This window comes from Anser cygnoides, chromosome 1 (assembly GCF_040182565.1).
Source record: "Anser cygnoides isolate HZ-2024a breed goose chromosome 1, Taihu_goose_T2T_genome, whole genome shotgun sequence".
NCBI classification, from domain to species: domain Eukaryota; kingdom Metazoa; phylum Chordata; class Aves; order Anseriformes; family Anatidae; genus Anser; species Anser cygnoides.
In genome coordinates this window covers 21,911,021-22,053,559 of record NC_089873.1, presented here as the reverse complement: position 1 = coordinate 22,053,559, position 142,539 = coordinate 21,911,021, and the positions used below count along the sequence as shown (strand labels likewise).

General features: G+C 41.9%; 6 protein-coding genes across 14 annotated transcripts in view; 5 read left to right on the top strand and 1 right to left on the bottom strand.

Moving 5' to 3' along the window:
- Positions 1–3,510: 3,510 nt before the first annotated feature.
- Positions 3,511–37,795, top strand: MAPK12 (mitogen-activated protein kinase 12). 2 transcript variants are annotated; one of them, XM_066990542.1, is made up of 12 exons: positions 3,511–3,771; positions 4,273–4,402; positions 14,574–14,632; positions 18,298–18,409; positions 25,042–25,071; positions 26,429–26,476; positions 31,601–31,715; positions 32,386–32,457; positions 34,568–34,674; positions 35,413–35,491; positions 36,644–36,817; positions 37,619–37,795. In XM_066990542.1, the coding sequence occupies exons 1-12, from the start codon at positions 3,656–3,658 to the stop codon at positions 37,687–37,689; spliced, it is 1,113 nt and encodes a 370-aa protein (XP_066846643.1). In that variant the 5' UTR covers positions 3,511–3,655; the 3' UTR covers positions 37,690–37,795. The 2 variants fall into 2 exon arrangements, with proteins under 2 accessions (XP_066846643.1, XP_047936768.2); XM_048080811.2 differs by having other exon boundaries at positions 3,517–3,771; positions 34,595–34,674.
- Positions 37,796–54,433: 16,638 nt separating this feature from the next.
- Positions 54,434–58,804, top strand: LOC106040468 (secreted frizzled-related protein 2-like). The gene is made up of 4 exons (XM_013188348.3): positions 54,434–55,610; positions 56,149–56,318; positions 57,116–57,208; positions 58,308–58,804. The coding sequence occupies exons 1-4, from the start codon at positions 55,324–55,326 to the stop codon at positions 58,616–58,618; spliced, it is 861 nt and encodes a 286-aa protein (XP_013043802.2). The 5' UTR covers positions 54,434–55,323; the 3' UTR covers positions 58,619–58,804.
- A 2,645-nt stretch (positions 58,805–61,449) lies between these two features.
- HDAC10 (histone deacetylase 10) lies at positions 61,450–82,472 on the top strand. Of its 3 annotated transcripts, none has more exons than XM_048080818.2 (21): positions 61,450–61,514; positions 62,463–62,529; positions 63,431–63,565; positions 65,477–65,573; positions 66,274–66,371; positions 66,449–66,553; positions 66,761–66,829; positions 67,478–67,604; positions 68,094–68,159; positions 68,523–68,582; positions 68,959–69,048; positions 70,254–70,360; positions 71,929–71,996; positions 72,511–72,781; positions 73,404–73,494; positions 75,037–75,122; positions 75,624–75,677; positions 77,828–77,912; positions 78,369–78,554; positions 79,968–80,127; positions 80,813–82,472. In XM_048080818.2, the coding sequence occupies exons 2-21, from the start codon at positions 62,465–62,467 to the stop codon at positions 80,836–80,838; spliced, it is 2,046 nt and encodes a 681-aa protein (XP_047936775.2). In that variant the 5' UTR covers positions 61,450–61,514; positions 62,463–62,464; the 3' UTR covers positions 80,839–82,472. The 3 variants fall into 3 exon arrangements, with proteins under 3 accessions (XP_047936775.2, XP_013043816.3, XP_013043817.3); XM_013188362.3 differs by having other exon boundaries at positions 61,451–61,637; XM_013188363.3 differs by lacking the exon at positions 61,450–61,514 and adding an exon at positions 61,636–61,804.
- On the top strand, positions 80,817–105,896 carry TUBGCP6 (tubulin gamma complex component 6). Of its 6 annotated transcripts, none has more exons than XM_048080814.2 (26): positions 80,817–80,937; positions 83,381–84,194; positions 85,559–85,722; positions 87,055–87,265; positions 87,787–87,960; positions 89,047–89,168; positions 89,488–89,563; positions 90,068–90,177; positions 91,941–92,032; positions 92,132–92,271; positions 93,665–93,814; positions 94,480–94,561; positions 94,645–94,733; positions 94,906–95,021; positions 95,689–95,827; positions 95,919–96,035; positions 96,285–97,599; positions 98,018–98,073; positions 98,335–98,521; positions 98,796–98,964; positions 99,897–100,038; positions 101,053–101,247; positions 101,681–101,813; positions 102,046–102,259; positions 103,436–103,635; positions 105,425–105,896. In XM_048080814.2, the coding sequence occupies exons 2-26, from the start codon at positions 83,442–83,444 to the stop codon at positions 105,514–105,516; spliced, it is 5,238 nt and encodes a 1,745-aa protein (XP_047936771.2). In that variant the 5' UTR covers positions 80,817–80,937; positions 83,381–83,441; the 3' UTR covers positions 105,517–105,896. The 6 variants fall into 6 exon arrangements, with proteins under 6 accessions (XP_047936771.2, XP_047936770.2, XP_047936769.2 ...); XM_048080813.2 differs by lacking the exon at positions 80,817–80,937 and adding an exon at positions 82,490–82,582; XM_048080812.2 differs by lacking the exon at positions 80,817–80,937 and adding an exon at positions 82,943–83,123.
- An 18,110-nt stretch (positions 105,897–124,006) lies between these two features.
- On the bottom strand, positions 124,007–135,856 carry SELENOO (selenoprotein O). Its single transcript, XM_013188391.3, has 9 exons — positions 135,135–135,856; positions 134,038–134,241; positions 132,897–133,077; positions 129,366–129,496; positions 128,735–129,015; positions 128,236–128,386; positions 126,471–126,656; positions 125,213–125,369; positions 124,007–124,554 (listed from the first exon to the last, which is right to left on the bottom strand). The coding sequence occupies exons 1-9, from the start codon at positions 135,740–135,742 to the stop codon at positions 124,360–124,362; spliced, it is 2,094 nt and encodes a 697-aa protein (XP_013043845.3). The 5' UTR covers positions 135,743–135,856; the 3' UTR covers positions 124,007–124,359.
- Positions 135,857–135,880: 24 nt separating this feature from the next.
- The window catches only part of LOC136789719 (uncharacterized), a 7,282-nt gene continuing 623 nt past the window's right edge, over positions 135,881–142,539 (top strand). The window contains exons 1-2 of the mRNA XM_066990532.1: positions 135,881–139,736; positions 141,842–142,539. The exon at positions 141,842–142,539 is cut by the window's right edge and continues 623 nt beyond it. Of these exons, the coding sequence (XP_066846633.1) occupies positions 136,907–138,364 (1,458 nt within the window). The 5' untranslated portion in view covers positions 135,881–136,906 and the 3' untranslated portion in view covers positions 138,365–139,736; positions 141,842–142,539. The remainder of the gene's footprint in view (positions 139,737–141,841) is intronic.

Sequence of the window (142,539 nt, the reverse complement as noted above, 5' to 3'; positions counted from 1 at the left end):
TACTTCCCTCAGGACCGGCAGTCAGCCCCCAGTTTATGTCCTGACAAACTATGCCGTGTCATTTTATCACTGTTAATAAACTCTTTGTTCTGAGCAGTTACCATGCAACTCTCTCACCGGACTCTGTAACTACTCTTCGTCTGCAGAACTGCTCAGGCAGAGGTGGTTAGCTTCTCCGCTGCTCTATTAGAGAGCTCCTTCTGCAGCACAGAAGCCTCATGTCCAAACTGGAGTGGAAATTGAGTTATCAGTCCCTGGAGGGAGCAGAAAGACTGCTGTACACATCCTATCTATCTCATATGTTTTATGGCTGATGGCAAACTTCCAACACATCGAAAGTCGGCTCTTTAAAAAATAAAATAAAATAAAATAAAATAAAATAAAATAAAATAAAATAAAATAAAATAAAATAAAATAAAATAAAATAAAATAAAATAAAATAAAATAAAATAAAATAAAATAAAATAAAATAAAAAGATACCAACATGAATGTTTCTTCCCAGAAACAACCTTCCCAACTTCCCCCTTCCCTTTACAGGCCGGGCACTTTTATTCATGATGTTGAAGGAAGGTCTTTTTGTTCTATAAGCTTTACAATAAACATATGCCAAAAGCAGAAACATCTGAGAGCACTCCTTTTTTAATTAGCCCTGTCAAGCACACACTGCCTGGGATAAGATATGGCTGTAGTATCATGTTGGTGTAATCGCAACAGATTGTCTTTGAGAAAATACAATATAATACATCCAACCAAGCCTAGCAGGATACCAAGACTGATGCATTTTGTGACTCTGCTGTAAGATCTACCAGCTGTGGGTGGATCCAAGTTTCTCTTTTCACTCCTGCCGTGGATGCTTTTAATGGCTTTATTAGACAGCCTCCCTTCTCACAACAGTGCTAATTTCCTGTTCTTTTCAGTAATTTTATCAGTGCATTTGCTATATGTGTGACTCAACGAGGAAAGGTGGTCTTGAATTTGACCTATGCTGCTCCCTCATCCGTCTTAAGCAAAGTAAATCTAATTACGTATGTGAAGGAAAAGCATGGGGAAAAACAGCATTGGCCAATTTGGTCACTGAATTTAAAATATCCTAAGAAAGCTGCTCTGTAATCTTCTGAACTTCTGCACAAATGTGATGTCTTGGTGCTGGGTTAGTATTTTCACCTACATTGTCAAAATCATCCACTTTCTGCCTTGATAAAAAGCAGTAAGAAAGCCTCACTTTGCCATGACTGGATTAAGAAAAAATGGGCTATAGACAAAAAGTAGAACAAATTCTTGTTGTATAAGAAACATATATATTTGTCATTAAATGTAATTTAAATAACGGAGTCGCTCAAAATTGAGTAAGAGGTACCGCTCTCTAGCCTTCACCTCGCCCATACCATATTTCACTCCAGCCACCATCTGAATGCCAAAGAGTGCATAAAGGTGATGTCAGAAATTAAAAAGCAAACAAACAAACAAAATCTGCTGGGACTGCGGGTTTGAAAAACAAATGTGTACCATTAATCTAACATTTGACATGAGCCTTGCATTACCTGCCGAGTGTCAGAAGGTTGGTTTCCGTTCTCACTAAAACAGGGAGTCAAACAGGTCAAATATCAGCAGAGAGCAGCACTGGAAAACACCTGTATGGTGGAAGGATGTTGTGAATTTGTATCTGATATGCAAATAATGGGAGGAGGCAGGGCAGGACTGCTCTCCCAGATTTAGTAGTTACACACAGAAAGGTCTGGACCCCTGGCAACTACCAAAAAGGCCTCGGGAACAATGCAACTTGGCCAGATTGCCCCTCTCTAGCTAAGCCACAAAACGAACTCTAGTGACAGGAAGTCTGAATTACCTAACCTCAGCAACATTGCTCAGGGGTGAAGTCAGACAAAACAAAGGGCAAGGATTCTAATTATATACACACAGAGAAAACATAATGCGTTTTTAAAAGTAGGCCTTTGCCTTACACATGCTGGACCAGGCCTATTTACTATCGAAACACCGTGAAGGTTGCTATCTTCCATCTTCCAGCACTGCAGTGGTTTTAAGCAGCTGTTTGAACTGTTTCATATCACACCAAATGTGCAGACCACTTGCTTTAGCAACTAAATTAAGTGTATACTTGTTTCTATTTAACAATATTAAATATTGTTGAAACTTTGGGTCTGATCCTGAGATGAAGTGGGAAGTCCACAGCTGTGCAGCTTTGTGCAAGGGTGATTTGAAAGCTCACTTTTGTACTCCCAGCTCTCATCAGACTAAGTTACAGCCCCTCAGCATACGTGTGGGAGCCACCAAGGACTGCCATAGCACAAAGACATTCACTCCCTTACTTCTCCTGTGAGCAAACACTTCTGCACACACACGGAGCTGCAGGAAGAAGGGGGTCAGGCACAGCCCCTCTGTCTGGCTGTGAAGGATTGTCCCCGTCCTGCCGCTGTCCCTGCTTACTTTTCAGAGCTGCTGCCGCTGCTTGTGCCCTTTGTGTATGCAGCACCTACTGCCTGGGATGACCGTCATGTATTTCTGTGCTCCAGTTTATCAGTAATATATCATACGGGTCAGAAAAAAAAAAAAAAAAAAAAAAAATCAGTGGCCTCTGCAAATATAACTAAATGCAGTTTTTCTCCTTTGTCTGTAACTGTCATCTTTCTTCTTTCCACTTTAATTTTTTGTTTTATATCCCTTAACGCTTTCATTAAAAGTCAGCTATCAAATCCAAAGCTCTAACACAGAATGAGCCCAGAGGTGCCACACCGCAGTGTGTGTATGCACGAGAAGAAGGCTGGGATGTATTTGCTTTCAGCTTCATAGCAAGGACTCAGCGCACCCCTAATTCACGCCAGGATTTCAACACGGCACGTGCTCGCTGAGCCTCTGCCACCACACCAGCCATCCATTTGCTCCTGTCAGCTCCAGGAACTGTCCCGGTTCCAGCTGCCACCGCCAAGACCGATTTCATGGGGGAAACGACTGGAATCGGGAAGATCTCTTGAGCTTTGCAAAAATACAGGTCACCCCTCCAAACCCACAGATGCGAGGCAGCACACAACGGTGCCAAGAGGAGCAGATGGATTTTAAGCGTGTCCTGCTAGAGCAAAAGCCTCACCCAGCACGTTTCTCTGGGTACACACCGCCAGGCACACAGAGTGAACCATGCTGGGCAGCTCGCTGTCCTCCACCTCCACAACACCTGCGGGTCACCGGGCCCGTCCTGTGGGTCTGCCACGCGGTGTCTCCGAGGGAGAGCCGCCTGGGGTGTCCGTGGGGTGTCCCGCACCCCCTTGGCCGCGTTACTGAGGGGAGGAGAAGCGCCAGAGCTGCCGGCAGAGCTCCTCACACGGGGCCACGCGAACGCCGCCACCACGGAGGCGGGCTGAGGCGCTGCCACACGCCGCTCCTGCCCTGCCTAACCGGCACCTGCCGCGGCCGACACCCGGCTCCCGGCTGCCCCGGGCCGGCCGGCGGATCCCTCCCGGTCCCCGGGGCAGCCCGGCCGGGCTGTGCGGGACAGGGGCGGGCGGAGGGAGGGAGCGGCGCCGAGGGAGCGCGGCCAAGCCCGGCCCCTCGCCTCGCCTCGCCTCGCCTCAGCCCGGCGCTCGCCTCCCGCGCTCCCCCCGGGCTCTTTGTTGGAGGGTGCCGGCAGGGGGCCGCGGCACCATGTCCTCCCCCAAGAACGGCTTCTACCGCCAGGAGATCACCAAAACCCTCTGGGAAGTGCGGGACCGCTACCGGGACCTGCAGCCCGTGGGCTCCGGCGCCTACGGAGCCGTCTGGTGAGCGGGAAGGGGCAGGGGCAGGGCTGCGCCCCCCGGCCGAGGGAAGGGGCCGGGGGCCGGGGGGGAGCCGCGGCGGGGCGCAGCCCGCGGCGCTTTCGCTTTGTTCCCTGCTGCCAACTTGTTCCGGTTGCGGGGACCCGGGCGGCCCCGCCACGCTGCCGGCTCGGCTCGGGGCCCCGCGGGGGTCTCCGCCGTCCCCGGGGCTCGTCCCCGGGCGGGGAAGCCGGGGGGGTGCAGGTCCCCCCCCTGCGCGGGGCAGCGCGCTGAGGGCTGGGCAAGGTGAGTGTGCCAGGGCAAAACAAGTGTGCCTGAGGGAAACGAGTGTGCCTGAGGGAAACGAGTGTGCCTGAGGGAAACGAGTGTGCCTGAGGGAAACGAGTGTGCCTGGGCAGAGCGAGTGTGACAGAGCGGAGCGAGTGTGCCAGCCCTGTGGGGCGTTGGGGTCGGCGATGTCGCCTCGGTCCTCGCTCACCAACCTCTGTTCCTGTTCCCCCGAAGCTCGGCTATCGATGGAAGAAACGGTACCAAAGTGGCCATTAAGAAACTGTACCGCCCGTTTCAGTCCGAACTCTTTGCCAAGCGAGCCTACCGAGAGCTGCGCCTCCTGAAACACATGAAGCACGAAAACGTGAGTTCGGTCACCGGCAGTCCCCCCAGGGCAGCGGCTTGCACGCACTAAAACAGAAAGAAAATTGGCAGAGCTGGACAAGGCAGATGTGTAGCTGCATAGTGTTCAGGGCTCTCTCAGCGAGACCGGCGTGTCTGTCTTTGTCTGTCTGTCCTTTACCTCCAAGTGTTTGCTCATGCCAAGTGGAATCCCCTGTGGGAGTCACCTTTTCATTTCTATGTAGGAAGGATTGGGAGGTAAAGGTTAGGACCACGGTGCTCAATCTGTGCTCAGAGCTCGCAAGAGAGACCAAGAGACCTGAAATTACATCTTCATCACTGCGTTCACGTGAGTTACAGGAGAACGCAGAGCATGGGTCTGTGCCTGCGTATCTCACGTGACAGCATCTCTTTTTCTGAACTTTCTTGAAGGTGGGTATGGTACACGTGTGTATCTTTGGGGGGGAGTAGGGTTTTGTTGTTTATCTTTCATAAAGTATTAGAAAGTTTTGGTTTTGTGCTAATGTGAAGCAGGAAATGTTGGGGAATGACTAAATAATTTGCTTGCTGGGAAGCAGAGACTAGGATACAGAACTCGGCACAGATTCCCACACAATATGAAAGAACAGCTGTAGAAAGAAGTGTTAAAAGTGTGAATGAGATAAAGATACTTAGTCCCAACAGATTTGTGTGAGAACAGCTTTTGTGGAATTGAAGCATGAGAAGGGTCCCAGAATGGACTGGGAGGATCACAGTTGTGGCTTCAAATGCTGGTTTTGGAGAGCGTATGTGGTAAAAAAAAAAAAAAAAAAAAAAAGATGAGGGGCGGAGGAGGTCTTTTTAAAACGATGCCTAAGAGCCTGGTTTAAAATGTTAATGATGTGGGAGATTAGAACATCACTCCTTTCAGATAGCCTTCGAGGCAAGCTACAAGATTGAAAATGAGTTGGAGAGAAATTGTTACTAACAGTAGCCAGTCATAGTCATTTAACATTATGGTATTAATGTTCTGAGTACCAGCAAAGTGTAGGTTCATTTTGAAGAATAATTGGTGGGAGATGCTGACTGTCCAGAAAAAAGCAGGCCTCTTTGTAGCCTGAGGATTTTGTGTTTAACATTTTAGTCTGAATCTTTTAATGTATTTCATCATTTTCTTTGATGACTCTTTTGAATTAACTGCTTCTAAACCACTATAGTATATATTAAAGAGTTAACGCTTGCAGGGAACTTCTGTGTCATATCTGGGCTTTCTACTCTCCGCATTTTCTTTACTGAACATTTGGGAGCAGATCAGCTCATGCAGTTGCCAAACTCTTAACCATGTCCAGAATTTGGAGATTATTTTTATTCCATTTCCCAGAATAATCTGTTGGGCAGTATTTTCCACTCCTGGCTGCTTTTATGTAGCGTGTGCCCTTCAGGATAATGCTCTGGAACCCCACCACAGCCTTGTTAGATAACTGAAGAGTCTAGAAGAAAATGCTCACTGGGGAATGTGAGCACGATTTGTAAAAGTTACAAATCAGTATAGGTGGAGGAAAAGATTAATTTGTAGTCTTAGAAAACAGTTTGGGCCACAGAAAGAAAAATCTCACCTTGGTAGTAAGGAAGAGTTTTACCGTGAGTTACGGCATTTACTCATTAAAGAGCAATGACTGTATAAATGATCACTCAAGGGATTTGTGGACACTGTAGAGAGAGAAGCTGTCTCCACCACCCATCCAGTATGAGGCTGAAGTGGCAGTACTGCCCTTTCCGAGAATTTCCATCCACCATTCCAGTCTCATACCATTCATTTCACCCACTGTGAATTAGGACTAGCAACAAAGCCTTTCTGGGTTTCTAGCCCCCATGCTGACCTCAGGGTACTCCTTTAACCATTCCACCCATCCAAAATTAGACCAGAGTGGCAGCATCATTCCTCATAAGGATTTTCAGGCCTCCCCCAAGTCTTTGATCCACCACCAAAGACATACTTTTTTGCATATTACTACCAAAGGATGGATTTACAGAAATGTGTAGCATTTTGATCTTCTTGTCCTTCCTTATTCACATCAGCAGTCCCCAGCAAGTTGTTCACACTTTTAATATTACACACAATAGTGGCAGGACAACCGCCCATTCTCTGTCCTTGCCATTGTGGTTTCCATGGGCTGTTGAGTTTTGAATGGGCGCTACTCACGTGAGTGAATATCTCCTTATAACAGGAAAAAGTAGAACAGTGATTTAAATATTGCTCCTGATTTTTAAGTAAACTGTTATGTTATAGCATACTTCTGCGTAATAGCAGGCATCCGTCTTTCTGGCTGTAATATAAGCAACTGCTATTAAGAAAGAAAAAAATTGAAATAATTGTTTCAAAGACCACAATAAAATAGTGATGACACTAAGATCTCTTTCTTGGGTGTTGGTAATCCAAGTGTAAGTGGTGGTGTGCAATAGCCAGTCCAACAGTACTGCCGCCATGGATCGGATTTGGGGTGTTGTTACAACATTGCACTAATCTGCCAGTACACAAGTCTTCCTCTCGTTTCTTCCTACTTCAGGTTATAAACTAATTCAAAATTTTGTTTATATGATAGTTAAGGTGACATCCAGTTCACTCTTCTAGTCTGTTTTTCTTTTAAAATAACTTGGGTAATCGTGATGCACTTGATGGCAGATTACATGAAGAGTGTGATGTTTTGTCCATTTCATGACACGCTGTGGTAAAAAATAGCATCTTTGATCCATGAAGGTGGCAGGAGATACCATTAAACCCATGCCACAGCAGTACAATTCATCAATTTGCCTTGTTTCAGTGAAGAAAACCGAAGAAAACTTCTGCTTGATACCCTGGATTACCTCCCTTCTTGATCCTTTGAAGAGTATGCTCATTTATTTAATGTGGAACGTTTGTAGGATGACCTGTCATCCTGTATAAGTAAATATGGGAGTCATCCTTCTGAATTTTAGTGGAATTGTATTTTACCTTGTAGGGAAACTAGCTCACAGGTCAGTTTGCTCACCTGTTTAGGCATTTTCAGGTAATGGTGGTTGCAAGGATGACCATCTCTCAATTACATATGCTAGATCTTTGTGCTTCCTAGTAGCTCTCTAGCAGCACGTTACTGAAATGTCGTGAGGAATATTTCTGTATAAGCCGTGGAAACCTGGTAGTGTGGGACTTATCTTCACCCCTTTGCAAGCAAATCCAGGGGAGGAATGGTACTGAGGACCATGGGGTAGAGGCCGTGTGTGAAGAGGGTGAGGCCTGGCTGTTAAGAGATAAGGCACTGTCCTTAATGGCACTAGTACCTATTTTTTGGGAGGTGTTTTAGTCTGAGAGGAGCTGGGATCTTTTGCAAACGTCCTAAGCTACTTGTGCTGCCTAAGAAGTAATTTAATCCAGATCAATTCCTCTGATACTGCCAAAAAGAAGTTACTTTCCAGTGGGATAAGCTGCCGGATCACCATAGCTGCATAAACAGATATCCTGGCAGAAGAGGGAATGGTGTGAAAATGACGAATAAAAACAGCGAAGGCAGAATGAAGAATGCACTGTGGGGTTTTGTTTTCGGTTTTATTTTTCATGCATTCGTGCTAGCTTGAAGTATTCATCCCACTACAGCCTTAACAGATCTCTCTCGTTGCTTTGGCATCTACTGCATCCTGCAGAGAAGAACAGACTGTTTACCTTCAGGAGGCTTTTTGCAGTAGTGCTGCTTTTGTTCTCTCCTTCTTTACATTTTGAGTTCATTTAACGTGAGGCCAGTTAAAACTATCTGTTATGGCTCTGACTTAAAACCAGCAAGAGAATGGAAACCCTGCCAGTGTGCTAGCTTGGGTCCTGGCTCTGGCTTTCAGACACGTGCGTAGGTCTGCATGCGCGTATTCCTCTGAAGTCAGTGGAGATGTCTGTGTTTGTAAAATTAAACCCAGGCAAGTAAGCAGAGGTGCAGACCCTTTAGTTTCCTTTGGCAAACGACTTGGATTTTATTGTGCATTTAGACTGGAAGCGATGCTATAATCCCCGCTTTTGATGAAGTAACTGCGTCGTGACTCATGCTGGCTCAGCCCTAGTGCCCTGCTCACCTCTCAGCTCGCTAACACCAGCTTTGAAGTTGCCATCAGGAGCGCAGAACAGCTGGCAAGAAGAAATGGCATTGGAGAGAGAGAAAAGCAGCAGCTACTGTTAATGTATTGTTTCAGAACGGAGTGTGGGTTTTAGGAAAGCGGTGTGATCGTCTGCCTACATACACATATATCTGTGTATGCGTATAAGCATACACGGTAATTGTGACCCAGTTCTACCAACTTCAATTCTGAATGTGTTTTTGGCATAAAACTTTTGACAAATGCCCGTTAAACATTTCTGAAGTTGAGTCGGTTAATATTCTACAGATGTTTCTCTTCCTGGAAACCCTGTAAGAGTCAGCTGCAGTATTTGTTTAAAGGTACTCTGTGTTATGCTCTCAGTCATTGCTCTGTGTGGAAATTGCTCTCTGGTGAATTCCAGCATCTGAAGAACAATGTATGTTTTACATTAGGAGAGCCATTTAGCTTTTTTCTCCCTCTTGGAAGGGACTCAGGTATCCAGCAGGCACCGAATCAGCTCTCACTCTACAGTTATGCTTCTGAGGATGATTCACGCCTTCCATTTTGGGTTAGCCGATAATTATGGTGAATTCTTTATTTTGACAAAAGTGAGGCTTTTTATTTACACTTACAGAACATCAACCAAGGGAGGAGTTTATTTCAGAGAAAATAGTGGGAAATTTTGCCTCCAACCTGAGGAAACCTTCAGACTGTCACCTTCCGCAGTTCAGCCAGCCAGGCACGAGCATTAGAAGAGCAGCAGTCCCTGCACCATACGAAATCCAACCAAGAAGGGAGTTATAGATGAGACGTGCCTTTACAGACGAAGGGTGCCAAATGTGAATGCTCACTGTATTAGATTTCCTGCAGGAAGCCCTGCAGGACTGCACCACCTAAATAATAACATCCTTCGAGTAGCTAAGTGCCTGTTAAGTGCAAACTGGGAATCCTGGCTGGAGGTGGCGAATCGCCTTATGGGCTGCGAGCGGAAATACAAGTATAGCTGTACACTTTGTTGCTGTCAAAGTGTTGTAAGGGAGAAACGCTGATGGACGATTTTCTGCATGTTGAAAGCTAAAAAGAGCTCGGGAGCTGACAGGACACCGGAGTCACTTGTTTTAGTACTCAAAAGCCAATAAATCAATGTAGTGATACCAGTTGCTACACGTTCTGCTTATTTTTACAAACCTGCCTAATAGGTGTTTTGTCTAGGCTGAGCTTCAGCCACTACCTGTTTGTTCACAGCCCAGCCTTAGATAGCAGTAAAGCAGGCTGAAGTGCTTAGTCTGGTAAAACAAAGTAAGGAGGACAGCAGCGAAACCCAAACCTTCTTTGTTTTAGGATTGTCATCAAGTCCAAAGTGCAAGTCCACAGGGTCTGAATCTGTCAGATGCTGCCTGGGGGTCTGTAGAAAGAGGGAGGCCATCCTGAGGCACGGCTTGTGCCTGTGGGCGTACTCTGACTTGCTTTTACTTCACAAAGAGCAGAGAGTCCTGCAGGCCTCAGGACTGCAGCGAATCTGATCAGAAAAGTACTTCTCCCCACTTGTTATTCTCTGCCTTTCTCCTTTCATTCTTTGTTCCTTCACAACTAAGGTTTTAGGGCACTGTGAAGGATGCCATGCTCGTGTTGTCAGCATTACGCAGAAAAAAAGGGGAAGGAGCTCTTTGTCCCCCGGCAGACAGCCCTCAGCACGGTGTAGCAGGGCAATCCCAGGTGGAAAAAAGGTGACTGTAGCACAAGCCTTGTGCTTGATGGTTACGATTATAAAGATCGAGGCTTCTTAGTGTAATAAAAGGATGCAGGCGCCCTGCGATGTGGAGCAGCGCAAGAGCATGAAGTTGAAGCTAATGCTGCAGAAAATGTAATGCAGTATGATGTATATAGTTCAGTGTACCCCAGCAGGGATCTCTGAAAAACGTTCTTGTGTCTGTAGCCTGAGTGCCAAAGCCATTCAACTTCGCTGTGTGTTCATGCGTAGCATCCGCAGCATAAAGAAGCACTTAGTGCATGGGGGACGTAACCTACATTACTTATTAATTTATACAGGATCGGAGTCTTTCATTGATGTACTGCTGCTTACACCAGAAATTTTCCTTTACAGAAACCCGGTGGAACAGCCCTTGAGCAAAAGTAATAAAATGCATGCAAGTGCATGGGAGTGTAGAGATGAGGAGCTCCTCGCTGTTGTGTGCCAGTGGTGAAATCATGTTTGGAAAAGGAGGCAGCTGTCTGCTGAGAAGGGAAGGATGGAAATCACCTTACAAACGCAAAGCTGCTATTTATTTGTTGACAGTAATTAAAATTGGCCGGGGTGGTCAATGTAAATGTCTTGTGCAGGGGAATGGTGGTGATTAAAAGGGCTGGAGACACTGCCACCCTCCCCTCACCAGCTTCACAGAAAAGGGACGCTATCAACAAAGTCACTGTGTGGAGTGCGAACATACCCACGTAAAACAAGTCAGACCAGCAGAAGTGTAGCTCTGCTGTTACTGTGGTTTTGCTCTGCAGGAAGAAGGGAGAGGCTCGGGGTCATGCTTTCTCCTTTAGACATGCTCTGAGACCAACAAGGAGGGTGCTGCAGGGGAGCTCGCAGAAGTCCAAGTTGTTTTTCAGTCAGATGGGCAGCAGGAAACAAAGTGCATCCTTTGTGGGTGGATTCATTCCAGAAATTGCCTTTTGGCAGAATTAGTGGGGAAAAAATGCGGCCATGAAAGGGCAGCGCTGCTGCTGGTTTCCGCAGATGCTTTTCATTGCCGTCCCGTGGTGCAGTGAGTTCGTTCCTTGTCTGTGCTTCCACCTCTGATAAAATCAGTAGGCAAGCCGAATTAACACCAGCATTTAACTACAGAACGTTTCACACAGACCTTGGTTATATTTCATATGGACCACACTATGAAAAAGAGATGATTCTTGCCATTTATGTCTCATAGTGGCTTACTTCTGTGCTGGGACAGTATCTTTCAGTACCATAAAGTTTTTACAAATACTGCATTCAATTGAGAGAGAGCATTTCAGACAGACTTAGGATTTTCCATGATACGGAGGAGGGAGTTTCCTACACTTTGCCCAGTTCTTTTCCTTTTCCTGAAGAAGTATCTGGACTTGTATCTTCCTCAGAAGATTTATTTTATCCTGTGCCTCCTTGTTCTTAACATATCTGCAGAAAGCAAAGACCAAAATGGAAATGCTAATGACTCTGTTCCAGTAAAGGAAAATCATCCCAAAGCACAGCTATTAAATAAAGATCACTGAGGAAAAGGAAATGGGTCCCTTGCTTTTATTTCTGAACTATTAGTACAACTTAATGTTTTAAACACTAAAATGGATTTCAGGATTTTTAGAAAGCTCACTTTGGAGAGCAACAAAAGTATTGTGAAATCCTTGGTATGTTAAAAGAGTTTTCTGGTTTGTTATTTAAAATTCCCTTTGACAGGAGCAGAGCACTGGTCTCTGTGGAATTTCTCAGTTTATAGGGTTTGCAGCAGTGCAGGCAAACGATCTGCTCATCTCCATAGGTTTGCGACCTCACCTCAGAATTAGTAAGTGTTTTGTATGCCAGGAGGCGTAAAGTAACTACTGGACACTATTTATTTTAATAGAGAAGAAGAACAGAGAATTTTAGTGAATTTTAAGGTGATTTTTTTGTTGTTGTTGGGTTTTTGGTTTGGTTTCGGTCTGGCATTCTGTGTATTGAAACGTGTTCTTTATGTTCCTGTGTTTCACAGCAGGCATCTGATAACATTTTTGTGTAGCGATGGATGCAGTACAGCATCCTTATCATTTCATCTTCTGCTCCGTCGGTTCTTTTCGTGGGGTTTTCCCTGCACCATTCACTGCTATATTCCTACATCGTAGAGTTTATTTTCAATATGTTTCATGTTGCTTAGGCAAATAGCTCAGGTAAATGAATGCGTGGAAATATCTCCCTGAAGAGAGCAAGCAGGACTTCTGAAGAAGTTGAAATAGGGAAAGAAGTGCGTGTTGGATAAGATTATTGTTAAAATACTTCTGTTAATACTGAAATCTTTGGCATATGGAGAGCACACAGCTTTTCTGACTGTGTATGCTCTGTGTGTGTGTACACACACACTGCCTTAGGAAACACCCTTAGAGATGCATTATCCTCCAGTGTTGTCCCATACATCTTCCTAATTCCTCTGTCCTCCGTGTAGTAATGGAGAACTTTATGTAAAACTGTCATATAAAAATATACAGATTCTCACTCTGTTATTAGAACTGAAGCTTTGCTTCAAATAACCACCACATCCTCTGTGGGTATAATTATTGTTTTATGGTAGTTATATTATTTAACTAGTTTCATGTAACAGTCCTCAGGAAAATATTATTAGTGATTTTTTCAAAGATATATATGGTCACAAAGATAAAGAGCTGTAAGCTTTCTGTCTTCATCTTTATTAAATTTTCTATCTTGTTCATCCTTATGACATTTTGATAATATCCAGGCTAACTGTAGTAGATCCCTTGGACGTGGAAAGGATAAAAATACATGCACTGGGGATTTCACGAGAGTTGGGTATTTTTATTTAAAGCTTTAAGTAAAGGAAGTCTTCTTTCTTTTTCTTTCTTTCTTTCTTTCTTTCTTTCTTTCTTTCTTTCTTTCTTTCTTTCTTTCTATCATTCTTTCTATCATCTTTCTGTCTTTCTATCTTTTACAGCATTTCAGCTCTCTCTGCATTTCTCTTTACTTCCACATAATTTTTTAAAGATCTCCATTTTGAGGAACAATTAAGACATACTAATAATGTCCCAAATATGTCCTGCTTTGTTATCAAAGTGAATTTTGTGGCACTTTTAGTACTTTGATGGTAACATCAGTAGACATAATATGTTGTTTGCCATGTTTTCTTTCTTAAAGTTTGTAATTTTCTACAGTTCTAGTTTGATGTGTAATCCCTAAACCATACAGCCGAGGAGATGGGTCTGAATAAGGTTATAAATGTTACAAGTCGTTGAGGAATAATACCTGTATTCTCTTTCATTTTCCATTACTGTTGCTTTCTCTCCCATACGGAGCCGGCCGCAGTGGTTAATGCTCCAGAGGCATGCTGACGGCAGGAAGACAGGCGCTCCCTGGTGAAGTGGTTAGCTTCTGAAAAACATTTCAGAAACCCGTCGTGGAACCCGTCTGCATTAACAAGGAAATCAGGGCCAGACGGCCCTGGCATGAGTTTGGTGATGGCATTGTAGTCTGCCTTACAGGCCCAATGTCATCATTTCTGTCACGGCTGTTTCGATGCCTTTTCTCAGCGTGGCTTTCAAGCTCTCGGTACCACAGTAACCCTGAACTCGTGGCCTGCCTCTAAAAGCTGCGTTAGAGGAGGCAGCTGCCAGAGGCACGTTAAAGGACCAACCCAAAAAGCTGCTGCTGTAGACAGCGTGCGTTCCCACCAGCCCCAAATACCGTGCTCCAGTACCGACGTGGCAGCCTGCACCCGGGAAAGGCTGCGAGTAGCCCAGTGCCACTGGCTGGCTGCTGGCAGAGCCTCGGCCTCCCCTCCCTGCTCCCGCTGTTTGACACAAAATGCTCTTAAGGAGAACCCAAGATATAAGCCAGAGTAAATCATGTTAAGCTCTTGATAATGCACGCTCTAATGAAAAGAGTTTAGATCTAGTTTCTTGTTCGCGCTCTCAGTTAAGGATTGCAATCTGCCTACCTAAGTCGCCTCACAAGTGAAATGAGAAGGCGCTTAATGTGGTCTGCATTGCTGTCAATGCGTGCCCAGCTGGTGAGTAGCACTTTTGACTGCTTCAGATTATAAACTAGTATATCTGGTTTATTTTAAACACTTAAGCCATTCAGGTTAAAGGATACTCTCTCCTCTTATATAAAATTGTAAGCCTCTGAACTTTTATTTAGGTAAATACATTATTTTTTTAATCAAAATTGGCCCTTAGAGTTAAAAAATAACACATAACGAATCCTGATGTGGCTAGGCACTAAATCAGGTATCCTTTCTGCCATCTTTATGCCTGTAGTTAGTCTCATTATGAAAATGTTTTTATCATATTTCTCCACTCACTACGCAGTTCAGGAATCTGTGTTAAGGCAGTATTAATCCATGTTTTTTTCTCTCCCTTCCCCTTATTTTCAGGTCATTGGAATACTGGATGTGTTCACACCGGATGTAACACTGGAGAAATTTAATGACTTGTAAGTTTTGAGTTGTTTTTGTTTGGGAGCAGGGGAGTGTTGCTTGTTTGGAGGACTGGTTGTTTGCATTTTTTAATAATGGGGAATTCCAAACCCGTTGCTTCATGGCTTTTCTGAATCCCATCTTAATATAACTGTTACATGCATCTTCAAAAGCAGTAGGTTTTCAGACTATCATTAGAACCAGTCATCTGTTTTACTGGGTGCATAATACTTCTTTGAGGCCTTGGTAAATCACACTTTGATGGATTGCCTAGCCCACTTTTTAAGATCTGATTTTGTACCCTAAGGCCCAGACTGATCAAATGATGGAGCCGTTCTTAACCAAGCAAGCAGTCTGAAAGTCATGCCTGCTATATAGCATATCTCCAGTGTGGTCCATCCTAATTCTAAAATTAATTCAAAACTGCTGTTGCTGCTGGGTTTTTTTGTTGTTTTTTTTTTTTTTTTGTGAATATCTGAGCTCTGCTCTGTTGTGCTCCCTGTGTGGTTTCCCACTGCTGATTTTACAGTCTCTTACATCCAGCTGAGGGTGGTCTGCACTCCCTCTTGACTAACCCCGTAGGCCAAAATGATCCAAGCAGTACATGAGATAGATCATTTCTAGCACCAGGCATGTACGTCTCTCTGATGTCTCCCTTTTGGCAGCATCTCAGACACCAGATACGTAGTGTCTGTATGGATCCTGCTGCAGTTCTTGTGAATCCAAGTCACTACAGAAACAGTGGTCAGAAATCTCCATTAAGGCCTCTTGGGCTTAATGGAGATTTCATGTTACATTTGTAGAACTGTGCTGGGTTTCTTCAAATGTACCTGTGTTTAAAAAACAACCCAGCATATTTGTATGCTAGTAGAAAAAGCTATCTGACAGGAAGATGAGGAAAATGAAGCACAGAAAACATGGACTAGGTGTTCATACATTTAAGCCACCATTGAGCCAAAAAAAGATGTTGTCCATATTGCCTGTAGTGCTAGCTTATTACATAACATGTGTAATAAAATGCACGTGTGTATGATTAGCATTCAAGGATTGTGTTTTAAATGTGAGCCTAAAATCATCCTCCAAGTTTTGGAGGTGCAAGTCAAGTAGGTGAGACACATTTATGGCTAAAACTACAACCTCGGACAAAATTTACTTTCAGGACTTCTGGCAAGCTGTCAGAGATGCACAGGGCTAGATGTGTGTACATTTGAAACAAAAGTGGAGAAACAGCTTTTGTGAACGAAAGGTCAGATGAGTTATTTGAGGGAGACTTTCCTTTTGCTGAGTAGCCATGAGATGTTATCTGTGGCCTATTGTATAAAGATCAAATTCGAGCTGATTTGTGGGTAGACGTAGCAGAAGTAAGGCAGGTGGTTTCACCAGAGCCAGCCCCCAGGTCTGATCTTATCTGAGACCTTGGGTTTCTCAGCTAACTTCTAGCCCTTCTGTCCAGAGGGGAGCATGCTCCTGCTCTACCTGCTGCTCTATCACCTGCTCCTCTGCTCTACGACTTAGTATAATGATGATTAAAGACAAATCCCATCTCCTTTGTGAAGGAACAGTCAACATCCTTTCCCTGCTCATGCTTGTGTTGATTTTCCTTCAGAGTCAGAAGCTCAGCTGACTGATGTAGTGTACAAAATTAGAGATGCATAAATCTTCACCAATGGAAGTCCTACTGGACAGCTGCTCTTCATCCTCTTTAACTGTATTCCTTGCATTGTCTGCTCTTGTGTCATACAAAATGTGCCAGAGCAGGTTGCTACTCCTCATGGTGTAAGAATTTGGGGGTTTTAACTGGAACTGCAAGGAACTTAAATGCGTTCAATAAGCATCAAGTCCACATTGAAGCGAATTGTTAACCAAGCGCCTAACCTTTTCAGATTATTTGAGGACTTCAGGATTGTAAATACGTATTTAATAATAAACATAAGTTTGCCAAATTTTAAGTAGAAGACAAAGTGTTCAAGTGAGCTCCTAATGTTTTATCCTATTGTTCTATTCCAATGTGTTGTTCGTAAACTATTACTAAAGTTTGAGTTTACAGACTCAAGTGGGAATGGATTTTCCCTCCCTTACATTTTGTTTCCCTGCCATTTATCAGTTTGACTGTTAGAGATTTGAAATCATCAAATTGTAAACTTAGCACATTGCGTGTGTGTAAAAATAGTCTTCCTGCCCTGTTCTTTACAGTGCTTGGTGGTTATATATTTTGTTGAACTTTGTCTGTTTACATAACTCATTATCCATCCAGAGCCCTGGGATCTGTGCAGGTGATAACAGGCTAGCAAAATCCTAATGAATGTTGAAGGTCACTGCCGGTAGTAAAAGACATGTAGATATTTATTTATTTCTCTCGTCTCACCTCCTTCTACCTCTGTTTTTTTTTTTCTGTAACACTCACTAATGTCTTTTTCTGGCTCATTTCAAATATTCATGACCTCTGGGAAAATGCATTTAATAAATATGAGTGGGGGGGATATCTTAATATGCTTTCAACATCCAAGAACATCAACAAAGCAGAGGTCAAACTCAGTTTTCTAGGTTACTGGGTCTGTTGATAAGCATCTTGTGGGTCATGCTTGAAGAGAGAGAAAAAATTTCATTCTTTTCTCCATATTTGCTATGTCCTATATAATTACTGAATCAAATTGCACGTATTTTCTGTCCAAACAGTAGCAAATTTGTCTGTGAATGCTTGGATTGGGAACCTGATGCCTGGTCCCCAAAGACTTGGGAAAAAAGGTTTGGTACCTAGGGAATGCTGAAAATACTATCTATAAGTCCAAGTGTCCCATTTGCCTTTGACTTTATATTCAGTATCTATTTGGTTTATAATTATAACTCTAATACAGTAAAAGAAGTTTTTGAGCGGGTTTAAAAGTAGAAATCAAAAGAAATACTGTTTGTATATTTTAACCAGAGGAAACCTATTTAAGTCTACATAGTAAAACTTGTCTCCATGAAACAACGATCACCTCTAATCCTTCTCTTGATGAAAATGCATCTGCTTTTCTTCATACTGTGAAGAAAACTGGTGACTTTATCCTCTGGTGCCAGACGTGACTGGCTTTGCCTCTGTCCAGGCCTGACTTTAAGGACAGACTCTGAGTTTCCTACAAGCAATGCAAAGAACAGGTTTGTACCTTAGGCGAAGACTAGCGGTGAAGTGCCGCCTTGACGTTCTCAGGCTTTCTGTTGCTGATGTCCTCACCAGTATGAAGTACCAAAGATAAAGGAGGTTATGATCCTAGATGAAAATTAATCTCTGTTACATCTGACCTCATCTATTAGAATGAACCATCTAGGCAGTTTGGTTACCCTGTGATAGTGAGATAGATAATATCATGTGTGAATGTCCTAGTTTTCTGCGCAGATATCTTTGAAGTATCATGTGGCTCTTGATTAGGTGCCTTTTATCTAGTTCAGTGTCTGTACTCTCCTGGCAACTAGCAACTTTCCATAACCACTGACAAGGTTGTGCGATAACTCTTCATGACAGTCTTAAAAGATGAAAACTCAGAAACTTGGAGGGCCTGGGGGGAAGGTGGTAGAATTGTTTGGTAAACAGAATGATCTATAATTTAATATTGTCACTGAACTATAACATACAATTATACTTCAGTTTATTTGACAAACAGACTTATTCTGTCCTTTTTTTCTTTCCTTCTTTCTTTTTTAGCTACCTTGTCATGCCATTTATGGGAACAGACTTAAGTAAAATAATGAAGCATGAGAAACTAACTGAAGACCGAATCCAGTTCCTTGTATATCAGATGTTAAAAGGCTTAAAGGTTTGCCACTTTTATTTTCATTTCACAATCTATTTTCCTAGTAAACCATTATAGAGAGCTATAAATACTTATCATTTGATAGCAGGATAACATTTATCTCGCCTGGTTTGGTACAAGTATTTACATTCTACGTAGCAATTGTTTTGTGATAATAAATGTTACCTGGTGGGGCTGGTTTTGGTTTTGGTTTGGTTTGGTTTTTTTGTGTAACATTTTTTAGTTTTTGTTGTTTTTTATGTTTGTTTGGTTTGGTTTTGTTTTGTTTCATTTTCAAGCAAAAAGAAAAGATCTGGGGTAGTTGTTCAAGGTCTGTAATACATTGATCCAGGATGACCATGACTGCCTTATTTCCATAAACCAGAAAATCCTGCTGTGACTTTTAGTTGCCTTCTTCCCCAGTAGGTGATTGTGGTGCTGCTTTGCCACACCTCTTTCTGTGGCTGGTTGGAGAGTACAGAGTCTGCAAATGAAACAGCTGTAGAGTTCAGAGACAGGTCTTCCTTGACTTGAGACAAGCCAAACTTAATATCCTGTTGGCTAGACATGGTAGATCAGAGTAGATCACTGCTGTAAGTGTAGTATCTTTCTGTGCTCTGCTGAAGAGCATATATATATATATATATATATATAAGGGATTGGGATGTGGGGAGTGTGTATGTGTATGTATATGTTAATACCATACATACGTGTGTGGTATGTGTGCGCCATACATATCTATTAACCTGTAGGTGTGGTATTTTGGAGTGAAACTGTCACAGAGACAGAGTGTGACCCTCACTGACTCCAGGTGCTCACACTGGTTGTGATGACTGTTCAAGGACCACAGCAAATGTCACTTTGGTCCCTGTGTGTTAAGAGTCCAGTTCTGCTAAGCACTAAAGCTCACTGCTGAATGTGAATAGGTAAGTCATTCTCTGGAACACATCTGTGTTATTTATATATTCAAATGCCTTTCTGAGCAAGAAACAAGAATTCAGAACAACAAGAATTCAGAATTCAGGTGAGATGTTACTGTTGTAAATCCCTTGACGTAGCTTTGCTGGCTGCAGCCAGGCTCTCCTGCAGTGATGGCCATTTAATTCCTTTTGCAGTTCTGGAGACATGCTTTGTAACAAGGCCATAGAATGGCTCTGTCTAGGATTGAATGTGGTTCCTTTGATTGTTCCTTGCACGATACAGTTTTTGTTTTATGGTCCTGCAACACACAACATATAGGCAGACTTTCCTCTGCACATGTACAAAGCTAAGTGGAGTTGGCGTGCTAGAAGGGGGGTTGTGTTGGATAGGGATGTGCTTGCACAGTGGAAATCCAGCAATGGTTTTGATGCAGGAAAGTGTGTCACATCAGTCAGGGTGCTGATTTGTTCAGATCTGTATTGGTATTGCCAAACGCTATTTAAATAAATAATACTGCAGGACATAGTGCTGTCCCTGGACAAGAACATCAGTAACAGTGTACACAAAATTCCTTTGTATCTCTGTACTTAACAGATAAAGAAGGACAAGTAAATTGTTTTATTCTCATCACAATACTTAGTAAATACATTTTGTTCTTGACTCCTGTGTTAGTCATTTCTCCTTCACCCTACCTACAGTTTTACGTTCTTCATTTGGTAGATTTTAAGTGATACAGCCTTTAACATATACTAAGCAATTACCTTTTTTATCTGACCATTTGGCATTTAAATGTTGTAATTCCATTCTACAAATACAAACACAAACTAAAGCCGGGTTTAGAGAAATTGGCAAATTCGCCTCTGATCCAGGCTTGGAACCTGCAGCCTGGTCTCAGCAGCTGCATTAGATCTTCTGTTAGCAGTGGTTCACCTGAATGTCTTGTGTCTTTTCCAATCCCTATCTCACATTTTTGAAGAGCACAACTGTGCTAAACTCTTATTTTTTGTCATTCCATATCGCAAAGCAAACATTTGAGAACTGTCTACATCTGTTGCATTTGGTTTCTTCTTGCACCAATTCATCCAGCCCCAGTAACACACCTAGCTGGAAGTATCTTTAAGAAATTATCCGGTAAGAATGCTCCAGGGCTTTTTACTTCAGAGAGATTCTTGCAGCATGGCCTGTGCTAGGAAGTGGGTTAAGCAGAAAACAGTACTGCTAGCATACATTAGAAAAAGAAAATGGGTCAGTAACTTGACTTCTAATGCTTCTTTTAACAATATCAGTTAATTGGCTGTTTAAGAAAGGATTTGACAATATTTTGCATGTAAATCTTTTTCAGGTCTAATGTTTCTGAATTAAAGACAGCCCATCTGTGTTTACTTTGGTCGCTTGCTTTGGAGGCGGGTGGAAACAAAGCGTATACTCAGTGCTCGGCTGAGGCATTGTAGAGGAAAATATTTGCAACACCTGGGAAGGAGGAATATGCAATTCTGTAGATCTTTGTTGTAAAACTATTTCAACATCCCACCCAAGCTAAGCCTCTCATTTCATAATGTGTATTGTTTTTCTGCACATTTTTTCTTTGATGGACTCTTTTTTGGCAGGGGGTGGTGGTGGTGGTGGTGATACAGCTGTTAACTTCAGTACGCATTTGTCCTTTCTGTAAAGTACTTGGATATGCTTGCAACTTGGAAGGGCTTTTGTCATTTTTTTTTGTTTGACAGAAAAGCTTCATATTGTTAAAGAATACAGAAGGCAAGCTGAAAATAAATGTCCTTGTGTAGGTGGAATGGGACTGGAGTTTTCAGCTCTTTCAATCCTGGGTCCCTTTTCTGCTGGAATGCCAGTTGGGTTCGTGTTCCTAGAGGTCTGAGGATGTGGGTGGCAGTCATGTTTCTTTATTTGTACACTGAGAATAAAAGGATAGCTCTTGGGCTGTACAAACACCTACCTTTTCAAGCTTAATAATAGTTACCTCCTCCAGTCCTCTCCTTTTCTCATCCCTATTTACTGTCTTTAGTTTTGTGTTCTTCTTCCAGCTTCACCATTTTCCCTTCTCTCCCCTCACCCATTTCCTCTTCAGTTTTTCTTTCCCTGCCAAGTCACTCCTCAGTTTCATTTTGCATGCTGCCTAGAATACTTCTTCCTGAGTCTTTTCTAATTCCCTTTTGATTAGATTTTTATTTTGTGTAGATATTACATATGCAGACAAGAATGCTTAGAATTTTGACAACTGTTGGATAGCTTCCTAGCTATCGAGGATTTATGAATGCTACCAAAAATTGTCTTTAGGATTATGCACAAAGCTCCTGTGTTCCAAGGCACTTTGCACATGTGTAGCTGGATTCTTGAATCAAATACTGTTCAGGTAGAATGGTAATAACACTGTGAAGGGTGTGTCTGCTATGGTCCGAGTGCTTTTACGGCACGAGCAATGAATAATCTGGCAACAAATGGATAACAATAAGGAAAATCAGCAAGAATAGGATCCTGTTTCAGAAGGCTGTTGAACTGAAATGGAAAATTTTATGAGCTAAGACTAACATAGTTCCAACGCTGTTACCTACCAGCAGATAAGAAAATGCTGTTAAAAATACTGCTAAAGAAACATTGCAGCTCAATGCCAGTTTTCCAGTTTACAAAAAAGCTAACATTTGCAAAAAGTCCTATTTCACGTAATCTCAGTAGTCTTGTATAAAGAGAAGTGTTTAGAAAATATATAGGTTCTCCCCAAAGTGTTAACATGACTTTTGGTGCTGTGACCACTCATAAAACCTTCAGTGGGGTGAGAACACCAACAAAACCATGCTCTTCCCCCAGAACCTTAACAAAAACTCAAAAGGGTGCAGTCCTTCTAATTCCTGTTTCTACATGCTACGTTCTTATGTGCAGAAATTTCTGTGTCTGCTAGTTATTTCCTTACTGTGTACAGTCATACCAGCAAAAATAGCCTGTAGAACATTATTAGCATCTGCTCTGGAAAATCAGGAGGCTTCCGTACAAAGACATTGAGATGATTTAGAATGTAAGTAGTCATTGTGATATCTTTGATAAAGATGGCTATTGGCAGAAGACACCAGCTTTTCATCCATTTGTTGGGAGCCTAGCTACTTATAGATAAGTTTCTTTAAATATATATATACTTGTACCCTCTCTGTACAGCTGAAAAACTTCCTCTTTTTGCATCTGCTTCCTCCCATCCTGATGCACTTCGTGCACATCCATGACAGAAACAGAGTTTCACAGTTCTTCATTTGCTGTAGTGGTTTTACAGCCTGTGCTCTGGGGAACATTTCTGTTCTCTCAGCCCCTTGTGGTCGCCCCAGGAAATCCTGTGAAGCACTTTGGCAATTCCGAGGGGTGATGTTAAGGCTTGCCTGTTCTGAAGTAATAGGCAGAAGAAACTGATCTACCCTATACTGCAAATGTAAAATGCTGAATCTGGGACTTCGGGCAGCCAGTGGACAGAAAGCTTTTCAGAAAAGGACTCAGGCAGGGCAGTTAGCTTTGTGCCCTTGTAGCAACAGAGCCCTGTCACAGTCTTAGCTGTATGGGTACCGTTATAGCTTGTAGGTGAAGGGAAGGGAATTTTTTTCCCTCTGTTCAGGAAAAAGTTTGGGCTGCCTGGAGAAGACAAGGCTTGGAGCACCTCTTACCAATGTTTATACGTATCTGATGGGGGGAGGTAAAGGAGACAGAGCTAGACTCTTCTCACTGGTACCTAGTGAAGGTACCACAAGGTGAAACAGAGAATGAATGCCTTTTTTGCTTCAGTCTTCACTGCTAAGATCAGCCCTCAGGAATCTCAGACCCTGGAAACAAGAGAGGAAGTCCGGAGAAAGGACAACTTTCCCTTGGTCAAAGAGGATCAGGTCAGAGATCATTTAAGCAAACTTGACATCCACAAATCCAAGGGCTCTGATGAAATGCACCCACGGGTGCTGAGGTAGCTGTCTGATGTTATTGTCAGGCCGCTCTCCGTCATCTTTGAAAGGTTGTGGAGAACAGGAGAGGTGCCTGAGGACTGGAAGAAAGCCAGTGTCAGGTCAGTCTTCAAAAAGGGCAAGAAGGAGGACCCCAGCAGCTACAGGCCAGTCAACCTCACCTCCATCCTGGAAGGGTGATGTAACAGCTCATCCTGGAGTCATCTCCAAGCACGTGGAGGATAAGAAGGTGATCAGGAGTAGTCAGCATGGATTCACCAAGGGGAAGTCATGCTTAACCAATGTGATAGCCTTCTGTGATGGGATGACTAGCTGGGTCTAGTCCCGCTGGGACTAGCGGGGAGAGTGGTGGATGTGATCTACCTGGACTTCAGCAAGGCTTTTGACACCGTCTCCCATAACATCCTCATAGACAAGCTCAGGAAGTGCGGCCTAGATGAGTGGACAGTGAGGTGTATTGATAATTGGCAGGATGGCAGAGCTCAGAGGGTTGTGCTCAGTGGTGGTCTAGTTGGAGGCCTGTAGCTAGCGGTGTCCCCCAGGGGTCAGTACTGGGTCCAGTGCTACTCAACTTATTCATCAACAACCTGAACTATGGAACAGAGCGCACCCTCAGCAAGTTTGCTGATGACATGAGGAGTGGCTGATACGCCAGAGGGCTGTGCTGCCATTCAGAGGGACCTGAACAGGCTGCAGGGTTAGGCCAAGAGGAACCTCATGAAGTTCAACAAAGGCAAGTGCGGGGTCCTGCACCTGGGGAGGAATAACCCCAAGCACCAGTACAGGCTGGGGGGTGACCTGCTGGAGAGCAGCTCTGCAGAGAGGGACCTGGGAGTCCTGGTGGACAGCAGGCTGACCATGAGCCAGCAATGAGCCCTTGTGGCCAAGAAGGCCAACGGTACCCTGGGGTGCATTCGGAAGTGTTGCCAGCAGGTCAGGGGAGGTGATCCTCCCCATCTACTCAGCCCTGGTGAGGCCTCACCTGGAGTACTGTGTCCAGTTCTGGGCTCCCCAGTGCAAGAGGGCCACGGGGCTCCTGGAGTGAGTTCAGCAGAGGGCTGCTAAGATGAACAAAATACTGGAGCACCTGTCGTACGAGGACAGGCTGAGAGAACTGGGTCTGGTTAGCCTGGAAAAGAGAAGACTGAGGGGAGACCTCATCAATGTGTATAAATATCTGAGGGGAGGGTGTCGAGAGGACGGAGCCGGTCTCTTTTTAGTTGTGCCCAGCGACAGGATGAGAGGCAACAGGCACAAACTGAAGCACAGGAAGTTCTGGCTGAATATGAGCAGGCACTTCTTCACTGTGAGGGTGGGAGAGCAGTGAAACAGGTTGCCCAGAGAGGTTGTAGTGTCTCCTTCTCAGGAAATATTCAAAACCCGCCTGGATGCCATCCTGTGCAACGTGCTCTAGGTGACCCTGCTCGGCAGGGGGCTTGGACTAGATGATCTTCAGAGGTCCCTTCCAACCTTGGCCATTCTGTGATTCTGCAGTGCCAAAAATTACTAGAAACGGGATCTTATGTATAGGAATAATGAGAAAAACTGCATGATCTTACACAGTACGCGAACCTGGTGTACTGACATGTAGTTATTTGGGGATGAGTAGGGCAAAATGCAATTTTAATTACATGAACACTAAAAAATCTTCTGTGTAAGGAAGTAAACTTTTTCTAATTTCAGATTACTTTAGCATCATGAAAAAGTACTCTCTCCCCACTCCCCAGGCAACTTCTTAAAGTCAGAACCTAATTAACTAAAAAATGCTTTCTTTTTTTTTTTTTTCAGTATATTCACTCATCAGGCATAATTCACAGGGTAAGTGGAAACAATATGAAATATGTTTATATTCTGACAATGTGACTGCAGTTTGTGTATAAGCATGGTCTTAAGTCTGCCTGAACTTAAATTTATAGTGTTTAAGTTTGATTGTGCCTTAGGTTTCTTGTTCAATAGAAACAAGAGGTGTTGTGGCTTCATCAGTGCAAGTTGGGCACTTTAAGTTGGACATGGAAGCTATGCAAATTGCCAGACTAATGCAATAAATTGATATTTTCATTTCTGTAGCAGCTGTGATCATGAACTAATTGTACAGTTGCTTAAACTTTTTCCAAGCTCTCTCTGGATGATACTTGAACTTCTCAGTTTCATTGCAGCTCTTTGTGCCTTTGTTTCTCTCCAAAGCCCCTCTGACCTTAAAGCATTTGTATGAAACAGCTGGATGACTTCAAAAGTTCAGAGAGAAGACTCCTCTAAAAGTCTTGTTTAGATTAGATCTTGTTCAGGGGGGTTGGAACTAGGTGATCTTTAAGGTCCCTTCCAACCCAAGCCACTCTATGATTCTCTGGTCATGTCCTAATGTGTGACAAACTAAAGGTTTGCAAAAGCTGAGGGAGAAATTATTTCTCATTTTTTCTTTCTGTTTATAACTGTGAATATATAAGTCACTGACATTGGAAGAACTTCTTAGTCATTGAGTCATTGCCCTTTGTTGCTAAACTTAGAAGTACAATTTTTGAACATCATTAGAAGTCTCTCCAGTAGTTAAAGAGGCATAAGGGATTTTTTTTTCAATGTTGTAGTCGCCATTCAGTGGACTTCTTTTGCTAGGAAATTAATTTTCTCACAGAAGACAGTACAGGCTCTTACGTAGAATCTTGTTTGATTCCATCAGTACTTGTTCTAGGTATAGCAGGGTATGTATGGAGTCTTTTAAAGTATACTTTCATATTCAGTGTGTATAATCCAGAGATAGTGAAGGAAATTTATTTTACTTCATCTATGTATACATGAATCCTTAACTTTGTGGTGTCATTATTAAAGGCAGCGAATTTATGTGCAAACCTGATGCACATTAAGATGAATGAGTCTTTTCATTGACAAGTATTTTCCTAGTTTCTGGCTACTAAACAAACAAACAAACAAAAAAAGTTGATTTGTCTGGGGGGAGAACACAAGGGAAAAAACCTTACTCATATTCAAGTTTGTGTGTTTGCTTCTGTTATTTGTTACATTTAATTTTCTAATTTAGATTTATGAGATTGTTTTGTTTGTTGCTGTTCTAAACAATTGTAGGAAAACCACTTAGCCTAAATGAAATAAATACTTTTAAAGTGTGCTTTATTCTATTTGCTGTAAAAGAAATAAATAACATCCATTTCAAATGTGATTACAGGATCTAAAGCCCGGAAACCTGGCAGTAAATGAAGACTGTGAATTGAAGGTAGGATATGTTTATTTGAAAAAAGTAGCCAACTGTATCAAAAAACACCACAGAAAACACTGAGGGCAACAGCTGTAGAAGTGCTAGCCAGTTTCACTGTTAGGTAAGGATTTCAGTCCACAAGCTCAGAGGAGTCGTGGAGAAGGGAAGAGGATCAGATGGACAGTGGTAAACAAAAGTGACTGGAGACTGATCCTTATAAATATTTTCCCGTTTGTCTGACTTCAGTCTCCACAAAAATATTATTATTTTATTTGAAAATACTGAAACACTGAAAAACTATTAGCCTCCTATTTGTACATCCTTGACTGAAGTCAGTGTATGTTTCATACAAATGGCAGAGCTGATGATCAGTTTCTGAGATCCTTACAGGGCCAAGCACAAGGAGTGGCTATACCACAAATCAGAAATGTTGTGCAGGATGTCAGAGCTGGAAACCTGAAGTCCAGGTAGGACACCCTGAGAAATTAGTACACAGAGTTAACAGGGAAGAGCTGCAGATTGATGCTAGGATGTACAGAGTTGCTGGTAAGGAAGTCAGTGCCACAGGCTTTATTTGTGGTGGTGTTGGAGTGATTGGTGGCTTCAGTCCTTCCAGATGGGTGACAAGCAGTGTGAGAACTGAAACTGAACTTCTTTTGGTTTGGTGTTTATGTGGCAGTCCACGCAGTAGCTGTGGGCCCATGCATGTGTGTAGCTGTAGTTGTCAGCCTTGTTGAGAAAGATTCATGTCATGGTTACAGCCATATAAGAGCTGTAATGGAGAACTATTTTTATGATACATTGCAGCTAATCACTTCAGAGAGGCACGAGAGGAATCAAATACTGCTCACTATGAACAAGAACATCATATTTCTTTGAAAGTGATTCCTTCTGCACTGTTAAAACTGACAGTATCAATTGCATGCAGACTAGCGTATTTCATAGGAGGAATACATCAGTTTTGATTTTTGCTCTTAATTGAAGTAGTAAGAAAAAAAAGTCATTGAAGGGAGTCAGTTACTCATTCATCTTCCTGTAGTTCAGCTATTAACTGTTTTGTTGGTATACTGCAAGACAGGTGCACTTTATGGCATTTCTCACATTACCTGGTTGCTGCTTATCTGGAGTGGGGGAAGTGTTGGCGTAGACCATGCCTCCCTTTGGCTTCCACCTGCCTGGGCTTCCATCCAGAGGTGGTGGAAGGATGGTGCACACCCCCACCCATTCACAGTATGGAAAGCTGGCATGCTCTCCTGGAGACTGGGACTGTAGCACCCATTGTGGAAGGTACCTGTCCTGAAGAGTACACTGCCACTCCTGCTGAATTTTCCTTGGAAATGTCCTCAGTAAAGTCCGTCTGAATAGTAATTCTTCTGCATGTTTGTCACCTCAAGCCTCCTTCTAAATCAATGAACTAAAATACTGAATCTGAACTGTTCTGACTTTATTACTCAGTTTCTTATCTGTACTGGAAATCTGCCAAAGTCTGTTAGAAAGGATATTTGTACTTCAGAATTAATTATGCAGTGTGCCCTGACCTAGCAAAAATGCATCTATTTAGCTGTGTAGAATGAGTTTGTTGAAAAAAAAAAAGCAAACTGTTCATTATCAAGTATGATAATAAACTAAGTAGTGCTCAACATTGCTCATTTTAGGAATATAGTTTATTCTCTCAAGTGTAAAGATAGGGGCCTCAGACTGCTTCCAGTCCTGTTAATTCTGTTCTTGTATTTTAATAGATCATTATTAGTTTTCTAGATTTTTTTGCCTCCTACCTTCTTTTAACTCTAGCTAAGGTCTAATCTGAAAGTCTAAACAGGACTTTTCAGTTAATTATGAAATCAAGCTATGTCTCCTATCCTGTGCTTGAATAGTGACTGGCATATACATCCTCATAAAACAACAGTAAATTCAAATGGGGACTTTTGTGTACTGATATGTAAGTACAGTTAGGTCTTATGGCCAAGGCTTTCTCCCTAAAAAGATCAAGACTTTCTGGGAGTAGTTCTGTTACGTGAGAATTCCAGCTTTGAATACATACAGAAAGTCTAACTCTACAAATAGGAGATACAGAGGAAGATAAGAAGTTTTGAAGCACTCCCTAATTAAATAAAATAAAAGTTGATGCAAGAGTGCAAAAATGTTTTTTTTAGCATCCAACATAAAAATTATATACTTGCAAGTAGCTGTTGTAATACAATTGCTTGCTCTTTAGAGACTGAGGAGAACAGACCTGAATGTTCAGGGTCCTGTCTTTTCAGAATTTCCTTATTTCAGACAAAAAGACGTTGTCTTTCTGGCTTGTACATGGGCGAACTATGAGTGAGTCCCAGTGTGGTAAAAAAGAATCTAGAAAACCAGTTGTTCCCTCACTGCCCACCCTCTGTCCCCCATCTGTACAATCAGATCATGAGATGCAATGCAGGTCTAAGACATTCCTTCATGATCACTGTATTTCCTTACTTAACACAACTTATTTTTCTGTTGCTTTGGACATTTGCAAGCTTTTAGATAAACTGAGGCAAATAATTCTATACCAGAACGTGATTTAGTGAAATGGCAAGGAGAAAATGTAGCATTAAGCTTTAGTTTTTGTTTCTTGACTCTCAGGGCAAAATTATGCTGTCCCTGGTTTTATGGTAAGTTCTGGTGTCATATACAGAAGAAATGTGCTGATCTGTAGCTAGGAAATACTGGCCATCAAAAGGCAACTCCAACCTATAAACAGAAAGCAAACTATAAAATGTTGAGAAGTGCGCATAAAAATACCAGGGCAAGGATTTAACTGTGATCTCTCTTACGCTGAAACAGTTGATCTGACTTTGACTGGGTGTGAGCATTCCAGGTGTAATACATAGGATGTGACCTCGTCCTGTGAGCACACTTGAAAGCCAGTTTACGCTAGCACAAAACCATCCTGCCAGGGTTATCCGACCCTTTTTCCCCTGTGTCTGTGAGCCCTGCAGCTTCCCGTGCATCAGCTCCAGCAGCTGTGTGGCTGTAGGCAAGCTGGGACAGTTCCTTGAATTCGTAATTAGTTAATAAATAATCAGCTTTATTTTTCAGGGTTTCCCAGCTCCCTTGTCAGATTCTCTCACCTGCCACATAGGACTCAGAAAAGTGACAGTGGAGGGTGCCTTAGGGGAAATCACTGCCTTTTCCATAGTCTTGAAGTTACAAATTATTTTTGGTATGGTTACTGAAGCAAGTTAGGAAAATGAAGTTCGCTGAGTAGAAAGGGAACTTATTCTTGAGAAGCCATGGGGTATTTGCTCTGTCTTTCATCATCCCTGCATTATAAAAGGGGATTTCAACTTGCTTTGGAAATCTCTTTAGAAGTTCTAGCTGAAAACCTGGAGATCACGCAGAGCATGAAAGTAACACTTTTTTTGTGAAAATTGTTGTTAAATGGTACCACGTTGATATTAAGTTCTAGCAGGATACATTCGTTAATGAGCCTAATGAATATTTTAATGAAAAGAAATCCAAAAGTTAATGCTTAATGCACAAAAATTCTTGCTTCCATTTTCCACCTTTATAAAAATACAGACCCAAATTCTGTCTTAGCTGTCTTGAACTCCAAATGTTACAAGCCTTAGTTTGAAAAAGGCCTAAAAAGTTGTGCCAGACTAGCCTTTTGACAGGCTTTTCACCTGCTACACAAGACTCTGTTTTCTTCCACCCCTCTCCCTCTCTCCCAGTGTTACTGGGATGATACAGTGGGTGTTGTATGTGTAGGCTAATTTGAAAGCTGTTTATGAAGGTGTGTATGTTGCAATTGCAAATATTTTGAGAACAAAGTCTTAGGTACCCGAAGTTCTGAGGGGGAATTTTGGCTGCAGTCATCTGTATTTTATTGGCAAGAATAAAAATCTCTCCCTTTGCATCCTGTTCCTTTTTTTAAATTGCTAGGTAGGTTGTCAGTGGTTATGGGGAAGTTATGGAAATGATACTTCAAGTGTGGCAATAAAGATAAGCCATGACCTTTTATACTCTTGATCTGTGAATGAAAATACAATTTTCCTTTCTGTTAGCACCAGGGGATGATGAAACTGTCATGTTGAAAAGTGAAATATTTTAAGATGTTTAATTACAGTGAGAGCATTACAAACACATCATTCTGCTATAGTAACACACAGGTGCTCCTAGTAAAAACTTCTGATATGTCAACATATATATGAAGCCTGCTACACATGGAAACGAACGGCCCTTCGTGCAGAACTGCATACTTAAGTATCTGCAAAGGATGATTTATTTTGAGTAGACTTTTCTCACCCAAGACACCCTGCTTCTTGTTAGTAGCGTGAACTTGCTGGTAAGCTGTGAGCAGACTCATTCCAGGAGTGCTGCTCAGTGCTGGCCATGTCTTTTGGCACCATCTTTTGATGGTCCACACAGGTGGGCCTTTATGGTAGCCACTTTTGTAGAGGTTGACAAAAAGCTGTGACATTTATTTGTAATCTTGCTGCTGTGTACATTGCTATATCTAGAGGTAAGTATTAGGGAGTCTTAGAAACAAGCTAAATTGTACATAATCTTTTAAAAAATTGTACTAGCCTTGCATTTCTTACAGAGGGTTGTTCTGTAGTTGTAGCAGTAGACTGGAACTCAGTGGGACTAAATAATGGTCACTCCCTACACTTTATCCAGACTTTCAATTTAACCTAGAGAAAGCTTTCCCTTGTATGAGTTACTCGTAAAATAAAAATAATGATACGTCCTTACTTCAGAATATTATTGGAACATGCTCTTCAATAATTGTGCCATTTGGGATATCACAATAGTTGATACCATTTAGGATGGGTACTTTTCTTTTAGCTCTAAGAAGGTACAATAGCCATTCCACAGCTAGGATTGAATGTGACCAGTATCTTTTGAATCATTAATTGAAGAAATTTTTTCTTTACTGTTTTTACAGCTTTAAGTATTTCTATGGAAGTATCTAACAGGGAAAAAAAATTGTAAAGCTCCTTCCTACCTGTCTTGATTCTTAAAATGAGAACAAGACACTTCAATGAGAAAAAGATGCAAAAATAACCCAATCTCTGCAGGAAGCTCCAAGTCTTTTATTTTCTGCATTTTTAAAATTTGTATGAAATAGATAACTGGCTTGTCTTGGATGTTCTTTGTGCTTCACTACAGATTCTGGATTTTGGATTGGCCAGGCATACAGACAGTGAGATGACAGGTTACGTGGTCACAAGGTGGTACAGAGCACCAGAGGTCATACTTAACTGGATGCATTACACGCAAACAGGTCAGCATCTCTTTGGAAAAGTCCTAATAGAGCTGAAGCGTTCACTGAATCAGGCAAGTCTGTGTTTCTGAAGTGAGTGAGAAATTGGAGGTGGACATTACAATTTAATTATGAAAAACTTACTTGTAGATAAATTGCAGACAGTCATTTGAGGTTGTGGTTTTGGTTTGGTTTGTAGTTTTTTGCTTTGTTTTTTGTTTGTTTGTTTTGTTTATTTGTCTGGTTTGTATATTTTCTAAGACTCACAGAAAGTTCCAACGTGATTGGAAACAAGCCTGCTATACAAACATGTGTTCTGCACTGACTAATCTTTCTGCAAAGATGTGCTGATTACAACTTGAACAGACGGGGAAATGGCAAAAGGGGGGAATTTAAGTAATGCTGGGATAACCATAGAAGTTTTTGAAAGCATGGAGAAAATACTTACCACATGCATCTGCTTGTTAGTGAGAAACTGATTCTGCCTAATACCAGATTATCTTCTGTTTGCTAATCAGAAAGTCTGGTAGTTTTCCCTGTAGTTTATCATACTCTGCAAGGCACTCATTTATATTGCAACAGGCTGTAAAGGTAAACATTACACTTCTTGAAAAATATATTTTAAATTAAACTTTATTTACACTTGGACAAATATTCAGTAATTTAATGCTACTGTTGATTTTTTTTTCAGTTGACATCTGGTCTGTGGGCTGTATAATGGCTGAAATGATAACAGGGAGGCCTCTGTTCAAGGGCAACGATCGTATCCTTCCTCAGTGAATTTATGACACCAAAGTAAGAAAATGATGAGAGGCACTGATGTGATACAGTGGGTCTGTTGAAAAACTGATGAGCATAAATTGAAAATAATATTATATTGGATAGCATCTTTTTATTTAATTAGTTATTTGATATTTGTATGAATTTTGCACATCAGCAAATTAAAACTCATATTACTGAACATAGAGAGAAAGAGATCATCAGGTAAAAGGTTCAGTGATAATAGAAAAGGTAAATATTGATTTATTTATTTTTTTTAGTAATAGTTTCCACACCTCCAGAACACACAGATAAAGTGCTGGTGTAGCATATGGACTTACGTGCACATGCTAGTCCATTTCAAGCTTTTTGAGACTTTTGTCAGAAAATGTTATCTAAGTAATACCTAGTAAAATATTTTAGATTTAGAGAAAATTTGATCATATTTCATTGCTGAGGAATTAAGACAACAGTTAAGATTCAGCCCTACTTCAACCTAAGGTGATACTTCGTTGGCAATAGTGGTTGTGACAGACAATGGAAGACAGCATTAATAGAATACAGCAAGAATTTTTAATTGTTTTGTTTAACAGTTTTGTATCTTTGACAGTTCAGCCTAATCATTTTTCACTGCTTGGAACCTTGTGGAGTTCCAGTCAATAAATTGCTTATCTACAAATACTTGGTTATAGAATCACAGAATTACAGTTGTTTAATTTGGGTTTTATATATATATTTCAGTATTGTGTGTAAGGTTAGGGCTTCATTACATGGATTGTATTATTCTTGTTTTGTGATGAAAAACATTAAAAAGGAAGACTGCATTCATAAAAAAAAAAGGAACTATGGAAGAGTAGAATGGATGAAATTATTTCAGCTGTAAAAGTTTTAAGTATGCATTAGGTCTTAAGAAGAAAATAGTAAAATGCATGCCATAGAACAGCAGCTGACTTACACAGAGCATTTCTCAACTAGTGCTAACCCTTGGCATTCTGGTACGTAAATAAGCAAATGAGTCATAATTTTCAAGTTGTCCTGTAAATGTAAGAGTGGAAAGACTCATATTTTAGTTACATTGGATTGTGGATATTTCAGAACTGTTGGATGAAATTATGTGTCTTGCGTTAGGAATAAAATTACCTTAGCGTATAATGGTGACCTTCAGGCATATGGATCAGTATTAGCTTTTGTCAGGGAAATACAGCTTTCAGTTCAGCTGTGGGTAGATGAATATTTTTTTTAAAAAAAAGTGATTTTTGTTTTAGTATTTTGAATAGGTTACACTCCTAATTTGGTATGGTGGTGTGATATTTTTTATTTATTGATTTATTTCATCAGCATGACCGGCCATTTCCTTTTTCTTCAGGGGTTGGTGGAATCTGCACATGCTTTGAGCTCTGACCTAGCTTCTAGCATCTCACCTACTACTCTTATCAGAATAGCAGATGAGGTGCAAAGCTGCTCTCTACCCCATTAGCCTCTAAATATGATGTTTCTTTAAAGCAGCTAATGATGTTGCTGATTTGTTCTGTGCTGGTTTAGGACACAGAATACAAGGGATGTACTGATGCTTTATCCCCATTACTGATCACCAAAATATCAGGATGTGGAATCAAGCTAAGCAAGTGGGAAATGGTGAGGAAGGGAATTAATTTTTTTCCTCTTGAACTTGTTCAGTGTGGAAAAGAACTAACAAAGACTGGTTTCCTCTGATTTTTGTTTTGTTTAACATACCACCCAGTGTTCCCTGTGACTTTTCCTGTCTCTGCAATTGCTTTAATCCCTCTTAGTTACCTCACCTTTGGGTAGAGTAGGGCAATGCGTACAATACGTGTGTTGGTTGTTCGGATACTCCAATACTTTTCAACTGCTTTTGACCAAAAATACGGAGGAGGCCTGATGATGTTAAAAGAGTTTGCAGATGATTCAGTTGTGTGGTCCCAAGTTTTATAGTTTATTTTGGATGCTTTCAATGTCTTTGCGCTTTGGAAGAAAACTGGTGAGTTTTCACCTCATCTTTTGTAAATCTTCTGTTTAGTTGTTGCATTGTTATTTTTGTTTTATCCTCCGATAGCAAAGAAACACAATTGTTGCAAGTTTTCCTATGGTGAAAGACTTTGTTCCTTATTTCTGGTATTCAGATCTGGACCAACTCACAGAAATAATGAAAATAATGGGTACACCAACTCAAGATTTTGTGCAAAAACTGCAAAGTCAAGATGTGAGTATTCTGCTTTGGCAGTTTGTTTTTCATGTCTTCATTTTACTTAGGCCATTCTCAGTTCTTAAACTGGCTGAGATAATGTGTGTTGACTACTGAAATCATCTATGGTAGTACATATCTGCCTTACAATGCTTTTCACACCCTAAATAACTACTGGACATTAAGGGGAAACAGCAAATGATCAAAACACTGAAAAATCTGTATATTTAAATACTTCAAAGTATGCAGCGTGGAGTGTATAAACAGTTGAACAGATGCATTACTTCCTTTACTGGAAAAGTACTGAAAATATGAACCTATTCAGAGGACCCAGTCATTCTGTAGGTGTCTCTGACTTCTTCTTTCCTATTCCTGTGTGGATGTCTTTCTAGAATCCTTAAGCTCCTACTATAAAGAACCTAAAAATAATCATTAGACTAACTGTACAATGTAAATACTAATGAATTACTGTAAAAGATACACTTCTAGAGAATATGATCCTCTTTCAAATGATGCATACATATTTATTCTAATTAATATATTAGATATTGAGCTGCAATTATGAAAACTTTGCATATCATTTCTTAATCACAATTTTAAGGTGCGATTTTAAAAAAAGCTTCTTTCAACAGTTTCAACAGTTTATGACAAAAAATATTCTATTTGTAAATGTGCTACCAAAGCATTGTTAAGTTACCTACTAAGCACATTGCAAAGGAGGCAAAGTTCTAATTTAATATTCATGTTTCTTTCAAGGCAAAAAACTATATCAAAAGCCTCCCAAAAGTCCAGAAAAAAGATTTTGCATCCGTCTTGAAGTATGCGAATCCTTTGGGTAAGACAGTTTGTATGGATGTGCACAATTTGTGGTGTTCTTGTGTTTGCATTGGAGGCAGCAGAAGTGTCAGTCATGCGGCAGGTTACGTGGTGGTTCTCGTGATATTCTACCTCTTGCTTTCCATAATTCATAATTTTGATTCTAGTGGCTGATCTTTGCCAGGTTTAGAACCTGCCAGGAATCAGATGATTCGAGAGTCAAAAAATAAGTATTTTGTGCTTTAGGCTCCAATCCAGGCTATGCTTATTGGTTTTACTGGAGCAGCTTTCCCAAGAGCCGTGGGGATTTAAATATATGTAATAAATTTTTCTGTGTATTATATTCAAAATATAATTCTGAAAGTTCATTTTGATCTACAATAGAAATGCAGGCAAATAGAAAGCTGACATTTTAGTCATGGAATGAATACATCCTGAGAAACATCTGTGCATTCCTGCGAAGAACTGGCTTGTATTTGATGGATATAAGCTAGAAGAATGTACCAAGCGTGCATGACTGTGCCATGACCTGAGGCAGCAAGAGCTCTGCAGTGGCTCTGCCCAAGCTTTGTCCATTCCCCAATGCCCTGAACACTCACAAAGCCAGGCTTTATTAACATATAAATTAGGATAATTGAGTCTTCTGTACTTAAGAAGTTAAAATGATATATTCAGATACAGTAGGATTATAAAGGAGCTCTGACCATGGCTAACTTGCTGGCCTTCTTAGCTGCAGCAAACTCTACCCATTTCCATGTAAAGAAATTTCTTCCTATCACCTCTTTGGCCATCTGGCTGCTCCTTATGTAAAGAACAATTGCTCGTGGTCTGGGAGAGAAGGTTGGAGAGGCTGGACTTGTATTGTTAGGTGGATTGTTGGACTTGGTGATCTTAAAGGTCTTTTCCAACCAAAATGCTTCTGTGATTCTATGAATCCACAACGTGGCAAGTGGGCATTGCGGTGTCCTGGCCCATGCTGCTGTCCCATCCTCCTTTCAGGTGCTCCACCCAACTCAGAAATATCCTTACAAGACTCTTACAGAGTGAACACCCAATGATTCTGCTTTGTAAATCTTGTCTATATGTTTAAAACATCCCCAGGACAACATTACTTTGTACAAGCTGGAATCAGTGGCGTGATTAGAATGCAATGTTATTTGCTGTTCAATAGCTGTAAGCCTTTTGGAGAAGATGCTGGTGCTGGATGCAGAGAAGCGAGTCACAGCAGCTGAGGCTTTGATGCATCCTTACTTTGAACCAGTTCATGATCCTGAGGAAGAAACTGAAGCTGAGAAATATGATGACACGTTTGATAACATGGATCTACCCCTGGATGAGTGGAAGCGTGAGTTTAGTTTTGTGATGTTTTCAAAAATGGACGGATAGAAAGGCCATCCAAAAATGGGAATATTCTCCTTTCCAGCTGACTTTCTCTGCTTTTAAGGGAACAGAATAAGTAGGTAGCAGTAAGATAGAGAAACACTATTGGTCAGCCAATGTTTCCTGTTATCAAGTCCTCCAGAAACTATTGGCAAAGGTTTTCTTCTCTTCCTCCTAACAATGGATCCTCTCCTCTCTTTCTCCATGTGTCTTCCTTCCTATCTCCTGCAATGCAGGAAAGAAAACATTTCTGTAACATGTTCCTTACAGGGCGTAGGACAGGGCAACAGGTTCCTCAACTGTTGGCTGTATAGGACTGCAGCTGTTGCTGGCCTTAATTTTCAGTTAGATGCTTTCACTCCCCATGAGAGCCTGTCTCAGCAGAGATTTAAGTCTGAATCTAGTTTTCATCTTACTTCAGAGATCTGTATTTTGGCTCTGAGATGAGGACTTGATTTATAATTCTGCTGTGCTCCTAGGCACAGTAGTTTACTTTCTGGCCATATGGTCCCGGTGCTGTAATGCTGGTCCTCACACCCCTTGGAAAGCATCTACAAGATTTCAGTATTGGGCTACTTCTTCAAAACTGAAGTGGCAAAATAGTGGTAACATGGTCCCTGATTGCCTTACTTATTGTATTCTTTCTCACTTTTTTGCCTGAAGAGGTCTCTGTCTTCTTCACCTTGATCGGCACCTAACCACGCTGGGAGTTGCAGCTCCTTTTCTGACCAGACAGCAACGCTATGTTTCTTCTGTTGTTTTCCAGGTATTACATACAAAGAGATACTGAACTTCAAACCACCGCAAACATCAGAGTCAAAGGAGACAGCAGTGTAATTGTATGACCTGGTCTTTTCAGAACTCAGAAGAAAGCAGGAAAGTTGTAAATGTTTGTGATATTTCAGGTGTATAAAACTTTTATAAATAAACTGGATGTAATCTGTTTCATCTCCACTGTAAGAAAGAGCAGTGTCTTTTACTCTGCGTGTGGAAGTGGTGCCTCTGGGAGTAGCATCTCTGAACCGTCCAGAAGATTATTTCTGCCCACAGCTTCTCCATTCTGCATGAAAGGATTCAGACTGTGATAATCCTGTGCCATCCTTGAAAGAGCAGGTAGGGCTAATTCTTCAAATCAGACACGAGTACAAGTCAGCACTGTAAGCAAGCGGAGACACAGAGGGTGTCAGTGATGTGCAGCGTCTGCTCTCCAGGGCTGTTGAACCATCTCAAATGTAAAAGGTATCAGTGTGACTTCCTCTGGAATATTTCACCTTGATGAGCTGCCTGTGGAGGCTAATTAGCTTCTGTTTCCTCAGCTAGTGTAGTGGGTAGCAGAGACACAGCCTGAACGGAGGCCTATTTCCTTTGTCTTGTCTGACAACCAGGTCTGACAGATCTATGCAAGAGGCAAGAAGCAGACAAGTGTCAATGTCCTAGTTTTTTTAAAGTAACCGGTGTGGTAGGACAAGATTTCCCAAGGTCTCTGCGTGAGCAGCCACTAGGCAAGCAATCACTTTCAAGAGTTACAGTGTTTTTATCTCAATACAGTGCAGTCGCTTTGTATAATAGACTGGGGATCAAGGATTTCCAGGGAGAAACTCTTTTAAGACTTTCTGAAATGTTATAAGCTCTCTAGCATCTTAGTGTTGAAACAATCATTGAAAAAGTGCATCTCCTCAGAGGACATACTGATTAGATAATCAGCAGTGCTGATCTTGGAAATACAGCTGCACGCAGGTGACATTGTAGAAAATAAAATGAAGATAAAAATATGACACTGCAGCAAATCATGCTACCTGCAGCAAGCTGTTTTGTTTTTGGTGTGTAGAGGTGTTGCCAGGTGCAGAACAACAACCATTCTTTTTTTCAGCCTTCTGAATTCAGCTTATCTGGTGGGGAACCCTCAAACCTTCTGCTGGGAAGTACCTTACCAGAAGGAATCAGATTCCTGATGACCTACAGGGGGATGCCGGATGCTTCACGAGCTCCTGTTACTGTCTGGCTTCATTTATTGTATTTTCCTAGGTGCTTAGTTCATAATAGTCTCTCAGATGTGGGAAAAATGAATTAGCAAACCTTTGGTGAAGAATTTCTTTGTAAGATCACTTCTCTTTGTTAAAGGTAATCTCTTTAAAATTGACTGCTTGGATATGGGTTATTCCCAATGCAATCTGCTGTTTGTTGTGTGTTGCTACTAAATGAAACGGTTGTGAAGGAAGACAATTTATATTAGCAGATAATAACTGGAAAAGAACTAACAAATTACTTGTGGTTTGGGTGGATTTTTTTTTCTTTAATAACTAGTTTAAACCAGACATTTAATCAAGGCATGGTTGCTCTGTTTCTTTCAATGAACGTTTAACTTAAACACCTGCAAATAATGAGGTTTGTTTAAAAATTATTCACAATAAGCATTGATTAGTGGAGACAGGCACCTAGAGAGACTGAATGGTAACAGAAACCTTGAATTGTTGATGTACTTGACAGTTTATTAAAAACTGTAGGTTCAGGAATGCATGAAAAAAAGCAGTGAATGTAATTTGAAACAAAACATTTTTCCACCGTAGAGGTCGCTGAGGAAGGCACAGTTGGGTCATCCCCCATTTTGCACTATTGACTTTCTGCTTGGGCTACACTTCCATGTTAAATAGGAACTTTTTCACTTACTATGCGTTTTTTAAGATCATGTGGTCCTCTTAAAAGTCATGGGAGAAAAGTGCCCGTTGTAGGCACTTAGTGGGTTTTGATAGACACAGTCAACAGCTGGAAAGAATGTCAAAACTTCTTTGAAAATGCTCCCTTTATAATTTACATGGAATTTCAGCATCCTAAGTTGTAACAAAAGTCTTAAGCCCTGAGATAATGCACGTGGCTCAAATGTTTGTCAGACTTCAAGAGCTTTTTTTCTTCATTGCAAAACTTATTCGCTTTTTCTTCATAAATGTCAACACTTCAGTGGGCATTTTACACCACACACACACACCCTAGCTCTAGTGAAATCGAGCCCTAAAAACTTCCAGTGGCTCTGGGGAACTTTGCCTCTTTTAATCTGGACTTGGTACTGCAGAAGCAGCTAGCCCACGTGAGAAAGACATGAGAAGATAATGTGAGGTTTCTCTGTATTTTGGGGAATACAGAACTCCTAAAATAACTGCAGAGAAGACCTTGGTGCATGTACCAGAAAAGACAGACGGACTGCTGTGCTGTCTAGTCAGTAACCAGTATGTAAGGAAAAATAACAAACATGGGAAGTTTGGTACATCTTGGCGTGATGGTTCTGTGAGGAGACCGGAGCCTGAAGAGACTGCTCAAAATAGCGGTAGAGATTATTAGTAAAATAGCTCATTACGAGAAATGGGAGGTGAAGACAGAAACATTTTGCCTGGGAGGCAGCTGCTGCTTCAAAGGGAGAGACAACACTTCCTGGGGTTTTATTTGCTATTTCTACTGGTGCTAAGCAACTCAGGAATAAGAACCCAATTTCTGTTTGCCTTAAGGAGAACTGTAAATATGTTCTGCATGTACTTGAAATGTATTGTGAAAAATAAAGGTTGGGGTTTTGTTTTTTACACAGTAATGGTCTTATTCCCTATGTATATTCCCAAATGTATAATCAGTACTGAAAATAGTAATTTCAGTAGAAGGGGACTGTATGAAACCTCATACTGTGGGTACATTTCATGTAATGTGAGCTGCTGATGTAGTTTACTTTGGAAGTCAGTCAGACCACAGATCCTAAGCTTTCTCCCCTTTTCCAAACTGCATGTCAGCCACAGAGCGGATTTGATTGTACTGCTGCCACCTAATTAGTTCCTAGAGCATCTTGGGTGTTGCCAGACGTCTCTGCTTTGTTCTGAAGGATGGGATTTGCACGCTTAACCACTGCTGCGTTCCTCAGATTGGTTTTAAAAGCCGAAGTCAGGTTGACAGTCACCAAACATACACACCTTCAAGTTGAGCATGGGACCTTTGCCTCGAAAACCTACGTGCCTCCTGGCTGCTTCAGGTTAAGATTGTCCCGTTAAGTGTCCATTGCACTGAAGACTTATTGTTCATGTTGAATTTTGATAACATGATGGTGTGGGCCAGACGCAGCTCACCATTTCACTTCTGGATTGTTTTCTGTTGTATTATGGGATAACACTGAGGTGAGTGCTAAACTGTGTCCTGCAAAATGCGTTCAGAAGATCCACCTTACTGTTAATTTGGAGCTACCAATCATACGAGCTGGGGAGGGGGGGGATTCTTTTAGCTCCCTACTTTGTGATCTGCTGTTCAAATAAAACTACCAGATGCTTCTGGTCTGCTTCAGCTAAGGTTATGTAGAAAAAAAGGGTGTTAGATGCTAGCGTTCACTGGATCTTGACATGAAATACCCCCCTTGGGCTCTACGTGGTCTGTGCAGGTACCAGGGAAAGATCAGGGGCTCATAACACCTGCTGTCTGCTGATTGATTTTCCATCTCTTGAATACATTGTAGGGCAACCGGCTGTGTAAGCTGAGTAATACCAGGAGCGGTTTCATGGACTACAGCGCTTAAAATCTCCTGAGTAGTTTTAAGAATTCAGAAGGGTGAGCTGGAAAAAGATCAAGAGAGGAGGACTTCCACCGTGCAGACATCCTTGGAAACTTCACGACTGCCAGTTAATGAGCAGCTCTTGTGCGCAGCTCTCGTGACTGCTTATTTGGGGTAGGAACATCATGGTCTAAAGACTGCCTTGCCATCTAGCAACCACATGCAGCTCGCAGGCACAGGAATGATGCATGCTTTAGAGCCACCACAAACAGCATTCCTCTGCGAGGAGGTAAATGGGGACAAGGAAAGTATTTAAGGACTCATTATTTTTATCTGCTGCTGTTCTGCCCTGCAAGCAGAGTTCCCTTATGCTTTACCGTGCTGTATTTCTGTACTGGAGTTTTCTAGCTCACACCGTCTGTTTCATCAGTATGCAGTGAGGTGGATTTCCCAGCAAAGTTTGGGTAATCCAGGCATGCAACTTCTGTGCCTTTCGTTGAAGTATGTTAAATGCACAGTTATCTTCAGGAGGCAAAATGCAGCAGCCAGTGAGGCAAACCAAACGACGTGTAGTGAAAGCAACTGCTCAGGTCCTGTGTGAGAATTCTGCAGTGTTGCTGCAGAATTGGACACGTTGTTTGGACACGTGCTTGGCCAGGGCAGGGAATGGTGCTTAGGGACATGGTTTAGGGGGTGATACTGGTGGCAGGGGGATGGCTGGACCAGAGGATTTGGAGGCCTTTTCCAACCTTTGCGATTCCATGAATGGCTCTAGCGTGTTTGGGTGGTGCCCGCAACAGTGGGACTCCCATCGGGTGAGACTCGTGATACCAACGCGACCAAAGGCTGCCACTATCGGTTCAGTCTGGTATTAATGAGAAACCCACTGATTACTGAAGCAGTAAAATTACACAGCTCGTGGACACCACAGGCTTTTAGTCCACTAGGGGCCTGGGTCAAGGCAGCTTTTTTGTGGCATTTCAGAAGCTCCATTTGTACACAAGGGTTCCTGCTTTCCAAGAGCACAGCTTGGCATCTGTCCAACCACAATGCTGTTCTAGAAAACTCCTGGAATTTATGGTTTTGAGTCAAATTTGAATTGTCTTTTCTTTTTTTTTTCTATAAAAACCATAGTGTTCTACTGTAAGGAGAGAAAATATGGCTGATAAGTCGAATATGGAAAATGTGGTTAAAAGTTTTCACCGAAGCACCCCCCTCCCCCCCCCGCCCTTTCAAGATCTAGGGTATATTACGCAATAAAGTTCAGTTCCAGGGAATCCAAATTGCTTCCCAGAAAGAATCCTGAGCCATGGATGGAGCAACTGAGCCCTTCCAGTTAGAGTGTGAACTCTTAAAGAACCCCAAGGAGATTTTTCATGTAACACAGAAAATTAACATAAGATAAGCTTGCAATAAGGAGAACATACACAAAGTGTCTGCTAGTCCTGAAGCTGGGCACTTTTTTAAGAGTAGGTTAAAATATTGATGAGGGAGACACAAGACCACAGGGAACTCACCAGAAACATCATGCAGAAGGGTATGTTGAACTGCTAGAATGAGAGGATGGATTCAGGCAAATATTTTATTACATTTGTATGTTTCCATTAAATGTAATACATCTCCAGTGGGTGTGTTAGCTAGGGGTTTTAATTATGGATTTCCAGGCAAAAATTTAAATAATCATCTTAGGGGTTTCAGTGTTGTTCCAGTAGTCTCAATCTTTCCGTATCATTACTGCCATCAATGCAGCATATCTAGGTGATCTCCATTTCCCTGTCAATGTGCTTTATCGTATAGGCTTTATGCCATTTTTCTTCATGGGGTACCGCTTTCATTCAGGGAAATGGCCAAGGCTTCTCCAGGAACGCATTAGGATGGGGTTACTGGAAAAGATTAATGCTCCTGCCCCCAGCTCTCACAGAAGGTGGCAGGTGTGGGGTAAGACAAGGCAGAGTGCAGGACGTGAAAGAACTGTTTTATGGTTGTGGTACCCAAAATGATCCCCACAGGAGCAGATCCTCCCCCTGCCTCCATTGGAGCCTCCTGTGACGGTTCCCCATAATTTAGCCTGGAGCCCTCAGCATCTGATGCAGCTGTGAGCACTCTGCTCCCTGCGCTGGGCACGTGGGCTCTGCACTAATAATCCCACCGGTGCCAGGAGCATCTCCAGGTGCTGCACTTCAGCTGCCTGTGCTGTTAAATTGCTAACGCGGCTTTGGCCTGGGCCCTTCGCAGTCTTCCAGCAACTCCCCGGGCACAGCTGGCGGTGGCCATGTGCACTCCTGACCAGCAACGGGATGCAGTCAGCTGTCTTCAGAGGGCAAATGTTGTAATAGCAGGGAGCCAGGCAGCTCCTTGTGACCTGGTCTTAGGTCCAGCAAGCTCTGCCAGGCATGGTTCATGTACTAGCACAGGCACAGAGCTGATAGTACCTGGAAAACTGTGTTTGCCCCAGATGGATGGATGCACATGACGTTAATCTCTTCGTGCTGCTGTCCCCTCGCCATGAAATAATAAAAATGTGATGCCTGTGAAGCAGTTGATGCATGGCGTGGGTTCAAGGGGAATGCAGTGCACAAAAGAAAATAATATGTATTTTCCCTGCCATTCGGGAAACCTACAGGAATTCATCGCAAGTCTCTATTAACAGGATTTGTCCCACCCCCATGGTAAGTGTTGTGACAATAAAACTCACTCCAATACAGCTTTTCATACGTGATGTATTTATGCAAAGGGTAGCAATGAGATAGGAAGGAAAACAACCACAAGAGAGCACAGAAAACAAAGAAAAGCATCTACAGGATGATTTTTTAAAAGTCATTATTGGATAAAATCCTAAGTAAATAATCGGAGCCATCAGGTTAAACCACAGGAGTGAGAATACAGTGGATTTGAGGTCAAGTTGCACGCCAACAGAATGGGAGGACAGGGATACAAAAAAATTCCCATCCCATGTCACGTTACAGGCTTTAAATGTGACTCACTTTGTGGCTTCTAAATCAGAGAGCTCTGTTGATGCTCTAAATTCAGGGCGCTGAATTACCAGAGCAGGTGTGAAGCTACGGCCGTAGGTAAACAAGTGAATATTTGGAATCTCTCATTTTGGAGTAAAACAAGTGGGATTCTCTCCACTAACAGAGCTCATTGTAACTATAATTGCTATAGCTACTCAGTGCTGCCATTTCAAGTCTCTTAAACCAGAACATTAACTACTTTTCCTTTGATTTTTCAATTGCTTCGGATTTCAGAGCCTTTCATGCTTTACGGCGGGATTAGTGGTTATGATCGCCTGGATTTGATACGATTAATGTTATGAACTTGCTGTGCGTCTTCCAGCTTTGGAATTGCTTTGCATAGCTAGTGTTTGGCAGCATTAGCTGAAGCACTTTGAGATATAAATTATTTATGTAAGTGGAAAATTCGCTTTGCACCGTAACGTCCCGCCTCAGCAGTGGGATAAGCACGGCTTCCCGTGAGAAAATGCTGGAGAGCTGAGCTCAGCTGACAGCATTTCTGTGCCCCAAAGATGTGCCAAAGTCATACCCAGGGATGCCTGAGGGTGCCCTTAGGGTTAATAAAGGCTTCTCTGATATGATCATGGTCAGCTGGTCCATATATCCTTTGCAATCAATTAGTAGGCTTAAAGAAGATTAAATCTATTTTATCTTATCCAGGAATGTTAGGCCTAAAAAAAAAAAAAAAAAGGCAAATCATTAAGACTGATTCTAAAGAGTCTGAACCAGAAACGTGCCATTCCTCTTGGATATTTATTCTTGGAAAGGGGAAAAATGAAAACTTGAAAGAGAGCAGAAGGCGAAGCAGTGATTTCCCTCATTTTCCACTGTTTCTCTACTCAAATAGTGTTCTTGCCAAGTAAACTGAAAGCTAATACTTCTCTCCCCAAAAACCAGCCAATCTGCCTGCTGCCTGCCTGCAGGGAGGGGATGCTGAGCCAGGTCTACGTGGAGCTCAGGGCTGCCCTCGCCCAGAGGAGCCACTTGACCCCGTCACAGCTCGCCACACGCACCTGCAGCATCCCTTGCTGCAGCCCGGGTGTTAGGATGAGGATGTTTTACTCAGCCTACCTTATGGCAGGGCAAAGTCCCTTCCATTCTATGTCTTTTTTGAAGGTACGTCCCTAAACCAAATGTTTTTATAGAATATCCTGAAAGATAATTCACCAGTGAGTGCAATGGGTGGCCTGTGTACATTGGCCACCTTTGTCAGGCTCGCTAAGATCCAGACATGCCAGGAGGACTGCACTGAAATCAACAGGATGTTTTACAGCATGCAGCATAAGCAAAAGGGGCAGAATCTTGGCTTTAAGGATTTAATCATGGATTACGGATCTGCTGTTGTCCTCCTTGGGTACAGGATCAGCCTATCAGTAAAGCAGAGAGGATGGAGCCAGGCTCTTTTCAGTGGTGCCCAGGGACAGGACGAGAGGCAGTGGGCACAAGCTGGCACACGGGAGGCTCCCTCTGACCACCAGGCAGCATTTCTGTGCTGTGTGAGGGTGGCTGAGCGCTGTCAGAGCACTGTCCCCTCCTTGGAGATCTCCAAAAGCCTCCTGGACGCGGTCCTGGGCAGCCTGCTCTGGGTGGCCCTGCCTGAGCAGGGGGTTGGACAAGGTGGCCTCCAGAGGGCCCTGCCAACCTCAGCCCGTGATCCTGTAAATCTAGTACTTCTATTCCATTGCCATGGAACGTCAGGAAGAAAAATACTGCTCAGTGTGAAAGGATGGCAAAATCTGACGCAATTAGATGTACATGTATATATATAAATGTATAAAAATACAGAGCATTTACCCACGCAAGTTCTCAGGTCACACTCTCCAGCTGTATTTTCTAAAATTATTTTTCTCTCTCACCCAATAATAAAGCTCTCCTGCCTTGGTACGTGTAGCAGTAGTGATGCTGTAGTAGAGATGCAGAGAGAGTATGTATGGAGAGTGGGGACTGCTTTTGCCAGTCAGACATACCTGGGGGAAAAAACAGCCAGGCAAAGCTGTCAGGCAGACACACTCCCTCTAAGGTCTGAAAATAAAGCCTCACGCACAAATCTTTTGTCTCTGGATGCTCTTGACTCTAATTTCAAAATACCTTCCCCTCTAACCTATTTACTCCTCTATGGTTTCCCTAATGAAAAGGGCCTCCTGTGGACACAGCTATCAATCCTTGGTCACCGCAACCAGCAGGAAGCCCTTAACATTATTTAGGGAATGAAAATGGCCTAAAATAAACAAACAAACAAAAAAATCAGCCTCTCCCAATTAGCCTTCAATTTAATTATTTCCTTGGATCAAATCTCCATTCTTGAGTTTCATAAACCAACCCTAAGTAAACCACAATCCTAAAGATCATCTCAGGCACTGTTTAATTTTGAGCAGTTAGTAAATGGTTGCTGTATATTTTTTTCCTTATTTGTTTGCTCAGCTCTTGTGCAGCTGTTTAGGATGGACTAATCTTGGTTCCATTTCCCAGTAGCAGCCCTGGAAGAAAAACACCCTGGGAGGAGTGGATGGCTGTGAAAGCCAAATGACATAACACTGCACAGACAGGCAAAGCAGCCAGATTAGCAAATGGGCACTGGAGTCATGGACCTCCTAATCCTGGCCTGCAGGCTGAAGGGCTCGCACCCAGGTATGCAAATCCAAATAGGGTTTAATCATTAGGGTGGAGACTTCTTTATCAGTGAACTTCTCTTTGAGATAGGGTAAGAGAAACCAAATGTCTTTGATCTCAGCAGAGGCTGTGTGTGTGACACAAGCCATGGTGTAAAGGAAGGAACCTGCCCCGGCTGCCCTCTGAACTTTCTGGGAGACCAAAGGCCCAGGGAAAGAAAGGTTGTTTTCTTCTGTCTTTTTTTAAAGAGTATTTTGTCTAAGCTTTCTATTTGAAAAAAAATTTCTTTCTTCCTTTATTCCTTCCTTTCTTTCTTTCGACTGAGTTCTCCCCCTTTGCAGAGAACTCGAAGCCTCTCAGGAACACAAACGGGGCTGTCCCACGAAGTGGATCAGTGGGGATGGAGCAGCTGATTTGACTCTCAGGCCTGTTGTTGGAATTGCTGCAGCAAAGCAAATGCTTTCTGTAGGAGCAGCTGCTGGGGTTTTGGAGATTTTAGGGGCCTGTTGCTGTTTAATTACAGAGTGTTACCAGAAGGCACTATGTAACCCTGTTAGGATGCAAATATAAAGATTTAGTAAGCGTACAAGATGCCAGATCTACTTACTTTTACCTGACTGTTCTAATAGATGTCTTCCCAGATGGGCAAGAAGACTTACTGTCTAACTGGATACCATCCCATCCCAGTGGGACAACAGAGGGAAAATCATAAGGCTTTGATTGAAAAAGAGGTAGTGTCTGTCAAGCCGTTGCCACATTTGACATCTCGGGCTGTGCTTCCACGGCTGCCCATGAAGATCTGATGTGGTGCTCTCTCTTAGCTGCAACTGGTGCTTCTCAGAGCTCATCCATACAGAGATACAGAGCTGCTTCACTTCACTAAGCTAGGAAGTAATACCAAACCAAAAAAAAATGAGCATTCATTTCCCACCTCAGATGAAATGGCTCAGCACAGGGGCAGAGATAGCCGAGGATGCTGGATGCTGTAGAGCTGCATCTCAAACCAGTAAATATGCTGCTGCTCACTTGAGCGGGCAGTCTGTCTACATTAAGCTACAGAAATTAAAAGGAAAGCCAGCCCAGGGTATTCTTCAGAGGTCTGGATGCCACATCTGGAATCAGCTCGCGTGGTGGTGGAGCTACAAATACCTGACTGAGGGGCTGGTGCCTCTGGGGTGAGCTATGGGCATCGCCAGCCTGCTGTTTTCCCTTGGCGTGCAGAGGTGTGATTTGGCTGCACATTTGTAATCAAAATGGGTTACGCAGAAGGCCTGTGCTTTAGTTAATTGAAAGCTGGAAAATGTTTTGAGTTGAGAGCTCCTTGAGAAATAAGGGAGAAAAGTAGGTTAGTGACAGTCATAAGAGTAAACGTGTCATTTGGCAGAGCAATGACGGGCATTAAAAGGCTGTCTCCTGCGGTCATCCTTTTCCAGAAGGTGTCTGCAGGAGAGTGCCTAAAATGGGGAGACTGAAAATAAGTAGAGAACATCCAGACCTTCAGTAAGTATCCCTTACCCATCTCCTACCGAGCTCAGATGACAGAATAGAAGTAACTATTCCAATCAAGCATCTGCAGAGCAGTCAGGTAACATTTATATATTGTATGCCTTTGAGTGGGCACACTCATTTGTGAAGCAGTCACTCTCTTAAGTAGTTTGTAATTATCGCAATTATAAATCTATATTCTTTTCCCTGCATCCCCAAACAATTTTTGAAAACTGAAACTATGCACACACTTGAGTTCAGGGCACATCCATTTGCATTAATTAAGCTGCCCAAAGTTTACTATACTTGTATGTATTTGAAGGAAAATTTTTGCAAATGCTTTTACGAAAAAAAAAACCAAACTCTTTCCAAAACTAGTCAGACATAGAAACTTAAAAATTAGGCAAAGATTTATCCAGAAAATACTTTTTCTTTTCAAAATTTTAAACTGTAAATCTATACCCTTAAAAACATGAGTCATAGCTCTAAAAAAAAAAAAAAAAAAAAAAAAAGCTGCCAGGAATCCAACAAACAGAATCCAGAACCTGACATTCACTTGACTATTTATTGACAAAGCTTTGTTTTCTTCTCAGTCCACCGAAACCACTTGCAATGGGGACACTTGATTTGATTATATACATTCAAATACATCTTCAGTCCAAGGAAAGAGATTACATTTTGCCATCATTATTCAAGAAAAAAACTCTTGCTAATGCCAGAGGGAATTTTGCTTAGAGAAGAATTGCCTGTAATGCCTCAATTCATATATTTTAGGCACATTTATTTATTTGTGAAACCTTACAGGCACTATGCAAGCTTTCTTCTTTAGCAAAGCCCTTATGATGAAGTCTGACATTTACACAGATGCTTCGGGTCCATTGTTTCCAATGGCATCAAAGAGAAGTGAGTTTGGCCAGCCATTTAATGGTATAATGTCAAATTCTGGTGGCCTTTCCTCCAGGTAGCTGGAGGAGGGAGAAGTTAGATGCAAAATGCTGTCGAGTGAGTTAAAAGGGATCGGCTCCAGGCCTGCTGGAGTCAGCTGAGCACTCACCCAGCCTTTTACGTGCTTAACTGATAGAGCTATCTCCTCTAACAGCCAGAAGCCAGACATAATTTTCAAGACTTAATGTGTTTCTGCCTTATCGTGATAATCAGTAGCTGGCTACAGGCCGCAGACAAAGAAAGTATTGGGGATAGACAAGACAACCCTGTTTACTTTCTCAATGGACTACAAATAGTTGGTATGTACTTGCTGTTTACATGTAGGCAAGACAACTGATCCCCTATGGTCCTATGAAACACTCCTGAGCCTACTTTTACAGAGGTTTAGAAATAACTTGGCACATTCTCCTCTGAAACTAGATTTTTATTTTATTTGTAGCTGCTTGTTACAGATGCCTGAGAGGGAACGCAGCTCTGATACACAGAGTCAGCAAACCAGTAACAATGGAAAAAATAACCCTAAGAAGTTTGATTTTTTACAAAAAAAAAAAAGAAGAAGGAAGAAAGGAATGAAGAAAGAAGGAAGGAAGGAAATAAAGAAAAAAAAAGGACAAAACAAGAAAGACAAAGACTAAGAAGGAAGGAATGAAGGAAATGAAGGAGTGAAACAAACAAACAAACAAGTGGCTGTTACCACTGGCTTTGTGTGGAAGGTGCTCACCTAATCCATGATCAATTATGTAAATATTGAATTCAGACAGCCTGTACCATAAAGCTCTATCATGTAGCACACTGGATATTGTCTAAATCTAGCTGCAAGACAGCTTATCTCCCTGTGCCCTTTTTCCATCCCTGACTTATCTGGTCTACTTCGGAAATGCTACTTACTCGGGTTTTGTATAGCCTTCACCATATCTGTGCCTTTAGGTGATGCTGTCAGAATCTGTGTGAGTCTTTTCATGCCTCCTCCCAATCCTTGCATATCTGAATGCTTCATATTCAAATGCATTTATCTTCCAGCACCCCCAGTACTGTCACCCAGAAGAGCTGTCGCCTAAGTCTATGGGCGAGGGGAGTAAAACTTACAGGTTAAACAGGAAGCTTGTGGCGATGTCAGAAACTAAATCTGGGTCACACCAAGCATCAACTTTCTCTTTCGCTATTAAAACAAATTCTCCTCTGGGTTAATCGATTACCAGGAACAAGGACAGAGCTCAACATGCCAGGGCAGTGAGCCTGTTACAGATTTGTAAGGAAATCCAGTATTTCTATTCTTTAAAAACTAAAGCAATGCTTTAAAATTCTTTAAAAATCTTTAAAAATTAAAGCCTTTGTGGTAAGTAAATTAAAGAGGCATTTTCAAAAACAACCATGATTCTTCCTCTGCTGGTTTACAGATACCGTACTTGGCCTAAGAGTTTTTTGATACAATAAAAGAAAACATGAAATAAATGCTGCCCCACAGAATAAGCATGTTGGTCCAGCAAAGCTGCCTTCACTGCAACAGCTGCCTCTCTGAAGCCTCCTTTTGGGACTCTGGGTGCATAGTTGTAAGCTTTGGCCCCTGTCTAAGAGCCTTGCACTTCTGCAGTTACACTTCAGATAAATTCCAGTTGAATATTACAACCACTGTTTAGATTAAATCCACAAGTCCCTAGATCTGCTAGTTTGCTCTCAAATTCCTAGTTTCTTTGAAGAAAAATTCAGTCCCATTTCTTATTAGGGTCTGACTGGTGGCTCCGGGTTAATCTCTGTCTGTCTCCCTGGGAACAGTCAAAGGAGGCAGAACAGAGGTGGGCAGGGTCTCCAGCAACTATTCGTGTTATCAGGGTCCATCAGCAGGTGACCATTTCTCATATCCAGGAACAATAAATACGGCCCATGGCTAATGGACTGACTGCACGGCTTTCTTCAAACATTTCAGAGAGAATTAGCTGGACTCCAAACTTTGAGATGAAAGTTTCCCTAAACCTCAGGTCCTATGCTTTATGCTGCCCAGTCAAAATACATGCAGATACTGCAATTCTCTTGATAGTTTGCAAAACTAAAAATATTTCATTTTATTTTATATAGCCTTTATTCAGGCAATCTCTGTGTATGTATCACTACAATGAGAAATACCCTTCCTCTGCCAGCTATTGTGTAATTTGAATGTTTAGCTGGCGTGGCAACAGTAAATCACAGTTTACTGTATTCCCGGAAGCAAGATGTGCATGTATTTACACGATTTTTTTTTTCCATGTAATGTCAAAGAACAGCTGAACATTTGCAAAAAAAGAGAATTCATGGCACAGCAACACAGGTGCTGCAACTCATACTTCTGCCAAGGATCCAACGTCTGGTGGACCTGAAACACTCTCCAAGCAATGGCAATCTACTTTGCATGCCCATCTGTAATAACTGTGCTACATGACTCTTGCTAAAAATGATAAATGATAATGACTTGCTGTCAAAACAAGTTTCAAGGTAACACCTGCTCATGAGTAATATCAAAATAATTAAGTCTAAACAGAAGCTTAGCCAAAATCTTTCCCTCGCTTAAAACTGACTTTTCAGCGTGGGGAAAGGAAGTGTCAAATTATCAAATTCCATAGTAAATGACGATGCTGAAAATGACACAGTCTAGGCAATCTGGCCCAGCTAACATCTTGAACCCCATGACTGTCAGAATAGAACAGAGGCAGAAGCTCCCCCAAATGATCCTTTTTCCTGACAGAAGGCAGCTAACAAAAATGACAGACTGGGATTATGGATAATGCTCTGGCTTCACATCCAGACTAAAACCAAATGCAGCGATAGGTATCAAGCAAAGACATTTGTATCTGTTTTGTTCTCAGAGCCAGTGACAATTATTCATCTGCCAAGCATATTTAGATACACAATGCTTCACCACCTCTGACAAAGACATGAAGTCTTCCTGTTCCCTGGGTGAACTTCAAAAGAAGAAAGAGAAGCAAAATAAATGGACTGCCACTCCTCTGGTAGTCTGCACTGCTGGCTAAAATCATGGAGGTTCTTCTTCCACGCCCTTCGGTCCCCCAGGTTCCAGCTAAAGTGCTGTGCCACAGAGAGAGCTGCATGATGTCTTACGTCTCCTTATGTCTCCGGAGTGGTCAAGCCATCAGCCTCCAACTATGCCACTGTACTCACAGAGTAAACCAATTTTCTTCAGCGTTATGAAATGATGACCCACTGAAAGCCAAGTCACCAGAAGCAAGGAATTCAAAGATAGCTGACCTCCTTTGTAACATATCTCAGGCTGAAAGAAACTTTAAGGTACAGCTCTGTGGTGGCTCATAAATGACCAAGCTCCTGAGAAACCCTGGTAGGAAACTGACTCAGAGGTACACAATTATTTATTTCCAAGACAGTTCCTATGGCGACTAAGTTTGTCAGGAGAGGTATTAGCTGTTATTAGATCATCTTTTTCTCACACTCTCTCATTATCCCTGTGTCTATTCTGTCCATTAATGATGTCCCACAGGGAGCTCTCAAAATCGGGTCTCTTGCACCACAAGCCAGCAGGCATGATTTCAGGCGTAGCGTGAGCACAGCCCTAGCATGAGGGCACGTGCCCAGGCTGCTTGCAAGGCACACAGCGGATGGGAAGGGCAGAGCGAGCCCCATTTGGTGGCACCGTGGAGGCCGTTCCTGCAGGGCAACGTAGGCACAGCTCATGATGGCCAAAATGGCAGTCACCTGTGACCAGGGCCACATGGGTGCTGTCGCAGCCAACTTGCTGCTATTCATGAGTGGATATAGATCATCTCAGTAGCTGTGTAGAGTTATTTTGGATGTAAATGTGTTCTTCAGTTCGTATCTGAGGGCCATAACTATGCAAGTGTGCTCCCTCCAATGCATGTTGGCTATGGAAATTCCTTTTTGTGTGTCCAGGCCTACAGAGCCCAAACCGGCTTCCACCAGAGCCTGCTAAGTGCTTCTGCAAGGAGATCCCAAAACATACTCTTGTTACTTTCTTTCTTTCTTTTTCTTTTTTTTTTCTCCATCAGATGACTCTTTCCAGACCCTTAATATATATATGACTCAGAAGTGTGCATGTAATACCATGCTATACACACAACGGAAGGGTTTCCTTTACCAGAGATCTTGACACCTTATTTCAGGTAATGACCAGATGAGAAAAGTACAACGAGATAATGTTATTAGGGCCAGAGAGGAATTTGATTCATTTCATAAAATTATGGGGTGACTTGGTAAAGACATTAGCAACATGGGTGGATGCAGAAATCTGCTGGCTAAGAGTGAACTTTATACATAAAGCTCAATTTCACTCCAGCTGCTGAGTGCTGAAGTGACACTCATGTCAGAGATGTCCAGGTGCCTTTTTTTTTCAATGTATTAAAATGGATACTGTAAATTTGCCAGTAGCTTAGAATAAAAAAAAGAGCTAGAGAGGAATAAGTGGGGTTTTGTCATTGGTTTCAAAGATGCTAGGACTAATACTCTAACATTTAGATATAAACATGTAAATGATAGGTAGCACATTGTCTAAATGTACTACATCTAGGTATAACACAAAAAGCTCCCGTTTCTGAAAACTGTATTTCAGTCAAGCACCAGCAATACCAGATGGTACACTGTTATAAATGTACTTTGCTCTAATAATCTAGGCAGATACCCACGTACATATAGTTAGTATCTAAAAATTTCTGCTAATAAATCACGTGATAAGAAAGGGAAATTAAACCAAAACAAAACAAACTAGTTGGAAAAATATTTTCATCAAGCTAAAAATTTCCACAAAAAGTTTTGTTTAGAACTCCAGCTCTTTTAAATATCAAATATTCTGACTTTTCTATTCATAACAGGTAAGCGACACATTACCCAGATCGACTCCTTAACTGATTCCCCAGCTTCTGCTCTATAGCTAAAAGCCGTTTATCAGTCATATACTAAAACTAATGAAGTACTGTCAGTAATTCTGCTAATATTTATTGTAAGAAATTAAATACTATTTTTATGCTACAAACAGAAAAAGTACACACCTGATATTACTTGCTTTCACAAATTTGCTTTCACACAGTTTTGCACAATTATAATTTATTAATAAAAATGTAAAATGCTGAGTTATTTGAACAATTTTAAGTGTTACCAGATTCATTTGAAATAAGAAAAAAATCCATATTTCTTTTCCTTCTAAAGAAATACTGATAGCCACAGTAGTCCTACAATATGTTTCTGTCAGGAAAGATGAAATCCACCACTGACCTTGAATAAGTGAAAGAAGCAAGTTCTGTAGTCACTCCAGTCAGTAAAAAACAACAGCTGTATGTTAGGGTGTCTAATAAAAATAATAGAAGTTGGAAGATTTAGCATGTCACATGTCTCTTTTTTGGTGCTTGAGCAAATAAAGAAACTACCTCTGCTACATTGTAAAACAGTGGAAGAGACATGAGCAATTAGCACAAGCAAAACATTTTCACTTGATAAGTCAATCTGGGCTGTTTTTTCTGCCCAGTCAGCAGTGTCTGAAAACAAAGGAGACAGAGCAGCCCTGGGAGACAGCTTGTCTGCCCAACCACTTTTCTGGGGGATCTCTTAATTTGATTTGGAAAGCACATAGCAAGCCTCCTAGGTGTCAAAATTTAATATGCCACATAGCACGCTGCAGCAGCTGATGCTGTCGGGCACGTGAAAGCCTATAGCAAATCTGTGTCTTTAGGGAACATACTTCTATACCTCGTCTCCACCTCCCTGGTTATCACAACAATCACTTGAATAGGCAATAAGACCCAGTCTTGTCTCAAGTGATTTGATAAGCAGTTGATAACCAGGGGTTCATTAAGCTCTTGGGGTATATAAGCCACAAAGTTTTCAGCATGCCCCTGTGCTCGGGAGGTTTGACAGCTCCCTGTTTGGCAACCCAGGACTCACTAGAAGATGTTATTGATGGCAAAAATACTTATTTTCGCTCTGAGTGGTTTCCTAAGAGTGGCAATGGGCTTCGACATTGGATTATCCACCAAATGTGTAGAGATACCCGAGGAGATGGACATGTGCCACGAGATTGGGTACTCCGAAATGAGGCTCCCCAACCTGATGGGACACACAAGCATGGCAGAGGTTATCCTAAAATCCACCACCTGGCAGCACCTGGTGCACACAGACTGTCACCCTCACGTGAGGACATTCCTCTGCTCTCTGTTTGCACCCATCTGTTTAGATACGTAAGTACCACGGCTCCGTACAAACAGCCAGCCTTTTTGTCGGAACAGAGATCAAATCAGACGTGTGTTTGTTGTAATGGAAATGTGATCTCTATCTGAAATAATTCTGTTAACTTTTTCATACTCACTGTGAATAAAAGTAATGAAAACTTGTTCCGCTTAAACTTTAGTTTGCTTCAGGGAAATGAATGCTGTTGCCAAAAGATGTCATGTTTTAGTTTGTTGCAGCTGAAATTTATTCTTGTTCATTTAGGGTTAAATCCAGGTGACACTGAAACCGAACACCCATTGTGAATAGACTCAGGCTCTTGCCAAAGCTTTTCTCAGATAGTAAGAAAAGCATTTAAAAAACTTAATTCTATAAGCACAGCCCAGTCCAGTATACAGACCATGTGCCCAATTTGCACATCTACCACTTCTATAACTGTATTATTGCCGAAGGATGTCAAATATCCGCATGTGTTTTGCACAGAAATCACTGCTGAAATAACTTATCACTGACTTTAACTGATTCAGTCTGGTGTTTCCTGCGATGCAGATTCATCCATCCTTGTAGGAGTATGTGTGTTGGTGTCTGGGACAGCTGCGCACCCGTGCTTGCCTGCCATGGACACTCCTGGCCAGACAGCCTGGACTGCGACCGATTCCCTGCGGACGAGGACATGTGTCTGGCATCGCTTACAAAGGAATATAAATACTTGCACAAAGGTAGGTGGAAGATGGCAGAGTGGCAGGGCGCTGTACTTTATGCTCCAGAGGAACAAGAAGATACAAGAGGCACAGTTCCCAGTCTGCGATTTTGTATAGTTTCAATAAAATGAAGTGTAGATAATCTACTCTTAGTGGTGGAAATGATTATCTCCCTGCACAGCTACAGGCAGTATCATGCTCATGACAGCACACTGTATTTGATTTATTTTGAAGTCTCTTTATAGACTTACCAACTTTAATAGGGATCTGAGAAACTCACATATGCATTAAATTGGTCCTCAGATCAGCTTGGGAAAGTTGGGAGGATTTATTATCCAATTTTTCTTATGGAAACCTGAGTTAGAATGACATTAATGGTCAAATGTTCAAATGTGCTCAGGCTTATATACTTATGCAGGAAACAGTAGAAGTAGGTTGCTGCTGGCACACCCAAATTTGTATGTTCAGTCTTAGTTCAGCTGAACCCAGGATCACTGACAAAATTGCTCACCCGACCCATTCCTCACCCACCACAGACATATTAAAAACAATACTCTATTTGATACTGATATTTGATGCTAATGATTGAGCTTGTCAGTCTGAACAAGGAGTGAATGGGTATGGAAACTGAAACTCCTTTTCTTTCTTAGCCATGTTTTCAGAGAAGTATGTGGATGTTCACATTATCACTGAACAGCTGTGTGTTTTCTGTACCATACCTGTAGTTAAGCAGTAGGCTCTCAGTAGGCTCACAGTAGAAAACTAATACAAAACATTCTAAAAGGTAGTGATAAGACTTTACAATTTCTTACCAGTCCTCCCAAAGCCTGCATGCCAGACCTGCCCAGCAGTGGAGGAATTCTTTACACACAAAAGAGTTCTTGAAGTTTTCTGTGACAATAACTTCGGTAAGTCCTTGTGAATACAGCTGATATTAAAGAAACTAGCAGCTCTCTTTCAAAAGTGCTTTAAAATTAGGATTAAAGTAGCTGACAGTTTCTGCTGGGATTTCAAAGTCTGCATCCTGAGAGCTTGGTTGCTGACTGAACTTTAGGTTATTTCTCAGAATATGTTCTTTCTGAGCAAAATATTTATTTTGCATGAAAGACTTCTTTATGATCTACTCTACAAAAAAAAATAGCTTTTCTGTTCTTGTTGAGCTGGCTACATTGTAGTACAACATGCTTTATGGAAAATATTTCTGGCAAAAGCATCCAAATTAGCTTATTTGTCTGTTATCAGTATTTAAACCCAAAGTAAAGCTTTGGTTGTTCGACCAGTGAATGTCCTGTTACTTGTGTGTTTAAGTTGTTCATGATACATAGCTTAATGAAAAGACTCGGAAAAGACTCGGAAAATCGTAACAGTCAAATTTTTACTTTGTGTTGTCTTATTGGAGTGACAGGCAATACTTTTGAGTTTGCCCTAGAAACATCCTGCGAAGTCCTTTGAAGTCAATGCAGAGGCTGTCAGTGAATTAAGCTGGCCTTAGATCAGGCACTGCAGAGAAATTTCATGCTAAGACGTGCTGGTGGAGTTACGTGGGGTAGGTAGGTGCCTGTAATGAAAAGGCAGTATCTCGAAGGGTGGTATCAGCAAGCACTACGGGCTATTTTTGCTGAGGGGTTCATAACACAGACAAAGTGAGTTTCAGCAGAATTTTTTGGGCAAGGTGGGCAGCCTTGTGCTATTAGAACAATGCCAACAGCTTACAATATCTATCCACAAAGTCATCATCATATACAGTGATGGCAAAAATATATTACCTTTGTGAAAATATGTTTTCCTAGTTGTCTGATTTAGTGAACAAATTCTCAGCTACATAATCTTTATTAAAAAAAAAAAAAAGAAGTTTTAAAATCTATACTGCTGCTGGATAAGATGTCACCATACTTTATCACCAGAAATTATCAGAGTATTTTAAGGAATCTTCCTGCTTTCACTAGTAGTGTGTATTTCTGCATTTGAACAAATGTAGTGACTTATATTTTTCCTTTTTTTCATTAGCAGTGAAAGTAAAGCTATCCAAAAAAAGAACATTACTTGGTGACCAGGAGTATAACATTGAATGCCAAGTGGAATTTATTACCCAGGGCTCACTCTTGCCTTACGAAACTCAGAACATGATACAACAGTGGCTGCTTATCAATGAAAACTGTACGCAGAAGATGACTCAAACGCATCGTCCTATGGTGTATCTCCTTGTGGGGAAGGTTGAAGAGGGTATCATTTTAGTGAATCAGGTTTATCGCTGGCAGAGGAGGGACTCCCAGCTGACTTTGGCCACTCAGAAGTGGAGATACCATAAGTGCTTGTAAATATTTATGCTAATATTTGTAAAAAGGTTATTATTCTTCTTATGCCAAACCTGTTTTGTAAATAGGAATGTACTATAAATGCAATGTAAAGTCTTCATGTCCTTTTAAACTGTATTATAAGCTGAACTTAAACCCAGTGTTATCATAGACTTCTTTCTGTAGTGTTCCAGCTATTTGTCAAGTTTGAACTTGGTCAACTATTTATAAATGTTTGAGTTATTGCAAAAATCTTCTGTAATATGTATAAAAACTGACATGAAACAGTTTTAATCCAGCTGAGTACCTTTAGTGGTTTTTTTTCTGTAGCATGCACACTGCTATTGAGTTACCTTTCTCTTGCTTAATGCTTCATTAATCCACCTCATTCTCTGCGACTGGAGTATTTTAACAGAAGGTGGCCCTCTGCTGGGCATTTTTGCCAGTGTCAACATGGAATAAATCAGAATAAACACAGCAACACAATATGGTTAGCCAGCCCCAATCACAAGAAGAGTTGGTTATTTGGTGTCATTTTACAATGACAGAGTTGATGTCTCAGTGGTAACATCTCAGAGCACAGGCTAAAAGCATTTTTTTCAATCTTTTTGTTCTTATGTGACCATCTTGAATTTGACATAGTTTAACTGAAATCTAAATCAGGGCTTCCCTATTAAAAGCCCCTTTTTCATTTTCAGACACACTAAAAATGTCAATGCAGAGACTTTACCAGCTGTAGAAGTGGCCTGTAGGAGACCAATGGTATGATAATATTCAAGAAATGCAAAATATTACAGTGGCCACATGATTAGCATCTTCAGTTGTGGTGCAATACACTGATATTAAAGATCATATGAAGACGGACACAGCTTTACATAATTTTAGACTAATTTTGTAAATGTGTGTAATTATCACAAGAACAGGTATTGGCAGTACATAAACTAGATGCTATTTCAGTAATACAGAATCTGTTATGGTTGTATTCTCTTAAAACAAATATGGGTAAAGTTATGGTCAGTAGCTTTTGAAAACTCCCATCTGTAATGATCAGAGTTCTTGATAAGTCCCCAGTAAGTGCAGATTTGTATACATGCTCCTGATGACACCTGGTCCATCATTTTCTGTGATGAACTAGAAAACTAGTAGAAACTGAGGGAAGATGAAATAACCTGCATTCAGTTTATATTGTATAATGAAGTTACTGTTTCAAAAATGTAGGTTATTAAAAAAAGAAAGGGGGGTGGGGGGCAACCCTGGATGTTATATACAGACTGGGGCACGCGAGCTTGGAGAGCAGCCCTGCAGAAAGGGATCTGAGGGTTTTGGCTGACAGCAAGTTGACCATGAGCCAGCAGCGTGCCCTGGCAGCCAGGAGGGCCAACCGCACCCTGGGGTGCATCAGGCCCAGCACTGCCAGCCGGGCGAGGGAAGGGATTGTCCTGCTCTGCTCTGCGCTGCGCGGCCTCACCTCGAGTACTGTGTGCAGGTTTGGGTGCCACAGTATATGAAGGACATGAAACTATCAGAGAGTGTCCAAAGGAGGGCTACGAGGATGGTGAAGGGCCTAGAGTGGAAGACGTATGAGGAGCGGGTGAGGTCCCTGGGTTTGTTCAGCCCAGAGCAGAGCAGGCTGAGGGGAGGCCTCATGGCGGCCTGCAGCTCCCTCACGAGGGGAGCGGAGGGGCAGGCGCTGAGCTCTGCTCTCTGGGGACAGCGACAGGACCCGAGGGAACGGCATGGAGCTGGGACAGGGGAGGGTCAGGATGGGGGTTAGGGAAAGGTTCTGCACCCAGAGGGTGGTCGGGCACTGGGACGGGCTCCCCAGGGCAGTCGTCACAGCACCAGCCCTGCTGGAGTTCAAGAAGTGTTTGGACAGTGCTCTCAGACACAGGGTCTGATTTTTGGGTGGTCCTGTGTGGAGCCAGGAGTTGGACTTGGTGATCCTTGGGGGTCCCTTCCAACTCAGGATATTCTGTGATTCCATGATTTTCTATCATGAACTAGAAAACTAGTAGAAACTGAGGAATAAAAGTTGGGACAACCTATATTCAATTTATATTGTATAATGAAGTCACTGTTTTGAAAAATGTAGGTTATTCAGAAGCTTAGCTCATTTGATCCTGCTGAGTCTATGATGGTCTCTACTGGAAAAATGGTAAATATTTAAAGAACTCTGTCACTGCTTACACACGCCAGCTGCTCCAGAAGGGCGTCTGATGGAGGTTCACGTCAGCGCAACGTGCAGGCCCAGCAGTGAGCGACCCATTTAAAAAGTGCTAGAGAAACATCGCTGATCTTCAGAGGTCCCTTCCAACCTCGGCCAGTCTGCGATTCTAGTCTGAACTACTGAGGGGTAGACTCTTGTTTCTCTATAAAAACAGAGAAATAATTGTATTAGCTTGAGGTTTACTTATATATTTATTCCCCTTTACTTGAGAGGAAGCCCTGCTTTGTTTGTTTATTTGCTCTCATACTTGTTAATGTAATAAAAACTTAATAATACATGTAGTTGAACTATGTTTGGCATGCAAGTACTGTTCAAACTGTCAGATGTACTTTATGGAGCTCTTGCAAAGCAAAGTAGCCTTGGGGCAAATTTGTCATTTTATATGTGTTTTAAGGTCTCCTGTTCTACACCAACGCTACGTACAGCGGCATAAGCGCCAGCAAAACAAAAAGCAGGAATTTCAGCCGAGAAACTTCCATCCCTCAGCTGCCAGCCGCTCCGATGCCACATGCCCCCGCGGGAGGTACCCGCAGAGCAGCCTCGGCCGCCGCCCTGCGTCCTCCCTTTAGGGTTGGGGCGTTCCTTAGAAAATCTTCCGGCAGCTCCGGGGGCCGGCGGCGAGGCGGGGGCTGCCCTCGGCCCGCCCCGAGCCGCCGGGGCGCTGGAGCCGCGGTGCCCGGGGAGCTGCGGGCGGTGTGTGCGGGGAGGCCGGGGCCGCCCTCCTGGGGGCCGGGAGGCCGCCTGCAGGGCCCCGGGGGCTGCTGGAGGCCGCGTGGGGTGGCTGGGGTTCCCCACAGGGAGGGAAGGAGGTAGCAGGTAGGGAGGGAGCGAGGCGGCGAGGGAGGGAGCGAGGCGGCGAGGGAGGGAGCGAGGCGGCGAGGGAAGGAAGGAGGCGGCGAGGGAAGGAAGGAGGCGGCGAGGGGCCCAGCTTGCCCGCGGTGCTGGGTTGACGGAGCCGCCGGCTGCTCCTGGACTGCAGTGAGGTGGTGCTGCGTTTTGAGTCCTTTTTCTCTGCATCTGGTTTTGTTTTCTTAAATAAATACCTCTAATGGTTTTTTGTTTGTTTTTGAAAGAAAGAAGTTTTAAACGCGGTAAATCCCTGTATTGTGGGATCTGCGGTGTATGTAATCATATTATTCAGTGGCTTTATACCTGAAGTTTTCATGAATGCCTGTTTTGTTTCATGTCAGCTCTGGCAGGTGACTATCCCCATCTAATGCCTGGGAGAAGGCATGCACAGGCCTGACGTCAGCTCCTCTGCAGCCTTCAAAAGGCCCGTAGCCTGGGCTAGAGGGGCTTGGAGAGCTCGTGCAACCCCTCACCTGCCCCAGAAATGCCTCTGCTGAGGCCTTGAGCGTTGAGATAACCAGGAATCCTGCCTGTGTGAGGCCAGCATCCAGATCTCTGCCGTCAGTTTTTGCACTCATGCCTCGCTAACCAGTCTTGTCGGGGTTCCTCCTAAAGGGTTTTCTTTGATTTCACTTTGTACTTACGAAGTCAAAAGTGCACAATCCTCATACAAGCAGATACGCTGTGTACACATATTCTCACTAGCTAGTACAATATTAAGCTTGTTTTTTTATACATTTGTTTCTAGCCTGAAATATGCATCTGGGGATTTTTGTTTTGTTCTATCTATAGCAATGGCTTCAGGAACAGCATTGATTTATGATGAGGAAATGACCAGTCATAAACTACTTTGGAATGAGTAAGTCAATAACGTCCTGTCCTTCTTATGAATAGGTTCTTATTAGGCTTTCTAAGAGAAATATCAAGTGAATGAATTCTTTGTAAATGTATTATGAAAAGTCTAGTGATAGATATCCTGTCGTTTTCCTAGTAAACAGAAAGTCTATCCTTTTGCAGAAAAACTTTTTTAAAATTCTTAATTTGTATCCAGATGCCATAATATTAATCTGAAGTTGGATTTGAGAAGCTGTAGCCATCCAGTCCAGGAAGCCTTAATAAGACAAGTCTTCAGCTTTAAGCATCTGAGCAAACCCCTAAAAAAAGTATCTCCAAAATAAAGTATTTTAAGCTAATTAAGTTGTTTATAAAGCTAAATATCATTGGATTCAGGGAAAAATATGCGGATATACTTACTTAGCTGAAACTCTTCAATTAAATTCTGTTAGAAATGTATATGTGCTGCTTGCTTATATTTATACGAATGAGACCAGTACCTGTGTTGTGCTTGAAGTAGAAGTCTGCTGTTATCTTCTCTCCCAAACCTATTTCTCCTTGGTTGACCTTCACTGTAACCTACAGTACATTTTCATTTTATTGTTCCTGTGTCTATAGTAGCCAATGCTACTTTAAGTGATGAGAGAAGAAGGAAAAAAATGCTATTGTGATTCTTTTTATATAAGAGCAATACACTTCTTTTTGCTTACAGATTTTATATTATTATTTTTAGCACAATTCAAAACTGAAAAATATTTAAAGAATTCTTTTTTTTTAGCTTTTCTTTTTTTTTTTTTACTCTTACACATTCCTGTGAAGATATTGAATCTTTTCACAATGGGAAGTTAAAAGTTAGGCATTATTATTAATACTTGTAAGCTGTGCTGATGTGGTGCTATAGTAATATGATTATCTCTTATTTCTAGTCCTATCTGTGATATCGAAGTGCCAGAAAGACTGTCAACCTCCTATGAGCAGCTTCAGTTTTACCATCTTGTGGAAAGATGCGTCCATGTGCCTGCCCGAGAAGGAACTGAAGAGGAGATCCTGTTAGTTCACAGGTCTGAAACTTATTTTCATCACCATTCAGATTAATCCAATGAAATAACATCTGTCATGTCTACCTCCAGATTATATTTTGCTCCATTTGAAAATGGAGGTCTGCTCTAAAACGGAATGACTTCCAGTAATTTCAGTGGCAATGTGTCAGACTTGTTGTTGTACAAACAATATATGTATACGTATGGTTTAGGTGGTGAAGTATGAATCTGCTGTTCTACTAAATCCTCATTCTCACTCTGGGTTCTTGAGCAATGAATGCTGTTTTATATATAGTATTAAAAGTAAGCTTCTAATAAAAATTGGAACAGGACGTTAAGAAAAAGTGGAAAAAAAATGATATTTCTTTAGAAAGATGATAACCGCCTCTTTTTCCCAAAGATGTGATGGTAACCAGATTCAGCCAAGAGTTTAGATTACTCAACAAGTCCATGGTGCTATGGCAGGCCTGATGTTAAGCTAGGAAGTCACTTCAGAGGTCGGGGTCCAGGTCCAGATCAGTGGGGTTCATGGCTGGTCACAGATATGACTACTCAACGCAACTACAGCGTAGCCAAGAGTGAGAGCCTTACCTTAAAGCAGCTCCCAAGGAGGGGAAGCCTTTGCCAAAACTTCTAAGCAAAGCTGTTTGGAGAGTTGTTTGGAGAGTTTTCCTCAATGGAGGCTCCTTCTAGCTCGCTCTTTCAAGTCCACCAGCTGTACCATCTCTAAACGGGTTCTGAACCCAGCAGCAGAACCCCAGGGAGGGAAGGGTTGCACTTGAGGGCCCTGACACTTGTGACAGGGACCATAGCTTGATCCTGAGTCATGCTTAAATTTTCAGATTCCAGAGCAGTATTTTTCCTCAGAATGTATGTGTTAGAATGCAGTTAGTGCTGTGTACCAATGTAATTTATTTTCATAGTATATATGCTGCTGATTGGGTACTGAAGAGACCTGATGACTTTACCCTGTTTAGTTGTTTCTTCTAGATTACATGGGACAAATAAACTCACAAAGGTCTTGTTTTGGTTTCCATAGGTAGGCTAAAGATAATAGACCTCTTTCCTTTTTAAAACACTTTCAGGTTTAGACAAGTATGTAACTCCTGCAAAAATGTTTCGTTTGCATTCACAGTCAGGTATGAGGCTGTTGATAAAGTTAAACTAGTAATTATACAGACACTCAGGTTCAGACTGGTTTATTCCTGTTAACACCTTCGTTTTGTAGCCATTGTTTAGCTTACTTTCCATTAGGCAGCACTACTGTGTCTGTCTCACTTTGTTGTGAAATTCTGCTTGCTTTGGTGTTCCACCTAGGGGAAAGCATCTATGGTCATTGTAATCCTGGCTTAGGACACATAGGATGTTGTCAGCACCCATTTCCAGCTCACTCCACAACAGCAAGAGAGCAGTGACAGAGAGTTGGTGGAATGTTGATTCTAGTGCCTCAGCACTTATTGCTCTCTTGAACTAGTGAAAAAAAAAGAGTTACTACACACCTGATAAGGGATTCATTCAGATAATCTGTTTCCCATGAACAGGGGAGGACTAGAGTCGTAATTCATGTGCAGATGACTGCCAGAATTCTAGTTTAGTTCTTGTTGGGATGGTATCTTTATGTAGCATGCATTGCAAAACAGATCACTGCATAGTGAAACAGCCTTTTTGTGCTAACAAGGCTAAGCCGTTTTACCACTGGAAAAGGGAGAATAATAATTGTCATATTCTTATGACATCCAAGAACTCTTGCTTTCGTAGCGCTCCTGATTCTCTTCGCTGTATCCTGCAACTGGTGTTCCAGAGTATTGGATGTGTGAAGTCTCAGAGACAAGCCCCTTTTAACATATGTTCTGTTTTCATTACATTTTGCATTTAAAGCTATAAGTTGATTTGCTTAATTAAGTGTTGTGTTATTCTCTCTCTCGTCTGCAGTTCAGAACACTTGGAAGTTGCAAAAAGCACGCAGAAAATGGGTGAAGAGGAACTGAAAAGAGTGTCTGGGAATTATGATGCTTTTTTCTTTCATCCGGTGTGTAAATTAAACTACTTCCTCTATTGGGAGTTGCACATATTTGTATTGTTGCATCTGTGTGACAATTTGCTAAGTAGGGGAACATTGGCAATAATTTTTTTTTGCCGTCTAAATATATTTGCATGTATTTATGACATTATTATAATTTGTTTCCAATTTCATGTAATGCTGTAATTTAAACTGGTTAAGTGTTCTGACATCTATTCTGTAATCGCATTGTACCAGAATAGCAGCACACTGCTCAAATTTTTTCTCTTTTTTCTCTTTTTTCTCTTTCTACTACATCATTGTAAGCCATTAGTGGCCTGCAAATCATGTTTTAATAACAGTCACTCTTAAATGCTGTGCCAGATAATGGAGGGGAAGGCCTTTCTGTTTTGCTTCTGTAAGATTTTGCTCCTTATTTTCAGAGATGCCATGTTAATTCAGTAGAACTAGTTAGTTCAGTATATACATCTCATGCTTCTTACCTCCTCCAGAGAGAACATCCTTGTAAAAGATACAACAATCACAGATAAACCTGGTAGAGAGCACATTGGAACTTGTGTTGTAAAATTCTGCTTTTAGCTAACTGCATGCAACTTCAATAGGGTAGACTTACGTCTATTTCCTGTTGGGGTGCAAAGCATGTCGTTTGTGATTAGTCTAAAACAAGCCGATGAATGATTGATGCTAACTATGAGATTCTCTTTTTCAGAACACTTACCGCTGTGCCAGACTAGCAGTGGGAGCAACTTTGCAACTAGTGGACTCTGTGATGTTAGGAAAAGTCTGCAATGGAATGGCATTAGTAAGGTAAAAAATAGGAGCAAGTCTTCACTTCGTACCAAAATTGCCTTTGTTGTGAGTAATGATATAAAACTTTGTTTTAGACCTCCAGGTCACCACAGTCAGAGAAATGCAGCTAACGGGTTCTGTTTATTCAACAATGTTGCTATTGCAGCAGAATATGCAAAATTGAAATACGGTCTACAAAGGTAGGTGCATGGACCCTGGAGAAGCTTTTCATGCGCAGTTATGGCATTTAGATAGCCATTTGACATGATACCTTATTAGATTAATGTCTAGACCTTTCTGGGTGTCACATACCTTTTGGGTCATAAAATCTTATTTGTTCATCTGTATTTCCTTTAGTTCTAGGTGCTCTGGTTCTGCTGAATGTTTTATTTTACTAATCTTTGTAGAATCCTCATTGTTGACTGGGATGTGCACCACGGGCAAGGAACTCAGTATATATTTGAAGAGGATCCAAGGTTTGAAGGATATTTTATTCTTTATGTTAGCTAGTTAAATATTGCTTGCTTCTGTAGAGAGTAAGATTCCTTATCTTTCTAAAACTAGAATCTTACAAAACATTGTTCTTGCTATTTTACTGACTGTTGTTTTTCACTTGTTATCAAGTAGAAGGAAAAATCTATCAAAAATAAATATTTAAATCTATTCTACTATAAAGGATAACAAACACAAAATGAGCAATATGGCTATCTTAGTTTGCCAGTAGTAAGATCTCTCCATAGGAGTATTTAGGTAATATCTCCGTTCTTTCTATTCAGGAATTTCTCAGTTTAAATATTCAGGAAGTATTTGGGTAAAACAGATGAGCTTTGTACTGTTTTCTGAAAAAACACAGAATTAGGTTCTAAAAACAAGTCTGCTCTTCTGAAAATGTCCTGTCTTTGGTCTGAAGGGAGTACATACAAGACATTCTAGCAATTGTCCTAGGTTAATTTTGATATAGGACCTCCTGTACCAACTTCTGCAGTCCAGGACTGTTTAGAGAAAGAAAGGGCAAAGGCTGATTCTGTCTTCATGCTTTCCCTCAGTAAGTCTGCTAAGTTCAGGACATAAAGTCAGTCTTGGAACCTTTTTGTGAAGTTAGATTTGCTTCTTGTATCTTTCAGTGTTTTGTATTTTTCCTGGCATCGGTACGAACATCAAGAATTCTGGCCATCTCTCAAAGAATCTGATTATGATGCTGTAGGTTTGGGAAAAGGAAAAGGCTTTAATATAAATTTGCCTTGGAATAAGGTAAATGTTGCTTACAGCACAATAAAGGAAATGCAAAGCTTTATTTCTCATGCATTAGGTAACACTTTCTGAGAAGTGCACTACTTCGCTTGGTTGGCAGATGTCTTAGCACAGTGTACCTCATTTCTGTCAGTGGAATATCTGCAGAGAAACATGGCTCATAATGTGATTATTTATTTTTTTTAAAATGAGGGAGAGACAGACATGAACATTATTTTTTTTCTTCAATATCTTGCCTAGCCATCAAATCAAAAAGTGTTTCAGAAGATGATTACATTCATCTTTGTTCAGCGTAGAACTGAAGCTCATACTTAAGACTAAAAATGCTGTATGTGTATGCACTTAAAGTACATGGAATTTGTTTTAGTGTCTCGTATGGTTGCCTCATCTTTAACTTTTGATACTATCTTTCCCCAAAGTCATGAAGAACCTCAGAAAAATCTGTTATTCCAACAGGATGATCTGACCTATATTTCTCACATTTTGCAGGTTGGGATGGGAAACTCAGATTATCTTGCTGCATTTTTTCATGTGTTGCTTCCAATGGCTTTTGAGGTACTTTTTTACTGCTCTGTTTTTTTGAATAGCAAAATCAAAGGCTATTTCATAAGTACCAGTGAATATCTTGTAGAAATGCAGTACTCGCCAGTAGCACAGTTAACACGTAATTTCTGCTGGTATGAATGATGTCCTGATCAACATAATAATGTTTACGAAATGTTAGTGTTGAAATATTCAGTACAAAGCTCTGCAACTTTTCCATCAAGAATGAAAACAGACTAAATGGGTAAAGTTACTTTTTAATTCAAGGAGAGTATTTGTGTTTATGGTCTGGCTGAAATAATAGCTGAATGTGGTGTGGTTGAAATCCAGTGCAAAATACAAAGGAATGTGCTGCAACTCTCTGTTTTATTACAGTTTGATCCTGAACTGGTTCTTGTCTCCTCTGGATATGATTCAGGAATTGGAGACCCTGAAGTAAGTAACTTGCTGTGGTTTGTCTTGTCAGTCATAAAGGTGTTTGTAAAATATTCCTGCAGCTTCAATGTCCAGTGATTGCTAGGTGAAATTCACTTATGACCAAGATAAAAATACACGTATGAGTCTTTAAGCTGACCCCAGCTCATTAAATACTATGAGACCTGTAAAGACAAATTATCCAGGCATAATTACTGCATCATTTTTTGCACCTTTCTTTAAAGCAGTTGGTTCAGCATTTTGTTAAATACAATCAGAGGTGAGTGTTCCAGTATTCTGACTCAGTCTCATGTATTTCAGATTGGTGAAAAAAAACAAAACAGACAATGTTTTTGATTCGGGGTTTCATCTCTTACAAATGTTTTCTTTGATTTAGGGGCAGATGAATGCCACTCCTGAGGTTTTTGCCCACCTTACCCATTTCCTGATGCAGTTAGCTAATGGAAAACTGTGTGTCATCCTAGAGGTAAAGACTTGAAACTTAGCAAAGTCATTGCTTCTTTTTATATCTATTTGAGAATCAGGAATACAAAAATGGCAAAGATTTGACAATGCCCTTAAGACAACACATTTCTTCTAATGCCTAAGAGCTGTGGTTTTTTTTGTTTTTGTTTTTTTTTTTAACTTAAAACATTGAAATGGAGCATATGGTCATTGTTCCAAAAACACATCCTTAACAGATGTGTTCAGTTCTTGTGTGCAGTGACTGTAGACTGCTGCTCTGGACAGTCCCCAATGCATTAAAATGTATTTACTGAATAAACTGCATTACCAATGTTTCTGCAATTTTGTCTTACTCCAGAAGAGTTTTAAAAACCTATAACATAAATAAACAGAGCTCTTGCTAAACTTGCTTAGATGTTTTTAATCAAAGAAGTAGATCTTTTTGAAGAGCTCTCTTTTAAAAAAAAAAGTTTCCTCATTTTGAAACCTACATTTCTACTCCCCTTTTGCATGTTAGAAAAATGGTAACTTTTCAGGTAAATAACTTTGTGGATTTATTACTGCCAACAAGGTCTCCAAGACTGAATTGTTTAGGAATTGATTAACCTCTGCTTTGCTTGACCTGTCTTCTGTCATCCTTTTCTTCAGCAGGTTATTATAGATACTTCTGTCTGCTAGCTGAAGTACAGATAAGCATCCCCTCATGATACAGATGATGTGACGGCTCTGCAGGTGGTATGCAGGAAGCAGTCTATCGTCTTTATTTCAGCAGTCTTAAATCTATCTTCAGTTCTTCTCCACCTTCTGCCAAATCATCAGGACAGGCATATCTTAAGTGTCAGGCTGTGGGAGATTTCCCTTGTGCAGATATTTTAGAGGACAGTGATAGCATTTACCTACTCAGGACTCTTCCAAAAGAATTGTAGAAAGTGGCATGCAATGGAGATGGATGTAAGAAAGAATGTTTTTAGAGTTTTCAGGGCATCTGTTTTCCGAAACAAACCACAATAAAGTGAGTTGAGTCATGGGATGCCAGTGAAGTTCAGCAAGTAGCCTCTAACTTAGTAATTTTCAGTATGAAAACAGTGACTTAGGTATCATCAAGTAGATGCATATCTTCTTCCATTTATGTGAATTCAGATATATTTCAAAAGTTTATTTCCTGTGATGATTTTCAGATTTCACAACTACTTGTTCCTTATGTGGTACCAAATACTTCTTTTCTAGGGTGGATATCACTTGAAGTCCTTGTCTGAATCAGTCTGCATGACTGTAAAGACTTTGCTTAGAGACCCTATACCTCAAGTAACTGGAGAAATGGCCCCTTGCCTAAGGTAAGCGTGTGAATAATTTTAGACTAACCCTTGTGTTTATCAAAGAGACTGAAGATATGCATGCTTTGAATACTTTGCTGACACAAGGTTTTATATGATGCTTTATAGGATATTATTTTCTGCTTTGGATAACTTGCTTTCTGAAAAAGTCATCCAAGATGCAGTTTTGCATACTTCTGTTTCTGAAATGATTTTGAGTTTCAAGAAGTTCTTAATGACTGACATAATCTTATGCTATTTATCCTTGGGCCTTGTTACCCTGCAGAGATCCTTCTCAGTGCTGAGACAGTCCTGCTGTAATCAAGGCAATGCCAGTTAGTAACAGCCAGCATTTTGGACAGTATGTAATTTCGGAGATTAGTTCTTCAGACTCCAGGACTACTTTAGTTGCAATAGCTGGAGCTGGCCTTTCTGCCATCAGTGAGAGCTGATGCTGTGCAGAGCCACTCGTGATGACTCCTTGAGTTTCTAGAGTTCGGAGCATTGAGGCCTGGGTTGCTAAAGCACTCAGCTGTAGTGTATCTGACCTAGTGAAGCATTCCAAGCCTTGGGCCTGAATCAGTCCTACATCTAAACAGTGTTTTTCTCTCTTCCTGTCTGTACCATCTCCTCCACATCTCCACGTTCTGTCTTCAGTCTCTCTCCTACCTCAATAGTTGTCCCATGTCTTTTTTCAGCAGTAATGCTACTCATGCATTTTGGTGTGTAGAAGCCAGCATGCACTACTTGACTATGTTAAGTAAAATTGAGATCAGTCAGGGAAGCAGCGTAGGTTACAAGGGCTGGTGGGCAGAATTGGATTTGGTATACCCCAGTGGAACAGAGATGGTTCCTTTGCTCCCAGTGCACCCGATAGTACTCGTAGCACCTCTTTTTTTCTCCTCTGCCAATTGTAATCTATCAGGTTGCTATCATCCTAGGTAATACAGAGTCAATTACATATTCACCCGTTTTATCAGTCCAGCACCTGAACACGTTGCAGATTATCTCCATATATGCAGAATTTGTCCTGGATTTCCTGTGATGTGAATGATGTTTGTATGACAGGTAGTATAAAGGGGCCATTTGCCTGTAGTGCTAACAGTGGTAATAAAAAAGAGTTCAAGAATAGCAAGGAATGTGATCTACTTGTTTTCTGCCCCCCTTTCAATCTCTCTGAACAGGTAGCTTTTGAGTGAATTTAACTACCTCTGTACATTCTGTAATCTCTGATGAGATGATAAAATCTCTGACAGAGCAGAGAAGGACATAAAATCCTGCTTTTCCTGAAGTCAGGGACAGCTGTGCTTCCTCCAGCAGCAGTCAGGATTTCACTCAATGTGTGTAAATGCGTTTACTTAAAAGGCACATGCTGCACATGTTCTTCACTTCCCTTTTATAACTCTTGCATCTAATCTTTCCAAGAGATCTGGCTATTGACTCTCATTCTCTTTATTTTTCTGTTCTGTGTTTTCGGAATAGACCAGAGCTTGTTCATTTTCAGTTATGTGTTTTGTTTTTCATTGAGGTAGATTGTGTTTCCTGTACTTTCGTTGCTGCTGATACTGTTAAACCTGTTTCTCTTATAGTGCTATTGAATCTATTCAGAATGTGAGAGCAGCACATAAACCCTACTGGAAATGGTTGATGTATGAAGGTAATTAAATGTGATTGGTAAATTAAATCATACAGAAATCCAAAATGATTATTTCCTCTGGTTTAAAGGAATTGAAGTACCAGTGGTTTGTCTAATGATTGGTGAAGCACTGTGAGGCTTCATACAGGGCCAAGCCCTCAACTGGTCAGAAAAACAAACAAACAAACTAAAAAAACAACAACAAAAAAACTTTTATTAACTGATGAAGCTGTCAAACATCACACCAAAAAGTAGTGCTTTAATATCTTTGTTTGAGTATGCTGTTTTCTGTGTGGAGAAGAAAATGGAGGTAAGGTTTATTATTATTGTTTGTGACCTGTCATTAGATTAAAAAGAAATGTAGCATCGTTGAAAAAGTAACATCTGTAGCAGGAAACATTGTAGTTAGTGTATGGAAATAAGTACGCCCACTATGAGTATAGGTGTACTTTGTTTTGTAAATAAATGTAAGTAAATATTAACACCCTGCTCCAAAAGAAATGCATGTGAAACCCCTCTTTTTTTTTTCCTCTAGACACATCATTTTTGCATAATTTGAGCACCAAGTCGCACTTACCAAAGACAACTAATACCAATCCCTCTACAGACCATGAAGATAAGATAACTAACAACAGTGAAGCTGTCAAAATAGAAAGATTTCTGGAATTGCACATGAGAAATATTCTATTTCCAGTGCCTCCCATCAGAACAGCAACATCTGAGTCAAAAGCTTCATCATACTTGCTCCCAGCACCTGTTTGTGTGGTGAAGGAAATGGACAAAAACGAAGTGAAATCTCTTGCCAGGTTGGTCCTATTTATTTAATTCCCATCATGATTGTAAGGATGAGAGGTCTTGGTACAGACTTTCATCTAGTTTAGTCTCTGCCATGGTCTTCCTGGCCTCAGTCTATTCAGTCATAACCAGAATTACTTTGAAAAATGAAGAAATCGGTGTTCGTTATCAACCATATCCTTACAGTCCTTTATAAAACTAATCAGAATATTTGAGAGAAAATTATTTCAAGAGAGAACAGTGCAAATGTGTTCATTTAGAAAGAGGTTTTGTTAGGAAGATGCCTTAAAGCTCTGTGTTCACTTTTAGCTGAAAAAAAAAATTGGACCAGATTTGAGATTTGAGTCTGATTTTCTAAGTTAGTAAGTCTAGTTCTGTCAGAATTCTATTTCATGAATATATCATCAGGCATTTTTTGTTTTCTTTCCAGTGCAGAATGGAAACAGGTTTAGGGAGCTCGAGATTGTCAGGCAAGAGTGTTGTCATCTTCCTGCCAGGGCTAGGTCTTTGAGAGTGAATGTGTAGCAGCGTCTGTACAAAATGTACCCTGTCAGCAGTAACTGCAAAGTACTGTTAGACAGTGTTCTCTTCAGAAGCATAGCCTAGTTTTTCTCCATATAATTTATTTTACAGTGACTTTTACGCAGACCTTGTGAAAGAGGACAAAACCTTGCACTCTCTTGGCAGTATGTTGGCCATCCTAGATAAAATACTGAAGAAGGAGGTAAGAATAACATGCTTTAATCATGAGGATTGGAGGAGGGGGTGTATTCCTCTGATTCCTGCTTCTACACTGTCATCTGGATATTAGTTACTATGTAATTCACAACCCCACTAACCTCATCTGGACTGTGCTAGATAACAAGAGTGAGTATGCAACATGAGAAAACATTTAAGAATAGTTGTTAACCCCAAAACGTTGTTCTAATTATCTTTGGGCCAAGATATTGTCCCGCTTTGCTGCAGTCACAGCTTGTGAAGCCTTAAGAACTTTCTCATCGCTTTCAGACACACAGTTGATGCAGACATTCACTCTTCCAGTTGCTGGAGGCAGAAGGCTGTGTATCAAGCACCAGTGAGCAGCAGCAAGAAATCAGAGCAAGAGATCTCAATTTTTTTCCTGTGTGAATGCAGAGTTTTGCCTTCAGTCTTTAGAAGAGACTTTACTTCTGCATTACCCTGTATTATAAGACGCCATTCTACGCAAAGCTGTACACCCTTATCGTTATATATACACAATAATTTACTCGGTCCTTTGTTTTCCTGCCCGATTGCTTTAATGGCATGGTTTACAACACCAGTGTGTGCTGTGATTCTAAACAGAGTAATTCCAATTCAGTATTCTAATTCTTGCAGGGTCAGGAATGAAGATAAGGCAGGCTTAGACATTGCAAGTTTATATTTATGTATAACAATTCTGAAAAGCAGAGAAAAACTGTAAGTTAAAAAAAAAATACAAGATTTTTATTATGTTATAATAAATCAGTCTTTCTTTGAATGACAAGCTCTCTTTAAAGTGTCAAGCCAGTGAGGAAGACTTACCTGTCAGAATGGCCTCTTTCTTAAAAGCCTTCTTGCACATGTTAGTCATGACTGTAAATTTCAGGGACAAGTTTCTAACGGTATAAGCTGCACATACCTCCAGGAAAGCCTATAAATAGATGCGAAAAATTACTGGTAAAAGGAAACAGAACTTGTCATGAGTTGCAGATGCTAAGCTGAGCTTTTTGTGTTGACAGATACAAAGAGGGAGAGCATGCATTATCTTTTTGCTTACCTTCCATGTAGAGCTCAAAGCACTACAGAACACAAATGAACACTTAAAGGTTGATGGCATAATACTGTCATTGTGTTTCCAGAAAGGAATAGCTTGCATAGGTTAAAGGAGGAGTCAGAGTTCAGGGACAGCCTCCTTTTCATTGTCTGTTTTTCTGGTGCAGTTTGCCTACTGGCCAAGTGAGTGTATCCAGTCCACAGACTATTGAGAGGAACGGTGAACACGACCTTCTCCTGCAAAAGCTTTTATTTACAGTTGCCTTTCAGCATAGCACCATGCTTCTGAAATAATACAACAGCTTTTGGCATAATGATCAAATGTGGCCTCTTTGTTGAAAACGAATTACTAACCTCTTAACCTCAGGATCCCTTTTGTGCAGCTTTGTTTGAGTGATACATATAAACAAGTAAAATTACAGTTGGTACAAATAAGGAATAACATGATCTTCTGCAGCATTAATTTTTTCTGAATAAAAAATATATTTTGCAGGTATGCAATGGAATTGCAGATTCACCCACAGCTTCTGTTTCTATTGATGTAGCACTAAGATATTCTGTTCATTTTGGATTTCAAAGGTGAATTTGAATCTTTTGCATTTGGTACCCTTAGGCAAAATGTAAAAATAAGGTAAAAGTGTATGAAATATGGAAAGTTGCCTTTGAAAAGCTTAATTTTGGAACAAATAACTTCTCCATGTGCATAGCATTTTCAATAGGCTGTACAGACAGTGTTGTATATGCCAGCAAAAGCCTCTTGTGTTACCAAAGGCACAACATTTTTAAGGATGACTGTTGTGCTAGCCTTGTTTTCTTTGCCAGATTTCAACTGTCTTTGCCCTGAGGGCATTTTTTTGGCTTATTTTTTTTTCCACCCACAGGACTGGTGGGAGGGAGTTCCCTTGATCTCATAAATTTGTTTTCTTTTTACTTCTAATGAACCAAATTCAGAAACAATGTACATTCTGTTTTATGTCTAATCTACATGTAAACTCTTTAAACAAATTGCACTAATTGGGGAAAAAAAAATACTTGCAGATGTAAATACATGTATACATGATTTTTCTTTGTGTTCTACAGAGTGCTTTGCATATTTGTTGGAGACATGCAGATCATACCAAACACAGAAGATGGGTGAGGCTTCTCTTTACTTTAAGGAGTCAAATCCCATAAGCTCTGTAAATGTTCATGAGTGTCCATATGTTTGATGAAATCTGCACTAAGGAATCAGTCGTGAGCTGATTTTAATTCAAGTTTAACCTGAAACAAAATACAAAGCAACCCAAAATATATCTCTAAGACAAACTTCTATCTCTAAATGACACCATGTGAATTTTAATAGCAGGTTTAAAGTATAACCCTTCTATATCAATCACAACTTGGATTTTTACTGAAAACATAATATTGAAAGTACAAAGTAATAAAGAAAGCAAGTATTTAAAAGGGAAATTTAAAATAAGTTGAGATATGAAAGAAATATACATGATATTAAAATCACTGATAGAAATGAAAGTGTGTATGATCAAATTAAAATCACCAATACGAAATACGCTATTACAGATATACAGACTGTGGTCTGAATCTGCCTGCTTGTGAACCACACGTGAGGACTGATCAGGATCTGTTGTAGCCCTGCAGTAATTGCAAGAGGCACATAGAATCATAGAATCATTAGGGTTGGAAATGACCAGCAAGATCATCTGGCCCAACCGTCCCCCTACCACCAGTATTACTCACTAAACCATGTCCCTAAATACCATGTCCAACATTTCCTTAAACACCCCCAGGGACGGTGACTCCAACACCTTCCAAGATGAACCATATCTCTAAGAGTATTTTCTTAGTTTGTATTAATTAAATCAGGAGTCGAGCTCTGTGCGGGAACCTCTTAGTTTAACATACAGCTCTATCCATCCTGCAAAAAGGAGAATGTGAAGTTCACTCTTGACAGTTTTCAGCTAAGCAACATTGATTTCACATGTGGATCATATCCCTGTTGGAGATACTCCTGTAGACGTGTACTATCAAATTAAATCAGTCCGTTTTTCTGTCTGGGAATACCCGTATAAATCATGCTGTAACTCATGTGTTTTTGTTTTTTTTTTCATTTATTATCTTTTAAAAATTGCCTTGTTTAGGAAAAGAGAACAAGGATGTGATTAGTAGTTGCAAAGAGAAGTAAAATAAGGAAGGAATAAAATCATGCAGCAAATAAGGAACTTTCACAAATACAATAGATCTAGTAAAATTCCAATGATTTCATGGCCTGCTGCTGTTCCTTCTCAAGAGCAAAAATAAAGTAGTCCTAATCACTTTTTTACTCATTTACAGAAGCCCTAATAAAACCAGACCCATTTCTTCTATGCCTCAAATCTTGTGTAGCCATCTACACATCACCAAGTGGGTGTATGACACTACAGAATCAACTTAGTACATTTATATTCAAAACTTACTAATAAACAGTTTGCATATGTTGCAAACTATGTGTTTGTTGTTTGTTTTGTCCTAGTATTTCAGCACTGCGGTTTCTGAAAACGTGGAGATTATGAGAGGGAATGGTAACAGGCATTTAACATATAGCAGTTTAAATTATGACCCAGCGTAGCATTAGGACATGACAGGTAGTATCCAAATGTTCTACAAAGCCACACTCCTTAAACTTCCCTCTTTCTGATGTTGTGTCATCTGCTTCTTTAAAAATCCCATGTCTGTCTCACTCATAGACTTTTCACTCACTGCTTCAGATGAAAAAACATAATAAGCAACACTTCCACCCAAAAAAAAAGCACAAAAAGGAAAAGGTCAGTAGGTCTCAAAGAGATCAGATGGAAAGCAAAAACATGAGAGTTTTGCAACAAAAACCTAGCACACAGTTATGGTGCTGGTAACTAGCATAAGCTAGGGTCTGAGAACCAAAAAGCAAAATAACTTGGTTCTTCATATACGTTAAAATATGTGCTCTGTAATTTCAGAGTATAGTGTGCTTGTGCTGAGTTCCTTATTGACAGTCATCTTTACTTCTCTATATCTTTCTTTGCCAATTCCCATTCTTCTTAAAAGTGATTTGCTTATAGTCTTTAATACTTTTTAAAAGTATTTTTTAGTATCTTGAAAAAGGTATGATTTCAATTTTAATTGGTGTTTACATGATGGCACATTATGATGCAAATAGTTATTTGCTCTTGAGATATGACTTAGTATTTAAGGAATGGTGGAAGAAGGGAGATATTTTTATCTCACTGGAAGTTGTTGGTGAAGTACTGAGATGTGGCTTTTGATTACAGAAAAGTACTTGTGATAAATGTTTGCGAGAAAGAACAATCTGGAAAGATCGGCTCTAAATACTTTATTTCTCTGAACTGGAAAGAGGTAAGATTCACTTTCTGGAAATAATATAAGATAAAAACTTTTTTTATAACAGAAAGATTAGAATATATTTACAAATTAATAAAATGGCACTGAGAATTACTGCTCTCACTGTAATTTGCACCTTTGAAAATACTTTCTTTTTTGATCTTTCCATGGTGCTACTCCTTAACAGATCTTTAGTGTGTATTAGAATGCATAGGTTGGAGGGAATATCCAGTGGCTACTGTATTTTATCTTCAAGAAGGCAGAGTTACCACGTAAGACACTAAGAAAAATACGAATAATCAATATTGAACAAAGCTGCATGTTTAATATAAGGATTGCTGCGAAAATAGATCAGTATCCTGTTTCCTAGGTCAGTAAAAAGCTTTTTGAGGTGCATGTTATGTTTTTTTATCCTCTATGGGAATTTGGGGCTTTACATTTGTGCTAAACTCTTTCTCATTGCTGTTAAAGGATGCTGACAGGAGTGACTTCTTTTCTGCTGTACTTGGATTCATTCTTCCTGTAGCATACAGTTATCAGCCCAACTTGATAGTAATAGCTGTTGGACCAAACAGGAGCATTGGAATAAGTGGAATTTCTCTTCTTTTTGGTTTACTACAAGGACTAGCAGAATCTCGAATTCTTGCGGTGATTGAGGTAAGAAGTGGTGCTAAGCCATGCTACTTCAAAGTGTGCAGTGCAGAACCCAAATCAAGCAGCAGCATGGCTGCTGTGTACTGCTTCGAGATGCTCCGTTGAAAATACTGGCTGGTTGGTACCTCTGAGTTCATTCCACAAACAGCCCAAGTTTCTCTCTGGCTTGAGACCAAAGGCAGACAGACACACACCAAGGTGTAGGCAGCCCGTGTGACTGAGAAGCCGAGGCACGAATGCAAGGCCTGAACTAGTGGTTATATCTGTACACAACAGATACTGTTGTGACTGTTTGCCTCAGTTTGGAAATTAGCTTCCCTTTGCACGTGAAGTGCCAGTGAGCATGTCTTCCATGAACTTGTTTAATCTCTTGAACTCAATTTACACTCTCGGTCTATGCAGCATCTTGTGACTGTAACAGTTTCTCTGTGTTCTCTGTGTGTCCTGTGAAACAGTAATTTCTGGTTGCTTTTGTGCTTTCTAGTTCTTTATTCGGAAACAGTGAATAATTCAAGTACATAATTTTATTCTAAGCTGTTCCCCAGTAACTATCCAAATAAAGACATACCATTCATTAAGCTGCCAATTAAGTGGATTTTAACATATTTATTCTGTAGTGCTCTCAAATGCTATCTGTTTTAGTTTACAATGTTGATATGTAAATTGTCTAAGCCAATATAACTTGATATAAAGTATACTGAAATAGTGCATGTGCCCAATTGCTAATTTAGACTGAAGGGTAAATTCAGAGAGAAATAGAAAGCTAGACAGACATCTTTAAGAATTGACTGAGACACTTCCACTGGTGCTCTGCAGGTAGCTCCAGAAAAGGATTAATGTGCTGAGATATTCTAATGCAAGTGCTTGGCTTTTTAGAATAACTGAACAACTGTTTTTACATTTTAAAAATAAAATAGAGAGCAGTCTTCCAAATAAATGTTAATAATCTTCATGTATGAGGGACACCAGAATATAACTTCTGAGAGCAAATTACATCGATTTAGGAATGTCATTGTGTCAGGAGTTCAAAAAGAAATTATTACTCAATGAAGCAAAATGTATCACTGTTTTCTGCAGATAGAAAGTAAATGATGCAGCAGCTCTATTCTTCCCTTTCCTTCCTTTTTAACATTTTCTACCTTTAATCTAGCATTATTTCTTTTTAGTCACAGAAGTAAATCTGAGATTCTTTCTCTACTTGAAAAAAAAAAAGCTTTAAAGTGATTAACATAAATTTACCTTTTTCAGAAAAAAATACCTGTTTTGACACCTTTTTATTTGAAAATTGAAAGTTGCTCATTCATGTTGCTAATACTAGCAAGTTAATCACAAAAGCTTGTTTGAAACTCTACCAGGTATTACTGAAATGCAGAAAGTTTGTATTGAAAGGGTATTTTCTATTTTCTTATTAAACAGGACACAGATGTAAATCTAATGCAAAGTGTAGCCAAAGCACTAGCTGGTGCTTCTGTGCCTCACGTTGGAGCTTATGTACCTCTCACCCAAGAAAAAGTACGTAAAATAAAAATATTAAAAGACCAACTTCAGCAGGAATGGAAAATGCTTCAGTGCTCAGGTAACTCATCTTTAGTTCTTATTAATATATATGTTTTTAAAGAGATGACAAAATACAACCAGTTTCTCTTAAGTCAATGGGACATTGAAGTTGGTGAGAGCACGCTGATCTAATGTGAGCAGTATGAAACTAGGAATGCCTTTGATTCTGCCCACTGGGACAGAAGGCACTGAATTTCATAGCATAGGAACTGTACCCTTGGGAACTCTGAATGTTGTTACTCCAAAATTTTATAATATTTATCCTGACATAAAACTACCAAAATATGTGTTTAAAGAATGGTTAATAATGTGGCTCTGATTGCTAATGTGTTTTCTGAATGCAGTGTAGAATCAGGTAACATTTTTAAATAACTGGAAATAATTTTGATTAACTCAGTGATTAGTTGTGCTTAAAGGACATCCACAAGCAGTTGAAAAGCAGGTATGCCAATTGTACAGGAATCATGCAGGTATTAGGCAAACAAATTTCTGTTGAATAATCTTTGGCTTTGTTGTTAAAGCAGAAAATTTATAAACTTAAACAATGGTAAAGGTGGGCATCTCTCTTTGAAAGAAAGAGCTCTGCTTGCTTTCAGAAAAGATTGCCAAGAGCAGTGGTCTGGTTCTAATAAAGGTGTTCTTATGGACTTGGGAATTTTGGTATGAGCTTGATTAATAACTGTTAATCTTATTGTTCTTTTCAGTGAAGGATGGGATTTCAAGTAATTGACTTCAATTTAGAACCGTATTACCCAACAGAAGGAAATGTGTCACTATTAATTTTGCCTTTTAAATCATCAGTGGAAAAAATGGTTGATCTCTAAACAGAGTAAGAACCATTCACAGTTGTCTACTGTTTTTAAAATACTTAAAATTCACAATTTCAACTAGAGCATTGTGCTTGTAAATTCTATACCCGCACCAATTATGCAAGACTGACACTTGAAGCCTACCTACTCCCATGCTTCATTGCTACAAATTGGCACCTGTGTTATTTGTGACTGCAAAGTCTGATTGCACATGCAGTAGCTTGACTGTATGAATGCTAAAGTAGTCCAGAAGACAGGAATCTGAAATGAGCAATCGTACAAGCCAAACATTCCAAAATTACTCAACATCAAAATGCTTGCACTGCTGCCACTACCACCATTTCATTGGAATGGAAGTTTAAACGTAACAACGAGTCCTTTGGATTCGTGAATTTTTCCTATGACTTAAAGGATTCACCAAATACAGTCTGTTCTTTAATTTCTCTGGTCACTCAGTTGCAGGAAGTTAAGAAAGAAAAGCAACTACACAGCTATAGTTTCCTAGATCATACCTGTGTGGCTGAGACTAAATTTGATTTCCTGAACTATATAGGGCATGTGGAAAAAAATATTTTGCACATATAAAATTACAAATACATAATTGAATAAAGCAGTGTAAAGATTAAAATAAAGTTTACAACTTGTATACATACTGTAAATATTCTGTGGATAGGGGACTTCATTCTACCCTCATTTCAAATGCAAATTTTCTCTATATAGCAAATAAAAAGCAACACTCCACCCCCCAATTTGGTAGTGGCCTAGGGGTAACATCATGTGAATACTCAAAATTATTGCCTCAGGAAATTTATTTAGCCATAATGTGTCTCATTTTTCAGCGTTCCAGGTACATTTTGTACTCATTTTCAGGAGTATTTTTCTGTGATTATGACTTCAATAATGTAAACTTTTGCTTTGAAACACTTAAAATTCTGTCTATGCATAATTAGACAGGATTCCTATAATTGTTGCTACTGGGATCAACTACATATCATTTGAATAATTAGGTCAGTCTTCACAGTCCTGTTTTTAGAACTGTTCCAAGTGACACCCTTCTAGTTCAAACTGGTTTTTCAATTATGCTGAATGGGAAATGACATTTAATCCTTGAAAATTTTTGAACTGGAAATTATTTCGGAAGAGACTAAAATTTATGTCAAACGTTTTCATGAGAGAAAGTTGAAGAACACAAGACATCCTGTTTCAGTTCAGAATTTCTTTAAAGTAAACTGAAGTTCTTTTTGGAGTTTGAAGTTACTCTGAATTGAAATCTGAATTAGGTTATCGCATGTCAAAATGGGCTAGGTGGGCATCTGCCTAACTTGGGCTTCAAAAACTTTTAAAAATCAGAAGCATTGTAAGTGTATTCTTCTCCCTTCTACTCCCCTGGAGAAGAAAATATGTGACAATTCAGCATTTCTGAGGAAAAAGCATTTTTCCCAACTGCCTTCATTAACTATTGAATTTCTATTGTCAGTCATGAGTGTTGTATTTTGTTACACATATATATTTAAGATGTCCATCAAAATTAATAAAACGTGAATCAAAGGGCAAACCCGTGTATTTTCACAGACCTAGGCTGCCACTACTGCTAGAAAGCTGCGCTTAGAGTCATTGCGTTCCGCGGCTGGGGCCCAGACCCAGCTAACCCCCATCGTCTCACAGGTAACTAGTGATAGGACTAGAGGGAATGGCCTCGAGTTGTGCCAGGGGAGGTTCAGGTTGGAAATGAGGAGACATTTCTTCTCAGAAAGAGCAGTCAGGCGTTGGAACGGGTTGCCCAGAGAGGTGGTGGGGTCCCCATCCCTGGGGGTGTTGGACGTGGTGCTTAGGGACATGGTTTAGTGGGTGACATCGGTAATAGGGGGATGGCTGGACCAGATGATCTTGGAGGTCTTTTCCAACCTAAATGACTCTATGATTCCTCCTGGGGGTGCGACCGCCCGGGGGGTATAGCAGGAACGGGGAGAGCGGCGCGGATCCCCCACAACGTCCCCGTGCGGGGCGGCGGCCGGCCCGCCTCATGGCCGCCCCCTCAGGGTTCCCGCCTCATGGCCGATCCCGCCTCATGGCCGCCTCAGCGCCGCCCCGTCCCGCCCTAGGGCGGCCGCTTCAGCACCACCGCCTCCCGTCGCATCCCCGTGACGTCCCTTTGACGTCCCGGTGCCGGTGCCGGAGCCGGGAGCCGCGGTGGAGCCCGGCGCAGGTACGGGCGGGGAGCGAGGGCTGCGGGGTTGTTGACGGCCAAGCGGCCGGGAGGGGCTGAGGGGGGCCGAGGCCCTCAGGTGCGCGCCGGGGCCCGTTGTGTTCGTGAAAACACTCGCAGTGGTTTCTTTATAGCTCGTGTCCTAAATACGAACTGGGTCGGTGTTCTTCTTTCTCATTTTGTTTCAGTTAAAGCATACCCGCCAGTTTCTCGTATGTGTGTCACAAACGTCTCCATTCCTTCCTGATGTTTTCCAGGTCCTCACATGAAACCAGAGCGCCGGTGTCGGACTGTAGTTGCTGTAGCCTGGCAGTTGGGATGGAAATGGAGAGCATTACGCAGCTGTTCAGTGACTTGTGTGAAGCACACTTGGCAGGTTTGCCGTGGAAGGTCCACCTGGGCAGGCGGAAGATCAGCAAGAGGAGGGCTAAGCAAAATCTGAAAAGGGTTGCGTATAATGCCCTCTTCATGAACCTTTTTCAAGACGAGGCTCGTAAGCTGCAATCCAACGTTTCCAGGCTTCCCGTGAAAAACAAAATTTTGATGCTGTCTTTCAACCTAAGAGTTGGTGGCCTAGGTGCTCAGGCCGACAGACTGGAGAGTCTCGTGGAGGAGCTGGAAACAGCAGATTGCTTACCGTTTACTGAAGTTAATTCTGTCTTGGATCTCCTCGTACAGCTTGCTGGGACAGGTCCTCCTCAGCTCGTACCACAAAAAAAGGACTATTTCCTAAACAACAAATATGTTGGGAGAAACGTCAAGTATCAGGGTTATGATTATTACGATGTAAGTGTGTTTGAAGCTGACATACAATCTCTAATAACAAGCGAAGAATGTCAGTTCAATGACACGATTCAGAAGACGCTTCAGATAATGGAGGCTGCTCCTGGAACTGGACTCCCTGCCATAGGCTTGTTCTCCCAGAACTATCCTGCTGGTGACAAGTTTGAGAGAGAAACGCGTGTCTCGCTCTTCGGCGCTCTTGTCCACAGCCGTACGTATGATATGGACATCAAGTTGGATTTGCCGCCAGTGCCTGACAATGCAGATTTGTCTGGACTTGCAATTAAAGTATGGGATCGTTTGTTTTGGACTCAGAGTGTATGCATGCTTTCAATAGGCCATTTTGAAACTGTCTTTTTAAAATACAGGTGGTAATTTCATGTGTGATGGAAACGTGACAGTGTTGGAATTTAAGCTGAAGCATAAAGTCATATGTCTATAGGCTGTATGACATTAAGCCATCAGCTGTACCTGTGCCTTCCCCACGCTAGTAATCTTTTGCTTACATTTTTGCCTGCTTTGTGTATTGAACTCCTTTGCATTGTCACTTGTCTGTTACCGTTCAGCCTGACTGCTTAAGCATTCCTGTCTGAATGTATGTGCTTATGTGACCTAACTTCTTGTATTTTCTTCTTAGCTTGTTGTATCCTAAACCATTTTTGTCAGTTACTGTATTTCATAAAACCTCCAGGGTCCTGCTGTCTTTTGACTTTTTCATTGTGTACAGTTTCTGCTTTATCTTTTTTTTGTCCATTCTATTCATTTTTGCTACTTTATATTCTCATAGAGGTACTAGATAAATATACTTTTTTCCCCTTCTTTCTGTTTTTTATTGTGCTGGTAAGGTTTTTAGTATTTCTCTTTTTAATCCACGTTTTGTTTGCTCTATTTAGCATATGGATAGCTCTTGCAATTTCCTTAACTCAAGGTCTTAACTGATACTCAAATGCAGACACATTAAAAAAGAAATCCCCTGTACAGGTACGGATGTAAGTCATCACTGAGGGAAGGCAGAAATTTTTTAATGAGTGTTGTACTCTTTCCATCAGACTGCAGGGTTTGAGATTTCCTGAAGAACACTCTGTGTTTCTGCAGATGTAATTGTGATAATCTTTTACTAAAACTGGGGACTATTCTGCACATACAACTGTTGAGGATGTGGCGTATAAGTGTTTGAACACTTGTAGATTTTCTGCATACGAATAAGCATAAGAGAACAAACTATGATCGTTATATTGAGCAAAATGTGTACAAATTTGAAGAATTAGGGCTTTAATAACCTGTTTAAAAGACATTCTGAGCAGTACTGTTTAATTAGTGTTACATATTGTTGAATATCCAAGAGCTCAGATTCTCAATTTGTAGAACTATAAGCTTACCAAAGGAGTAGATTTTAATTTTAATATCAGCAAACTTGGTGTATTATTTTGGTGTCGTTGCCCTTTTGTGTGTAGATATTGGTACCTGTAGAAACATAACAAATGAAGGAGTGCCTACAGGAGAAATTTAAAATAGATATAAAGGGGTGGGTGGGCACTGGTTGAGCTATGTTGAGTCTCTTGATCACAAATGATAGCAAAACATCTTCGTTATTAGCACATATTTCTCCAGTAATATCTTTTCACATACAAAACTTGAACTCTCTCTGGCAGGTTCCCCAAAGCATAGACCAGTCAGAAGATGAGGGATTCCAGTCAGCGTCCAATCTGACTCCCGATTCTCAGTCAGAGCCAAGCATGACTCCAGACATAGACTTGTGGGATGCAGTGCTTACCTACGGACCGAGCAAACGAAGATGCTGGGAAAGAATTGGGTAGTACGTGTCTGATGTTATTGGCAAACTTCCTGTGCATCTTATGCAAATGTATGAAAGTGGATTTCATCTTAATTCCAAATGACCTCAGTAGAGGAATTAAATACACAACAGGAAAATTGTGTATTTAATGGACAGAATTCAATATATTGCAATAATGACTGAGAGTAAAAAAGGTCATGCGATTTCCACAAACTAGTTCCTAAATTTCAGCTGTTTTATAGAAGAGATTTTGTCAAAAACACTGAAGGGCTTACAGGGACACTTGCTGACTATGTGAAAGGCAACATTTTCCTAACTAATCTGACTCTTTGCGCTATGCAATTTATTTTATTCTCAAATGATTTTATATTTTCAATTTCTAAAGAAAAATGCTAGTTGTAGAGTGCTAGAAGAATGAACCCCCTATTCCCCAGTATTGTGTTCCTTTTTCTTTTGTCTGTAACCAAAAGAAATCATGGTAACTGATGTCCTGGTGGTGGTGTTAGACCTGTAGTTCTTTTGCCCGTTGGATGGAAGATGCATCTCCTGAAAGAATGTTCTAGGTAGTCGTGCTAAAAGCTTGCTAGCTTCCCTAAAAAATAGATCCAGCAAATATCTTTCCTACATTTCTGCTGAACAGTAGTGTGCCTGATACTCGGAGCAATTTGTTCTGTATGTTTTCTGAAATTTTAAGTAATAGTCAAGCGATGCATCTGTCGCAATGCCATGCTGTGTTTTTTCCACTCTGAGCCCAAGAAGCTCATTTCTGTTCCCTGATTTTTCAAAGCCACCATAGCACGCTCTGGCTTTGCTCAGAGCAAAAGACAGGTTTTCTTGTTACCATTTAGATTTTAAGGGTCTTGGAGTCAAATATAGACCAGATACCTGAAGCTTTCGTGTAATAAATACTATTAGAACTTGGAATTTTTGGAAGAACTGACAAGAAAATTTGTTGTGGAGGGAATGGTAATCCTCACAGGGAAGAGGTAAAATGTGCTCATACAAGTCATTATAGTATTCTGGGCATATTGCTCTCATTTTCCTAATAAGGAGACTGCAGCAGGGAAAGCCACAAACAAAGCTGGAAACTCTCTGGCAAGGTCTCTTTCTGAAATGATGTTCAAATTATCTGCCAGTTTCTTCATTGTCTTGAGTTAAGGCTATGGTTTCATTGACTGCATGAACATTCCTTTGACAATGGAATATATTACTAGTAACCTTTTCTGTAGTCAGTACACATTACTGGCTGCGTAAAATTGTGAAATGCCCCTTTTAATTTATTAATTTATTTTTAGGAGATACATTTCTTTCTTCTCATGTAGTCACCTCTTAATGTTTCATTTACTCTGACAGTCCACCTGGTAAAAAAGAAGAACCGTACCTTACTGAGGCTGGGAGAGAAGCTTTTGACAAATTTTACAAACTTCGAGAAGGGGAATTGCAGCTATTTAGTAACACAGTACTACAGCTTCCACAACTTGTGCTAATGAAAGAACCTGAACTGGTTAAGGATGTCTTGAATGTCCTCATTGGTGTGGTATCTGCTACATTTTCACTCAATCAGGTATGGAAGATTTTTAACTACACTTCTTAGTTGCATCTATTTCTTTTTGTAGATATTTCCTCTTCAATACATTTATTTCTTTTGAGATCTTGAAATTGTGGATACTGCTAAAAAGTTGAATGTGACCTAATTGCAGTAAGGTTGTATTTATATATTGCAATTATGATTTATTGCAAAAGGCAGAAGATATTTGTCGTTCTCTAAGTGAAAATAGGTTTATGAATTATTGAAATTAGAAGCATAAATAGTTTTGTAGATTAGGTTTTCATTAAGAAATGGGGTAAGGAGTCTTATTCTGTATATTTGAAAATATCATTCGTGCTCTTAAAATTTTTGCTACAATTTAGTATGCTTATCACATTGTCCCAGATATGTACTCTGAGTCACCAGAGTATCTCAACTGAAAATGTGTCTGCATACATACATATTTAGGTATGTAAATGTTTGCTATTTTAAATCAGAATACAGCTGTGAAATATTTGAAGCTGTTTGTTTTTTTATTTCTCCTTGTTTCCTTTTAGGCAGCCCAGACATTTGTGATAAAGGAGGGAGTCTATGTATCTGGAACATCGCCGGAGACAATGCACAACCTACTCTCGGAAGTTGCAGAATATGGAACCTATTACATGCGGCTAAGTCGTTTCTCTCTTCAGCCAGTCCTAGATTCGTCATACAACAAAGGGCTTGTGTTTCAGGTAGCACGATTGTCTTAAATCATCTAGATTTAATGGGCCACTTATTTTAGGTTGAGAAGGTAACTTTGATTTCACGTAAGGCTGGAATTTCTGCTTTCTGCAAAACTGTAAAGCATTTTCAGTACAAGTATTTATATTTACTCATCCCAGGTCAGCAATGAACAGTGCCATTGTGAAGCCCTGTTTAAATCAGAGCTGTGGGCACTTAGGGTTTGCCTGCACTGAAACAACAGATAAAAGAACTTCATTACCTGTAGTATGATTTGTTTAATCATGTTGTTTTGTTGAAATCTAAAGGGATATAATTTTTAGACATTTTAGAAACATTTATACATTAAAACATACAAATTTAAAATATAATAGCTTTCTTAATACAGTATGTGTGGGTGTATATATATAATATATATTAAAGGTATACTTTGAAGCTGAAATAGAGAAACATGATTTTTAATAGCTTTAATTACTTTTTCTTAGTTCAGAATTAAGTGCAGATTTTCCATGTCAGCCCTTTGTATCTTATGCTGAGCTGGATGCACACTGTGTGGTATCAATTGAATTCATCTCTTTCTAAGGCAGGGAATTCATCTAGGATTAGTTATGAAAATGTATGCCTTCTTAATACTTGATTTGCAGTTATGCTAATAGGAACTGAATTAAAAAGTCGTATTCAATTCCTAGTCGTGCTAGAAAGAGTTAGACATTTCAGAGGAGCTTTTTTCCATTATCCAGTCTAGGCATGGAAGTGAGGAAACAGGTTTCCCTAGGTTCACCGTAGAGCTGTTAGAGAATGGGAGGCTCTTCAAAAGGGCAATTCCATGAAGATGAACCAAGAGGCTCTATTGTAGTGTGCCTGGGTACAGTACATCTGTGCACTGGACGTAGAAAGAGTATAAAGGAGTCATCTGGCTAGTTGGAGTGTCTGACGTTGTGCGGACCCTTTCCTTTGTATACAAGTCCCTCTCACCTTCACACACAAAATATTTTATTAAAGGTTTGTTTTCCTGCTGATACAATTGATGTGAGATAAAAGTAGGCTATTACCAACTTTAACAGTCAGACTTTGTAAATATTTTCTATTGATACTAGGCTTTCACAAGTGGTCTGAGAAAGTATCTTCAATATTACCGAGCCTGTGTTCTGTCAACGCCTCCTACTTTAAGTCTTCTAACAATCAGCTTTCTCTTCAGAAAATTAGGTCGTCAGTTGAGGTAAGAGAATAACATTAAATATTTGAGCTTTTCATAGAAGAAAAAATACAATATATTCTTTCTTGTATACTGTAAGAGACAATGTGAAACATTCTTATAGACTCAGTATTTTTCCTGCATTTTCACAGGAAGACTTCTTTATATCCCTGAATGTACTAGGAAAAACATATAAAGTCTTACATTTGATTTCTTTGTTATCCCTTTTATCATTCAGATGAGACCATAGGGTTGTTGTATGATACTCAGCTATAGCAAAGTTCACTGTGATCTCAGAGTCTTCTGACTGAATTTCTTATATATGCTTTGATGTTTTTTATAGATATCTAGCTGAACTTTGTGGCATAGGAACAACAACACTGGGGATCAGTGGCGGAGCTGGTGCTTCATTCCCTACGGTAATCACTGATTTGATGTTTTTATGTTTTGTTCTGGTTACAATAATGACAATGTTTTTCAAAAATAGATAGGATTTTACATAAAATACTTAGTCTCTGCACTACCAAATATATGACCTTGAGCCTTTGCTTTGAATGTTGGGGTCTTTTCTCCAGGATTTAAATGATTTGGAATTTTGTCCTCTATTGTCAAATCCTGAAGTAAAGAAAGGACCCTAAATAAGCTTTAGAGTGCATTTGATTTCATCCTAAAGGAGATGTTTGTAGCAAATCAAATTGATCCAACTCTATAGTCACTGGAGAGAAACAGGTATGTTTGAAGTGACAATGAGTTACCTAGCTCAGATAAAGTCATCATAACTGCAGTTATGATCTAAAGTAAGGTGAATCCAGACTTCTCTGTCTAGTGAAACAGATCTAAAGGTACGGATTCATCAATCTTTTGCTATTAAAGTTGTAGTGGAATTTGCCATCTAATATTAGAATATTTTTTTTTTTTTTTAGGGTGTGAAATTGCTTTCATATCTGTACAAAGAGGCTCTCAACAACTGTAGCAATGAGCATTATCCGGTTCTTCTGTCTTTGTTGAAGACGAGTTGTGAACCGTACACAAGGTACGTCCATGCTGTTCTGTGCATAGCTGTGTTTAAGCGCAATTTTAAATTGCAATATGGTCAGTAACTCTGCTAACTGCTAACAACTGCTCTTAACATTTTCAGACAAAATATAAGATATGACTGTATCTGCTAAATACATATTCAGATCCGTTCATTTTGCTGAATGCTTCTTTCCCTCTCTTTTCCAGCTCAGTAACAACATATGGGTTTTATGTAAAATGCTGAAATTGGTAAATGAGGCATTTCTCTTGGTGTTTTGCAAACTAGGAAAGTTCATGCTTATTTCCACTGTGTTTATGAGCTTTTCAGTAAGCACAAAAATAATAATTAAAAATAATAATGATAAAAAATAATATTTTTCATTAAGTAGATATAAATAATGAACAGTAGGAAGTAGAGTTCCTTGGATTGGCACAGTTTTGTTATGCACTACACATCAATTTAGAAATCGTTATTTTATATACTTCTGAAGAGACACTACTGATTTTTTTTTAAATAGCTATTTACAGGAATTACAGCTGTAGTCCATCATCAGTTTATGATACTTAATAAATACAATAATATTAAAAAGAAAAACAAAATCTGTCAAAATGTTCTAAACTGAAAATTAGAACACGAACACCCTTCTTAGTTTTTCTTCCTTTAATTTAAAATATTCTTCAGAGAAATTTAATTTCAGATTTCCTCAATTTAACAGGAGATTTATTGAAACAGCTTCTGCCCTGCAACTTATAGCATGCAGTCAGGTTTCTGAAATACCAAGGGCGGGATGTCATGGCATCACTAGGAACCTGAAAAACGTGAAATTACGTGTACTAATACATAGTTATGTACAGCACTGACTCCTGAATTTGTTGCAGATCTTTATATTTATCAAAACATCAATTATAGACTATCAGGGCTGCCATGGAAGGAGGCATCCATCCTCTGAAGAAAGTGTTATCTCACTCATTTATCAACCTGAAAGAAATTAACTGATAGAAGTTGTTGCTCCAATAGATAACAGAAACGTCAGTTCTAATACATGAAAAGTTCTTTTTACTTAATACCTTAAAATTGAACTGTGGTTCCTGCACTGAAGGTTTCCTGTTGTTTCACTGGCCCAGCTTCTAGAAATGATGTTAGTATAGGAACTATTAAGAAAAGAGAAGATTAACTTCAAGGTGCTCTGAACCTTTTTATCTATAGCTTCAGGTAATTGCTTTTTTTATTTCTTTAAAAGTTTGGTATTGCACAGAGGAAATACGAAAAAGCAAGAATATTCTAAAATAGGTGTTCTCGTTATTGTTCACATATTAAAAATGTCTCTAGGTCCAGAGAAAAAGTGCTTGGTATTGTATCTTTGTTTTACACCCTTTCAGTTTCTTCCCACCACATCTCTTTAAAATAAGTCTGTCCTGCTTCTCGCTCTCTCTGTACTCTGATGAGACTGAAGTGTGTGTCACTGATGTGACTGGAGGTTTTTAATATATACTTAATAAATTTACATACAGGAATAACTAGGGCAGTGTTCTTTGTTCTTAACTAATTATCACTGAAATATTCTATATAAAGTTGGTTTCTTTTAAGAAACATGTCCTGTATACACACAGTCCTGTATATATCTTTAAATATCACTGTGACAGCACTTAATTGCTTTTTTTTATCCTGTCTATAGCTTATGTGCTTTGATGTTTTAAAGAATATACTTATTTGGTCGTAATAAAGACGAGAAGGCAAGAGGATTGATTTTCAATATTGTTTAATTATATTTCTTTTAGATTTATCTATGATTGGGTATACAGTGGTGTATTCAGAGATGTTTATGGAGAATTTATGATCCAGGTGAATGAGGATTATCTTTGTTTCAGAGGTATGGTATGCATACAGAACATTTCTAATGTACAGCAATTTTGCCATTAATTAAATTATTAAAAATTTATATATATATATATATATATTTGATATGCAGATAAACATTACTGGACTCATGGTTATGTCTTGATTTCAAAAGAAGTAGAAGATTGTGTCCCGGTATTTCTTAAACACATTGCTAATGATGTATACATATGTGGAAAAACCATAAACTTGCTGAAATTGTGTTGTCCTAGGGTAAGTATTGGTTTAGTTCTTTCCTATTATATTGAAACAATCACATCTCTTTAGAGTACTTTTGCTAGGTTTTTAGCAAGGTTATTCCTTTATTGGTAAATGGTATTGCATAAGCAAGAGGTTGATTCATGAAAGTCAAGTATTTGTTCTCAAGTATTTGTGATCTGATTATCCACTCTGCTTGCTAATATCTGAACTACAGAAATACACATTTTTAACAGCATCAGATTTATCTTATACAATGCACAGGCTAGATTTCTTGTTTCCCGTCGTAAAAGCAGGAGTGATGTAGGCTTCCAAGCAAGTGCTTTCCATTTTTCACTAGAGATACCTTAGTTACTAGGTCTTGACTCAGTTCTGCATAGTTCTTGTATTTCATCTCTACCACTACCTTTCCAAAAAGAGCTTAAATACTTGTTTATTTGTATTTTGCAGAACAAGTTTTGTACTTGGTAAGAAGAACATGTTAAAGTACTTTTTGTCTTCACTCTTTTCTGTGTGTGTGTACCAGTGAAACAACCACTGAGGTGTCTGAAATCTGTAGGCATTCTTTCCCAAGTAAAAAGCGTTCTCTTTCTTTTAAGGTCAGAGCAGCCCAGTCTTGTCAGAGCTGGGCAGCTCAATATCAGATATCAGTCATAAGCCTGATATCTCAAGCGAGATGCCCCTCTGCTAGTTCTCCTAAGTCTGCTCTGATAAGCATTCTCAAACCATGACTCAGGTGCTCCAATAGTACCAGGCTCTTTGCAAAACTCTCAGCAATCAGTTCCATCATAAATGACAGCTTTGTTGGTCACTAACGCAGTATTTTGCTCAATCATTCCCCCAGGATTTGGGGAACCCAGGTTCAGTCGTCTTCCATCTGTGTGAAGAATGCCAGTCATATTTCATCCCTTTCTATGATAACACCCTGAACAGTTGTTTTTTCATTTTGCTTATGCTAACACTGGTCTGTATCAACAGACTGGGGAATCCAGTGTGAGCGTGCTTGCACACTGTTTTTGTAAAGCTTACCAATCTGTTTTCTTCACCGAGTAAAAGTGCATCAGAGATTCAGGGAGGGTAAGGGGGGAGCAGAAGAATTATGCTACTTAGCTTAGAGAATAGGTACTCTGATGTGCACTGGTGATACTTTTAAGAGTCATGTCTTGTGTAGAGCTCACTCCTGTAGGTGTTAGTTACATTCCAGACAGTCCCTATTAGGTGGGGATCTGTGGGGATTATAAGTGGTATTATTATTAGATATGATTAGAATGTATATCTTCTGTGGAAGGTTGTATCAGTATCTTTAAGCATTGTTAAGTTTAAAAGAAAAATTGTAATATGAGCTCATAATCTAACATTTTGCAATTTTAAAAATGTATTTAAAAGTAAATTTCTCTTTGTTTTTCAGCATTATATATGTTGGTCAGATATACCTGTTCCCCGAATTTCAGTTATTTTTTCACTTGAGGAGCTGAAAGAAATAGAGAGAGATTGTGCAGTGTACGTAGGTCGAATGGAAAGAATTGCCCGATACAGTTCTGTAAGCAAGGAGGAAAAGGTAAATGAATGAAAAAGTAAAGACCTGATTGTTGGGATTTCTTTTCTTGAATACTCATTCTTCATTTTATGTTGTAACTTTGAAAGGATTTATATTCATGGTCATAATTTTCTCATTGGCCAATTGCTGTTTGAACTGGTAGTGCAGCAAATAGTCTTCTAAGACAACTTACAAAACGTGAGGCAGTGTGTTGTTATTTCTCACCATTTTCATGTTTTCAAGGAGGCTTGGAATTCCATCGTAGTTCTTTGCAGCAAGAGATTTGCCTTGCTGCTGAAAAGCACTGAAAATACTGTTAGATTCTAATTTAACAAATGCAACAAGCTAATTAGTGTTCAGCTAATACTCCTTTTATAATTTGCATGGCTAATCATTTTGTCAGGACACTTTTAGTTCTGTCTTTCATATTGCATCAATGTATATGTATATTGGATTGGTTTGGTTTGATGTAAGGTCTAGAGATTAATAAGCTTTCAGTAATAATTTTAACTGATTATATACTTTCATTTTAAGGAATTGCTGGATTCATATTTGGGTACTGTAATCATGAATTAATTTTAAAGTGTGCTTCTGTCCTAGCAGCAGTGTATTTTCAAGTCTAAAATAATAGAAATATTTCTACCTGTTGATTTTTTTTCAGTTGGTTGATTTTTATATTTTTTTAGGATTTGCGCATGGAAATAGCCAAACAAGAGTTAATTGTTCATGCTCGAGAAAGTGCTAGCAAAGTACTAAAAGCCATTAATGGTAAGCTGTGATGGAGTTTCACGTGTTCCTGTGTCCTAGTGGGTTTGTTAATGTAAAATAACAGTATCTTTATTGAAATACAGATCGACAAATATCAGAACGAATGGCTTTGGATGCAAAGAAGCGCGAACAGTTTCTGAAGTTGAAGGAGCAATTTGCAAAAGACCAGGAGGTATTTCTAAAGGCTAAGTGAATTTCTTAGACAAATCATTGAAAGGTTATTTTGAATTACAGTATTTAAGTTGAATGGATAGCTCATGAGGTGCAAATAAGAACTTTGTGCAGATGCATACATCACAGCTGGTATTGAGAGTGGCTTTTAAAGGTTTTAAATATTTATGCAGCGTCGCCTTGCAATAAAACAAGAGGAGATTGATGATGATTTCAGCTATGCCCGAGAGCTCAGAGAGAGAGAAAGAAGACTGAAAGCTTTAGAAGAAGAACTGGAAAAAAAAGCAAGGTAACTGTACCTTACTAGTCTTCCCAAGCTTAGATACTCCGAAACCATCATAAAGACCTCAGAAAAAAATACTTCATTTTGCAATTTATGGCATTAGCAGTTCCCAGACATTGCCCTACAAGGGTAATGTTTGCAGTTAAAAGATGGATGCAAGGATTTTTTGTGATCTATGAGCAAGTTTATGATTTAGCATAGTTTAGCAGTTCAAGAGTTTGGGACCCACTGATTTGTGCCAGTCATGTCCAGTCCATTTTTTGTTATGAGGTTGAAGAAAAATCTTAGGTACATTTTAGAATTAAAAGCTAAGCCCACAGCAAAAATGGTCACATGTATGTTTCAGATCAGAAGTAAAAAGCAGACAGAGGAGTTTACACTGATAATTGTTTTGCTTTTGTTATGTATCTAGTTTTATTTCATTTTATACTGTTAGATCCAAAAATGCTTACAAAAATGAAAGACATACAAGCATAGTTATAGGAACACATATATGCTAAGAATACAGTCCTGTTCCCTCCTCTTGTTAGTGCTCTGTAAATGAAGCCTCTGTGTTTTACTGTTAAAAATTTAATTCTCAGTTCTGAAGTTCCAAAGGGGTTTATTCTTCAGAGGAAGAGGAAAATTAGTTTGTGGAAATCTGTAACTTAACTTTGTTTTTACTTTCATTTAGGCAAGAATTAATTGACCATTATAGCAAACTTTCTGATGATGCAGCCCGTAGGGAACAAAGAGCTTTGTGGAAAATCCAGCGACACAAGTTGGAAACAGCCCGTATTAAGTTTCTGTTGGAAGATCAAAAACGCATCGAGGTATTTTCTGAAAAGATCTAAAGAAATGTTCTGTAGAAAATGTAGTACTTGGTACATTGTAAGACTTTTGTTTTGTCGTTTTTACTTACAGGAAATGCTAGAAAAACTTCCAGATGGAAACTACAGGAGAAAATTAGATATTATTCCTTATAAACAGTGCCAGTTGGCTTTAGAAAGAAACACCGTTGTGGAAGATCCACATTCACAAGTGAGTTTATTTGCTTACATAAACCCCAGGTAGGTGTTGCAGGTTTCCCTTGGGGAGTTCATTTCGTAGTTCAGTTCCATTCAGTAAACCGAAGGTTCATTACAGCAGCAGGGTGGGTAGTTACCACAGTATTTGTAATACATGTGATAAATTGGAAAATTTAAAATCTCACATGTAATAAAGTGGTACCCTAGTAAGTAGCTTGGTTATGTGGTTAGCCATACAGTGAAATAATCGTTTCTCTTTTAGGTATCATCTGTGAAACCTCTGCATTCTAGTGAGCGAGCTGACAGAAAAGCATCTGAGCCTGGACTGGAATATGTTACTTCTACTGACAAAACATTGACCATGCCACAGGTGACGAATAATAATGCTGGTCAGCATTTTCAGCCTAAAGCTGCAGGGGCTGAAAGCAATCCCCAAAGTTCAGAGCGAGCATGCAGCCCTCTGTACGGTGCTGATTCCTCACCTGAATCCAATGTGAATATAGAAGATTTCTTATCAAAGCCACAAGAGGAACAACCCGTTGCCATTAGCGTGCAAGGATCCTTGCTAGATGAAGCATTTCGAAATATTAACTCGGATCTCTCTGAGACTTCTCAATTAAATGAAAATCAGTCTGTCTTAAGTGGAACGCTGGAAGGAGAAGGCAATACACCAGTACATCAGCAAAACGAGTATGATTTTAATACAGTCCTCAGGCCATCTGCTGCTTGGCAGGGACATGTTAGAGTCGGAGAAAATGTGTTTGACGTGGAGTATAGAAGGCCTCGGTGGAATATCCACAGACATGCATCTGATGCCAACATTAGAGTGGGAGAATATGTGCCTCAGGTGGACACTTACCAGCCACGTTCAAATCCTTACGGGCATTCTTCCGACTCCCATATAAAAATCAGCAGCTACACTCCTGAAGTTGAGTCTACCCGACCCCGGTGGAATATTCATGGGCATGTTTCTGAAGCTCATATTAAAATTGGGGAATATGCTTCAGAGGTAGAGCTCTCGAGACCTAGGTGGAGCATTCATGGACATGCTTCAGAAGCCAATATTAAGATTGGTGAGTATGTGTCAAATGTAGCTCCTGCAAGGCCTCGGTGGAACATCCACGGCCATGCATCTGATGCCAATATTAAGATCGGTGAAAACGTGTCAGAGGTTGTCTCAGCCAGACCTCGCTGGAACATCCACGGGCATGCCTCACAGTCACACATCAAAATTGGAGAACTGGTTTCGGATACAGAGCCTTCGAAATCTCGTTGGAGCCCATTTGGTCATGCATCCCAGTCAAGTATCCAGATAGGGAAGTGGGCTCCATCTACAGAAGATGATCCGATACCTCATCGTAAAACCATTTCTGGCCCTTCATCTGACTCAACAGTTCAGCTGCTTCTGTACAATGAAGAATTATCTCCTGCTGAAGTGAGTAGAAAGGAAGGAAAAACATCACAAGCTAAGGAAAAGATTTCACCACAGTCACAGTCATCTGACAGTGGTCCAGTCTTTCCTGATGCTAGTACTGAAGATGACAAAAAAGAATGCACACCAGAAGAGAAACAAGAGGGTAAAATAAAATTACATTTATTCGGTCAGCATTTAAGAGGTCTTAAAAGTCACTGTAAATGTTTATGTTCAAAATGCGTACTTATTTCTTAATTCCTTGTGTATGTTTTTAGATGCTGTTAGAATTCGGAGGCAAGAATTTAACTTAGTCTTGTCTCCTGTATAAAAGAAACAGAGAAATAAAAATAATTTTTAAAAAGGGCCTGAAACTTCGTGAAACAGGACCTCATGTGACCCTTGGTAGAGAACGTGCACAAAGCTGCCTGGGTTGGACTGCGGGGAGGGACTGATACTGATGTGGCTGTTTTATGACAGTCTAGATCCATTAGAGAAATTTTGAACAACTTTGGGAGCAGATCTGAAGTATGAACTAAGTACTATGAGCAGGTCTGAGTAATTGTCTTTATTTGTAATTACAGTAATTGCAGATGGGGTCAGCAAGGACCCTTCTCCAGATTCCTCACAGAGTGTACAGGTAAGAAACAAATTTAGTAGTGCAGAAGACTTCCTGTTCCTACAAAGGATTAAGTGGTCTGGTAGTTAAGGTAGTAAGTCAGTCTTAATTTATTAATCATTGTAATACTGTTTGGGTTTTGCACATCAAAACAGTATAGGCAAGTAAGCTCTCATTTTCAAATGGAACGTCTAGTCAATCACCTGTAAGAACACATGAAGTGTGAACAGACAAAACCAGCAGCTCTCCTAAGATTAATTTTTCCATTTTTTTTTCTTTTAGGCAGAAGAACCTGAACAATCAGTTCCACCGGATACTGGGCCTCAAGAAACTGTGCTTTCTGAACGTAGTGCTCCCGAAACTAAGGATGAGGAAGAGGAAGATACGTGGAAGAAAGAACAAGCTTATTTGAAAGCCTTATCGGATCAGTATTGTATTGAAAAATACCAAGATAGTTACGATTTGATGTGTGAGTAGAACTCGTGGAATAGTAGATCAAGGGGAAGATGCAGTAAACTTGAGCAAGAAAGCTGAGTGCCAGAAAAACCATCTGAATTTCCAGTAAATTATCAATGTTATGAACTGCAGCAGCTAAACAATTTGTTTCTAGGCACAAAGATGAGAAATACATGTTGACACGTTATGTTTTTCTAATGTAGAGGGGCTTGTGGAGATTAATAGAAAGAGATCATCACATCGCTTAAGTATAATAACTTACAATGTCTGTATATTTTTAAATCTAGCAGAACTACCTGTTTCCCATCTCCTGCATCATGTGATACCAAGATCATACACTTTTCCTGTGGACCCTATGGTACAGTCAGCAACAGATGAAACGGCTGTACAGCTGAGTGAGCTCCTGTCCCTGCCAGTGCTGATGAAACGTTCTATTACTGCTCCACTTGTCTCTCAGTGAGTACCTGTTAGAAATAGGGAATCCATATTATACCGATTAATTCTTCACACTTCATGAAGTATTCTTCATTAGTTCTTTTTTGAGACTAGAGTTGCACATAGATATGTTTTCCTGAATTTTCTCTTTGCTTCCAGAAGTGGTCCAGTGGGTGTCCAAAAAGTTCAGATTTATATTATAAATAGTAACATAAACATATATTTTTATGCGTAAATTAAAAAATTGAAGGTCTGTTTTGACATACAAAGGCTTAGAGGGGAAGAGTTTGCTATCAGAATGCTGGATTTTGCAGCAGTTTGCATTGCAGTGTATTATTTATAAGGTTTGTGCTTTCTTTGGTAGGTGAAAGATGAGGAAACAAAAGAAAATCGTTTATGTGAAAGCTTGTGCATATTGAGTAGGATATATTTTACGTTTCTATGGGAACTCCATTGTCCTCAAGGCTGTTTTGAAGTTTAATAGAAGTTGTTTTTGTTGCTGCTGGTATATATAAGGAAACCACATATGTGTTGGACCATCTTATAAATCTATCTAATGGTATGTAAGTTCTATATAGAAAGGTCTAATTCACCAGCTTAAACATCCGTATTGGCTACAAGAGGTACGTGTATACAGGTGAATGTTTTCAGCAAAGCAGAGTACGTTAAGTCTGAGCTGTGTGCTAGCAGAATTAGCCTGTCCCTGGTAAGCAAATTACATGATTTAAAGTTTAAACCCAGTTTTCTGAAGTGGTAGGTTTTAATTCCGGCATATTCTGGATGAAGATTTTTGATCATAAGCTTTGTCTCGTTCTCTTTTGGCCTATGTGAATGTCATCCTGTCTCGGATATCAAAGTACTGGAGCGTCAGCCTGAAGTAGCCACAGCTGAATGTTATCAGTAAGAAGGAGTTCCTTGTAAAAATAATACCTTTTCTGTGTTTTCATTCTTAGTGTTTCTCTTGTGAACAAAGCAATAGTTGATTACTACTTTGTGGAACTGAACGTAGAGAAGCATTTTGAAGCACTGAGACATTTTTTATTAATGGAAGATGGGGAGTTTGCTCAGTCACTCAGCGACCTGTTGTTCGAGAAGGTATTTGCTGTGTCTTCTTAACCTTTGTTTTTTGGTTGTTTTTGGTTTTAGCTTAACTCCTCTGGATTCATTTGGATGGAAATGAGAGAATGGTGTGAATTAGAATGCTAGCTTGTCCCTTTTAAGCTCATAAGGACTGAGGCAAAAGATCTTTGCTCAGATCCTAAGGAAGAGAGTAATGTTTCCTATTCCCCAGCAATTTTGGCACACTGAGAGTAATAATTTCTAACTTTGACAGATTAACAGTTAGGGAAGGAAACTTCACTGTTTTCTGTGAAAACTGCTGCATTATTGCTCTGCCTACTCCCATCTGCCGGCAGCAAACTTGTAAGAGCCTGTTGCAACTTCCTTGAGATGCAGTGCAAGGGCCTGTGTTGTAAAATGCCAACTCTTGCCTCAAATACCCTATAGAGCAGAGGGGAGGACGTCTGAAGAGAGTGCTGGGCTCTCTGATGAGAGACTGCATTCTTGTGACTTACCCCTGTGTTCAGGGGGAGGCAGCAAGGTAGGAGGGATAGCCGGGGTTAATTTATCCGGTTGCCGGTATCCTGTATCCCAGGGTATGTACACATATCCTTTTCCCAACTAGTGAAAGCACTCTGGGGTTTAGGCTCTGAGTAACTTGATTTGTGTGCCTCTGAGGGTGCTGAGTCGGTGAGATGGGCAGGCTGGAGTCAGAGAGCCAGCACCAGTCCTCTCCCTGGCTTGCTGCCCCACTGAAGCCTGAAGGCTGCGTTCCCTGCAGCAGGAAAGCTTCGCAGCTCCCAAACCACAGCAAACTGCGGTCCAGCATGTCAAAAAGAAATCAGTGCAGGTATGAGATTACCTCCATGCTGTGGACAAAAATAGTTCAGAAGTTTCTTCAATAAGCTGCTTGTGCATCCCTACTGCAGAAGTAGAACCTTCTAGTCAGAATGGTGGGGCAAGGAGGGCAGTCACCACTTTAATTCGCCTGTGTTCATGAGACAACACTCTTTATTAATACTGTGTAATTAGGATTTCTTCTTCCCATAGCTTGGATCGGGGCAAACACCTGGTGAATTGCTGAATCCACTGGTTCTTAATTCTATCCTGAATAAAGCGTTACAGTACAGTCTTCATGGTGACACCCAGCTTGCTTCCAATCTTTCTTTTGCCCTCAAGTACCTTCCTGAAGTGTTCAAGCCTAACGCGCCCGATGCTCTGAGTTGCTTAGAGCTCAGGTACAAGGTAAGAAAATGTGTAGAAAGCAGTAGTACTGTAATGATACCGTGGTTCTTTGGTACTGTGGTTGAATATGTTCTTAATAATGGCTTCAAGCCTGTCAGAGTTTAAGAAGCGTTTGGACTGTGCACTTAGTCACATGGTCTGAATTTTTGGGCAGACCTGTGCGGTGCCAGGAATTGGGCTCGATGATCCTTATGGGTCCCTTCCAACTCGGGATATTCTATGATTCGATGATTCTATGATTCTGTAATGGAATACCTTTAAGAGTGGAGTCAAAAATTGTGTAATTGGAATTACAGGAATTACCTATCCTGGCCATTGCATTACGTTATGAATATACACGCATTAATTTATATGTCTCTGAAATGCTCTGAAGTATTCCAATAATTTCTAGCACAAAAATGCAGTACAATCAGTACTCGGTTATTTCTTTTAGGTTGACTGGCCTCTGAATATTGTCATAACGGAGAGCTGCATGAATAAATACAACAAGATCTTCTCCTTTTTGCTCCAGTTGAAGCACATGGTGTGGACTCTCAAGGATGTTTGGTTTCACCTAAAACGCACTGGTAAGTATAACAAGTGCTGTTTAAAATGCTTTTAGCACTCTGTGCTAGACGATTTATGATAAACATGATTTAAAGCAGTCATGTTAAGCTTCAGAAGTCACAGTTTAATAAAGAAACTTCCTTGGCATTTTAAGCAGGCTCTACTAATAGAAATGTTCATTCCTTTAAGAATCCTGAGCTTAGACAGTCTCAGTGGGTCCTGACGATAATATATTTCTGTTTTTGTTTTCAGCTCTAGTGAGTCGCGCATCAAATTCTGTTCAGTTTCGACAGCTCCAGCTGTATAAACACGAAATGCAGCATTTTGTGAAAGTTATTCAAGGTTACATTGCTAATCAGATTCTTCACGTTACGTGGTGTGAATTTGGAAACAAACTGTCTTCTGTTGGCAACTTGGAAGAAATTCACAGAACACATGCTGAATACCTCAACAAAGCAATCTTCAGGCAAGCGAGCACGCTTATTTTTACTTCAAATATTTAAGTTAATGGAGCTGCCAGTCTACCCATCTGTTTGGCCTAGCATATGTGTGCAAAACTGACTTCTGACTATAAAGACTACTAAGTCTTCGTATAAGTAGTCTTCATACGTGAAGCTGCCTAGAGTAGAAGCCTTCTTATGAAGGGAAATAAACATCATGGCACATAACAAGATCCATACGTTGATGCTTTTCCTCAGCTACCCATCCTTAGTCCCCCAGGCTCCTTGGAGCTGTCCCCAGCTCCTGTTCACCCTGTCGCTGCAAGCCTCAAGTCCACCCAGGTTGGACAGCTCTAATCTGAAGACTAAAGGCATTTTTGCCACAATTCTTTTTTCTCACCCCTGTCCTTATCATAGCCTCTGTAAATGAATGCTATTTCCCTTCTGCACGAGTAGTGGGCACAAGTAATCCTGGCTCAAGAACTGTAAAATGCTTCGTCTGTACATTTAATATGCCTTTAATGCACGTGCAGTGCCCAGGGCTAGACCATGAAGGAACAAATGTGACTCGATGTCTCTGTCCAGATTCACAAGCAGTGCGAGAGACCTCTGTCTTTTAGGAATCTTAGGCTTTTAGCCCTTTGGTTACTGTACACGAGGAAGGAGGGTGGTGGGAGTTGGAGGAGAGCAGCTAGAGCTTATTTGGTTTCTTCTTAAAGTATATGCACTAGAATGATAGTGGGGAGGCAGAGAAAAAAGAAGGTAGAGAACAGAAATTATAGACAAGAAAAGAAACCTGTGTCCTTTCATATATCTTTTTTTTTTAAATTTTAATAAGAAAAAATTACCTACAGTTGCTGTTTGGATACTGGGTGATGGGATGAGAGGGGATTAGAGTTCAAAGAAACTGACAGCGTATATTTTCAAATATCAAAAGAGATGATATTTATATCTCTTTTGCAAACATGCAAGTCATTCTAGAAATCACATACAAAAGTGCAAGTATCAGTTTCTTGGAATAGCAAGCAAACTATGTTTAGGCCCTTTTTAAAATCCCTGTTGCAGTTGGCTGCAGACTTGTGGATTTATTGTTTTTTAAAGCAACTAAAGAGGAAATGTAAAGGATTGTCACCCCATTTTTTTTTCTTCCTGTGACCTGTAAATGATGTCAACTACATTTAACGTTGTTTTTGTTTTGGTAGAGGTCTGTTGACCGAGAAGGCTGCCCCTGTGATGAACATTATACATAGCATCTTCAGCCTCATTTTGAAGTTCCGCAGCCAGCTGATCTCTCAGTCGTGGAGCTTTGATGCTGGGAAGCAGATGGCTGTTCATCCCAACTTTGGTTTGATGCAGCAGTCGTACAATACCTTCAAGTATTATTCCCACTTCTTATTCAAAGGTAAGAAATTGCATAACTTCTGGGACAAAGATAAAAGAAAACAGTCAACTGAAAAAATATATTATAAAGAGCTTTTGGAAGCATGGTGCATATAGTAGGAAGATGTGTGTACTTACTGTGTGTTAGAAAACGTAGTTCCCAAATGAAATCTGTGTTACCTGCAAAGGTCTGCATATCCACCAATTAAAATGTCCACGCAAGGAGTCTAACAGATATCCCCAAACTGACCATAAATCTTTGCTAATTTGCAAAATAAAGATTTAGCACTTAGCTCTCCATATACGTGCTTACATTTCTCTTTCCTCTGGAATTGACTTCTGGAACTTTTTATTGGCAGCAATGAGAGATAGGTATAAGTAAAATTACTTCTAAGCTTTATCTGTCCGCATCAGCTGAATATTACTGTTGTTACGAGATTTGAAAGTTCTGACTCCCATGTTAGACTAAGGCTCAGAGAGCCTCCCCGCAGTATTTGAAGCTTATATCCAATGCTCCAGGCAAGTATTTCTCAACTGCACAGATCAATTCCAAACGTTTTGTCCTTTAACATGATAAAATTTCTTCTTGCTGTCAGCTTAGTCTATAATATGAAGAAATGTATCTTTCCTTTCCATTTCTCTTTCAGACCTTGCTTATGTTTTTAGTAGATGTTACTTGTCCTTCCCCTGAGTACAAAGGTCGTTCACGGGGTTTGGTTTCTTTTAGAACCCCCTTAATTCCTGGAGGAAGTGGAATGTTTCCTTAGTTCTATTTTTCTAGAATATTTTCTAGTCAGTTTATATTCTTCAGGAAATGAGCTGCCCTTCTTATTCTTTAAGGGTGTCCAAAAATGGTGTCAAAGGACCAAAAACAGATATTTCAGGATGAGTTAGAATGGCTGCTTCCAAATTCAGCAGGAAGTCAGAACACCTCTGGGAGCCACCTAAGCCCATACTACGAGATCTATGGTTGCTTCATGGACAGAGATTAATAAAGTGTTCTGTAAGGAAACCTGCCGAGTGACCCAGTTCTTTACACCCTCTTTATTTAGCACTACAAAACCAATGTGTGCTTGTTCATCTACACTTGTTCTTTCAATCACCGTGTATTGTAAAGTACTCTCTTTCACAATGCATCGATGCAGTATCCATTGAAAGCCAATGCAAAGTAGTCTGGACTTCAATGGCGGTGGTGCAGGCCCTGACTTCTAACTGTGCACCTTCCCTTCTTCCTTGCATGCTCCTGCTGCTTGCTGATTCCCTTTATGTTAGTGCATGGGATGTTCACGAGCTTAGGAAGTTTCAGTTGCCTCCTTTGCTTTGTTACTAAGGACGTTTAGAGCAGTCAGTTCGTTTATTCATAGAATTTGAGGGATTTGTCCTAAGAATTTGTTTGATATCCTCTCTCACACTGGACTTTGCCTAAGAAAACTTCAGCAGAACGTCTCTCCCAGAGTTCACCATAGGACCTAAACATGCTTCCTGGTCAGCTGATACTATGATAAGAACATCCATCTTGTTGTAAAAGCAGCTTGCAGAAAGCATATTCTTCATTGGAACAATACAGTTTTACTTAAAACCAACATGTAATCTTCCTCTTGCATCTTGAAATTTTTTATAATTCCAGAAAGAGATACTGGACCTTTCTTATACAAAATTACACATTTGTATCCATTGTCCTTAGATTTCAACAGTAGGCTGTTTTTTTTGTTTGTTTGTTTGTTTTCCTTAAACAAAAATGCACAGATACTGACTGACATTAGAATATTAATCTTAGTTGAAACTTATTTTATTTTTTGTTTTTCTTCCAGTGGTAACAAAGCTTGTAAATAGAGGATACCAGCCACATTTGGAGGACTTTCTACTGCGAATCAACTTTAATAACTACTACAAAGATAACTAAGACCTTCAGAGTAAGGATCGCTGATTGCATGGTAAAGCTGAAACAGATAAACCTATATGCTTATAATTTATAGAAGCTTGTGTAAATGCCATGCAAGAGGCATTTTTCTCCAGTGAAATAACCCATCATCTAATAGCTTGAAGAATATCAGCACCACATGCAGAGAACAATATGTCTTAAAATTCGTAACACCTTCCAGTTGCTTGACCTACTGAGAATTGATGTTGTCATTATTGCAAAGAGAAGATGAGTGCCAAGTCTTAACAGGGGAGAGAGTGCAGAACTGTACATCTGTGAATGTGTAAATGTTGTATTTTCAGTGTTGTTATTTCCGCCAATGTAAATATATGTATGTGAAATAAAATATACTTTCTAAAATTTTTAGACCAGTATGAGGTAACGAGGGTTCAGACAACCTATTTCATTTGTTTTATTTTCACATTGATCTTACTTCTCAGTCTAAAGATGATAATTAGTTTCTTGAAGGCTGGTAATTACAGGGGAAGAAGGGGCCTTGATAAAACGCATTGAGATCTGCTCACTAGGAGCTTGGTATTTGACTATTCAAGCACTCATGCCCAACTTACTTTCCTTATTTCTGATTTAAGCTACATATCTTATTTTGCACTGATTCCGTAAAAGAGCTAGAACAGAAATTCAGCATCACTAAAGCAAAACAAAACTCCAACTGCTGCTTCCTGCTGCAGGATCACGTTTCACTCTTAATAATTTTTCTGCTCCTTGTTTGCTTTCTATTTTTCCTTTTAACATTGTCAAAAGCAATGATTGAACTTTTAACTTCATGGTACGAAAGTGGTGTAGAGAGGCAGTCTGCCTGGAATTTTTCAGGTCTGAAACGTTGATTTTGAGACTATGAGGTCACAGTTGCTTAAAATGTAGATACAGTCATCAGAATCTCAGTTTCTGATTAGTGCTCACTTAAAGGTACAGACACAGCCAACATAACAATACTATGGAATATTGACTATGATTATTTTTAATGTATACAGTTCTGCATTTTTTTTTCTTTCTGAAATATCAGCTAAGCATTAGAGCCAGAATGCATCAACTGTGAAGCTGACCTGAGGGTTTTGCTCCTGCTCTGGTACCAATGCCAGGATCAAAGATCAAGTAACACCCAGGTGTAACACATCTTCTATTCTGTTTCCCTACCTGTGCTTTATTTTACTCATTTCCTTCTGCTGTGCAGAGTCAGAGAATGGTTTGGTTTGGAAGGGACCTTAAAGATCATCTAATCCCAACCCCCTGCCCTTGGTCAGGGACACCTCCCACTAGACCACGTAGCTCCAAACCCCATCGAGCCTGGCCTTGAACACCTCCAGGGATGGGGCACCCACAGCTTCTCTGAGCAGTGTGTTCCAGTGCCTCACCGCCCTCTGAGTGAAGAATTTCTTCCAAATATCTAGTCTAAATCTACTCCCTTTTAGTTTAAAGCCCTCCCCCCTTGTCCTGTTGCAACACTCCCTGATGAAGAGTCCCTCTCCTGCTTTCCCGTAGGTCCCTTTAGGTACTGGAAGGCTGCACTCAGGTGTCCCTGGAGACCCATGGATGCCTCTCCTCAGGTCCCACAGAATTGTGCAGGTAGGTTCCTTAGCTGGTCTCAAACCTGATCTTCTCTCATCCTCCCAGAATAGGAATGATCGAAAGAGCAGGTGGCTTGCAGATTTATATATTTTGTTGCATGTTTGTCTACCTGAGTTGCTGGTCCAGAACTAAGCTGAGGCAGCTATGTGTGCATGCACAAGTTCCCCTTCTGTTCCGACCGATGCCTTGTCCTGACACAACTCTCCACTAGAGAGCAGCCAAACGGCTTCCACAGGGAGCAGCTGATGTTTGGGACCTCAGAGCTCTGCACTGCAGCGTAGCTAGAGGGAGAAAGTCGTAGTGTTCCCCTGAACCCAGTGTAACTGCAGGAGGAAAGCCCCCACCGCCTACCTGTAGCCAACTGACCTGCCTTAAGTGCCGAGCAGGCCATTGATACCGCATGCAGATTGCGTGGGAAGAGGGAAGAGAGACAAGGCAATTCAGAGCCCCAAAACTGAGCTCCTCCTGCCATTACGTACGAGCAGCCACCACCTCTCATATAATTTCTAAAGGAGCTCTGTGTAATGGAGGAAAACAGGAAGGTTAGCAAGAGCTAAAAAAAAAATATCAGACTTCTCAAATGCCAGCCCCGAGTACTGCTCATCCTCTTCCCACTGCCTACTGATGCAAGATTCCCCAGCATGGTGTTATAAAACCTGCCTTAGGTTGCTGCATTCCAGCTTAGTCCATTCCCTGTTAGTGAAAGACACACTAAACTGACAAAGAACAGCTAGTTTCTTGTAAATTTATCCAAAAAGTGCCTTTTTTTTTTTCCTCCTTAATCTCTTATGCTTCTTGCATCTTCCTATTTCCAGTTTTCAAACATTTACAGAGCTAGTGAGTTGGGGTTGGACTACATGACCTGGAGCGATCTGTTCCAGCTGCAGCTGCTGTGTGCCTTTCAGGTCAGCTTCAACGCTGCTGCTTGAATTCGCTTGCCTTGCATGCCCACTCCTTGCTCCCTGCTCTCTAACGCTGAGTGTAGTATCCAAATTCATCCCTTTGGTACACCTTCTGAAAAAAAAAACACAAAGATTTTACAGCAAAGTTAGGCCTTCAGGTGCAGCCTGGACATGACGCCTTTGTTCCTTACAGACAGAAGACTTCAGGAAAGAAAAAAAGTACAGCAGTGAGTGTGGGCTGAGCCCGGCCTGCAGCCAAGCAGCCGCGCAGGTGCTCCCTCAGCCCCCGCCACCACACGTGGGACGGGAGGGAAAACAGGGAAAGAAAAACAAGGGGGTAGGAGCAGGGAAATGCTGCGGAGGCCTCACTCCTCACCTCCCACAAGCAGATCGGTGTCCGGCCCTGCTCTGAGCGATGGCTCCCTTGGCAGAAACCCCGATTCCTAGTTTTTTATCGCTGAACAGGATGAGCTAAGGTGTGGAAGGAGCCTCGGGGCCACTTTGGGCCACCTGTGACCCCTCCCACCTCCTCACCCACCACTCAGCCTGGGGGCCTTGGGGATGCTGAGTGAGAAAAAGAGAAGGCCTTGACACCGGGAAAACAGGGCCCAGCCGCAGCCAAAACACCGGGGCGTTACCCTGTTATCTGGGCTGGCTGAGCCGCAAAGGCCAAACAGCCCCTGGGGGGCTGTGGGGAAAGTTAACCTCCTCCTGTCCAGTACTATTAATTCTAATTTGAAAAATACCGCTGGTTTCGAAACAGCGGTTTGGAAATATCAAGAAACCCCTCAAACTGGAATAACTAACACGTTTTCAACTCAGTGATATTGGATGGGCAGCTGAGCAATGCGGTGGTTGTAGCAGCGCTCTGCTTTTCTGCATGGTAAAGCCTCTGAGTGCTGGACTGAAAGGAAAGTCATCCAGAAACCTCTGCAAGGCTGAATTTTGCCTCAGAGCTTTGGAAGCAGTAACTGCTAATTGCGGAGGAATGGTGGAGGACGGCCAGCCTGCTTCCCTGAGCGCGTGGGGCTGGGCAGAGGGGGAGCTGGCTCAGTCCGTCTTGGACCTCTTCTGCCCTGGTTTTGTTTTCTTTCACTGAGGAGAAATCTGGTACCTCCTGGTCTGGGAAGAGCTGAAAGGCTGCTCCTCTTTTTTTTGGCAGTAGCAGGAGAGGACAGAGGGGAGACACCAGTTTTCCAAACAGAAACGTGATGCCAGTCTTGCTACTGAATTTGTTAAATCACAAAAAGAGCGGTTCAGACGCGATGCCAGCGGCGCTGACAGGGAAAAGCAGAGGGAAGCAGCCAGCGGCTGCCCCGGCTGCTCCCAGCACTGCCCACGGCATCAGCCAGGCATCCTTTTCGCTTCTGCCTGCAGCTCACACACCACAACAGGGAGGCTGCTTTGGTGACCGAGCAGGCTTTGCATCCCCTGCCAGGCCGGGGGGTCAGCACGGCTCTGCCATCCTCAGTGAAATCAGTTCCCAGGGCTTCGTGGTCCCCGGCTGAAAAAATAATAAAGACATTACTTTTTTTTTTTTTAATGAAACTTTTTAGCAAAAAAGGCAGCAAATGCTATTTAAACATCAATTTAACTATATATTGTTATACCGTATTATTAAAATATTAATTTTATTTATTTATTAAGTCCACTCAAGGATTTAAAAAAATAAAAAATAAAAAAACAGTACATGAAGTAAGCTTTGCAGGTCCACTTAGCCTACTAAAAATGTTTCTGCTTACACTTGCATAAAGTATGATTAAAGCTCACCTCTGGATTTATTTGCTGAATGCGCAGGTTTGGCAAGAAACCTGCAGTGCTGCAGACTTGTCCTTGCCCAGCCAAAACAACGGCAGGGGAGAAACAGGAACAGCCCAGAGCTTCAGATTTTTGCCTGCCTTGGCTGTGGAGAAGGGCAAGTGCGACTTTTCTCCTTGTTTTTCTGCTCCCCTGTTAATTAGGGAGCTGCTGTAAAAGCTGCACAAGTGGTTATTTACCATGCCTGCCCCTTCAGCCCTCTGTCACTGCTGCAGGGAGGTTTGGCCGCCCCTGGCACCCCAAACCTGCCCTTCGGGTGCTGCATAGCTCATGACAGCACAGCTCTGCGACACTACACAGGCAGCCCTTGTGTCCTTTGGCTTCCCCACATCACCGTGCCACTGCCCTCTGTCACACAGCAGCTGTGCCCAGCAGTTGCAAGGCTGACTTAGGGGTGCGGGGAGAACTCAGGTGCTAAATGGGGGCAAATGCCCAGGACCACATCTGGGCAGCTTTTGAAGATCTTCAAGAAGGCAGACTCCGCAGCCTCTCAGTCACCCACACACAGCACAGAAGTGTTTCCTGAGGGAGCCTCCCGTGTTCCAGTTTGTGCCCATTGCCTCTTATCCTGTCCCTGGGCACCACTGGAAAGAGCCCGGCTCTGTCCTCTTTGCACTCTCCCTTCAGGTATTTATACACATTGATGAGATCCCCCCTGAGCCAGGCTGAACAGCCCTAGCTCTCTCAGCCTTTCCTCATAGGGGAAGTGCTCCAGCTCCTTCATCTTCTGGCCCTCCAGCAGACTCTCTCCCAAATCAGTTTCCCATGTTGTAACTCTGTCCATTGCCTCTCATCCCTCCTGTGCTCCTGAGCAGAGCCTGCCTCTGCCCTCTCTGCATCTCTCTGAACATTTGCTGTAGACAGCAAGACATTTCCCTTTAGCCTTCCCTTCAGGCTGAAGAAAAGTGGTTCTCTCTGCCTCTCCTATGCACAGCCTTCGACCATTCAACACGAGCTGGGCGGTTCTGCCCAGAACCAGGTTTTGACTACACCACCACCAAGCCTCAGAACAGTTACATACTACTGCTTATCTGGCAAACAATGCAATACTTCTCCACCTCAAACCCACACTTCTTGGTCTGCCCACTCCCACACCATCAACACCGCTAAGGAAAAGGCATAAGCTTTGCTTATGGAACCCGTAAACGATCAAATGATCTGTTAAAATATCTGATGCAATGTAACGGGGAGATGGGGTTGGTTTAAAGCCACGTATGGAACTACATCAATCCGCTGGGTTTGCCAGTAACCAGCCCTGGAGTAAATGGAGAAGGATCCTCCCCAAGGGATGGCTGCCTCCACTGAGCCTTGGCGCTCGCGGGGAAGTCTCCTGTACTCACAGGCTCTGGGAGTGAGAAGGTGGCCTGAAAGCTGCAGAGCCCATTTATAGATTACTCAGTCCTGACAGTGAAATGTAGCCACAGGCCAGAGCTCCACCCTATCCAACATGCTCTATACTAGATGGTTTCCACTCCAAAGAGTCCCATTCTCTAAGACTGCTGAGATCCTTAAAAAAAAAAATAAAAATTTCAAACTGTATGAACTACTCGATCCTATTTAAAAGACTTTTTTTTTTTAAAGCATCTTCACTTTCAACCTAAAAGCCTGTTTCTTTAAGCAGAATTTAAAAATCACATCCTGTATCTGTTAAGACCAGGTGGTTGTTTTACTTTTTCTTCCTCCCACCCCTCTCCTTCTTACACCCTTGAGATTAAAGAAGTGTCAGTGTAGGTCTTACAGCCATGTAACTAAGAGGGAAGATTCCCTTTGAAAAAGGAAAAAGGTCCTTACCCTGCTCCAAACATACTGCCAAAAAATGCTGGTGAGGCAGAAGACTGGCTGTGATAAGTCACTCCTCAGAAAACACTGCAAAAACGCTATGTGAGATTGTGGTGATCCAATCTGGCCATCCGACGTTAACACAGAGCTAATGTTTCTACAGCAATAAGTCCGCTGAATGGTATGGTTAACAGAAAGAGTCTTTCAGGAAATAACAGGCGTGAACAAGGATATCAAAATTGCATTTTGATTTTTTTTTTTAATAAAAGAATTAAAGAAAGTAGCAGCACTTGTTTGAAAAGAAATAAACAAAACCCAAAAACATTCCACAGTGAGAGTTGACAGTAAAACATCAGACAATTGTAGCTCTATAAGCTTATGAAGCAGAGTTATGGTGATACCTTGAAGCCTTGAGAGGAGTCCCACTGCCAGAAGACTCTCCAGTTTTGAGATCTGGGTACCACCTGCTTGTAGGCAAGGGCAGATCACAGAATCACAGAACTGTAGGGGTTGGAAGGGACCTCGAGAGATCATCGGGTCCAACCCCCCTGCCAAAGCAGGTTCCTTAGAGCAGGCTGCCCAGGTAGGCATCCAGACGGGCCTTGAATATCTCCAGAGAAGGAGACTCCACAACCTCCCTGGGCAGCCTGTTCCAGTGCTCTGTTACCCTCACCATGAAGAAGTTCTTTCGCATGCTGGTGCGGAACTTCCTGTGCTCTATTTTGTGGCCATTGCCCCTTGTCCTGTCCCCACAAACCACTGAAAAGAGGTTGGCCAAATCCCTCTGTCTCCCACACTTAACATATTTGTAAACATTAATAAGATTCCCTCTCAGTCTTCTCTTCTCAAGGCTGAACAGACCCAAATCTTTCAGTTTTTCCTCATAGGGAAGATGTTCCAGGCCCCGTATCATATTTGTGGCCCTCCGCTGGACTCTTTCCAGGAGATCCCTGTCTTTTTTGTGCTGAGGAGCCCAGAACTGGACACAGTACTCCAGGTGAGGCCTGACCAGGGCAGAATAGAGGGGGAGGATCACCTCCCTTGACCTGCTGGCTACGCTCCTTTTAATGCACGCCAGGATCCCGTTGGCCTTCTTGGCCACCAGGGCACACTGCTGGCTCATGGTCAACCTGTCATCCACCAGGACCCCCAGGTCCTTCTCCTCAGAGCTCCTCTCCAGCAGGTCATCCCCCAGCCTGTACTGATACATCTGGTTGTTCCTTCCCAGGTGCAGGACTCTACACTTGCTCTTATTAAACCTCACTTGGTTTCTTCCTGCCCAGCTCTCCAGCCAGTCCAGGTCTCGCTGAATGGCAGCACAGCCTTCTGGTGTGTCGGCCACTCCTCCCAGCTTTGTATCATCAGCATACTTGCTGAGGGCAGACACTATTCCCTCGTCAAGGTCATCGATGAAGATGTTGAACAAGACCGGACCCAGCACTGACCCCCGGGGAACACCGCTAGTCACAGGTCTCCAGCCAGACTCTGCGCCGCCGATCACCACCCTCTGAGCTCGGCCAGTCAGCCAGTTCTCAACCCTCCTTACTGTCCACTCCTCTATCCCACACTTTCTCAGCTTTGCTAACAGGATGTCATGGGAGACAGTATCAAAAGCCTTGCTAAAGTCAAGGTGGATGACATCCACTGCTCTCCCCCCATCTACCCAGCTGGTGATGCCTTCATAGAAGGCTACAAGGTTGGTCGAGCACGACTTCCCCTTGGTGAATCCATGCTGACTACTCCTCATAACATTCTTCTCTTCCAATTGCTTGGAGATGACATCCAGAACAAGCTGTTCCAACACCTTTCCAGGGACAGAGGTGAGACTGAGTGGCCTGTAGTTTCCCGGATCCTCCTCCTTGCCCTTCTTGAAGACCAGAGTGACATGGGCTATCCTCCAGTCTTCAGGCACCTCTCCTGTTCTCCACGACCTTTCAAAGATGATAGAGAGCGGTTCGGCAATCACCTCTGCCAACTCCCTTAGCACACGTGGATGCATCCCGTCGGGACCCATGGATTTGTGTGCGTTGAGCCCACTCAGGAGCTCCCCAACTACCCTCAGGTCAACCACGGGGGAGCCCTCCATTTCTCAGCCCCTTTCTCCCCCCCACCAGGGTCGAAGAGTCCCGGGGGGGAGTCCCTGAAGCAAAGACAGCATTCAGTATCTCCACCTTCTCGACATCTCCCGTTACCAGGACACACCCCTCGATCAACAAGGGACCTACATTATCCCTAGTCTTCCTTTTACTGTTTACATACTTTAAAAAAAAAAACACCTTTCTTATTATCCTTTATCTCTTTTGCAAGCTTCATCTCTAGGTGGGCTTTAGCCTTCCTCGTCACATCCCTGCGGGCCCTGAGAACACGTCTATACTCCTCTCAAGAGGACAGGCCCTTTTTCCACATTTCATAAACCTTCCTCTTCCTTTTGCTTATCAATGAGCTCCTTGCTCATCCATGCAGGTTTCCTGCCCCCCTTCCCCGATTTCCTACTCTTAGGGATGCACCGATCCTGAGCTTGGAAGAAGTGCTGTTTAAATATTGCCCAGCTCCCACAAGCACCCTTGCCTTCTAGTAATGTAGCCCATGAGATACCCCCAAGCAGGTCCTGGAAGAGGTCGAAGGTGGCTCTCCGAAAGTCCAAGGTAGCAATCCTACTTTTAGCCTTACTTATTCCACCAAGTTCCATCTTGAACTCCACCATCTCATGGTCGCTGCATCCCAAGCTGCCCCCAGCCTTCACATCCCTAACAAGCCCATCCCTGTTGGTAAGGACAAGGTCCAGAAGCACCCCTCGCCTTGTCGACTCCTCCACCACCTGCGTCAGAAAATTGTCTTCAACGCATTGTAGGAACCGTTTGGACTACGCGTGCCTAGCCAAGTTGCTTACCGAACAGATGTCTGGATAATTGAAGTCCCCCATGAGAACCAGTGCCTGGATTGTGAGGCTACTACCAGCTGCTTGTAGAAGGCCTCATTGACCTCCTCCTCCTGATCTGGTGACCTGTAGTACACCCCCACAACAGTGTCCCCCATACCAGCCCACCCCTTAATTCTCACCCACAAGCTCTCCACTTGTCCTTCACCCTCCCCCAGGTGGAGCTGGGTACACTCTAATTGCTCCCTCACATAAAGGGCACCTCCTATCTGTCTCCCTCGGAGACTCCCAGGAGCCCCTCAGGCTGCTGATTTCTTGCTGCAGCCCAGCCACCTGCTCGAGGAGTTCCTTGAGCAGGGCACACCTGCACCCATGGCAGCCCTCTCTTCCCTCAGGACCCGGGGGGCTTCCAGATTCTGGAGCTCCCCGCAGTCTCCAGCCTGGACTGCCACTTCCCCCCTCAGGAGATCCACCTGAGTGCCCACATGAGCCCAGAGAGGCCCTATCTCCTCAGTTTGGGTTGCCACCTCGGACCGGCTGCTGCGACAGGTGCCCACCATGGCAAACTCTAGGTTCTAAGAGGCAGAGTTCCCTGAGGAGAGGAGGGGAAGAGAAAGGGAGGTGGGAAAGGGAGGAGAGGATCCTCCTCGCACTTCTCCCTGCCCCACGCGAACTGCCTGCGCTCACTGCCAAGCCGGCCCTGTTAGTTCGTCATGTTCGGGGCGCTCCCTAGGGCCTGCTCTTACAGCGCCAGGGGGTGTGTGTGTGGGGGGGCTGCCGTCACCCTGGCTCTGCCCGCAGCACGGCACAAGCACAGCTCCTGCCTGCTCGGGGCTGGGGCTCTGACCGACGGCTCTGTGCCGCGATACTGGGGGGTTAGGGGTTGGCTCCGTCCGTCTCCCTGCCACGAGCCCTCCCTGCAGCCGATCCGCGTGAGGTGCTGGTTAAAATGGCGGGAACTTTATAGCCACAGGACCAAGTCCAACCAAAGTGTTTTTAGAGAACACTGTTGGTGCTAAAGAGTCACAAATTCATTTCGAGTACAAGTCGTTCTACACAAGCATAACATTTGTTTAATAAGAATTACTTTCAACTATTTCATGTACAAGTTATAAAAAAAAAGCAGCAATTTATGATTCAACTATTTAGACTCCCAAATGTTATAGACTCTTATTTCCTTCTCTCTAAAGAACTGATCAGAAAGATAAAGTTCTTACCTAGATTAAAATTGGTTTAATTATCCCTAACAATCTCCCACTGACACATTGTTCTAGAAACAAGAATGGAAGAAGCTGTCTATCATCAGGATGAAACTATTGTCAAGCCCGTGAAGAGCACAAGTACTCCATTTGGATTCTGGTCATCACTTTTATTCATACAAGGCATCAGTATTACCACATGCACTGAGAAACCAAGCATTTGAACGCCAGCACAGTTACAGAATCAGAGAATCATTAAGGTTGGAAAAGACCTCCAAGATCATCTGGTCCAACCATCACCCTACCACCACTGTCACCCATTAAACCATAGAATGGCCTGGGTTGGAAAGGACCTTAAAGATCACCTAGTTTCACCCCCCCTGCTCTGGGCAGGGTTGCCAACCACTAGAGCAGGCTGCCCAGAGCCACATCCAGCCTGGCCTTGAATGCCTCCAGGGATGGGGCATCCACAACCTCTCTGGGCAATCTGTTCCAGTGCCTCACCACCCTCTGAGTGAAAAACTTTCTCCTAATATCTAACGTAAATCTCTCCTGTCTTAGTTTAAAACCATTCCTCCTTGTCCTATCACTATCAACACCTGTAAACAGGCATTCTCCCTCCTGTTTATACACTCCCATCAAGTACTGGAAGGCCACAATGAGGTCTCCCTGGAGCCTTCTCTTCTCCAAGCTAAACAAGCCCACTTCTCTCAACCTTTCTGCATAGGAGAGGTGCTCCAGCCCTCTGATCATCTTAGTGGCCCTCCTCTGGACCCGTTCCAATAGCTCCACATCCTTCCTTTGCTGGGGGCCCCAGGCCTGCATGCAGTATTCCAGGTGGGGTCTCACATGAGCAGAGTAGATGGGGACAATCACCTCCCTCTCCCTGCTGGCCACCCCTTTTTTCATGTAGCCCAGGACACAGTTGACCTTCCAGGCTGCAAGCGCGCACTGCTGGCGCACATCCAGCTTCTCGTCCATCAGGATCCCCAAGTCCTTCTCCCCAGGGCTGCTCTCAAGTTCTTTTTCGCCCAGTCTGTATAAATACCTGGGATTGCCCCAGCCCAAGTGCAACACCTTGCACTTGGCCTTGTTGAACCTCATGTGGTTCTCATGGGCCCACTTCTCCAGCCTGTCCAGGTCCCTCTGGATGGCATCCCTTCCCTCTATTGCACTGACTGCACTGCTCAACTTGGTGTCATGTGCAAACTTGCTGATGGTGCACTCGACTCTGTTGCCTATGTCGTTGATAAAGATGTTGAAGAGCACCAGTCCCAAGACCGACGCCTGAGGGACACCACTTGTGACCGGCCTGCACCCAGACATAGAACCGTTGACCACAACCCTTTGGCTGTGACCAGCCAACCAATTCTTTATCCACCTAACAGTCCATCCTTCAAATCCATACCTCCCCAATTTATAGAGAAGAATGTGGTGAGGGACCATATCAAAGGCTTTGCTCAAGTCCAAGTAGATGACATCCATTGCCCTTCCTTTGTCCACCGATGCCATCATTCCATCATAGAAGGCCACAAGATTGGTTAGGCAAGATCTGCCTTTCGTTAAGCTATGCTGGCTGTCTTGGATCACCTCTTTATCTCGTGTATGCCTTAACACGTGTTCCAGGAGGATCTGCTCCATGGTCTTCCCAGGCACAGAGGTGAGGCTCACTGGCCTGTAGTTCCCTGGGTCTTCCTTTCTCCCTTTCTTAAAAATGGGAGTAATGCTTCCCTTTTTCCAGTCACCGTGGACTTCACCTGACAGCCATGATTTTTCAAATATGATGGAGAGCAGTTCGGCAACCACATCAGCCATCTCTCTCAGCACACCAGGATGTATACCATCTGGCCCCATGGACACGTACAATTTCCTTAGGCGGTCCTGGACTTGTTCCACTGTCACAGTGGGATGGAATCCACTCCTCTCACCCTCTCCTCATGGTTCAGGGTCCTGACAGCTCCCCACACCTTCCTTTCAGGTAGTTGTAGAGAGCAATAAGGTCTCCCCTGAGCCTCCTCTTCTCCAGACTAAACAACCACAGTTCCCTCAGCTGCTCCTCATAGGACTTGTGTTCCAGGCCCTTCACCAGCTTCACAGCCCTTCTCTGGACAAGCTCCAGGGCCTCGATGTCCTTCTTGTAGTGAGGGGCCCAAAGCTGAACACAGTACTCGAGGTGCGGCCTCACCACAGCAGAGTACAGGGGACAATCACCTCCCTGGTCCTGCTGGCTATACTATTGCTGATACAAGCCAGGATGCTGTTGGCCTTCTTGGCCACCTGGGCACACTGCCGGCTCATGTTCAGTCAAGCATCAATCAGCACTCCCAGATCCTTTTCCTCTGCACAGCTTTCTAGCCACTCTCCTCCAAGCCCGTAGCGTTGCATGGGGTTGTTGTGGGCACAGCGCAGGACCTGGCAGTTAGCCATGTTGAACCTCATTCACAGAATCACAGAATGGTAGGGACCTTGAAAGATCATCTAGTCCAATCCCCCTGCCAGAGAAGGAACACCTAGAATCACAGAATATCCCGAGTTGGAAGGGACCCACACGGATCATCGAGTCCAACTCCTGGCACCACACAGGTCTACCCAAAAATTCAGACCATCTAACTAAGAACACAGTCCAAATGCTTCTTAAACTCCGACAGGCTTGGTGCCGTGGCTGTGTCCCTGGGGAGCCTGTTCCAGTGCCCAACCACCCTCTCAGTGAAGAGCCTTTTACTGATATCCAACCTGAACCTCCCCTGTTGCAGCTTGACTCCATTCCCTCGGGTCCTATAACTGGGCACCTAGATCAGGTTACATAGGAATGCGTCCGGGCGAGTTTTGAATGTCTCCAGAAAAGGAGACTCCACAACCTCTCTGGGCAGCCTGTTCCAGTGTTAAGTCACTCTCACTGTGAAGAAGTTTCTTCTCACATTTCAGTGGAATTTCCTATGTTTTAGCTTGCACCCATTGCCCCTTATCATCGGATGTCACTGAGAAGACCCTGGCTCCATCCTCCTGACACTCACCCTTTACATATTTATAATCATTAATGAGGTCACCCCTCAGTCTCCTCCAAGCTAAAAAGACCCAGCTCCCTCAGCCTTTCCTCATAAGAAGGACGCTCCACTCCTTTAATCATTGTGTCTCTTCACTGGACTCTCTCAAGCAGTTCCCTGTCCTTCTTGAACTGAGGGGCACAGAACTGGACACAATATTCCAGATGCAGTCTCACCAGGGCAGAGTAGAGGGGGAGGAGAACCTTTCTCGACCTACTAACCACACCCCTTATGATACACCCCAGGATACCATTGGCTTTCTTGGCCACAAGGGCACAGTGCTGGCTCATGGTCATCCCGCTGTCCACCAGGACCCCCAGGTCCCTTTCCCCTACACTGCTCTCCAGCAGGTCAGTCCCCAACCTATACTGGTGTCTGGGGTTGTTCTTGCCCAGATGCAGGACTCTACACTTGCCCTTGTTACATTTCATTTTCTCCCCGCCCAATTCTCCAGCCTGTCGAGGTCCCACTGGATGGCAGCGCAGCCTTCCAGCGTGTCAGCCCCACCTCCCAGTTTAGTGTCATCAGCAAACTTGCTGACAGCGCACTCCATTTCCTCGTCCAAGTCATTGATGAGTATATTGAACAGCACTGGTCCCAGTACCGACCCTCGAGGGACTCCACTAGATACAGGACTCCAACTCGACTCCGTCCCATTAACCACAACCCTCTGGCTTCTTCCCTTCAGCCAGTTCACAGTCCACCTCACTACCCAATAGTCCAGACCACGCTTCCTCAGTTTAGCTGTGAGGATGCTGTGAGAGACTGTGTCAAAGGCTTTACTGAAATCAAGATAGACTACATCCACTGCTTTACCATCATCTATTCACCTGGTTATGTCCTCAAAAAAGGGTTGGTCAAGCACAACTTCCCCTTGGTGAAACCATGCTGACTGCCCCTAATGACCCTCTTATCCTTGCTATGCCTATAGACAGCGCCAAGGATAAGTTGCTCCATCACCTTTCCAGGGATGGAGGTGAGGCTGACTGGTCTAGTGGGGCACCCCCCTGGTAGGCTCACTAAGCAGCTGAGTCAGGAAGCTGTCTTCCACACACTCCAGGAACCTCCTAGACAGCTTCCTCAGAGCTGCGTTGTATTTCCAGCATGTGTCTGGGAAGTTAAAGTCCCCCATGAGGACAAGCACTGGAGACTGAGCAACTTCCGCCAGCTGTTTGTAGAATGCCTCATCCATCTCTTCATCCTGGTTTGGCGATCTGTACCAGACCACCCCAGGATGTCCGCCTTGTTGGCCGCCCCGATCCTTATCCACATGGACTCTACCTTATCATTCCCTACCCCGCTCTCAACAGCATCAAAACACTCTCTGATATAGAGCCATGCCACTGCCCCTCCTCAGTTGCCCGTCCCTTCTGAAGAGCTCATAGCCATCCATTGCAGCACTCCAGTCATGGGAGTGGTCCCACCACCACGTTTCAGTGATGGCAACTAGGTCATAGTTTTCCTACCGCACAAAGGCTTCCAGCTCCTCCTGTTTGTTGCCCATGCTGCATGCATCGGTGTAGATGCACTTCAGTTGCAACACTGCCCTCACCCTCAACCCTGGGACTGTTCCTCCAGGCTCATCTCTACAGAGCCTCATTTCACCCTCGTCCCCCCTTCATACCTAGTTTAAAGCCCTCTCTATGAGCCCTGTCAGCTCCTGGGCTAGAATCTGTTTCCCCCTTTGAGACAGGTGGGACCCCTCTACAGCCATCAGGCCAGGTGCTGAGTAAACCTTCCCATGACCAAAAAAATAAAAATAAAAAAACCCTGCAATGGCACCAGCCTCTCAGCCATGTATTGATCAGCTGGGCTTTTAGTATCCCTCCCTGCCACTGAAGGGATAGAGGAAAACGCCACCTGCACACCCACTCCATCCACTAACCACCCCAACCCCCTGAAGTCCCTTTTGATAGCCTCCAAGCTTCTCTCAGCAATTTCATCGCTGCAGCCTGAATTATCACTAAGGGATAACAATCGGAGGGGCGAACAGGGACAGGAAGTTTCCCCACAACTCTTCGGGCCCAACCAACCAGACAGTTTTTAACCCAATGAAGCATACACCCATCCAAGCCTTGAGCAGCCACCTCCTTCAGGAGAATGCTGTAGGAAATGGTGTCAAAAGCCTTCCTGAAGTCTAGGTAGACCACATCCACAGCCTTTTGCTCAACAACTGGGCACATCAGTGAGGCCGGTCTTCTTCTGGCACTCCTCCTAGCAGTTTCCTATAAAGGCAAAGGCTGCCCTCAGGAAGTCCAGGGTAGCAGTTCTGCTAACCCCTCCCCTTACTTTTCCAATAATCAACACCACTATTAATTCATGATGTCTATACCCAAGACAGCCTCCAATCTTCACATCACCCACAAGTCCTTCTCTGTTAACAAGCAAAAGACCCAGTCGGATGCCATCCCCAGCTGGCTCTCTCACCAGCTGTGTCAGGAATTTATCTTCCACACACTCCAGAAACCTCCTACACTGTTTCCTCTCTACTTTGTAGTATTTCCAGCAGGCATTTGTTAAGTTGAAGCTCCCCGCAAGGACAAGGGCTAGTGATTCTCCCACCTGCTTGTAGAATATATGATCTGCCTCTTTGGCCTGGTTAGGTGGCCTGGAAGAGACTCCCACCATGACACACGCCTTGTTGGCCTTCCCGCTGATTCTTACCCATACACACTCAGTTCTGTCATTGCCATTGCTCAGCTCCAGACAATCCAAACACTCCCTAAAATACTGGGCTACCCTCCCACCTCTCTTTCCTAGCCTGTCCCTTCTGAAGAGTTCATAGCCATCCATTGCAGCCCTCCAGTTGTGCGAGCCATCCCACCGTGATTCTGTGACAGCAACTATGCAAAGCCCTCTTGCTGCACAACGGCTTCCAGCTCTTCCTGTTGGTTGCCCATACTGCGTGCACTGGTGCAGATGCACTTCAGTTGGGCTAGCGATCCTGTCATTTTTTTTTTTTTTTTGGGGGGGGGGGGAAGGCTTAATTCCTGCACGACCATTCCTGGGCTCTTTTCTGATTTCTAACCCGTCAATGTCCCTTGTGCCTTTGCTGCTTCATGGCTCTCCATCCCCTACCTCAACAGGGGCAGCACACCAATGAAGTTGGTCTCTGGAAGAAGTTTATTCCAGTTGAACTCTAGCAGAAATATTAAGAGCGTAGTCGCAGCTGGTGAACATACTGTATCTATTACAAATCATAGAATCATTAAGGTTGGAAAAGACCTCCAAGATCATCTGGTCCAACCATCACCATACTACCAATGTCACCCACTAAACCATGTCCCTAAGCACCATGTCCAACCTTTCCTTAAACACCCCCAGAGACAGTGACTCCACCATATCCCTAGGCAACCTGTCCCAATGCCTAACCACTCTGAGAAGAAATGTCTCCTAATTTCCAACCTAAACCTCCCCTGGCACAACTTGAGGCCATTCCCTCTAGTCCTATCACTAGTTATCTGCGAGAAGAGGCTGAACCCCAGCTCCCCACAAGTTCCTTTCAGGTAGCTGTAGAGAGCAATAAGGTCTATATTTCGTTAAGCCAAAAGCTTGGGCAGAGCTCCTTGAAAACACTGTTCTTCTCTGTGTACCAGAAGGAAAGATATAAACTGAGAAACAAAATCAGCACAGTTATGATTATCTTGGAGCAACTTTTTCCCCCCTCCAATTAATTCCTTTTGAACAAAAGACACCATTGGTTCTCCATATTTTTCATGAGTATGCTTGAAGCGTCTTTCGAATTGCCAGCATATACCTTTCTCATCCCTCAGTTCTATTTACCCAGCACTGACTTTTTAGATTTTCCATTAAATGGTTTGGTTTCAGTAGCCCCCAAGTTCAGAGAAAAAATAATCCCTGATGACAGTAATTTCATCAGTCAAACTCATACAAAAATAGATTATTTCTAGCAGACTAGATTATTTCTAACATACTGCACCAGCAAGTATTACTTATTGTTGCCCACTTCTTAAAGGAACTTCCTCTTTCAACTACATCATTCTTCCATGGACTAGATGAAAACACCCTCAGGTTTATCCGTTTCAGTAAGGAAATGTTGCAGTGAAGAGTTGTTAGAGAGATTCTAATTTGTCACAGACATTCATCATCAGCTTCTCTAGGTCAAAGGCAAGACAGAATCATTGTTTACATTCAAAACATTGCCTATTTACTGTGGCAGCAAGAAGAACAAACTGATTATTAACAGATGGATAAGCACAGCCCAACTCTTCTCCCTGTTTTTCCTTAACTCATGCTTTGAGGAAGACTTCAAAGAGCACAATTCAACCTGAGCTAATACCAAACTTGCACAGGGTCGGAAGAAGAATTTACCAGAGTGCACTTAAATTCACAGTGTAAAAGAGTAGCCTCTTTGGAAAAGAGAAACCTTTGCACTAGGCCAAACTTGCCCAAGATTTCAGGTATCTGAACCAGTGACAAAGCCCTTTAGAAATAAGTTCAGAAAGCTAACTAATGCCTTTAAACTATGGTTATTTTGCTGATATTGCAATAGTGACAACTGAATTCCCCCTGAAATCTCAGCTGAAACCAACAAAAGACTATCAACAAAATTTTCAAGCAAGTCAGCTCCCATCCTCCTCCCATTATCCATTATAGTCTTTTACACAAGCTCAAATAGTATGTTCCCAAATGGCATCTTTCGGCGTAAACATTTTCCAAAGACCATGGAAGCAAAGTAAGTGGTATAAGACCAAAGTGGGAATGGAAGGACCCCACTGACCAATGTGAACAGACAGCTACCCCACCTGCATGCTTTTTGTACAAGGGGGCTATATTAAGAATACACAGACAATAGGGTCACTTACATATAACGTTGATGCTAACGGGGTAACTGACCTTGCCTGAGTCAACTGGCTTACAAATTGCACCCATGATTTTAGTAAATGTTTACACACGCATCATATGCAAATGTAAAGGACCTGAATGAACTTGTCTATCAAGATTTTCAAGTGCAAATATACAGTCTCCCTTAGTTCTGCTCTTTATACATTATACCTAAATAAAACAAACAAACAAAACATTTGATTTCCCTCCCCAATCCCCTGCTTGCACATACTCTAAAAACAAAGATTAAATATCAATTTAAGTGTTCACAAGAAATGAACTACTTAAATGAATCATGGCTTAAAACAAGCAACACCGAATCTATTCCTCCATTGAAGAGGACTGAAAGTCCCTGCATAGAAAAAAAGCAGCAAATAAATGTTAGAAGTACTATTAGTTAAGACATCAGACAAAAATAGATCAGATTCCTGACTTGCTATTTTTGTCTTCACATAACAACTCCATTTGGATGTTCAAAAGTCAGTGTGCTCCAACACAAAATATTGCTTTCTACTTGCTGTGTGGTATGAATAAAGCAAAGACTGTCTCAAAAACAAATATTAGTGACGTATACAGACTGCCGATTGTTATTGGTTTGTTCCAATGATCCATAATTGCTCCAAATTAAGCACAGCTGAAGACTGTTGCAGGTGCATCCAAATGTGGGGTTGTTTCTATAAACAAACAGCACTTTGACGTTCGCCTTGCTGAATTCTTCACTGCTGAAGGAGGATCAGAGTCTTCAGTTTACAGCAAGAAATAAAACAAGGCAGTTACGAAGATCATGTAACACAGAGCTCGGAAGCCCACAGTGGAGGTTTACTGCAGTATGGTAGTCTGCTTCTGGTTGCTTGAGCACAAGCAGCTGCTGCAGCTGTTGCTTCCTCCTCTTCTGCGTCTCCCTTCACCTCTGTGAAACTTTCTGTTTCTTGGAATGGATTCTCCAAGAGTTTCAATACATTTCTTACCTAGAGAAAAAAACAAAGTATGGTTACGATAATTTAGAAAATGAAGGCAAAATGATATACAAAAGAACCTCAAACCAAGTAATGATTTAGTATATTGTATTCATATATTGTATTTAACAAGCAAATTCCAGACAAGCCAAATATGAAACAGATGAACAATATCTATATAAATAAGCTGAAAGTAATACCTGGCTGAATTTGTATCTGCATGGAACTCAAGCTCAAACAACTTAAAACGCACGTCTTAAGTACAAATTCTTTTGTCATACTTCTCAGAATGCATTAATTCACCCTCACTTTGCAAGTAGGGATCCACATGCTGATCTCCACAGATGAAAGCCAAGGCTTCTAAAAGATACCATTCAGCAGTAAGGAAGTTAATCCCCAGCCATCTCCCAAGATAAAACCTTTGTCTTCACTGTCTTCAGAATGGCTAAGTGTCCTGTCTTAGGATCAGGTTCAGATTCATATTTTCAGTTCCTTTCTTTGCTCTGCAGCCATTAAAACCACAGCTCACTCACAAATAGGGAGGCCTTCCAAATAGTAAATTCCCAATCCCCTTACAAGCATGCTAGAATGAATCTCACCTGATGTTCAGCAGCAGCAGCACCACCACAAATCCATGCAAACCTAAAGAGATATTAAGCAGTAGTCTTACCTCTGAGAAATCCCCATTTTCAGCTGCTTCTATGGCATTCTGGGCAATATAATTTCTCAAGATATATTTTGGATTGTTGGAATTCATAACCTTCACACGATCAGTATTCCAGGCATCAACATCACTAATGCCTTCTATTTCTTTTTGTAAACGGACTCTGAAATTAAGCAAGTAGAAACGACTGGTTTGGTTCAAGAATCACATGAAGAAGTCTACCTGTTTCCTTGTTTTGAGATCTGTAGTTTGCAGTTCTTAAATATTACATCACCTATAATCCTCTCAGTTTATAAAACTCAGCACAACAACAAAATAAAAAAATGCCACTTCTTATATCATTTGAAAGCAGCATTACAGTCTATCAGCAGGTCATGATGATGCTCAAGCAAGCAGCACACACACTGCGGATTCCCCAAAGAGACACTGAGACACCTTGCCCCACACTGGTGGTCTGTGTGACACTGCTCTGCAAAAACCTTCACATTAAAAACTTGGCTTTTAAAGTATTTCTGTGCTTGTTTGTTGGTTAAAACGTTTGATGTTCTGATAAAAGAAAAAGGACCTGATACAGCTAAGACTGCCTGATCTGCCAGCTGGCAGGTATACTTGCTAAGATTCTCTGACCCATAGGAAAACGAGATCACAGCCAACCAGGCGAGGAAAGAAGTTTTGCTGCATGGATTAGGTCAGAAACAAGTAATGGTCTTCAAGGCATTTTCTGAATAGAAAGTCTCCAGCTAACACTGAGCTCTTAAGCTTCTAAGTTATACCTGATAAAATAGTCTGAACTTTTTCTGGCCTTGACTTCTTTTACAGTTACTCTTTGATTAAGAATACTTCTATTTGCTTTCTATATTATATACTTTTTTTCCTTTCAGAAAGAAAAAATGCAAAAGAATAAAACATGTAGAGGCCAGCCAATTCTAGTTACCGAGCACTTAATAGCTCACAATTGAGATCATGCTCCTGTTAGAATCAAGATCATTCTCAAAGTGCTTTTAATATCGACTTTATGCTAGTTCTTTTCTACAACACCCCCCCGTCCCAAAATCTAGAAAAAAAAAACCACCACTAAAACACACAGAAATCCTTTAACTTTCACAGATACACATTTAGAGTTGTTAATAGCATTCTCAGTTGCCTGCACCCCCCCCGCCCCTCAGTCTGTATACTTGCAGACAGTGTTTTTCGTGAGACATATACATCGTTATCAAACAAAACACAGAGCAAATATACTGCTAAGAATACTGGTAAACCTTACTTGTATTTTTCCAGCCATTCTGTCCAGTGTCTTTTATTTCTACTGAGTAAATCAGCTGCTGTTAACTGCTGCAGTTTAGTGAATTGTTCAATGCGTTCTAATTCTTTATTTATATTAGCTTTTGTTCCAAATAGTGCAAACAGTTGAGGATTAGACTGAGCCAACATCAGCATCATTGAGAGTTGTCTGGGAACAAGAGGAAAAAACACATTAAAGTTGAGCTGCCTGTCAAGAATCATCTTTTTGCAACCATAACGTAGATACAAAAACATTCACAATGAATTGCGATTTCAATGGATAAGTTAAATACCAGTACTTCATAATTCACAAAACAAATTTATAACAAACTATGCTTAGTTTACTGTTCCCTCCCCCTTCTTCAGCGTGTTTAATTCACATTCCTGTGATATACAATGCACAGACAGTAGATCTGAAACTTTACCAATTGGATTTAGATGCACAATTCTCATCAAAACACCTTAATTTGAAAGGAATTTGGAATAAGGAATTTGACCTTACACCTAGGTACCAAGACACCAGAGAATGCATACTTTTTTTTTTTAATGTATTTTTCTAACATTAATACTGTAACAGCATTCAGAATATGTATACATCACCTACTAATCTCACCAATACTAAGAAGAACAGATTATATGGGGAAAGATACCTCATTTAAGTCACAAGACAAGTTTTTCTGTTTATTTATTTATCTAACCAACCTAAATTGGTTCAGGGAGGTTCAGGCTGGGTGTTAGGAAAAGGCTCTTCACCCAGAGGGTGATCGGGCACTGGGACAGGCTCCCCAGGCCAGTCGTCACAGCACCAGCCCTGCTGGAGTTCAAGAAACGTCTGGACAAAGCTCTCAACACATGGTCTGATTTTTGGGTGGTCCTGTGTAGAGCCAGGATCTAGACTTGATGATCCTTGTGGGTCCCTTTCAGCTCAGGATATTCTGTGATTACTCTCTGGCATCACACAACTAATTATATCCAAATCATATTTTCCTACTTTTAGTAAGCAGAGAGAAGCTGAGTGCTCTGATTTTTTTTCAATTACATGACGTATTATCCACATGTGATCTACACATCTGACACACCCAAGCCCATGATTCCCAAGTGTTGTGATAAGAAAAAAAAGACAAACTTACAGGGTCAAACACATTCTCCATTTTCCACTGCTCCAAAAAGCAGAAAACTGCTGCAATTGCTTTTATAGGGCAGCAGTTGAACAAAATCTCCTATTTTAACACACTCAGAGCAGCTAAGCTGCAGAACATGAAACATCAAATGGGACAGGGACAGTACCAAGCAGGTTGCAGAGTCTAAAGCGCTCATTTCACTTATACTTGGCGCAGAGCTCTGTTGGCTCAACGTGATTATTGGCCAACTGTACATAGGACAGTACACTGGCAGCACACAGGAGTCATTACTGTTTAAATCCATTTCTTCTATAAAATATTTCTGTACTACTTCACTATCTGGCACTCGCTCATTGGCTCAGTCAGCAGGGAAAGTGGAGAAAAAGAAAGGAGAAAAACCAAAAACACAGACAACCTTAGCCCAAGAGCCCCCTTCTGGAAGTCACTGCTGAGTACTCACTAGTCACAAAACACACAGGAATTTACATTTTGGTAGATCACGATGCATCTGTTTAACAGTGAAATTTCCAAATTTAATATTACTAGAAAAAATAATATTACAGTTTATTATAGTAATGATGAAACTTAAAGCACTGGACAAAGTATTTAAGTAAACAACAGTATTACCTTGGATCCATCTGAGGCTTGAAAGCAACTTTCAATTCTTCCATAGAAGCACACTGACTTGCAAGCTTTTCTAGGAAATCTTCCAGTCTTGAAGGATCAGAATCTACTGAGAATGAACTCAGCAAGTAGAAAGTGTTTGTGAAGTCTCCGCCTGAAAGAGTGCATTCTGTGGGTAATGGAACTGACAAACAGGCAGGAACACAGGTCCCACAAGTCCTTCCTAACCCCCCGCAGCAGTGTGGGTAGCCACTCTAGAGAGACAAACATACTGGTCCCTCAGCGAGGGTGCAAATATGACACAGGGGGCGCCCTGTAAAAAGGCAACAACTGCCACACAGCTCGCAAGAATGCAGTTATCCTTCAGTCTTTTTTTCTCTCAGATGACAATGTAGCCATGCAAGGCTGCTTTCTTGTAAGGTCAGGGTGAAAATTACAGTTTGGTACAGTTACAAGGTACTTATGGTCTATTAAATAATAACCTGATGCAACCTTCACCAACCTGTGAGATGCATGGTTTCGAGAAGTTCAGACACCAGCTTACTATCTTCTTCTAATTCCAACTGAATGAGCCCTAGTTTCTTCCTCATCTTCTGCAAATAATGTTTTTCAAATTCTGCATCATATTCCTCTTCCAGGATGAGTTCGCTGATTTCCAAGGGCAGCTCTGGAACTAAGGCTTCAGCGAGCTTCCCTAGATTCCACTTGCAAATCTCTGGCTGCTTGTTGTAAGCATAGCGCCCTGTATTATCAGAACCATTGCAAATGTGCTCGGGGTCATATCTACAAATGAAGAAATAGTTAGCATTCTTCTTGCTATCTGGACACGAATACCGTGTGAAGCCCTCTAGGAGACTAAAAAGCCCTGAAAGGGAACAATCCTCCTTAGACTGGAGGAATCCCACATGCTACAAGACCAGTCTAACAGTTAGAGATGTTGTCAACACAGTTATATTTCAAGGTTGAGAAGAATTACAGGACAAATAGGACTAGCTTAACCTACTTTGCTGTAAAGTGGGTTCATAAATCTAATTGACAGCTAATATATTAAAGCCATAGTGAACATCAGCAGGATTGTTCTATATAGCAAACTGATACACACATTTTGAATACTGTCCACAGGCCACACTGACCTGTCCATAAACCCAAAAGGGCCATAGTCAATAGTTAGTCCAACTATGCTCATATTATCTGTATTCAGCACGCCATGGCAAAAGCCAACACACTGCCATTCAGCAACCAGTCTTGCTGTCCGTTTCGTTATCTAAAAGAAAAAACATTTTCATTTTTCAACACAATGTATAAGCATTCATACATTTACAAGCATTTGCTAGTCCAAATGGATTTTTCTACTGCTCTGATGGGAGCAGGCTCTGGCAGTATGCCACATACACAAATATCTTGAAGACAGCTTGCTTCTCTCCTCCATTTATCAACTGCCTGATTCCTAAATCTCCCATTTCTGTTTGTTCCCTCTTTTACCTTCCACACTTAACTTGAAAGTCAGTTGCAGAGCTTCAAAACACAACTGGAGACAGAACACAGAAATACGGTAAACCAACATCAGACTTGCGTCCTTCTCTAGTCATCATGCAAAGACACTCTTTTGCTTGCTACTTATTTTAAAGACCCTTTAACTACAGACAGGAGAAAACAGCAAAAGTCTGTCAAATAAAATGAAGAACTATATGTGACAAAACTCAATGTAAAGTCAGCCTGCTGCTTTACTTCGTATGTAGGAGTGATTTACAAAAAGGTAGGCTGTTCAGACAAAAATGATACTTTGCTAGCAAGCTTCAGTCCTGATAAGCACTTACGCCAATCTGGCAAGAGTGGAAAAAAACCTAAGAGCTCCCCTTTTAGCTAAACACATATTCCAAGAATGGCAATTTTATTGAAATCTAATTCTTCACTGAACGCATGCTTTACCAGAGCTTTTTAGTTGCTTAACTCAGTGTTATTTTTTGTGGGAGCCTCAACTGTAATCAGTTCATGTGCTCCAACTGTCAAAAATAATGGAGTAATATTTTAAAATTATTTAATTTAGCCCATTTGTCAAATGCAACTAGATGTGCCCTACAAAATCTAAAATTCAGGAAGCTAATGTGGCTTTTAAATAAACCTGCGTATTTCCAAATACCTTACTGAACTGCCATAAACAATTTCATGTAACCATTAGCTACAGTCTTTAAACCAAAATGTTGTCATAGCTAAAATCACTTATCTTCCCAAAATAGCTATCAACACACAGAAATTTGAAGTGAATATTCTCTCCAGGCTGTGGTGCAAGTGCATTTAATTAAGGTTTGAAAATGATGTTGTTAACAGAGGAAATGTTAGTTTTATGCACCTATCTTCAAACCCAGAATTCTTCTACTTTTCTTTTTTAAAAATGTGCAGTCCGATGAAGGAGGAAAATTAGAAAATTCTTGCTGTGGGGTAATCTAACAGGTAGTAAAAACTGTAAGTGATTGTTAGAACAGAAGTTTTTGGTTCACTTTGAGGTCTCAGGCTTCTACTTTTCCAATATGAGTTACTCTGCACATTTCTCCTGAATTCTGCTTCACCAGGTAGTTGGAAGTCAGTTGCCAGAAGGCACTCGAAGTCACTACATGTGTACAAAACTGATTATAAACCAGTAAGGGAGACACACCCTATGCGATGGCACTGTGCCAGAAAGATCATAAAATTTAGGAAAAAGGAAGAAAAAACCCACAAAAATACAGGCTGCCACAGACAGGATAAAAGCATTCCAGCAGTAAAGCAATTTGCGACTGCTGGGTATCTTTCTATGAAGGCATCACACTGCCAAGGTTCTGGTCAAAATAAATGCAGCTAATGAGAGCACCTGAAAGCAATTAAAGCTTGGATGCCACTCAAAGATGGGTATATTGATTAGAAGGAGACAGGTTTGTATTCACTTTGACCTTCAGCTTTTTTTAAATCACATTTTTCTACTGCTAGCCATACTAGAAAACAAGTATGGTATATATAAACAAGAGCACTCTCTTAAAAAACACGTTCATGCAAGTTTAAACAGCATCTACAAATTATTTTAAAAGTATAGATAATGGTGGTTATTTTCTGGTCAGCACTGCCAAATGCAATCACTTGTACTTTTTTCCTCCCGTTCTTCCACAGTACAAAAAGAAAAGATAAAAGCATGTTAGAGAAGAGCCGACAGCACTACCCTACTACTAAAAAAGATAGCAGGGACCGTTCAGATGGAGATGGCTATGGAAAATCTCCACTAAAGGAGGAGACAAAACATGACAATACAATGCTAGGACAGACCCAGACTGGGGGAGCACAGCAAAAAAGATGAGAGACTGAGGAAAATAAGGAAAGCATGCCAAGATGGAGGCAAGAAATCAGTAGTAACTGGGCCAGGGAAAGAAGTTAGAGGCAGAAAGAGGTGGGACTGACTTGTGACAGTGAGACACAAGGGGAGCTGAGGGGAAAACAATTTGTTCACACACACTTCTGCAAAGATCCTGAAGTTCCATATTTTTTTTCTGCTGTCAGAAAGTGAATGTGCCATCAGCTACAGAGCAGTACAGACCGTGGTCTGTGACAATCTACAGTCATCATCGACTCCATTAATTCACATGTGAAAGGTCTGTCAAAGTTAACCTCTTCAGCACCCGAAGGTGAACTAAGCAACTGCTTGCTTTTTAATAACTAATGCAATTATGCACAAACTCAAAACTCAAACAAGTTAGAGAAAGTCAGATTTTAAGCCTGCCTTTTGTCTCCTCATTGCTCTGCTATGAACATGCATCATGTTGCTGTCACTAACAGATTATTTCAGATATCAAAGCATCACAACTGTTTTTAGTTAGATTCGTCAAGTATATTAGACTGTTACAAATACTCAGTAAGCAGAATAATAAGTATCACCTTCCTATTTGGATAGTAATATTTGAACTTCAGGTGACCTTTTGACTTCAGGTGAACTTTTATAATGGTTCTCCAGTAATTGTTAAGATCTAGATGTATACATTAATTGAAAATGCTTCAAAACCATTTCTGATAAACCATCCAGCCTCTCCTCTGGGCACAACAGAACCACCCATCACTACATCATTTCTGAGATACATTTATCTCACTTGATCTTACTGTTCCCCAAGTTGGAGGTTTTGCAACTTCACCAGGAAAGTAGTCTCACTGCTTGACTGCCTTTAAACATTCAAATTGTAAAGTATGAAGTTAAAGTGACTTGCAGTCAGCATTTTTTTTTTTCTTCTAATAATTTGGAAAATAAGAGACAGGAAGTGACTCAACATTCTCAACATTTTATGAGACAAAACCTTGCAAATGCTATCTCAGTACCATTAATTCATCACCTGACTGTCAGAGCTAGGATTCCCCCTCGCATCCTAAAATGCTCTTAGCAAAATGAAAAAACAGTTTTGGGAAGCTCACCGAGAGCCAAGAAATCATGCCTTACTATTAAAAAGGTAAATGATTAACTGTTTTATCAGTTTGGTCAATATCAGCACTGCTTTCATCAATAAATAGTTGTATTAAGAGTGTTTTCTCCAAAGAAAAGAGCAGTTCAAGCAATCAGAAGACACAAGGTATTAACCCACCCCAGTACCTAAGATAATTTTTTCAATTTTTGAACAAAGAGGAATTTTTGAAGAGCAACTTAGCTTTCTTACCTCTTTGAAGAAAGCAGCATTCCTCTGAATACTGTTGTCTGAATAAGCCTCCTGGATTTCTGGATAGAAAGTGCCAATCACATAATCGAGCATTTGTATTCGAATATCATTTCGGTTGACACTAGGACCCTTGCGTCCTGTGTATTCATCAGTAGGTTTAAAAATTTCAAAAGAACCAAATCTGTTGAAATAACAAAAACACGTTTTAGTATTAATTTTTACTATTATTTGATCTAATTAACTTCATCCAATATTACATGTGGTAAAAAATTTGCTGTCATTGCAATATCATCTTTAGAGTTTAAGACCAATCCTTCAACAGACTGAGAGAAAAGACCTGAAGAATTCTCACACTGAAACTAACGAAACAAAGTTACTCAGTGCAAGGAAGCACATACATCCACATGTAAATACACTGTCAGATCAAGACCCTAGCTAGTACTGAAGACCAGCTCGTTAAAAGTTTCTTAAAACTGCTTCTACAGAAAAATCCTTATCCTGAGGGAACATACAGGAACACGATTTAAAATACTAAACTTTACATCATGTACATATGATATGTTTTTCCATACACACATGCACAGATATACATGCATTGATGTGTATTCCTTATGCCTCACTTTTCCCTAACATGATGTTGCCTCCCAAGAAACTACGCACCATCCCAAAGTCCTGTTTTGCATTGGAACAGGAACTCTGTATGCTTCTCAGGCAAGGAAAGTACTGTCTTAAGGGTTTTACAAGATACCCCCAAACTTGGGAAGTATTGTGTCATTAGAATAGCTTGGAAAGTAAGGGTAGAGCTATAATCTACCAATACTACCAACATCTAAAAAAATCCCCAACATCTACGTATTCCTCGCAGGCATAAACATGAAAAATCTCTTTCGAGATCTGCAGAACTTTCTACCACACTCACACCCCCAGTCCCTAGTTAACGTTTACCTGCCTGTGTGCAAGATGCTACCTCATCTCATCCACTGGGCTAAAACAGCAGCTTTCCACAGCCTCGCAAAAAAGTCACAAGATTGAACAACAAGAAACATGCAGATGCTGCTGTTACAGAAATACAATTAAAATAATATTTTTGTGCTTCATTTTAGAAGAATAGTAAAAAAATAAAAAGTAGGCTTCTTTCTACCTTAGGAACGTAGAAGCTATTCTCAGAACAACTGTACACCTTTCTTTTTTTGGGTTTCCATCATAAAATATGTCACGAACAACTTCCGAGTCAGATGTCACGCAGGTTCCAGCCCTCGTTGTTGGTATTCCTAGGTGAAACATGGCCTCGCTACACAGGAACTCTCGTATGCTTGACCTCAGGACTTTACGACCATCAGCTTGTCTGTTGCAAAGAGACAGTGACAGGACTTAAGTCTTTTGGCTATAAAGGAAGGAGGACTCCTGCTTCCCCCTTAGCCATGGAGAAACAAAAACTGAGTTGTGAAGTGCTCTGCCCAAAATCACACAGCAAAATAGTGGCAGATATGAGATGAAAACCAGATCCTCAGAGATCTGAGGATCTCTAAGAGTTCAGATTTGATAAACACACTAACTACGAGGACCACACATAATAGAAGAAAACTTTTCTAATTACAGATATCCTTTCTAATTGCTTTGTTTTCACAGATGCGGTAGAGACTTTCCGAAAATTATAAGAATCTGGACAAATATAATGTGTCCTACAGTATTTAAACTTACAGCTGTATTACATAACACATCACTAAAATAAATTCTGACCAGAACTGCCTTTCAATGCTAGTAAACTTTAAAAAAAAATAAATCAACTTTTGTAGTATTTACCCAATACTTTTGGGGTCCTTAACCAGTACACTGCAGAAATTAAACAAGCACTGTAGCTGTCCGCTAACAAAACCCTGTTTTTATTGTTCACGGTGCAAGAAGAGCAAAGCAGAAAGCAACCAGTGAAACAAGCGACTTATAAAGTTCACTTCAGAGTTTCCTATTAATGAAGTGGCTACCGCTGAGCCTTTTAAACACTGTTCTTTGGGCTTTTCTGGATGAAACGCCTAGGAAAGGATTCAGCCCACTCGGGCTGCCTCAGGAGCCGCAGCCTGACAGCCGACGCAACGCTCCCGCCACACCGGGAATTTTCGCTGAGTTTTGCTCGGGAAAAACCTCCCCCCGCATCATTTCGAGGTGCACAGGGGCTGGGAGCAGCACCCCCCTTTCCAGCCAGGTCCGCGCACCCCAAGAACCGGCCGGGGGTTCTCTTACCGGGAGAAGGGGGTGAGGCCGGCGCCCTTCAGCTGCATCTCCCAGCGGCCGCCCCGCGGGCCCAGCACCTCGCCCAGGTACATGGCGGCTCCGTCGCCCAGCTGCCCGGCGAAGCTGCCGAACTGGTGGCCGCAGTAGCAGTGTGCGGCCGGCTCCGAGCCCGGCAGCAGCCGGTTCCCGCTGAAGTACAGCGCCGCCTCGGCCTCCCGCTCCTCCATCTCGGCCGCGGGGCCGGCGGCTTCCAGCCCCAGCAGCGCCAGCGCCGGCAGCGACATGGCCACCAGCCGCGGGTTGCGCAGCGGCGTGGGGCGCACCCGGCAGAAGCAGGCGCCGGGCACAGCCCGCGGGGCGCTGTCTTCGGAAGGCTCTACGGGCAGCGAGCGCAGCGCCAGGTTATCGAACCGCAGCGCTCCCAGCCAGCCCCCAGCACCACCGCCGCCGGCCCCCAGCCCCGCCGCCGCTTCAGCGCCGCGCTCGGGGCTGCCAGCCCGTGCCGAGGACGCCGTTGGGTGCTGCATGGCGGCACGGAGGGCGCCGAAACGCCCGGGAGACCCCAGTCCGACCGACAGCAACGATCTACTCCTCCCGGAGCGCAGCGCCGCCGCCATTCGGCGCCTCCCGCCCCCGGGGCGGTGCCGCCGCCATTTTGCGCCTCCCCCAACGGGGCGGTGCCGCCGCCATTTTGCACCTCCCCTCTGCGGGGAGCACCGCCCGCTGCGCCTGATGCGCGCGGGGCTGAAGTTGCTGTAAAAGTCGGTCAAAGAAACTGTCAGTTTTTGGGAAGACAAAGACTTTTTGAGAAGACCCATTTTTTAGGAAGCAGACATTCTTTAGAGAGCAGGCATTCTTTAATTGCGGCGCCGGATGCACAGGGGATCACTCCACATGGTGTGCGCGATGAATTGTCCAGGCTTACAGGGGTTATGTACAGTCAAAGCATATGTATTCATTCGTTTTCCAAAAATAAAAAATAAAAAATTAATATATGCACGTTATTTCCGAGAACTCGTTTAAGTAAGCATGCGTGTTTGCTTCTGCTGGTGGTCTTTCAGGTTCTTCCCATGTTCGTTGCTGGGGGTGTTTAAGGAAAGGTTGGATGTGGTGCTTAGGGACATGGTTCAGGGGGTGACATTGGTGGTAGGGGGATGGTTGGACCAGATGAACTTGAAGGTCTTTTCCAACCTTAATGATTCTATGATAGTCAACTTAGGCATGCATGCTAAGCTAGGTCATACAGACATCCAAGGACTTGCATACCACGAGTTCCTCACCTATCTTTTCAGACACATCCTCCAGCCTTGGGTCATCATTAACACACAGAGAGCTTCTAAACTTCTTTTTAACTAAACATAGTAAAGGTTTGGCCTCTCTGTTCATAAAACATCCCAGATTTGGCTCCGTTATTCTATCAGCGAGAGATCCGTCCGTCAGCCCGGGGGGGCGCAGCGAGGGCGGGCGGCCGGCCCCGGGGGAGGCGCTGGGGGTGGTGCTGAGGCGGCCCGGTGTCCCCCGGCACCAGCACCGCCACGCCCCGGGGGTACAAAGAGCCGGGGTGCTGAGCCCGGAGCCGCCATCTGGTGGTGGAGGAAGAGGAGGAGGACGAGGGGGTGCTGGGGACCGGTGTGTGGTGAGTGAGCGAGTGGGTGGCGGCGTTGGTCGTGTCCGGGGGTTTCCTCGTAGTGCTGGTGCAGGCAGCGTCCTGTCCTCTGTCCTGTCCTGTCCTGTCCCGTCCTGTCGCAAGCGAGGGGTGCGAGCAGGCTGGTGACACCGAGATGTCATGGCTAAGCAGGGGGACGAAGTCAAAGGAGAAGCCGGAGTCGGAGAGCTCTCTGACTCAGGAGGAGAGGGGGCTGTTGGTGCAGGCTATGCTGGAGCACGGGGGGGATCCTTGGGATTACAAAGTGGTCGGCCAGGATCCCACTCTCAAAGCCGCCGAAAGGCACTGGGTAAACTACATTGCCGCGTATCATCCTAAAGGAGAAAAGAAGTGCTCGGCCTTGCAGTGGCTGCTGTTCGATCTGGCCAGTATCTTGCAAGCCACGGTAGAAGAGAAGGAGCAATGCATAAAGACCTTGCAGAACAACCTGCAGGTGGCCCACAACGAAATCCTCGAGCTGCGCTGCGATAACGCTCTGCTAAGCGAGCAGGCCGAGCAAGTAAGAAAAATGAAAGAAGAACTCAGGGCAGAGAATGCTGATAATGCCCGGTTAAGAAAGAAAGTGCAGTGCTTGGGTAAGCTGTTATCCCTCGGGAAAGGCTTGGACCAAAGGAAGGTAGCGGCTCTGAGCGAGACAAATTGCAACCCGGAGATGTGGGATGGGGATACCTGGAATGTGGAGAACCAGGAAAACTCTGCGGTGCAAGGGGTGGGGGCCAGAAAAATAAAGCCGGCGGAGGGAGATGGAAGCCAGGGAGCGGGGGATATGTCCAGAAAAGAGAAAGTTTGGAAGAAACAGAGGGAGGGATGGCCTGTGTGGGTAAACCGAATTTGGACTTTAGAACAGCACACCCCTTTCACATACGAGGCGGCAAAGCAGGTGGTAACAGCCATAGGGCTGCCCTGGCCCAAGGTGGGGGCGATCATCAGAGCCTTGCCCCCCGAAGAGGCACTGGGGGGAGAGATCTTAAGGCTGGTGATTAGAAATCTGGGAGAATATGAGCCTCTCAAGGACAACATGGAAGGGGCGCCCTGGAGAGACGTCCGGGAGGCGTCAGCCTACGTGTGTGGGAATGTGGTGCTCCGGGTGCTAAAGCAGCAGGAGAAGCCAGTGACTGCTGACTTCGACATCCTCGGGGTGAATGTGGAGCAGGCAGACGTAGGGGTGCTGGCCTGCCGTGCTCCAGAGGTGCATAAGGGGTTTTTCATCAGCCTGGGGTCGATTTTAATTGGCCGTCCCCTCCATGAGTGCATGGCTACGTTAGAGAACTTGGGGACCCTCGTGGGAGCGGAGGGAAAAGAGAAGGCAAAGAAGGACGTGGTGGGGGTAAAGACAAGGACGTACATCCCTAGAGGAATAATTTGGAGATATTTAATAAATCAGGGAGTGAATGAAGGAGAGCTAGATAGTCAGCCCACGGGAGTTTTACTTGCCAAAATGAAAAAAATCCTTCAGGAAAAGGGGATGAAACAAGAGGAGATATGGGAAAAACTGAAGCAAACAAAGCCGTCGCCTCCTCCTTCTATCCCAAAGAGAAAACTATACCCATCGCTGAGGGACCTTAAAGATTAGGAGTCCCAGCCCCTGGTGTCAGTGGGATTAACCTCCACCTCACTGACTTGGTATTCAGGGGGAAGAGACTGTGTGGAGGTGCAGTGTCTGTTGAAGGGGGAGTGGGAGGTTACAAACACTTTCTTAGTTGATACGGGATCAGAAAAGCAGCATTAGTAGATTACTGGGATCCCCCGCTCCTGGGTAAATCAAGCTGGATGTTGGGAGTAGGAGGGGGGAAAAATGTGGGGGGGGAGAAGAAGTAGAAGTGCATAAGGGAAGATAAATTGGATGGGCAGATAATCCTGGTAAAAGTGTGGGGGGGCAAACACTTTAGGAAGGAATTTCCTGTCTTAGTTTGTGGACATCTGTCCGAGGGAAAACTTATTGTACCGCTGCTTCAGAAGATGAAAAGGTGATGTGAGTTGTGAAGTACTGGCATGGAAGTGAAAACAAAATTAGAGGCAATATGTAAAGTTGTTCCAGCTGGAGACCCCTCTTCCACTCCCAGTACTGCTACAGTGCAGAAGCTCAGAAGGGTCGCAAGGAGTCTCAGGAGGCACAACAAAGGTGTAAGAAAATGGGATTTAAAATCCCTGTTTTCATGATTCCTGTAGAAATCCAGAGATGTGGGGTATGTGGACGGTGGAACCCCCTTGCACTGAATTGTAAGTTTGTGTTGGGTTATGTCTTCTACCCCTGGGAAAGCGGAAAGTTTGAACAGTGTCAAATTGGTTGTGTGGGCCCCTTAGAGAGATCAAAGAGGGGGTTGTACCAATTTGTGTTTGTTGCTATTGGTGGAACAAGAGGGGTAGAGGCCATGGCAGTCTGTGCAGCTACTGCTAATACCACTTTGGTGGTATTAGTTTGTGTGCTGGGCCGTGCGAGCAAAGAACATGCTAGGTACCAGTGATTGCCCTTGTGAGCTGTTATATAGCTGTGGCCCAGAAATTGAAAAAATGGACAGTAAATGGGCTAAACAATTGTGTGCCTCAAACACCAACTCGATCCTGGAGCAGTCAGCTCAGCAGAGAGCATGGGCTCAAGCAGCTCTGTGGAGTTACACAGCTTGTGAACAGAATACCAATATAGAAAAACATGACAATCAAACCCCACTGGGAAATGTGGTCCAACGCACACCCCCCGTACCAAGGGGAAGGCCTAGAGAAAATTCAGGGGTAATAGTGGCTCTGTTCTGGGGAAACACTGTACTAGCTGGAAACAAAGAAAGAAGCTTCATGGGTAGATGGGGCTTGCTGCCAGGAAATCAAAGAGAATGTTTTTAACTAACTAACAAGGGAGATTGAATTTTTTTCAGAGACACAGATGTTGCTGTGGGATTGATCACAGGTGTGGAGCACAGACAACCTCTGCAAGAACCATCTTCTTCGAGGTGCCCATCATCGTTTTAAGGAGCATCACAAATACCATTAAAGCATTGCAGGCTTCTAGGTGTAAGAGCAATAGTTCAGACATGGAACATCACTGCTGTTAATAACTTTAATTCCTTCATGAAAGATGTCAAAGGAATCTTAGTATGAGACCCTGAGACAATGGGAATGGTTGGCTTCTTGGTAATAAGCATTTGTTAGCAGGCCTTTCAGAAATAATGGATTTTTCTCTGTAAGAAAACAAGGATTGAAAAACAAGATGGAACTAATAAATTCACGTTGGATCCCAGTATGGGTCAGCCACAGAAGTTGCATGGATCCAAATGGTACCTTTGCAACCCGTATAATAATAGGGGGTGCAGTTACATCGCCTGGTTACCTAATTGTTCAGATGGTGCAGATGTACTTTTGGCCACTGAGCATATCCAAAGCTAAAACCACACTGTCCATAGGTAACCACAAATTTTAGTTTGAGAAGATAAAGCGAAATGGTCCAAAATTAATATTAATCCTGTAACCTGGGGAAAGAATTAGGGAATTGACATGTGAGGCATGCACTGTTCTAGAATACATCCAAGAGTGTAACTCATATAAATGTAGGTTGTGCGCCTCGTGGTGGTGGAGTTTCCATACTTGGAGATACTCAAAAGCCATCTGGAGATGGTCCTGGACAACTGGCCCTGCTTGAGCAGGGGTGTTGAACAGGATGACCTCTAGAGGACCCTTCCAACCTCAGCCCTTCTGTGATTCATTGTATGAAACTGGTGGGAGTTTTGAATCATGTTCAAGGTAAATTGTTCACAAGGTTGTTCTGCCTGGAGAAGGGTGGGCTCTGGGGAGACCTTACTGCAGCCTTTCAATAGCTAATGGGAAAGATTGAGAGACTTCTTACCGAGTAGTGACAGGACAAGGGGCAATGGCTTTAAACTGAAAGAGGGTAGATTGAGATTAGATAAAAGGAAGAAATTCTTTACTATTGAGTGCAATGAGGCACTGGAACAGGTTGCCCAGAGAAGCTGTGGGTGCCCTGGATGTGTGCCAGGTTGGATGGGGCTTTGGGCAACCTGGTCTAGTGGGAGGTGTCCCTGCTCGTGGCAGCAGGGTTGGGCTGGGTGATGGCTGAAGGTCCCTTCCGACCCAAACCATTCTATGATTCTAAATTGGTAATAAATTTCAGACCTCTGTTTGATGCAACAACAGCATCAGCCTCCTCTTCAGCCTGGAGGCTGAGGGGGGACCTCATCGCAGTCTACAACTTCCTCGCGAGGGGGAGTGGAGGGGCAGGGGACCTATTCTCTGTTATCACCAGTAACAGGACCCGTGGGAACGGTGTTAAGCTGAGGCAGGAGAAATTTAGGCTGGACATCAGGAAGAGGTTCTTCACAGAGAGGGTGGTCACACACCGGAACAGGCTCCCCAGTGAAGCAGTCACTGCACCAAGCCTGTCTGAATTTAAGAAGCGATTGGACTGTGCACTCAGTCACATGGTCTAAACTTTTGGGCAGACCTGTGCGGTGCCAGGAGTTGGACTTGATGATCCTTATGGGTCCCTTCCAACTTGGGATATTCTATGATTCTATGAACAGTGGTAATTGCCTGCGATGGCCAAATTTGGCATGTGGTAAAAGCAACCACCAAGTTTAAAATAACAACAACAAACTGAAGGATTAAATAGCATCATGTCCATCTATTGCACTCAAGCTCAATTGTTAGCTATTGAAAGAACAAATTGGTGGCTAGATGCCTGTGTAATGGTTTAGCTCCTTTCTCATGGGGAATACATGGAGATCCCATACTACACGGGAATTTTCACCAACCACTGCTGGAAATGCACAACTAAATGAAACGTACGTACTGCTTTTGTACAACCTGTTGGGGACCACGGGAAGATATTGTTATACACCAGTGGAGCAAGTCAGCATGGGGACTCCCGTGGTAATTGGTAGGAGGGCAGGTTGTGGATGTGTTGGCTCACCTCTAGTGTGACAGTGGGAGGATAACGTGACATCTGTAGCTGCAGTAGAACAGGGATGAGGTGTCGCGCTTGTCTCCATGCCTGGTGGTGTATATTCACGTGCCTGTTCTCAAAAGCTGGGTTCTGTTCCAGACCAGAGGACTAATGACATCTGTCTGCGAACTGACGGTCCTTGCTGGGATGAGGTACTCGGACAGCCAGACAGCATGCAGAAGGACGCCGAGAAACCGGAAAGCGGACAACAAATTGCAAGTTGATGGATCACCCTAGAAAATAAGGAACTGTTAGAATCAGAGACCAATAGCAAATTGTTGACTGTACATTATTGGTATGACATTTACACGGATGGGTCACCAAAAGCTAATGCTATGCAGCACGTGATCACATAATCCTGTACTTGCTACTGGTTATGACAGCATTGTCCTTTATCCTTCTGTACATGCTCTGCTTCTTTCAAAAGGAAGGAGCGTACCGACATGCCCAGGTGAACATCTCACATACGCTGCTGTCCTAACCGCCGTGGTGGTTTCCAGCCGGAAGGGATTGAGCTTACGAGCATCCAGAGTGGTCTGCACGTCCTTGGAGAAGGTCAGTCAGGCCAGGGGGTGACTTGTGAGTGAGAAGTCCCGCTGGAGCACGCGGCCCCGTGCAGCCACGGCCCTGGCAGCGAGCGGCCTAGAGCAGTGCATGGCCGAAGTGTGGAAAACAGGCACTTCTGCTGCAGCTCTCGGGTGTGTGAGCTGCCAGACAAGGTCTTGCTAGTGCTTGGTTTGAGCTTGCAGAAGGATCAAGGCTAAAGTGGAGTAGTTGTGTCTAATAATTAAATGAAG

Bases quoted from the DNA above. Each gene is read 5' to 3' on its own strand.
- MAPK12 (XM_066990542.1), top strand. From the start codon at position 3,656: ATGTCCTCCCCCAAGAACGGCTTCTACCGCCAGGAGATCACCAAAACC. The intron at 26,477-31,600 runs GTAGGATATGTT...GCTTCACTACAG, and splicing joins ATGAAGACTGTGAATTGAAG to ATTCTGGATTTTGGATTGGC. The intron at 34,675-35,412 runs GTGAGTATTCTG...GTTTCTTTCAAG, and splicing joins AAAAACTGCAAAGTCAAGAT to GCAAAAAACTATATCAAAAG.
- LOC106040468 (XM_013188348.3), top strand. From the start codon at position 55,324: ATGTTATTGATGGCAAAAATACTTATTTTCGCTCTGAGTGGTTTCCTA. The intron at 55,611-56,148 runs GTAAGTACCACG...CCTGCGATGCAG, and splicing joins GCACCCATCTGTTTAGATAC to ATTCATCCATCCTTGTAGGA. The intron at 56,319-57,115 runs GTAGGTGGAAGA...ATTTCTTACCAG, and splicing joins ATATAAATACTTGCACAAAG to TCCTCCCAAAGCCTGCATGC.
- HDAC10 (XM_048080818.2), top strand. From the start codon at position 62,465: ATGGCTTCAGGAACAGCATTGATTTATGATGAGGAAATGACCAGTCAT. The intron at 66,554-66,760 runs GTAGGTGCATGG...TAATCTTTGTAG, and splicing joins TTGAAATACGGTCTACAAAG to AATCCTCATTGTTGACTGGG. The intron at 70,361-71,928 runs GTAAGCGTGTGA...TTTCTCTTATAG, and splicing joins GAAATGGCCCCTTGCCTAAG to TGCTATTGAATCTATTCAGA.
- TUBGCP6 (XM_048080814.2), top strand. From the start codon at position 83,442: ATGGAAATGGAGAGCATTACGCAGCTGTTCAGTGACTTGTGTGAAGCA. The intron at 89,564-90,067 runs GTAATCACTGAT...TTTTTTTTTTAG, and splicing joins CTGGTGCTTCATTCCCTACG to GGTGTGAAATTGCTTTCATA. The intron at 93,815-94,479 runs GTAAATGAATGA...ATATTTTTTTAG, and splicing joins CTGTAAGCAAGGAGGAAAAG to GATTTGCGCATGGAAATAGC.